Below are 144,179 nucleotides of genomic sequence, written 5' to 3'. Positions count from 1 at the left end.
TTGAAGCATAGCTTTTAATTTCCATAGCATGCTCCATTGGCAATTATGGTCTAGAGGCAAATTCGAAATTTAACATTAATGATATAATCTACTATTTCATTTTACTACTATTTCATTTTAACAAAATTGGTAATAATCAAGTCTAGATTAAATATAATAAAAATGAACCACCCTTCTACTAAATTCTAATTAGTAGAATTCGATTATATGAAATTATATTTGTTTGTTACATTCTATTCGAGTCAATTTCATTTCATTAGTAAAAAATTAGTAGTATATATCTTTCAAATATGCATTTTATAGCCAACGATAATATTAGGTATTTTCACCAGTCCAGTAATTCCAGCTCCATAAAACTTATATTTAAGTTGTTGCGTTTAAGAAAGTCAAAGAAATAGACTATCGATCGATCGATCAACGAGGTATTCAACAGAACATCGTAGCCTTTCTAAGCGATTTAACTGAACATTGTAGACGCCATCAATAGAAATTTCGCCGGCATATACACTAGTGCTTGTATTAGGTTTGATTATTATTGAGGCACAATCATTTGAAAAATTAAACTGTACTATATATCTCACAACGACCTATATTTAAGTTGTTGCATTTTAAAAAATCATGGTTACTTTGGGACTAGCCGATCAATCGATGAGGGATTCAACTGAACACCTCAACCGAGGTCGGTATATACCACATTTTTTTAAAGATATCGACCTTACGAGGTCGCTTAATTAACGGAAAAATAAAATACATACCTCACGAGATCGGTAACTATTTAGAAAAAATAAAAATGAAAATAGTTTTATTTTGTCAAAATTAATTGTATAAATACAAAATAATTTAATAGTTACCCAGAGTTCGATAAATAAAAAATTAAAAAGAAATTAAAATTACCGACCTCATGAGGTCGGTAATTTTAATAGAAAACCCCAATTGCATTTTTCTTTCTCTCTCTATTTCCCTCTTCCTCTTAACCGCTGACCACCCCCACCACCCCACTCCGCTGCCGCCAGTACTTAGGCGAAAGGTAAAATTTTGTTCCTTTTTTGTTTTCAACCGCATGTTATTCATTGTTAATTGCATTACTTTGTAAAATTGTAGTTTAATTAGTTGATTTGTAAACTTTATTTATTGTTCAATTTTAGTTTTTTGGATTTAGGATGATAGCTTTATTTTAGGGTTTTGTATTGAAATTGAATGTTGCCCACACTTAGTTTGGTTGTAAATTTAAAATTGAACTTTTAACCTTAAAGTGAACTTTGAATTTTACTAAAATGGAACCTTGAATTTGAATCAAATTTTGGAATAAGGAACCCTGAATTTGAATCAAATTTTGGAATAAGATAAGTCTTACTTTCAAACTTCAACTAATTTATACTAAGATTAGTATTAATTAAGTTAGTGCACTTTGAGATTCGAATATTATAGTAAGTGTAGAATTAGTATTTAACGTATGGTTTAACGATTTCACTATTTGTCCTTATACTGAGGGTCTACCGGAAACAACCCTTCTACCTCCCAGGTTAGAGGTAAGGTCTGCGTACCCTTTACCCTCCCCAGATCCCACTTTGTGGAATTTCATCGGGTATGTTGTTGTTGTTGTTTGTTTGACAATATCAAATTTTTTTATCTGTATAGATGGAATCTCGTAGTTGGATGTATGATAGGACTTATATCAGCCGAGGGGGGGGGGTGAGGGAAGAATTTGTAGTTGGTGTCATTGTTGTTGTTGACTATGCAATGACATTTGAACTTTTTCTAACCCATGACTTGTTAGGTGTCCTTGTGCTACACATGGATATATTAATTACGAGACATCAGAGATTGTTAGGCTTCATCTATATCAAAATGGGGTTCAAAATGATTATATAGTATGGACTAGTCATGGACAAACGGATAGTAATTTTGGTAGATTTCAAAACTTTGTTGTTGGTGAAAGTAGTAGTGACGCGGAACCTAATACCCAAAATTCTAAAATGCACGACATGGTTTAGGATGCTTATGGTATGCATTCCGAATTTTAATATGGTGACCCTATTGAAGAACCTCCCAATGAAGAAGCTAGACCTTTTTTTTGAAAAGTTAAAACAAACTAGTAGGCCTTTACATGATGGGAGTCCCCACTCTCAATTGTCTATTGATGTTAGATTATTAAGTATCAAAGCGGATTGGATGTTCACCAAGGGGCAATAGACTCAGTGATTGACCTAATGCATGAATTTGTTGACCCAACTCTAGAGATACCTTATAATTACTATACGGCAAAGAGATTGGTGTCTAAGTTGGGACTCTCGTCTGGGAGAATTGATTGCTGTGAAAATGGTTGCATGTTATCCTATAAGTATGACATTAGTCTAGAATCTTGTAAGTTTTGTGGTACAGATCGTTTTAAGCAGGCTCAAAGTGGGAGGACAGTTGTTGTTAAGGCAATGCATTATTTGCCTCTTATACCAAGGTTAAAGAGGTTGTATGTATCAAATAGCTCCGCTCCTTATATGAGATGGCATAATGAAAATATAAGGCCACCCGGTGTTATGTGTCATCCATCAGATGGTGAGGCTTTGAAGTATTTTGATATTACCTATCCATACTTCGTAGCTGAACCACAGAACATCAAGGTGGGTTGATATTTAGAAGGATTTACTCCACATTTTGTTTCTGCTGCACCATATTCTTGTTGTCCTGTGTTCTTAACCTGTATAATCTTCCACATGAGTTTTTCTATGACTAGTCCATATATATTCCTTAATTGCATTATTCCTGGCCCGCATAATCCAAAAGTTTTGATTGATGTATACTTGCAATCTTTGATTGACGAGGTGAAACTGTTGTGGGTTGAAGGGGTTGAGACATTTGAGGTTTCGCGTAATAAGAATTTTAATTTGAGGGCCGCCTTAATGTGGACTATTAATGATTTTCTTGCATACGGGATGTTGTCTGGGTGAATGACAGCTAGAAAGTTATCATGGCAAAAAGATTCATGATTTGATAGTCACCGTTAGTTCTTGCTAATGGATCATCAACTTAGGAGTATGAAAAATGCATTCATGAAGAATGCAATTGAACAATACTGTCCACCTCCTATATTGTCGGGGGAGGATATTTGGGAGAGGGCTCAAAACTTTATGAAGGTTACTGAAGAAGAACCGTACAGATTCGATGGGTATGTGGTTGCCCATAACTGAACTAAGCAGAGCATATTTTTGTAGTTAACATATTGGAAGGATAATCTTCTGCTACATAATCTTGATGTCATGCACATTGAAAAAAATTACTTTGATAATTTATTTAACACAATGATGGATGTGAAGGGAAAGAATAAAGATAATGCTAAGGCTCAAAATTGTAGGCGAACAGAGTTATGGTTGCAGGACAAATAGAATAAGGTCTTCAATCCTAAGGCTAGTTATTCACTTACAATGGAGCAGAAGCGAAAGATTTGTGAATGGATCTAGAGTTTAAAAATGTTTGACGTGTGTGAATCAAATTTGGGAACACGTGTAGATATGGAGCAAGGCAAGTTACATATGAGTGGGTCCCTTGTGTGGCTTGTAATTGCTGCTTGATTATCTACACAAAACACTTGGGACCTGATGGTTAGACATTCCTCGAGTATTATGAGCTTATGTGACAGGATTTTTATGTGAAGTTAGAGATTTTACGTGTGGATATTGCTAAATTATGTCGTTTTATGTGTAGTTGAGGATGGATCAAAATGGATGAAAAGAAGATGAAATAAGTGAGAAACTACACACAAAGTGGTGCACGTCCGCGCACCTGGGCATGTCATCACGCAAGCCATTGCTAAAATCATGCATCTGTCTTGTCTACTACCCTTACTTTTCATATTAACAGTAACCTTTGCTTTTGTTGTCAATTGTCTTTAATTACGTTCGTAGTCGATAATCGTGATTTTTTACCACAACAACTCAAGTGTTGATCACCTGAATAATACTGAGCAAGATTTTGTTTGAGTAATTGTTTGTACCAATCCATGTGGAGACGATCTAAATACTATACAATAGTTGACTAGCGAAACGCTTAGATTATATTGTGTTTTGTGCTCGTCAGGATCAAACTTCATTGCTAGTTAGATAATAGAAGTTCAGTAAAGGACAGTAATATAGCTATGAAGCTGCTTAAACCCACATTGTCTCAAGCTACATAGGTTTATCTTGCATTTTTAAATGGGTTATCATTTGACTGAAACTAGTCAAATTACTGAAATATTAAAAAACAATAACCGGAAGACTTACCAACTCAAAAATTGTGGGGGCCAACTCAAAATTATCATCAACCCTGATATGAATTAATATAAATATCAAATATTTAGTTTAATTACAAAATTTAAGATTTTAATTATCCTCTTACCCTAACTTTTCTGGCTCTCTCAGCATCAAGCAGTAGAATTTTAAAAATTCTCATTTCTTGGTTCCACTGTAGCGATTCTTTCAGCCCACACTGGTGTAGTTTCTTATTTAGCTCTCCGTGAAAAATTCATATTCAAGGCTTCTCAAGGTAAGAATATCATTGACTGGCAATTAGGTAATTTAACAAATTTGGAACATAGATGGCTATGTTGAAGCTCTTATTACAGTTGGTAACAACGTGAGTTCACATCACATCAAAATAGTAGGGTTCACGTGTGGAAGGTTTCAAGAAGCTCACAGAATGTTTTTAAGCTTGTTACTACACATACACTACTCACTACAAAAGATTATCTTAGGAAGTCAATGACACGGAATAATTATGCCCTTATATTATTTTACGGTGCGTACCATGCTTTTAGATTCAGTTGTTATATTTTAGTTTATACTGTGAAGTAGAAAGAGTTTATGATGATTTCAGTAAGAGTGGAGGCAGTAGTGGGGCCTCGTTTTCTTGTTTTGTGCTTTACTGAATATTTCTTAGATGACTTTAAAAGAAGTCTAGAAATTTTAATACCTAATCATATAGGATATTTTTCCAATTTATGAAAGTAACTAGGTCACAAGAGTAACAATAATGTCCAATCCTATGCCTCAAATGAAATGTAGTATGGTCGTAGCATTAATAAACCCAACAAAAGGTTGGGGTCGATTCGACGAGAAGTAGGAGTTTGCTAAGATGTCAAAAGGTGTGAGAATTTGAGAATTCCTAAAGTATTCTTCAAATGAAAGAGTTGATTTTAACAATTACTTCTAAAACTTAACTATTAAACTAAGCTAAGAATTTTATCAAACACCTGAAATGCAAGAAAATATTTTGTTTGTTTTCAATTAAAAGAGAGACTGGGATTGCAACCTCAATATGGCATAGCTAAATAATGAATATAAGTAATCTTGATTAAATACATATGATTAATGATTATGATTCAATTGCTAATTACTCACTAGAATTGTCCAATTTTTCAAAGCTTATCTTATGAATTTTTCCAAACCCAAAAGACCACAATAAGACCCAATTGTTAAAACTCAAGTAGAAATCTCCCTATTCCTAGTTCGATTTCATTAATCAAGCATTATAATTCCTTAATATACTCAATTCCTTACTAGTTAATTACCCAATTCAATTTCCACTCTTGCAAGCAAGAAATGGATATTTAGGGCTTAATCTAGTGTTTGAAACCACCAAATTGACAAATAAAAATGTCAACAAGTAGATAATAAAATCTCAAGTATCAATAAGAAAGATTAAGTAACATCCATTCATATTAACACCATAAGAATTTACAACCCCGACTATGGGGTTTAGCCATTCATACTAGAAATGGAAAATACAAGATAAAAGGAAAATAAATACATAATAAAAAAGTAATTAAGGAAGACAATTGATAATCTATGGTGAAATCCTTCAAAACTTGCCAAATGTATCTATGGAGGCTCTTCTTTGCTCAAAGGTACAAAGATAATATAAGAAAGTGCCCTAAAATATGTTTAAAGTCATGCAAAAATGTGACAAAAACACCCCTCACGTTCAGCTACGTGGGTGAGGTACATGGCTCAGCTGCGTGGCCACGTAATCTACATGCGTACTTTCAGAACCTCATTTTTCTTCTCCTCAAATGTGTGGGTGGCTACGTGGGTAACTACGTGGCCCGCTTGGATTTTTCCTTTGCTCTTTTAGCCACTTTTCTTCAAATTTTGGCTTTCATGACCAATTTTCTCAAGTATTTGAATGTATTCCACTCCTTATGTAAATTCTTATGGTGTTAAACAAAGATAAGAAACCCAATATGTTCTTTTTATAGCAATGACTTACTTCTCTACTTCGTCTTTAGCTATGTTTTCCACAACTACAATTCCCAAAGACAATATGTTTTCCACAACTACAATTCCCAAGAACAATATGTTTTTGATTGTTATAATTCCAAGAACAATATTGATGAAGCACAACTAAAAGAAGATAATATGCAAAAATAATGGATTCCACATACCAATACCCCCAGCATGCCATAAATTTTGTATCTCTACAAGATCATCTTCTTCAAGTTTTTCATCTACAATTCACATGAAAAATATTGAGTAAGCAAGAATTTTTTTAAAAAAGCATAGCAAAAAAGAATATAATCTATGCATAGCATTAGCCCGTCATCATTTTATAGCTGGAACGCCGTGCCATACATTTTGTATCTCTACAGGAGCATCTTCTTCAGATTTTCATCTACAATTCACATAAAAATATTAAAAGAAGCACAACGAAAACAATATAATCTATGCATACCAACAACCCGTTTTCTTTTTCTAGCTAGAGCTTTCTGTTTCTCCTTCTGGGCATCTGATGCTTTCTCAACAACTGCTCCCAAGAAAAGTATTAAAGAAGCAAAAAAATAGTAGATAACCATTGAGGAAAAACGTAAACAAAAAAATATGTATGAGAGTAATAAGGTAAGTAAACACACCTACAGACTCATTAAGAAAAAAGTTACAAATTCGAATGTTATTCTCTTTGTCGAACACAACTCCATTTTTAATGTTTGTTGTGGGCAACCCAACTTTATTAATGCTTTTCTATGTTGAGCCAATTTGTACTCACAAAAAAAATGTGCAGATCAATTTCCAAAAAGAAGATTTACAATGGAAAATAAAAGTTGGAACTCCTTGATTGTAAAACTTATAAATATTTGAACACTTTATCTTGCTTTTGTATTAATTTATATTGCAATACTTAAATATATTTATTGTGCAGATGACAGGTGATAATACGGGTAACAATATTGATAATGCTCCCAAAAAACAAAAAAGTGTAGGGGTCGGTTTAGATCGACAGGTGGCATGGTGCCTAGAGAGCCCGGTGCCATAGTGATTAGAGATAGAGCCCCTTCACCATATCTCCCACCACAAGACGGTCCAATTCCGCATTATTCTTTCTAAACGGCCAAGCCTATACTTAGCCGGCTCAGCAGTGCTATCATTGGCCCTATATTGATTTTTTTCGTTTTGTTCATTTCAAAAATTCAAACTCTCGTCAATGTTATAAAAGAAACTAAAGGCACACACAAAAGATAATATATACCTCACAGTATCACTTTCCAGTTGAGTAACAAGCTCCTAAGCATCTTGATATCACCAGAGAGATTACAGAAGCAAGGATCATGCCCTACGGCCTTGTTAAACAAAGCTAAGAAACCCAATAGGTCTCTTTTTATAGCAATGGCTTTTGCTTCTCTATTTCGTCTTTAGCTATGTTTTCTACAACTACAAATACCAATAGCAATATATTTTTTATTGTTATAATCCCAAGAACAATATTAATGAAGCACAATTAAAAGAAGATAATATCCAAAAGTAATGAGTTCCACACACCAAAACCGCCACTATGCCATAACTTTTGTATCTCTACAAGATCATCTTCTTCAGGTTTTCATCTACAATTCACATGAAAAATATCAAAGAAGCAAGAAAAATATTTAAAGAAGCACAACAAAAAAGAATATAATCTATGTATAGCATCATCCAATCTTTTTTTCATAGCTGGAGCGCCGTGCCATACATTTTGTATCTTTATAGGAGCATCTTCTTCAGGTTTTTCATCTACAATTCACATAAAAAATATTAAGAAGCACAACAAAAAATAATATTATCTATGCATACCATCAACCCGTTTTCTTTTTTTAGCTGGAGCTTTCTGTTTCTCCTCCTCGGCATTTGATGCTTTCTCAACATTTGCTCCCAAGAAAAGTACTAAAGAAGCAAAGGCATTGATAGATAATCATAGAGGGAAACATTAACAAAAAAAATATGTATGAAAGTAATAAGGTAAGTAAACGCACCTATAGACTCATCTAGAAAAAAGTTGCAAATTCGAATTTTATTCTCTTTGTCGAACATAACTACATTTTGAATGTTTTTGTGGGCAACCCAACTTTGTCAATGATTTGCAATGTTGAGCCAATTTTTCTTCACAAAAAAAAAATGTACAGATAAATATCCAAAAAGATGATTTACAACAGAAAATAAAAGTAGGAACTCCTTGGTTGTAAGACTTATAAATATTTGAATACTTTATCTTGCTTTTGTATTAATTTATATTGCAATACTTAGATATATTTGTTGTGCAGTTGACGGGTGATAAGAAGGGCAATAGTATAGATAATGCCCCCCCCCCCCCCCCCCCAAAAAAAAGGATGGGGTCAGTTTAGACCGCCAGGTTACATAGTGCCTAGAGAGGCAGGTGTCATAGTGATTAGAGATAGAAGCCTTTTGCCATATCTCCCACCACTTGACAGTCCATTGCCGCATTATTCTGGCCTAAACGGCCAATCCTATACTTAGCCGTCTCAGTAGTGCTATCCTCAACCTATATTGGTCCACCTCAGGGCCAAATTGAGTCGCACGACATCTCTCAATCCCGTACTATGATGTCCACCCCTAGTTTTACTATCCCACATGGCATCTCTCAGTTTCCTCAGGGATCTCAGCGGGCGTCGTTGAGTGGTACTCCTACAACTACTTCTAGCCCGACTATATCACATTCTTCGTCATCATATACTCCATAGTTTGGGATATCGGGACTTCAACTTTAAGATAGTAGCTTTGATTCTGGTACTTGTATCCTGGATGGATCATCTAGACTAGGATCATCTACTTCACAAATTGAGTCTTATGACTATTATGGTCGACTCATCATCGAGCTCGTGGGATTCATGTATGATTTTCCTTTTGCATTAGTTATTTTCTTTATGCTTTTATTTAACATCTAATTGTTTACACTACAAAAAAAAAAAGGTAATTTGCGGAGGTTGAAAGTTGCAATTCGCGGGGTTTTTAGCCTTTACTAATTGCTTAAGGAGGCTAAAACCCCTGCAAATTTCAACTTTCAACCTTCACAAGTTACCCATTTTTTTGTAGTGTTAATTATTTTGCTGCAGCTTCTATCCGGAAAAAACATCAAAAAAGATTTCTAAGTTGACAAAAAAACTATATAGGGACGCCCCTCCGACTTGGGGCAGACGCTAGCAGAGCTCAAGAGACAAATGTTTTGGAGTCTAGGGTACACAACAATTTTTTTTGTCAAATAATATAATTCTAATGATTGATTCCGTATTAATAAAATCATTCAAATTTCATTGCAGAAAAAGTGTGCCTCATGAGGTCGGTTTATGCCCAGAAATTGTTAAATTTTTTGACTTCATGAGGTCGGGTTTTCTATAAAATTTCAATTTAAAATTACCGACATGACGCCTGTAGCAAAAAAAAAAAAGGTTTAATTTGTAATAGATTTCCGACCTCATGAGGTTGAAATATTTAAATTATAATTTTAATATTTTACAAAATTGCGACCTCATGAGTCTGAAAGTTTAAAAAATAATAAATCTATTTAACTTACCGACCTCATGACTCATGAGGTCGGTAATATTTAAAAATATAAAATTAAAAAATTAACTTACCGACCTCATGACTCATGAGGTCGGTAATTTAATTTTTAATTTTGCGATGTAAATATTATACCTACCTCTTGAGGTCGGTTAAACTATTTACCAACCAGGGCTTAAGGTCGATTTTTCCCGTTTTTCGTCCTCATGAGGTCGAAAAAATTAATTTTTTTAGTAGTGAGTTTTCGCCAACTCACCAATGCTCGTATGCTCTTATATTGGGTTGGATTATTGTTGCGGCACGCACAATCATCTAAAGAGTAAAACTAAACTATCTCATGACGGTCTAAACCTACTCGCCTTCCTCATTTGGTGGTGGGTTTGATGGGTGGACCTCTTGTGTGTGATTGATTGTAGGACATTGATGGATAACACATGTAAGTTGTTTGAGGACTTAAGTTTAGTGCATGGCCACAAGATTCTAATCAATGGGGATATTGTGGTTCCAATATGGATTGGACAAGCATATCTAAGGGAAGATCAACCTAGGCCATTGACAGCAACAAATAGGTGTATACAAGGTAGGAGTAATAATAGTACAAAGTACAAACCAACCGCTCATATGCAATCATATTAAAGGCCCTTTCGCCCCTTGGCATTTATTCCATCTCGTGTGTAGTTGAGCTTCTCACAACTACTAGAAGCCAATTTACCCTAATTAAAGTCTCTCCGCTATTCCTCTAAGGCCTCTTCATATCAAATGCCAACTAAATTTACGGTAAAAAATTATATGTACTGGTATTATAACAAATCAATGAATATAAAATATGTACATGTTTCTTGTATATATATGCATTTTAATACTTAACTATGATAAAGCGATATGCATTTTTCACTTTGATTTGTTGATTCTTTGGGTTAATTATTTAATTACGTGTAAACACTAAGTCCGAGTAAGTATTTATTATCCTAAATCTACCTTCACAATATTCTTTTTTTCCTTTCAAGTGATATAAAACCATGTTACAAATTACGGGATTTTAGGTTGATCCATGTATTTTATTGAAGACTTACAAATGCAAGCTATGCTCGTTTAACGGCTGGTTTGACATTAAGTGAAAGAACATGAGTATAACTAATTTTTGTATAATTTTTTTTTTTTTTGCATGGTTCTCAACCTATAGCTCATAATCTATTTGATGCTCTTTTATTCTCGACGTGGGGGTTTCATAAAGCTTAATAACTTCAAGTAATAGCTACTAGTGAATTAGTTCATTCGATATTTCACACTTGTTCAGCTGATGCTGAGCAATCATTAGTAATTAATATATAATAATGCATATCAAACAATATCTATGGACGGTTAGAAATTGTCCAAACATTAGTTTTTGAACAACAAACAATCCATTAAGATATTCACGACCAAGACAGAAGACTCTATAATCAATTTAAGTTCCAAGAAAGCATGCTTTTTAAGACTAAAAATTCGATTAGTTAAGAGATATTTGTGAAACGATTTGTCTTGTGACTCTATTTGCTTAGTTTGAAGTGGCCAACAAACTTGACGCTATATATATAAGCTGCTAAAGAGAAGTAAAGAATCTAGATTTCCAAATTGATTTATCTCAGTTCTCACATTCATTATCTTGATAACTTAATCTAAACATGATTAGAACAAATGTCGGCCATTCTAACAGAATGAAAAAAAAGAAAGAAAAAAGAACCAAACTTTTAATAAATTTGGTACGTATGACAAGTACATTAATCATAGTGCACATGTTCACATTCCTTTAAGGACCTCAGCTGTCATATTTACAGAACATATAAATGCAAATAATATACTACAAGTGTACAACTACAACTGCGTATTATTATTTTTCCTCATTGTATTATTAATGATTATACCATGAAAAATTCTCATGTGATTGCCTCTCTGTTGTCTGAACCCTTAATGTATCCCAAGACAATTTTGTTTCATTATTTCGTGTTGCCTTCACATAGTTCACATGGCTTTTTTCTATGTATTTCGTTTGATATTGGAATTTATATAGGAATTTATTAGGAAGTTTCTTTAGTAGTAGTAGTTGATAGACTGTCCTCGTGCGGCACACATGATATAATCTTATCATAATCTTTACGTAGAGAGTTTATTTCTAAAATGCAATAATGTAATTTTCGAGAGAAGCTATGAATCATCAACGGGACCTGCCACAAATGAATCGTAACGAGCGTGATAATGATTTTACGATTTTATTCGATTTCAAAAGTTTGTATATAACTTTAGTCCGACACAATTTTCAAACTTGAGAAGTTGAAGCCATGCCCATTCCCAGATGGAAGCGCGAGCAACCTTATATTGACAACAGTAAATACTCTACAATATTTTCCCACGTTTTATCTTCTTCCTATAATTTTTTATAATGATCATATCAAAAGGAACGATTGAAATGCATTATATTTCCAACCTCGTAGGGTTAGGAGTTAAGCATGTAGAGGTTGGTGTATCTCGTTGAGTATCGAGAAACATTTTTACCCATCAATAGTCGTCGTAATAGTAAATACCATGCACACATTTGAAATAGTGAACGGGCTCGCACTTACCATATTTTAATTTAACTATAGAATATAGATATCGTTGAAAGTTTTAGACATACTGAATTTTCATCCATTTTCACACACACACAAAAAAAAAAGGTTTAAACAAAATTATATGCCCGTGCGGACTAAAATAAAGTAACTTCTTTCAAACGATGGAAGTGAATCTAGGATCAAAGAGCTTCCACGCAATTACTCTTAATTTTGAACAACTAAGCATTTTACAAGTTGAAATTCCATTGATATTTATAAATAATAAACAATTACTTTGTTTTGAAGACAACATTAATGCATAAAAAAATAATCAAAAAATTCAGAAGCTTCCCAGAAGACATGCCATTTTGAACTTGCAGATTTGTGGTGTTCGATTATTAAAATAATGTACCATTTTAGTTACTCCACAATTAAGTACAAAATGCATTGACCGAATAAAATGAAACAAACTATATATGTATTAATCGGGAAGTGAAATTCCAAAATCCAAGACTAAGTCAAATGAGGGGTGCATAATATCTGGATTAATTGCAAATTTAAGCAACATCCCACTAAGAAATTGTGTTAAATTAATTAAAGAACAACAGTTTTCTTAATTAAATACTTGCAAATTAGTATATTAAATTGGGCAAATCGCTAAGTTTCCGCTGCTTTTTTTCCCTCCTACATTAATTGCAAAAGTCATTTGAATTTTGAACTTGTTATGTATGTTGTAAGCCAATTTGAATGCATATCACCGGTGTATATGCTCAAGATTCAAGAAGTTGGTACAGCTACACTTAAACAATAAAGAAAAAAAATAAAAGTATGATATCAAAGGAGTACATGAAAAGGGAAAATAAACTAGTATTAATAGAGACAAATGGTACTAGTTCATGTGATATTGTATGCAATTAATCCAGCAAAATTAGCGCTCTATATATTGTAAGTATCCGTTTTGACAATAGCAACGAGTTTACACCTCTTAATCAGAGTTAACACTCTGAAAATAGGAAATCTCTTGATACTTAGAGGGCATTTACCTCTCCATGTAGTCAACCCACCGGTGAGAATTAAAATTAGTCAAGCCAGTAAATTTTTGATATTGAATATCTAAAGCTAGTAAAAACAACTATTAAATTATAAGAGGAGTCTTTGAATAAATTATGATAAATACAATTTAAAGACCTATGCATAAAATGTGCTCCACCTTGCACTGGACAATAGAAAATAAGTAAGTCTTGCCCTGAATTCTAAATGTTTAAATTCTTTTTGAGTATCTCAAAACTTGAATATTATCAAGTTTCATAAACTTTACTTCTTGGACTAGCACACAGGTCATTTATTAAATACTGTAATTTGAATCCGTCGGGACTGACGGGGCTCGAACCCGCAGCTTCCGCCTTGACAGGGCGGTGCTCTGAAGTAATTCTCTTGATAAATATTAATTGGTAAAATGATAAAATTTATTGATAGTGTAAAGTTCTTTTATACCGTAAGGATATAGTATTTATTAGAAACGGATGGAGTAACTTAAATCCTTGATTATTAACCTTGAAAATTGGTTAGAAACTTTTAGTCAAAGATAGAAGTTGACTCGTAAGAATACTAAATAAACAACCCATTGAAGTGCATGTATAGTACTATCATGGACAAAATTCAAGGGTTGGCACGTTCATTAGGACAATTAAGAAAATGATTACTCCTTAATTAGCACAAGTTATGAACTTTTTGGTGTTTTAAACTAGAAAATGGAAGGCTTAAGCTTGCCGTGACCGTCACATAACCTGTGTCTGCCGTTAATTGCGGTGCCTTGCCTTTTGACTTATGTGTGACGTGCTTGTTCTCACTACTTTCCATAATTATTTATACTATATATTTAAATAAAAAGTCTTCACTTTTTAAAAAGTGCAAAATATAGCAAGAGAAAAAAAAGAAAAAAAAAATCCTTCTCTATGTAAACCGGCCGTTGAATGCGGTTGAACTAGAGACACGGGTATAGGTCCACCAATTCATTTCTCCAATTTTTTTCCTATTTCTTTTCATGCTTACTGCATAAATGACTTTAGTTTTGTGCATTCAAGGTGTTAAGAGTATAATTAAATTATTGGTACATTAGTAGTTTCACATTTGCGAGTGCATTCAATGCAGTTTGTTTTCGTATATGATCTTGACAATTCTCACCTTTTGAACTAACTGTTTAGGCTTAGTTATGCCTAAAATCGTCAGTTATTATCTGATCAAACACACTAAACTCTGTTTGCTCGATATTAGGTCCCTATATTATCTTGTTCATTCTGCAGTTGTTAAGCCTAGGCGTACATGGGGGTGTTAGTAGTCAAACATCGATACGGAAACAACAATTTATCTTATTATATAATCTTGAAATAGCTTTTGAAATTGAGTTGGCCTATATAGAGTTCATTTTCTTATCATGATAATCTAATAAAAATAACAATTAATTTGGTATCACTAATTAAATTAACTGAGAGTACAAAAACAATATTGTCATTGACACTTTTTATCTTCTTTCTATTAATCTTGCCGTTGATTGCGGTTGGGAAGTGGAAGACACGAGTATAGGTCCCCATTTCATGCTCTCTTTTTCTTCCTTTTTTTTCTCTTTCTTTTTGTTGCTTTAAATGTTGTATGAAAATGGGCAGACGGTTTGGAGAAATAACGAGAATACCATCTATACGGTAAAAAATGAACTGAAAATAGAGTTGTCGGTGGTAATGTGAAAATGGTGAAAAATGAATTGCCAGGTAGAAATTTTAATGGCGACGAGTGTTCTTTGTCGGGTTGTCGGTTTTTTGAATCACTTAATACATTCCCCAACTAATTTAATTACTTCTTATAATTCAGTGCAATGGTTAAAAAAAAGAAGAAGATTAAATTCCACTTAGTCTATTGAATTTTGAAAAATAATAATCCATCAGTCCATTTTTGTTTTGTCCATACTAAATATATGTCTATTTTTACTTGTCCATTATGAAAAATCAAGAGAGTTTATCATTTCATGCCTATTCTACCTTTATTATTCATTATTGATTGGAAATTTCAAAGAATTGTTAATGGATGCATAACTTCTAAAATATGTTTGATTGATTTCAATTATTTAAATGATTGATTTCAATTATTTAAATGATCTAGAATAATTAGGTAATATAGTAACAATGGTATTTCATTTATTGCTTCTTAAGGGGTGTGACAAGTTAAATATGGACAAGTAAAAATGAACGGAAGGAATGATTATTTTGACTTTTTAAATTAATTGGCTAAACACAAACTGTTTTTCGCCAAAAGTGTTTTTTTAAAAGTATTTTTAAAATAAGTTGATTTTAGATGTTTTGCCAAACAGGCTATGAATCTCCTTTATCTCAATCAACAACATAAAGATGTTCGTCATCGAAAGTATTTTTAAAATATCAAAAATAAAACCTAATACTATTATAATTCTTTCTCAAAAATGAAAAAAGTTGCCTAAATATCATAAAGGTCTAGTGTTTTTCTCCTGACCCAAAAAGTTAAGAATGTTAAGTAGAATTTGCTCTTAAAGAAATTCAAATTTCTAACTTTGTACTTTTAAGTATTATAAGATACATATCTGATAGTAATGTATCTCAAGAGATGTTTACAATTTTTAAATGTACCATCAACTAGAGAAAAAAAAAACAAAGGACCTTCATATCATCATATCTACTATAATAAAAAAGATGCCTAATACTAGTAATAGATAACAAAACGTTGAGCTAAAAATTAGATAGAAATGAAGGTAAAGAGGCACCAATAAGGTTTTCCTTGAGTTGAATCAGAATGCCTAACAAAATCAAGTCTTAAAATCAAAGTGAGGATTTATCAACCAAATAATAATAAGAAAAAAAGTAGATTGCAATGCACTAGTGAATATTTTATGCAAGATGTGTATAAACGCATTCATTGATTTAACTCAATATATATATAATCGAAATATTTTAGATACTATGCAAATGCTTGGTGCAAAGAATTAGGTTCGGAAGCGGATGAGGAGCGTAAATTATTAAATTATCTGAAATTAACAATTTTGGCTTAGATTTACTAGATACATATAATTAATTTTAAACTTAGTGAAAAAATGAATTATTATAAAATTCTGAATTAAGTTCTGCTTAGATTTAGAAGAAGCTTTTGTGTCTGAAAACAAAGAATAAAAGATAAATTATGTAACTCAGACGCTTAATCAAAAGTTTTATGTTCGAGTTTTGGATATTAAAAAAAATCATAATAGGAAGCGTTTTTTTTTTTAATAAACTCTACTTCAATTTTTCAGAGCTATAATACGAAAATCAGCCATTTTTTTTCGAGGAAATAAGATCTCTTGGCCTCTTACAATTTGAATAGAAGAAAATGTCTTTTTCAAATCTCTTATTTGTTTTTTTAGATCTCTTATGTGTAAAAAATGAAGATCTCTTGTAAAAATATCATAAAACTAAAAAAAATTGTAAAGGACCAAAAATCCATTTCTCCCTTTTTTTTCACCTTTGACCGAAATATTAAGTAGGCATTTGGCCATAGAAACCAAAAACTTTTTCACTTTTTTGAAATTTTGGAGTTAGAGTTGGAGTTGTGTTTGATCATAATTTTTGAAATTGTACTTTTTTGTTGAAATGTAATAGTTGTTTTGGTTGTGAAAAAAGTGAAAAACTTGTTCACTTGAAAACTTGTTTTTCAAATTTCGAAATACAATTTCAAATTGTATTTGAAATTTTTATGATCAAACACTGATTTAAAAAAAAAAAAAAAAAAAAAATTCCAAAAAAAGTGAATAATTCTAAACGGGCCCTTATTTTTTTAACTTCGTAAATGAAACGTGTAAATATTTGCACACTGTTCGAGTAGATTTCTATGAGCGTCCCATTTGGCAGTGCCAATTTTTTCCACATTCAAAATACAATGATTCTTTCAACCTTTTCGGTTTTGTCACTATTCAAGATATAACCTAAACTACGACACTTGTGCCCTTGCAAACGAAATGTCACGGGCCGACTCCTCCTAAGCGGCAGCGGCACACAAATAGCCCGTGCAGCGCCCGTAGTCCCACCTGACTACAAGCCAGCCTTTCCTTATCCCAGGTTTTCTTGGCACGACCCCATGCCTATGATGAAGCTTTGCCTCAGAGGCTTAGCGTTCCTTGTGCCGCTCGTTTGATGTCAAGGCTTCAGCCTTGTCTTGCTATCATACCCTTGTGGCGCATTTCATATGCTGGGTCTCGTCTATGCGTACCCCTTGGGTTGGCTACGGACATGCATGTCCCTCGCCTGGCACTGAGCGTCGCTCCTGCGCGCACAGTCCTATCCTCAAGCTTGACACTTGCCTTGTGTCGTGCCCGAGTAGGGCAACTTCCAATCCTTGGCCTTTGTCAGGTGCGGTCCTTTTTCATATGCCTATGGTTGTCCCATGGCATTGGCAAACATATCCCTCACAACTTACTTCCATCCCTCGTGGTGCAGCGTCACCCCACGACTGCACGTCTAGGCCAACGGACCCTTGCTTGCAAGGCTGAACCCAAGCCAAGCTCACAAGTCAATACACGAGGCTCTTGAGTGGTGCCTCGAGTACTCAATCGGCACGGAGGTCTTTAACATGCATAAAGATAGCCCGCGGGGCATAATCAGTTCCTACGTCAAGCCTCCGGCACATGTTGTGCGCCCAACGCGGTCCGCAGGCACGACGCCGTCCATAGAGTCCCATAACTCGTATGGATACCTAGGACACTCCTATGAGATGCCTAGGCAGGCCCTTGAGGTCCTCCCTCAAGGTTGCTCACTTAGTGCGACTGGCCGACAGCACGCACGGGGGAGGCTGGCTGAGCTGTGACACCTCTGCCCCCCTTATATATGCTTTAAAAAGAAAAACCCAAGTTCTAGCACTGGACATCATTTTGCCAGAGAATCACAATGGGCCTTTCTCACTCTTCCGAACTCCAAATGAGGCGTCGTCTGTTCCTAACTCTTTCTCTTGACTTCCTTCACTCCTCCATGAAGTTTCGTCTCATCCCCATACTCGTGGAACGAGATATAGCCTTCGGGAGCTTAATCACTGACACTGCTCCTTGGCTAAGTCAAGCCCTTAGGTGAACGATCTTCAAATGACGCCAAACTTGGTAAGCACATTACATAACATCCTAGGAAGGGTTCCCTCACCCTAAATCCCAAGATTCCATCCATAGCTCGGAAACGCACGGGACTGACACTCAGGCTCGCGCGTGGCCTCGTCCGCCGACGGCCCATGGGCTCATCCCAGATCCTTGCTAAACTTCCTTGGCACTCTTATAATATGCCATAGAGCATCTCTAGATGCTTATTGACTCTCGCCCATCGGAGCCCCTTTTCAATGCACGTCGCCCGCGCACGGCTGACACTGCCTGCGGCCGACCCTGCCTGCGCGCACGACTGACACTCCCTGCGCGGCCGACCCTGCCTGCGCGCACGGCCGACACTGCCTGCGCCCGGCTGACACTCATCTGCGCCCGTCTCCTACACGACTGACACTCGCTTGGCCCTCCTGGGCGCGCAGGGGTTATGGGCGCCAAGGCACAACGAAGGCAGCCCGTAACAGAAATAACAAACCTACGGTTTTAGTGATCAGGTCAAATTAGACTAATAGTTAAAAAGGCAAAGTCCAAATTTACCCCTTTCCTACAAAAAAATATTTCACTTTTACTCGTATACAGGGCGGAGCAAGCCCTTCGGGTGGGGTTCGGCCGAACCCAGTACCTTTTGTCCGAATTATATATTTGTATTAAAATTTTTGTCAAATATGTACAAATTATTAATTAAGAACCCAGTAATTTTAAAGAATTAGAACCCCGAACCCACAAATTTTGAATCCTGGCTCCGCCTCTGCTCGTTTAATACTTTGAGATTATTTATACCTTTACTATAAATAAATTGTTTCGTATTTGATCAAATATTAATCGAGCTTTAGCGCAAGTAAGATGAATTTAACATGTTAAAATACTTCAAAAGAAGTTTGATGAACTAACCTCACTGCTGTTGATTATGATTTTAAATTACTGTTGGCTATACATCATATTGGAATTTTGTTAGAGTAATGACAATTATGAGATAACTTGCTAACCTAGTAGTAACTGAATATTTTTGACCATTTTCCATAATTAAATGATCAGGAGGTTAGGGGGAAAATCAAGATGCTATGATGCTCATCACAATCACAATAATATTGAAGAATTAAAATTATCTTGCATTCATGGACGTAATAACACTAACATATTTACTTACTCTAATTTTTGCATTCGCTTTTAATACAACTTTTTTTTTTCTTTTCCACCCGGTGTCCTGCGGGGGCGGATCTAGGAGGGAGCAAGGGTGTTCACCCAAAACTCCTCGACAAAAAATTATACTATATATATAAGGTAAATTTTTTATTTTATATGTCTATATACAGATACTGAACACCCTAAACACAAGACTAAAGGTTGACTCAGTGGTTAAGGAGGTTCAAAATTTACCTTGAGGTTCCATGTTCAAATTCCAGACACTACATTATTATTTTTCGAACCCTCTTAGTGAAAATCCTAGATCAGTCATTGGTGTCCGGTACCCGCATTGGAGCTCCATTATATCCGGATTCGTGCCGCGTAGGACCCATTTATGGGGAAAGCACTTTCTATCAAAGATTTTTAGCTCGAACCCGAGAACGCCCAATACTTCTGACTAAGGAAGGAGCAGCCCCATCCGTGCATCACAATCCACAGGGGTAATACAACTACTGATATTAAATGAGACATCATTGTTTACTTCCCTTATTAACATTGTGAAACACACAAACATTTTACAGACTTCTCTTTTACCATTGAAAAAAACATTATGCAGACGGTTTCCTTAAAACTCCTTTGACTCTTTCTTCCTACAAACACACTTTTTTCCTCCTTTCAGTAAATACACATTAAATATAATTTTATCTTTCCCCTTATTGTCTGCACAATTTAGTAGGACTGCTGTGTAAAAGCGCCGAACAAAAGCACATGGCACTTACCCCCTCCTCTTTCCTACTAGTACCAATTTTTTTCCTCCATTCCCACAAATTATTTTACTAGTACTTTTTTTTTTTAATTATTTAATGTTCAAAATAAAAATAAAATAAATTGCATTACTTGATTTGGCACCTTCTCTTCCCTCCACCATATATACTACTTCAAGCTCTTCTTTTCTTTCAATCCCATACTCTGTATTTCTCTTTTTTAACTTCATTTTCTTTAGGGGTGAGTTTATCAGTAAGTTTTTATCTGATAAACAAACCAACATTGTACTTATAACACATAACCCATTTGTGTACAAACAATAGATCTGCACATTGAAGTGATTTTAACACACCCTTTTGAATTTTGAGTGTTAAAAATGAAGGTTTTATTTGTGAGTTCTCTGGTTTTTCTGGTTCTTGGTGTTCTTGTTCCTTTAGCATTAGCTGGTCATAATTATGGTGATGCTTTGAGTAAGAGCTTTCTGTTTTATGAAGCTCAAAGATCTGGTTACCTTCCTCATAATCAAAGAGTTCAATGGAGAGGAAATTCTGGTCTCAATGATGGAAAAGCTAGTGGGGTATGTTTTTCTTTGCTATTTTCTGGTGTTCGGTGTCTGTGTTGGGGGTAAATACTTACTCATATAGAGTGTGTACACCAAACTAATACAGCTTACTGTAGTTGCATACATTAATTCACCATGGTTAATTGTGTAACCGCCTCCAGTGTAGTTAAGTTTTTACCCTGCATTGGGTCAGATTAAATTCGAATTTGCATCGGGAGGTGTAAAATACTCTCTAATAAAAGCGACTTTATCCAATTTGACTAAAAATAAAAGAGCACTTATCACTGACTACAGTTTTGGTGGTTATTTTTTTGCTTTTTTGTACTTTTCCATTTTGATGATTTTTAAAAATATTTTGAGTTGATTTTTTTCGTTTGCAGATTGATTTGGTTGGAGGGTACTATGATGCTGGTGACAATGTGAAATTCGGTTTGCCAATGGCATTTACTATTACAATGTTGTCATGGAGCATTTTGGAGTATGGTAGGCAAATGGCTGCTAGTGGTGAACTTAGCAATGCTATGGATGCTGTTAAGTGGGGTACTGATTATCTCCTTAAAGCTCACCCTGAACCTTATGTTCTCTATGGAGAGGTAAACTAATTTTTACCCTTCGTGAATGTGAGATATGTATTTGTGTAGTAAATTGTCTAATTCGATACAAATATTGAATGTGAATAAATATTTACCATCACTTTGTTCTCTGTTCGCCTCATAGACACCTAGAGGTGGAATCCAGTAAATTTGGTTCAGATGTGATATAAATTCACTTATCATGTATAAATAATTTATTGATAACCTAATAAGTTAATTTTTCTAGCATGTACAATGCACAAATTAAAAATTTTGGCTTCACTTTTGTAGACACTTAAGTGAAGTTTCGGGTAACATAATTGGACCGGTGATCTTTTTGTTTTGTTTTAATAATTAATGGGTAATGTGCCTAATGTCATTATCAATGGAATAAAAGTGTCTTATAACTAACTACAGTAATATTACACATAAAGGTGAACCAAATGGAATGTGGTTTTGTCATTTGTGTAGTTAATTGGGACTTTTAATAAACAAGTCAAATTTAATTGGGATTTGGTGTGTTAACTAATTTTAATGTTGTGATTTTGTTAGGTAGGAGATGGTAATACGGACCATTACTGTTGGCAAAGACCAGAAGATATGACCACATCAAGAGCTGCTTATAGAATTGACCCGAACCATCCCGGTTCGGATCTTGCCGGAGAAACCGCTGCCGCCATGGCCGCCGCTTCCATCGTGTTCCGCCGTTACAACCCTGGTTATGCTAATGAGCTCCTTAACCATGCCCATCAGGTTAATTAAATTGCATAATTATGATTAATTTGTTCTTTAGTTCAGACAATAAGGGGTCATTTGATACACATACTAAGTTATTCCGAAATTATAATCCTGAGGTTATTATTCTTGGACTAATTTATCTTATCTAGTTAATGGAATAAATGATGGCATAAGATGGTAAAAGGTATATAAATTTATAAATTAATCCAAACTTAATTTTGGAATATCTCATCTTATCCCGCATATCATACTGCCCCTAAAGTGGCTCAATCTTAAACCGTGTATCATACTATCCCTAAAGTGGCTCAATCTCAAATGGTATGTGCCTAATGACATTAACAATGGAATAAAGTGTGTCTTATACTGATTAATTTTATACACATCATGTTAATTAACAATTTTCATTAATAATGATTTTAGTGACAAGTAATACTTGTGTTTCTTAGTTAAGACAATAAAGTGGCTCAGTCTTCAGTGTGTGTGGACTGTGGAGTGAGAGAGTGGGCGCAAGTTAGTTAGGTGTTGGGAAAAGGGCGCATGTTAGGTAATGGCCCGATTTATTAGGCAGTTACAATTAGCTCAGCTTTTTTGTCAGGGCTAGTTGCCTTGTCGGTGTAGGTTAACTCCAACGCCCTACAATACCGTAATAAATTCCATAATAAAATATTTTAAACGGCGCAAGTTAGCAGTAAAATATGGGATAAAATAAATTATGTATACTCTCCATCCGTTTTCAATTTATGTGAACTCATTTGATTGGGCACGGCATTTAAGAAAGAGTAAAGACTTTTGAAACTTGTGGTTTAAAATAATAAGTTTTGAATATTTGTGTGGCTGTAAATCATTTCATAAAGTGAATTTGTTTTCAAATTAAGAAAGAAGTCATTCATTTTTATACGGATTAAAAAAGAAATAGGTTCACATAAATTGAAACAGAGGGAGTATTAACTAAAAGGAGGGTATAATATTTCGATTCACAAAGTAATTCGTGTTCATTTATGATCTGGTAAGCCACACCTAATATTAAATAAGAATCATTAGTTGATTATTACGGCTATTTAAGGCTTTCCTTCAAGAATAAACATTTATTAATTTTTATAAATTATATTATTAAGGATAAAATGATAACTTTAATGTTGAAATATAACGTTATTTTCACACTATCATGATTATAAACTTTTTGGTAAAAAAACTTTATTCCTTCCATCACAAATACTCTATTGAGAATGGTCTTACGACATTGTTGGTCTTGTCCCACCTTTTTAAAAGGTAAGAATCCATGTGCATTGAGTTATGTTCGGTCAAGGCCCATATTAATTAGTATTGTTTTCTTCTCCAATTTTGGTCAATTAACTATGTCTTCATTAATGCCTCTTCTTAAGTGACATCCCAGCCAAATAGGAATTAAATTTTGGTGAAAATACATAAATGTAAGGTTTTTCCTTTTATCACTAGTGGAATATGATAAAAACTTACTTTAATCGGCAAATGTATGACTTGTATTTGAACATACATAACTGTCACATATATTTTCACTTCATTAAATCATTTATCACTATAACTTGAATTATTTTTATGTAAATATTGGATGTGGGCAAGTATTTAAAGTTGGAATAATGTGAAATAATTAAATTTTGCTCTTTTGAGCTTGAATGATAATGAGCATTAATAACATTACCTGCCGTTGTAATTGTTAGCAAAATCTTTCGGCACTACAAAAGGATCTTAGTGGGGCCACAGGGAACAGATTTGCCGTATATCACGGGTAGTGTGTTAATAGCCGTCTGATCTAATCTCGACCGTGTATATCTACTATTGATCCTCAAACGTCGCTTTTTCCACGTGATGTGGATTGTCGGTGCAGTTGTACTGTACAATCACACGAAGCACACCTTCTTTTCTAACAATAATTTTGTGTAGTACCCAATATACCCTTGCTGTTCTGATTTTATTACTTTATTTTTGTTAACAGCTGTTCGAGTTTGCTGACAAATATAGGGGCAAATATGATAGCAGCATTACTGTGGCTCAAAAATACTACCGATCTGTCAGTGGATACGCGGTACGTGATTCTAACTCCTTTATTCATATTTGGATTTATAATACTAACCCTTTTGGTCCCTCGGTTAGTGATAAATTAATATCTTAGTCTTTATGATATCTGACTATATTTATTTAACCTCTAACTAATGAAAATGTGCATAATTGATTGCTTTATTTGTGAATTTTCACAAATCTACCATAATTATAGCAACTGTTTCACCACTTAGTTGATCATATGTTATGTTAAGTTTGTATTGCTAATTCATAATTGATGTTAATTTAATTATAAAAATATTTCATGTGTAACATATTCGCTACATAAAGAGACCAAAAATACACATTTTAACTAGTCGAGGGTTAAACGTTTTGAGTTATATATCATAAGGACCAAAATTAGAATTTACCAACAATTGAGGGACTAAAAGTGTTATTATCCTTTTTGTTCTTTTCATATTGATACTTGTATTTTCTAATTTTTCTCAATTAAGTAACAATATTGATCAATTATGTCTCAATCTCAAATTGGTTTGAGTCAATTATATGAATCCTAAGTATTCATGGGGCTACCAAATGCAAAAGGAACTTTAAAAAAGAGACAAAAGAAAAAAAAATACTTTCCTTTATGAATTATTAAATTGATTTATTTTTTTGGGAATATTTGTTGTTACAGGATGAATTACTATGGGGAGCAGCATGGCTGTACAAGGCATCAAACAATCAATTTTACCTGAATTACTTAGGAAGAAATGGTGATGCACTTGGTGGAACTGGTTGGTCCATGACTGAATTTGGCTGGGATGTCAAGTATGCTGGTGTCCAAACTCTTGTTGCTCAGGTAATAAATAAATTTCAATTTTTTTCTTCAAATTTCAAGTAGACAGTAGCATAATAAACATAAATCAAGAATCTTGACACCCTTCTAAAAGTAAAAATAGTCTTGACACCTTTCTGAAAAATAAAAACAGAATCTTTGTCACCCTTCTGAAAAATAAAAATAGAATCTTGACACACTACTGGAAAATAAAAATAGAATCTATGTTGTTCGGACTCATAAAAATGTTGTCGTTCACGTGTCGAATAACTCCAAAAGGTACTACTTTTGGAGGATCTGATTCACACCTGATGATATTTTGTAGAGTCTGAGCAATGTCGGTGACACCCTCTTTTCTAGATTAGCTGAAATATGAACATAATTTACAAGCTTAGTTGTTTCTTACTCTGTAAAATAACCAATTTGCATCTGTTGGCAGTTCTTGATGTCTGGCAAAGCTGGTCACAATGCACCTGTCTTTGAGAGTTACCAGCAGAAAGCAGAGAACTTTATGTGTTCATGTCTTGGAAAGGGTAACAGAAATACCCAGAAGACTCCTGCTGGTCTCATCTTCAGACAGAGATGGAACAATATGCAATTTGTCACAAGTGCTTCATTCCTTGCCACTGTTTATTCCGACTATTTGTCCTCTGCTGGCAAATCCCTCAAGTGTTCTTCTGGTTATGTCTCTCCAAATGAGCTCCTCTCGTTTGCCAAGTCACAGGTAAAGACAATTACAAACCTGTATTATGAGGAGATTGATTACTTTACGCTGAATGTCAATCTACCGTGATCCCCTCCTCCCTTATTGGCTTTTTTGCTCGGATTCTTTAAAAATGTCGACAGGTGTGTGTTGGATCCTTCAAAAGTAGTGCATTTTTGGAGGATCTGACACAAGTGCGACAACATTTTTTGGTGAATCCGAGCAACATAGCTTTGGCTCACATAGGCTGAATTGTTGTTCTTGTATTACAAGATTGATGTCATTGGATTTTAATTGGTTAGTTAATGAGCATGTTTGATCTTCTAGGTGGATTACATTCTTGGTGACAACCCAAGAGCCACAAGTTACATGGTGGGATATGGAAACAATTACCCAAGACAAGTACACCACAGAGCTTCTTCCATTGTCTCTTATAAAGTTAATCCTACTTTTGTCACCTGCCGTGGAGGTTATGCCACCTGGTATAGCAGAAAGGCGAGCGACCCTAATCTCCTCACTGGTGCACTTGTTGGTGGACCTGATGCCTATGACAACTTTGCTGATCAAAGAGACAACTATGAGCAAACTGAGCCTGCCACTTATAACAATGCCCCGTTGATCGGCGTCTTGGCAAGACTTCACGCTGGTCACAGTGGTTACAATCAGCTTCTCCCAGGTATATTTAGTCAATTAACATCTTTTCATATAAGTCTTGTGAGAGAACTAATCATGAATTGACTAGTTTTACACTGTTTATGAACCTGCTTGTTGCTTGGACTCTCAAAAAATGTTGTCACAACCGAGTCGGATCCATTTAAGATGCACTACTTTTTCATTATCCGACTCGCACCCGTCGACATTTTTGTTAGCGCTTCACTGACTAGTGAATATTATATCTAACTACTGAACCTAGTGGCTTATCATGTTCTAGTGTGATTTACTGTACGGGGAACAACAGAAACTGAAGAGTCCGAACATTATACCTAACTTGCTTGGGTTTGAGACTTAGTAGTTGTAGTAGTAACATCGTTTTATCATTTGAGTCATTTAATTGTATGCTTAATTTTTTTTTATTATGCTTCTTACAGTTGTTCCTGACCCAAAGCCAACTCCAAAGCCTGCTCCAAGACCAAAAGTAACTCCAGCTCCAAAGCCAAGAGTACTTCCAGTCCCAGGTATTTTCACTTGCTATTCATCTGTCAAGGTATATATTGACCAATTCTAAATAGGGCAAGTTATACATTTGGCCGGTCGGCCAAAAATAACTACACTCACTGGCCAAATATAAAAATATATATACTATAATGTATCAAAAATAAATATTTTATGTATTTAAATATTTTATGGTTAGCGGCTATTTAAGTCAATTTCTCTCCTATAAATTGCAATAGTAAAGTCTTGATGGAATCTAATAAACAAATGTATCTGCAGCTAATGCTCATGTTGCTATTACACAAAGGCCAACTAGTTCATGGGCTCTGAATGGGAAGACTTACTACAGATACTCCGCAATAGTAACCAACAAGTCCGGAAAGACGGTTAAGAACTTGAAGCTATCTATAGTCAAACTCTATGGTCCTCTTTGGGGTCTTACAAAGTACGGTAACTCGTTCATTTTCCCATCTTGGCTCAACTCTTTGCCAGCTGGCAAAAGCCTCGAGTTCGTGTACATTCACACTGCTTCACCTGCAATCGTCTCGGTTTCAAGCTACACGCTAGTCTAAAAGACTTGAACGAAAAAACAAGAAGTTACAAAAAGGAAGAGGAAATGAAATGCTCACACATTTTTCTTGTGGTTCTAATGTAAGAATTGTGCAGCTATACTACTACTGCACGGCGAGGTCAAGGAAGTCCTTTTATCGTTTCTTTTTCGTTTTTTTTCTTTCTCTTTGAAAGTTTGTCTGTAAGTTTCAACTACTTGTTGGTTTGCAGTTTGAGTAGGACTTTAGATGATGACGTTTTAGGTTAATATCGTGGGAAGTCGGAGGAAGAAAGGAGTGAAGAGACGAGTTTAAACAAGTGCTCATCCTCTTTCTCCTCCACTTTATATATACATAGTATTGAGAAAGAAAGAGAGACACAGAAAAAGAGTGAAAGAGGTTGAGAAGCAAAGAAAGTTTTGCTCTTGGCTTCTCTATATAAAGTCTAAAGTCTTCATTTTCCTTTGTAATTGAATGCAAGCTTGAAATGTTTCTATCATTTTTGCTTTTCACTTTGGGTTGTGTGTTGTGATGCTGTAAGCTTTGCAGTTTTTGTCTTCTGCCATTGGTATTCATCTGTTCGAAGAGCAGTTATTGTATGGCATTTTTGCCATTCTAGCAACTTGTAATACACCATTACTGATGATATACTAGATTGTGGCTCTAATTGATGATGGCATTTTAGTCGAGATTTCTCTTTTTATTCATTGCTTACTACGGACAGAGGCAAACTGACGATTTAGAATCAGTAAGTTCATGATACTATTTGTGTTATTTCTGCATATGCATACGTGGTAGCAGGTTTGTATTCTATTTTGAGTAGGGATTTAGTAGCTCAGTTAATTGACAACCTGAACTTTCACTTTGTTGGTGAGAGTTCGAATCCGCATGTTATAATTCCCTTCTCTTTCCCCTACCCCCTATGTACTAAAAAATAAAAAGATTAGGGGAAAAAAAATGGAAATAGATTGCCACATCTTTTGAGGCAGGAAATGTGCTCAGAGACGGAGCTAGGTGTTTGAAGTTTATGGGATCTAAGTTTGCAATCGGATTTATAGCTCATTTCAATTACTGAATTCATAGTTAAACATTTATGCACATTTATTGAAATTTCTAATTCAAATACAAGGTCTAAGTAAAAAATATTGAGTTAGTCTGAACCTCTGACAAATATTGTAGCTTCGCCGGCATGTCTCTTTTGCTAACCCTTTAATTGTCTACACATGAAAATTTCTGTTCCAGGTCTTTAAATGTTGTATCTTCCAACCGTAAAATTAAAGATTACGAACCCCAAATGTAGTTTACTGGACAAAGTAAATATTTGTGACGATACCTTTCAACATCGAAAAAAAACATTTCTCCTACATCACGAGATGAATTGAATCTACTGTAGACCTTGAAAGATCACGAGATGAATTGAATCTGTCCTAGACATTTAAAAGGTCTTTATCGATATGAACATTTGAAGTTAAATACGTACATGTAAATTAAATATTAGGGAGCCCAAAATTGTTTACTAGACAAATTAGGTTGCTGTGACGATACCTTTCAACATTGAAAAAGACATTTTTCTTCATCACGAGACTAATCAAATTTAAGATCTTATCGATATGAACATTTTCAGGTTTAAGTAACAAAATGTTATTGCAATATGAGACTAAACCCAAACATTCTAGTACCTTTACATTGGTGTCATCATTCTCAACTAACCTAAAACACCTTTCTCAAACTGTACAACATTGGACTTGCCAACCAATTCTGTCACTCAACCTTTGCAACTAGACACCAAAGAGAATTAACACAAACAAAACACTAATGTGGGGAAAATTGAACAAGATAAAAACTTAGGATAAGATCACAAGGAAACTTTACTGTCACTCATTTTATCGAGCTCAACTACTATGACACTTATGTTGTCTTTGCTTCCCTTAGCAATGGCCAGCTCGGCCAAAAGTGCGGCGGCTTCCGCCGCACTATCTCTTTCGGGGAACATCCTCCGAATTTGTCCGTCCAGACATTTTTTCACGATTTCGCAGGCTACCTTGTTGGACACAACATCCCATAAACCATCCGTCGCGATTACTAGGAATTCGTCCCATTCGTTTCGTTTGTGCACTGTCACTTCTGGCTCTGGTATCACATATGGTTTTAGATAATGATCACCTGTTCAATTGAATAAATATAAAACCAACGTGAGATGAAAGAGTCCTCTATTTTTTATTTTTATTTTGTGAACTAAAATAAAAAAATCCAATATTGTTTCAGTGTAAAAGTGTTTCTCAGGATTAAACAAATTTTCGTATATTGGAGGGACCAAGAATAACAAATATTTAGATAACAAAACCAACAAATTACGAAGAAGGTGAGATATGATTGAATGATGATTAGATTAATTCTTGGTATTAAAACGATGCCGACATAATGAGGGATATAGAAGTGTATTAGATGGGACCCACTTTTCTGAGGAAATGACACGTGTCAATAGCCTCCAACTAGGCCAGTTAGCCATCGAAACTTGTCCGCTAACTTTCGAATGGGCCAATTAGTCGTTGACACTTGTTTCAACTTATGACAAGTTTTGCTCAACTCTCCTGCCAATTAAATCTTTTGAAATAGTTTGCTAACAACTAGTGCAGAAAGTTATATATTTAAATAAGTTTTACACTGATATTAACCTGTGTGATACAAGATTAATTACCAGTGTTACCGGACTGCCAATTAATACTTAATATAGAGATTTATCTATATTTACCTTATAGGTGACCCGATTGAATAAATATATTTATACAATCAGTGCACAAATAACTTAAAACTCAAAGATAATTCCAAGTAACCGTATGTAAAATTTGATTATCAAGTTGCAAAAAAAAGGTAAGCTATCTGTTGAAATATATTAATAGTGTAATCTCTTTTGTGTTGTCAGTGAATATATGTTGAGTAAATGCAAAATTTAAAAAGAGGGGGAAAAAGAGAGGAGAGACGATATGAATTTGTTGAAGTGGAGAATATTTTGTACCAATGGATCTTGAAGTAGCAAGGACTCCTTGGACTCTGCTACCATTCCAATGTAGAATCTTACCACCTGCATCTTCTACCCTTTTCTTCTCATCTGGTCTATCAGGCTACATAAAAAAGACATGCACAAATAATTCATATTAGTAAAGATAGGCAAAATATTCATATACGCATATCCATCAAACACACTATGTATGACCACTAACAATGAACTAAGCAAAAAGTGGATAACAGTGACATGTTAGGTTATGAGACGAAATAATGGGATGGATGAGATTCAAAATTTTTGAGTTCAAACTCTAAAAGTAGAAACTTCTCGTAGGAAACGCTGTTCTTTTAATGACTATTCAATAGGCGTGAATATAAATTAGTTAGATCAATAAATTTTGAGCTAGTTAGACAATTAAACCTAAAATAAGATGTCTCCATATAGTGCTTTTGGTTAAGAAGAATAAATTACGCTGATTCTTGATCTACTGCGATCCTTCTTCTTTATACTCTTCTCTTCTACTTGAATCTGAGATCGATAACGTGAACAAACTCACTACAAAATTCTAAGTACGTACCCTATTGATAAATTATAAAGACAGAAATGTAGGATGATACTAACTTTGTGGTCATTGGACAAAGGAATAGCAACACCACTATTACAAAGTACAACCCTACAATCACCACAATTAGCCACCACCACGTCTTCTTTACCGACCATCACCACCACCGCCGTAGACCCCACCTCCTCCAAACCCCCCACCTCATAGCCCCCTACCCCACTTCCATCTTCCATCACTTCATCATCCATTTTCAAGAAACACTTCACCATCACCTTTTCCCAATCCACACTACTACTACTACTATTACTATTATTATTATTCTTCGCTTTTCTCTTATTCTGTAATAACTCCTCCTCAAGAAAATAATGCAAACGATCACGACATGCATGTGAAACCCTAGACCCTCCATGACCATCATATGCCGCGAAAAACACAAACTCGTCATTTGCCACCCGTAACGCCACCGTTATAGCGTCTTCCATCACCCTTCTCCGCCCTATCATCGATATAACTCCGTACTTCAATTCTTCTTTCTCTGGTGGAGCTTCAAAGGTTGAAACAACAACATTACTACTACTACTACTATTACTCTTCGAACTCGACTCAGTTTTACAACTTTTATCAATCGGTTCATTTTTTTCTCTAACGCGGAACCGTTTTTTAGAAACAAAACCGCCGCAACCAGCTTGATCTTCATCAGAAGAAGTAGTCATACGTTGATGTATTTGCTGTCTTCTATGGTAAGATTTAAGAACTCTCTTAGGAAAGAGATCTCTTGGTTTATCATCTCCGTTATCTGATGCCATCATTCTAATTATAATGTCTTACTCGTCACATCAATAACATTGGTACTATATTTTTGCTAGTTGGTGTGTATAGTAGTAGTAGCAACCTTGGACGAGACAAAGGAGAGGATTTTACTACTACAAAGTTGCATTATGGTTACGTAAGGGGGAAGGATGAAGGGGTGAGTGGGGAGGTGGTGAGGAAGAAGAAGAAGCTAAAAAGAGGGAGTGCTTAGGGCTCGTTTGGCCTAGAAAATAGTTACTCATACATGGACTAATAATGCAAAAAAATGTAGTAATTAGGAATTATGTAGTTATTGTAATTTAAGTATTAAAATATAAATCATTGTTTACTTTAGAAAAAAATGAAGGTTATTCTGGTCATTTTGATTATTCTAAGATGATATAAAGCACTATTCAGGTCTTATTTGTAAAATTACACGGGATATGTTGTTATTGTTGTTGTAATATTATTAATCTACTAATCGTTATATTCTTATTCTATTTTCTATCTTAACTTGATATAATATAGTATAAATTTCTATAAGACTTATACAAGTATTACTTATGAAGGCAACAAAAATTCCAACCAAACAATACATAATATACATAATGCTCAATTTTATGCCAGTCTCAAAATGTAAGTATACATAGAGACATGAACTGGAAATTTGAATTTATGCATATGTCGAACCTTTAAATATAATTACAGCTCCGCCCCTCACTACACATTATGTTATTCTCCGTATCAATTTATGTGATACTTTTACCTTTTAGTCAATCTCAAAAATAAGAGTGGCTGAACTATAAAGCCAATGAAGCAATTGCTTGGGTGCCCATTTTTTCTTAAGATGTATTCTTTATATATTATTAAAAAAATGTATATTGTAAAATTGAGGAGAAGTTTTTGGAGAGAAAGTAAAATAACTTTTTACCTTTTAATGTGGTAACCGTTGAGATTATTGGGGAATGGAATACCTTTTAGCCTCAGCTGGAAAAAAAATCAAAATTAAATTTGATAATATCTTATATAAAGATCAACAATATCTCAAGGGAGCTGACTCAATGAATTAACTATATGATCAATTAAAAAGGACTGTTAGATAACAAATCGATTATAAAACAGTAATTAATGATTTTGAAAAAAAAAACTAAAAAAGTAGATTTCAAATAAAAATATATATGACGATTTTTTTTGTAAAGAAAATTTATGGTTTCTCTCTGAAGTTTGGCTTTAGGCTTCCAATATTATTAAGACGACCCTGTCCAAAAAGAATGACGTCTTTCTATATTTAGTACTAATAGTTTAACTTCAAAATTCTCATTTTACCCTTAATGAGATGATTTATAGCCACACAAACATTTATGGTTAATTTTATATCACAAGTGTCAAAAATCTTACTTTCTTTCTTAAATTTTATGCTCAATCAAACACCTTCAAATAAATTGAATGGTGTGGGATTTTATGCAGGTATACATTTTTGTGATGCAACCAAACGAGGCCTTAGGGGAGTGAGGGGAGTTTGGTGACAAAGAGGAAAAGGTGGCAAGGTGAGATGACACGTTAAGGCGGGCGCAAATTGGAGTAAACAAGGACGTGGATCTCTCTTGTGATCCTAATTTTTACACGTAGCAATGCAAAGCGAAGAGAGATGGAGTATTATTTTTGTTCTAGTTTAAAACTTGTACGTAAATTAATTAGTCATGAGGTTGTGTTTTAATTTTATTTGTTGGAGAAAACCTTATAGTGTAGGTTCTGGATTGGTGATAACGTGGCAAATCACCTAGCTTGTATACTTCTTAGGTATGACATTAATTTCTTTTTACATTATTAATATATTTTAGTTTGTTAGTTATTTTATCAAACGTAGTAGTACTATACTTATACAGTCTTATCCTTCGATTTTTGTTCTTATTTACTATCTCCTCTTATTCGTTTAGTGTAATGTTTTGTTGTAATTAATGTTCTTTTTTTCTTTTTGACCTACTTTATTTTTGCTTTATCATGAGCTGAGGATCTATCGGAAACAACCTCTCTACCTCTTAAGATAGGGTAAGATCTGCGTACGTTCTATCTTTCCCAGATCCATCTGTGAAATTATACTAAGTATGTTGTTGTCGTAGTATTACTTATGCAGAATTTAATATCTGCATAACTCACCTCCAAATCCGCTATCAAACGACCCTAAGTGTTATTGCACCACAATTTTTTTTTTAACTTTATAAATTGATATAATTAGAAATATTTCTAATATATATAAGTGCGGCGGGGGTACGAACACAGCTACCCCTGCTTGTACCAAAAGCTTTAAAAAATGTACCAGCAATGAATGCTTGTACCATAAGCTATATAAATTGTACAGTTTAACCAATTACTTTTTTATCCCACGTGGACATATGTCATTGTACTGAATATTTATTCTATCCTCATGTATACATGTATGCACCTCAAATTTAATTCTCCGACACATTTTTATAGTGCGGTGGAGGTACGAACACAGCTACCCCCGCTTGTACCAAAAGCTTTAAAAAATGTACCCCTAATGAATGCTTGTACCATAAGCTATATAAATTGTACAATTTAACCAACTATTTTTTTATCCCACGTGGACATATGTCATTGTACTGAATATTTATTCTATCCTCATGTATACATGTATGCACCTCAAATTTAATTCTCCGACACATATTTATTTTCTCTGTGCACTTTTATTTGTTCGTAAATGAAGTACTCAACATTACTTTTTGAATATTTATTCTCTCCTCATTTATACACATATGCACTTCAATTTTAATTCTCTGACACATATTTATTTCCTCCGTGCACTTTTACTTGTTCATAAATGAAGTACTTAACATTAAAATTGTACACGCAATGAATGCTTGTACTAAAAGCTATATAAATTGTACACTTTAACCAACTACTTCTTTATCCACGTGGACATATGATATAGTACTGAATATTTATTCTATCCTCATACATACACGTATGCACTTCAAGTTTAATTCTCCGACACATATTTATTTCATAAATGAAGTACTCAACATTACTTTTCGAATATTTATTCTCTCCTCATGTATACACATATGTACTTCAATTTTAATTCTCAGACACATATTTATTTCCTCCGTGCACTTTTACTTATTCATAAATGAAGTACTTAACATTCGCTTGTACCAAAAGCTTTAAAAATTGTACCCGCAATGAATGATTGTACCATAAACTATATAAATTGTACTTTTATCCCACGTGGACATATGTGATTGTACTGAATATTTATTATATCCTCATGTATGCACGTATGCACCCCAAATTTAATTCTCCGACACATATTTATTTCCTCCGTGCACTTTTATTTGTTCTTAACCAGTTACTTTTTTATCCACGTAGACATCTATCATAATACTGAATATTTATTCTCTCCTCATGTATACACATATGCACTTCAATTTTAATTCTCTGACACATATTTATTTCCTTCGTGCACTTTTACTTGTTCATAAATGAAATACCTAACATTACTAAAATATATATATGTCCAAATTACTTGTTCATTTACAAAATCAAGATAAAATTAATTAAATCTTTCCCATCATACCCTTAGTAATAAATGTTCTTGGAAATAGTCAATTTTTCAATTTTAATTCTAGGACACATTTATTTCCTCCGTGCACTTTTACCTATTCACTTGTAACTTTTCACGTTCTTTAAGAATTAATAAATGAAGTATTCCCTCCGTCCCATATTACTTGGCCACATTACTAAACTACTTTTTTATCTCATGTGGACATATGTCATGATACTGAATATTTATTCTCTTCTCATGTATACATGTATGCACTTCAATTTTAATTCTCCGACACATATTTATTTCCTTCGTGCACTTTTACTTATTCACTTTTGACTTTTCACGTTCTTTAATAATTAGTAAATGAAATACTCCCTCGGTCCCATATTACTTGGCCACATTACTAAACTACTTTTTTATCTCATGTGGACATATGTCATGATACTGAATATTTATTCTCTTCTCATGTATACACGTATGCACTTCAATTTTAATTCTCCGACACATATTTATTTCATCCGTGCACTTTTACTTATTCACTTTTGACTTTTCACGTTCTTTAATAATTAATAAATGAAATACTCCCTCGGTCTCATATTACTTGGCCACATTACTAAAAATATATGTCCAAATTACTTGTTCATTTACAAAATCAAGATAAAATTAATTACATCTTTTCCATCTTACCCGTAGTAACAAATGTTCTTGAAAATATTCACTTTTGATTAGAATGTATTTATTGGAGAGAGGACGAACAATAGCAATGAAAATTTGTACCAAAAGTTATATAAATTGAACAGTTTAACCAACTACTTTTTTATCCCACTTGGGCATATGTCATAGTACTGAGTATTTATTTTTTTCTCATGTATACATGTATGCACTTCAATTTTAATTCTCCTACACATATTTATTCCCTCCATGCACTTGCACTTGTCCGCTTTTGACCTTTCACGTTCTTTAAGAATTAATAAATAAAGTATATATTTTATCATAATATCCATATTTATTGGTGTATAGTCAAAATAGCCTCGGAAAATGATTTGAAAAAAAAATAATTAATGTGAAGGATAAAATAAGAAAAAAAAAATTCTTTTTTTAACGCCGACAAGTAAAAGTGAAGGGAGGGAGTGACTTTTATCCCGATTTTCCTTCTTTGTCAATACTTTACTTACTTTACTCCTCTTTGCATTCCCTGATTATTATATCTAATTTTGATTTCTTTGTAACAATTCTTTTTATCTATAATTGTTAATATAAAAATTATAATATATTTTTTAATTAATTTAATAAAAATATTTTATTAGTTTTACTTTTAAAAAATCCAATATATACAACAATGATTCTTATGTTTGGATCTGAACAGTTAATTAATTGAAATGAATATCAATTTGTCGGTATACATATAAGATATTAAAGAATTTAAAAGAAAAAATCTAGAATCAAAATTTTAATTTTCCCTCGTATTCTTACTAATTTTCTTTTTCACATCGATGAACAACTTTCATTGTCATGACAATGAGACAAAAGTCCGACTCTTTCCATCTCAAAGACTTAATTCCATCATATGTTTTTAAATTTTAAACTCCATTTTTTCAAAATATTAATTTTCCCTCATATTCTTATTAATTTTCTTTTTCACATCGATGAACAACTTTCATTGTCACGACAATGAGAAAAAAGTCAAAGACTTAATTCCATCTCAAAGACTTAATTCCATCACATGTTTTAAAATTTTAAACTCCATTTTTTAATTATAACTAAAGTGATGGTACATAAAATACATTTTGTATATCTTGCTCTATTTAATAACAATTAGAATGTTTTTAAAAGTTATTTTCAAAATACAAACCTTAAACCAACATAGCATTAACTAATTGTACACACAGCATTCCATGTTGTACCCATCTATTTCTATTATATTCTATTCTATATTATATATATTATATTGTTTTTTATTTCTAATATATATAAGCTGTTGGGTCCATCCCCTTATTTTAGGGAAGAAAACACTTTCCTTGTTTTGAGGAAGAAAACACTTCCCTTGTTTTGAGGAAGAAAACATCTTCCTTGTCTTTGGAAAATTGTCAAGTGCTTGCTTGAGTCACTAATGACATCAATAGGTTCATCTCATACCTATAAATAGGGAAGCTTTCTCATTTGCTAGACACACCAAAAATTGAAGAAGACAACACATCCCATAGAGAGAAAAACCTAAGAGAAATACTCTTAGTGAAAGGCTTAAGTAAGAGAAGTCTTTAAGAGAATTTTTAGTAAAAAATTCTTGAGTGTAATTGGGATTGGGGTTGTGAGGTTGAGTGTTGTAAACACTTGTAATATTTCTTCTTTAATAAGATTTGCAGCAGCAACGTGGACGTAGCTCTCACATTGAGGGTGAACCACTATAAATCTGTGTGTGCTATTTATTCTTCGCTTACATCACGGCGTAAGTAGGTTCTGTCTAAGGAGGTTGGTATTTAAGTGGTCCAGCTGTGACCCTCCAATCTTTCCTGGGAACCTGCTTACAAAGGTCGGATTTGGGATTCAAAAATCCTAACAACTGGTATCAGAGCAACAGGTTGTGTTGTGATTTAGAAACGATGGGAGACGAAGATGGTACGACGCACGGCATCGGTAAATTCGATGGTACAGATTTTGCGTTCTTGAGAATGCAAATTGAAGATTATTTATATGGCAGAAAGCTTCATGAACCTCTGAGTCCGAAACCAGAGGAGATGAAGCAAGCAGATTGGGATCTCCTCGACAGACAAGTTCGGGGAGTCATTCGGCTAACGCTGTCGAAGAACGTTGCTCACAACGTGGCAAAGGAGAAGACCACCGCAGATATGATGAAGGTATTGTCTGACATGTATGAGAAACCTTCGGCAAATAATAAGGTATTTCTCGTGAAGAAACTATTTCATCTAAAGATGATGGAAAATGCTCATGTTGCTGCACACATAAATGAATTCAATACCATTGTAAATCAATTGTCAACGGTAAAAATTGATTTCGATGATGAAGTACAAGCTCTAATTTTGTTGGCATCCCTACCAAATAGCTGGGAGCCAATGAGAGCAGCGGTTAGTAATTCTGTCGGCAGTGACAAACTAAAGTTCAACGATGTTAGGGATCGTATCCTTGCTGAGGAGGTGCGCAGGACAGATTCTGGAGAGGCATCGACGAGTTCTGCTTTTAATGTTAAAAACAGAAGTAGAAATTATGACAGAAACTACAATCGAAATAGGGGCAGATCGAAGTCAAGGAATGGCAGGGGTCAATCCAGACCAGGACGAACACTTGAGTGTTGAAACTGTGGAAAACCAGGTCACTTCAAGAAGAACTGCAGGGCGCCAAAAAATGAGGACAACAAGGGGGCTGGAATCAACGTTGCTACGGAAGACATTTGCGATGCGTTATTGCTATCGGTTGACAGCCCGATAGAGTCTTGGGTGCTTGACTCAGGAGCGTCCTTTCATACCACCATACATCATGATATAATGATAAACTACGTGGCTGGGAATCTCGACAAAGTTTATTTAGCCGATGGAGAGCCGCTAGACGTTGTTGGCACGGGAGACATTAATTTGAAGATGTCAAATGGATCCTTGTGGAAGATTACAAAAGTTAGACATGTTCCAAAGCTGATGCGAAACCTGATCTCAGTAGGTCAGCTTGATGATGACGGATATGATCTCAACTTTGGTAATGGGTCTTGGAAGGTGGCGAAAGGTGCTATGGTAGTTGGCCGAGGAAAGAAGATTGGCACTCTCTACATGACGACTAGCTGTCGTGATACTGTTGCTGTGGTTGACAACACAAAGAAGACAAATTTGTGGCATTGTCGGCTGGGACATATCAGCCAGAAGGGGATGAAGCTGTTGGTGACAAATGGCTTAATTCCGGAGCTGAAGACGGTGGACCTTCATACATGTGAGAGCTGCATTCTCGGAAAACAAAAGCGAGTAAGCTTCTCAAATGTAGGCAGGGAGTTGAAGGTCGAGAAGCTGGAATTGGTGCACACAGACGTGTGGGGACCTACCACTGTCCCCTCTCTTGGAGGGTCACACTACTACGTGACCTTCATTGATGATTCAACTAGGAAGGTGTGAGTTTACTTTATGAAAAATAAATCCGATGTGTTTAGTGTATTCAAAAGATGGAAAGCCATGGTTGAGAATGAAACAAACCTCAAGTTGAAGTGTTTGAGGTCAGACAACGGCGGAGAATACACTGATGGTGATTTCAAACGGTACTGTGCCGATAATGGGATCAAGATGATGAAGACTACTCCTGGAACGCCGCAACAAAATGGAATAGCCGAAAGAATGAACCGAATGTTGAACGAGCGTGCTCGGAGTATAAGAATACACTCTGGACTGCCCAAGACATTCTGGGCAGATGCAGTCAATACCGCGGCCTTCTTAATTAACCGAGGACCGTCAGTTCCCTTGGATTTCAGAATTCCAGAAGAAGTCTGGAGTGGCAAGAAGGTAAATCTTTCATTTCTGAAAGTGTTCGGCTGCTTATCATATGTTCATAATGATGATACGGCTAGAAGTAAGCTTGATCCAAAATCAAAGAAGTGTTACTTTATTGGCTATGGTGACACCGAGCTTGGTTACCGATTTTGGGATGAAGAAAATCGGAAGATCATCCGAAGCAGGAATGTTGTCTTCAACGAAGAGGTACTGTACAAAGACAAGTTGCAAAAAAAATTCAGAATGTCAGGACAAGGAATCGGAAATAGTCGATTTGAGGGACTTCCCGACACCTGAGCCGCAGCCAGGTACAGCCGAGGCAGAGGAACAAACAATCCGAGAAGGTGCTGATGAAAGTGCCGATTTTGAAACAAATAAGCAGACGCCAATCACAGAACTGCGTAGATCATCCAGGATCAGGAAGCCGATTCACAGGTACTCTCCATCTCTCAACTACATTCTACTCACTGATAGAGGGGAGCCGGAATGTTATGAAGAAGCAATGCAAGTCGATGAATCGACCAAGTGGGAGCTGGCAATGAAAGATGAGATGGATTCACTATCGGCAAATCATACATGGGAGTTAGCCGAGTTGCCAAAGGATAAGAGGGCATTGCAAAACAAATGGGTTTATCGGATAAAGGAAGAACCCAATGGAAGCAAGCGTTATAAAGCAAGGCTGGTTGCAAAGGGATTTCAACAGAAAGGCATCAAACTCTCACAAGAAAAATATGTGAGGAAAGTTATCAAAAGGTTCAACATGCATGATGCCAAGCCAGTCAGCACTCCCTTGGCTGGACGCCTTCGGTTGTCAAAGGATCAGTCGTCGACAACCGAGGATGAGAAGAAGCAGATGGACAAGATACCTTATGCATCTGCAATCGGTAGTCTTATGTATGCAATGATATGTACAAGGCCAGACATTGCACATGCAGTGGGAGTTGTCAGCCGATTTATGAGCAATCCAGGAAAGCAACACTGGGAGGCTGTGAAGTGGATATTCAGATATCTGAAAGGCAGCTCGAGTTCAGCTTTGTATTTCCGAAAATCAAAAACAGGATTGCAATGGTATGTTGATGCTGACAACGGTGGTGATGTTGATAGCAGAAAGAGCACATCCGGGTATGTTTACACCTTCGGAGGTACTACAATCTCTTGGGTTTCCAAGTTGCAAAAGATAGTAGCTCTCTCTAGTTGTGAGGCTGAGTACGTTGCTGTGACGGAGGCCACAAAGGAAATGATGTGGCTACAATCTTTTCTGCGGGAATTGGATCAGGACCACGAGGGAAGTGTGCTATATTATGATAGCCAAAGTGTCATTCATTTGGCAAAGAACCCGGTCTACCATGCTCGAACGAAGCACATACAACTCCGGTACCATTTCATTAGATCAGCTTTGGAAGATGGAGCGTTAGTGCTTGAGAAGATCGCAGGGAGTCAGAATCCAGCAGACATGCTGACAAAGGCAGTGACGATAGACAAACTGAAGCTATGTTCATCTTCAGTTGGCCTGCACGAAGTATGAAACTAGGAAAGAGCTGCTGCATCGATCAAAGTGTGAAGACTAATTAAAATTAGCCTTCAAGTGGGAGATTTGTTGGGTCCATCCCCTTATTTTAGGGAAGAAAACACTTCCCTTGTTTTGAGGAAGAAAACATCTTCCTTGTCTTTGGAAAATTGTCAAGTGCTTGCTTGAGTCACTAATGACATCAATAGGTTCATCTCATACATATAAATAGGGAAGCTTTCTCATTTGCTAGACACACCAAAAATTGAAGAAGACAACACATCCCATAGAGAGAAAAATCTAAGAGAAATACTCTTAGTGAAAGGCTTAAGTAAGAGAAGTCTTTGAGAGAATTTTTAGTAAAAACTTCTTGAGTGTAATTGGGATTGGGGTTGTGAGGTTGAGTGTTGTAAACACTTGTAATATTTCTTCTTTAATAAGATCTGCAGCAGCAACGTGGACGTAGCTCTCACATTGAGAGTGAACCACTATAAATCTGTGTGTGCTATTTATTCTTCGCTTACATCACGGCGTAAGTAGGTTCTGTCTAAGGAGGTTGGTATTTAAGTGGTCCAGCTGTGACCCTCCAATCTTTCCTGGGAACCTGCTTACAAAGGTCGGATTTGGGATTCAAAAATCCTAACATAAGCGGCTAAGGGGGTATGAACACAGCTGCTCCAACTTGTACCATCAACTTTACAAATTGTACACGCAATGAATGCTTGTACCATAAGCTATATAACTTGTACACTTTATCCAATTATTTTTTTAGCCCACTTGGACATATGTCATAGTACTTAATATTTATTCCCCTCTCATGTATAGACGTATGCATTTCAATTTTAATTCCCGACACATTTATTTCCTCTGTGCACTTTTACTTGTTCATTTTTTACTTTTCACGCTCTTGCTGAATGTTTATTCTCTTCTCATGTATGGACGTATGCAATTCAATTTTAATTCTCCTACACAAATTTATTTTCTCCGTACACTTTTACTTGTTTACTTTTGACTTTTCATGTTCTTGCTGAATATTTATTTTCTTCTCATGTATACATGTATGCACTTCAATTTTAATTATCCGACACATATTTATCTTTGTCTCCCCCGTGCACTTTTACTTGTTCACTTTTGACTTTTGACGTTATTTAAGAATTAATAAATGAAGTACTCCCTCCATCCCATATTTCTTGGCCACATTACTTATACTCGACTTATCACGTTCTTTAAGAATTAATAAAAATGAAGTACTCCCTTCGTCCAATATTACTTGGCCACATTACTAAAAGTATATGTCTATTTTCTATTCTATATTTTTCTTCTTCTTCTTCTTCTTCTTCTTCTTCTTCTTCTTCTTCTATATAAACGCCCAAGGTGGACGAACACAACAACAATAAGTTTTACAAAAAGTAACTGAAATTGTACTCTAAGCAAGGACTAACATGTGTACATTTCAGAAGTTGAACATTAATTCTACTTCTTGTGTGTTTACTTTTTAAGTCCCCGCAGGTCCGCAGTGTCTAAATTATCCTTTCATTTCCTTCATTTGACATGTACTCCCTCTGTCTCAATTTAAGTGTCTACGTTTGACTAGATATGGAGTTTAAGAAATAAAGATAGATATTCAAATCTTGTGGTTCTAAATTAAAAATGTGTATAATACAGTGTTTTAAAAGGCGTTTTCGGGGCGAGCCCTGGGGCGGGGCGTACCAAAAATGCCCCGGGGCGATGGGTCGGGGCGAAAGTCTCCAAAGGCGTACGCCCAGCAATTCGGGGCGTACGCCCGGGCGTTTGGGGCAAGTTTTTTTTGTTGGGGCGTGTTGGGGTGTAAGCCCAGAAAACTTCTTCCAACTAAAACGAAATTTGTTAAATAAGTCCTTAATATAATGCCCAAATTCTCAAAAGTCAATATATAATTACTCAAATGTTTTAAAAAGGGACTGAAACATTAAATTTAACCGTCAAGACCTTTTTTTATTGCTAGAATGTCTAATATATATTCTTTTCCAATTATTTATCTTGTCTTCTACTATCTCAAAAAAGTAACGAGCAGTCACTTGTAAGTAGCATATAATAGATTGCTCTAATTAGTTTTTTTGTGGGGGTGGAGCATATATATATATATATATATATATATATATATATATATATATATATATATATATCACTTATTTATAGTTTTCTTCAATTTTTTACGCTATTTCACCTATTTAAAAGTATTTATTATAATTATATCATTTTATAAAATACTAAAAATTAAAACCCCATGGGGCTTACGTCCCGTGCCTCGGGGCTTACGCCTCACTGAGGCAGACGTAAAACGCCCCGCCTTACGCCCTCGCCTTTTAAAACACTGGTATAATATAATAAAATGTCCTTTGAATCTTGTGATTATAAATTTGAAATGTAGGATATTTGAATTGTCAACTTACTAAATATAAAAAGAGGCGAACATGACCAAAATAAGACAATTTTTTAAATATTTTTTTTAACAACAAACTCCCTGGACGAACACAGCAACATAGTTGTACAAAAAGCAACTGAAATTGTACTCTAAACCAAGACAAACATGTGTATATTTCAGAAGTTTAACATTAATACTACCTCTTGTGTGTTTACTTTTTAAGTTCCCACGTGTCCACAGTATCTCAATTGTCCTTTCATTTCCTTCATTTGACATATACTCCCTCTATCTCAATTTAAGTGTCTACGTTTGACTAGACACGGAGTTTAAGAAATAAAGATAGACTATCTTGTGGTCCTAAATTAAAAATGTATATAATATAATAAAATATCCTTTGAATCTTGTGATTATTAACTTGACATGTAGGATATTTGAATTATCAACTTACTAAATATAAAAAGAGGCGGACATAACTAAAATAAGACAAATTAAAGAGGCGGACATAACTAAAATAAGACAAATTTTAACAACAATTGAGAAATTAAGGGGAAAAATAAGATAAAAAGAAAAAAAATATAGAGACTCACTAAGGAGAATCGCGGTATCCTTTGCATATAAAGACTAACTAAATTGAGTAATCAAATTAATCATGTTGGGCCCCGTGCATCGGACAGGCATAGTTTGCTAGTTGATCGTTATGTCTGCTCAGTTTTTATTTTTATTTTTTTATTAATAGGAAATATTACTCCCTTCATTTCTTTTGATGTGAATCAATATCTAGTCGATCGGACATAAAGTTTAGGAAATATTACTCCCTCCATGTCTACGTTTGACTAGATATGGAGTTTAAGAAATAAAGATAGATATTCAAATCTTGTGGTTCTAAATTAAAAATGTGTATAATACAGTGTTTTAAAAGGCGTTTTCGGGGCGAGCCCTGGGGCGGGGCGTACCAAAAATGCCCCGGGGCGATGGGTCGGGGCGAAAGTCTCCAAAGGCGTACGCCCAGCAATTCGGGGCGTACGCCCGGGCGTTTGGGGCAAGTTTTTTTTGTTGGGGCGTGTTGGGGTGTAAGCCCAGAAAACTTCTTCCAACTAAAACGAAATTTGTTAAATAAGTCCTTAATATAATGCCCAAATTCTCAAAAGTCAATATATAATTACTCAAATGTTTTAAAAAGGGACTGAAACATTAAATTTAACCGTCAAGACCTTTTTTTATTGCTAGAATGTCTAATATATATTCTTTTCCAATTATTTATCTTGTCTTCTACTATCTCAAAAAAGTAACGAGCAGTCACTTGTAAGTAGCATATAATAGATTGCTCTAATTAGTTTTTTTGTGGGGGTGGAGCATATATATATATATCACTTATTTATAGTTTTCTTCAATTTTTTACGCTATTTCACCTATTTAAAAGTATTTATTATAATTATATCATTTTATAAAATACTAAAAATTAAAACCCCATGGGGCTTACGTCCCGTGCCTCGGGGCTTACGCCTCACTGAGGCAGACGTAAAACGCCCCGCCTTACGCCCTCGCCTTTTAAAACACTGGTATAATATAATAAAATGTCCTTTGAATCTTGTGATTATAAATTTGAAATGTAGGATATTTGAATTGTCAACTTACTAAATATAAAAAGAGGCGAACATGACCAAAATAAGACAATTTTTTAAATATTTTTTTTAACAACAAACTCCCTGGACGAACACAGCAACATAGTTGTACAAAAAGCAACTGAAATTGTACTCTAAACCAAGACAAACATGTGTATATTTCAGAAGTTTAACATTAATACTACCTCTTGTGTGTTTACTTTTTAAGTTCCCACGTGTCCACAGTATCTCAATTGTCCTTTCATTTCCTTCATTTGACATATACTCCCTCTATCTCAATTTAAGTGTCTACGTTTGACTAGACACGGAGTTTAAGAAATAAAGATAGACTATCTTGTGGTCCTAAATTAAAAATGTATATAATATAATAAAATATCCTTTGAATCTTGTGATTATTAACTTGACATGTAGGATATTTGAATTATCAACTTACTAAATATAAAAAGAGGCGGACATAACTAAAATAAGACAAATTAAAGAGGCGGACATAACTAAAATAAGACAAATTTTAACAACAATTGAGAAATTAAGGGGAAAAATAAGATAAAAAGAAAAAAAATATAGAGACTCACTAAGGAGAATCGCGGTATCCTTTGCATATAAAGACTAACTAAATTGAGTAATCAAATTAATCATGTTGGGCCCCGTGCATCGGACAGGCATAGTTTGCTAGTTGATCGTTATGTCTGCTCAGTTTTTATTTTTATTTTTTTATTAATAGGAAATATTACTCCCTTCATTTCTTTTGATGTGAATCAATATCTAGTCGATCGGACATAAAGTTTAGAAGAAAAGAAGAAAAATCTTTAATCTTAAATATGTCATTAAGGGTAATGAAGTTAAATTTTACAGTTAAATGTTTAAGTACTTTGGCCACATATTAATTTTTCACTTTATTTGAAATTTATGAAGTTAAAATTGAAGACAGTGTTTTGTTTGGTTATACTTTTTGCAAAGGAGAGAACAAAACATTTTATTTGGAATTTATGAAGATGGAATTGAAAAAGAGATTTGAAGCACTTTTTCAAATTTGAATCCAACTCCGGATTTGATAACTTTATATAACGATACACTGATTTTAAATAAAGTGAAAATTATTTCGAAGAAAAATGAATAATTCACATGGCCACACGGGCCACAGCTCTTAAGTATAAAAAAAATTATTCTCTCTGCAACATGCTAAGCAAAAAAATAATGTCACATAAGATGAAAGAAATGAAGTAAATGAATAGATTATTGGACAAGAATTTCAAAAATACAGTAGTAAGTAATATAACTAGTCATGTTTTAATTTTACTGGTTTTTTTTTTCTAGCAAACTAGTGCTTCATTTATTACTTTCAAATTTTAAAATTACAAGATTCCACGACCATCTATTTAGATTTCTTAATTATAGCTAGACAAGATTAAAATATGTTTAACTGGATTCTACAAGCTAAGTCAATTTTGTGCAAATGTCTAGATTTTGTGCTTGAGAATAATATTTTTATATCAAAGTGAATTATATTCTAGTAGTTGCCTACGTGCCCGCACTCATCAAATCCAATCAAAATTGGTAGCTGCTCAATATGGACCTCTAGTTCAATAGTCCAATCAATGTAGTTCGATATGCTGAGTCATCAATAGACCGGATCATCACAGACTCAAATCTAATTAAATATAGATATTTGGATAATTAAAAAAGAGCAAAAACAAAAAAGTAACTCGAGACGGCTCTCATAGTCATCAAGATAGGCCTATCGGTCAATGAATTTGATGAAAACTATGGGAGATCATAGACTCAAATCGACAATCAGTGACAAATTCAGGATTTGATCTTGACAGGTTCAGCCTTAATTTAAAGTTCTTAACACTAAATTTATTATATTTTTAAAATTATGAAATCAAAAGATATTAAAAAAAAAAAAGTTTTTAGCGTTCGCATGTATACTCACCTTCCAAGTCAAAAATACTGGAATCGGTTGAGCCGTCGTTAATAAGCTACATCGGCCATGGGAGACAATACACTAGAGCTAGGCAGTGGCTAATGTAGAGTACGACTTACGGGTTCACAACCTAGTAATTTTTGCACATACAATGTATATATTATTAAAAAAAAAAAAAACTAAATCTATAAATATTTGATTGTGAACCCAATTATTGTTTTATAGGTCGCTGTAGAAATTCATAAATTTTAAATTCTAGATTCGCCTATGTTAAGCTAGGCGATTAATTTTTATCCATCTTTCTAAGCCTTGATGGGGAGGAAATTTATCCGGTATTCGCATTTGTGGAAAGTGATAGATACTCAACGAAATACTTGAAGAGAGCGTAAACCGGACACCATCGTATTTAAAAACTAGTCAAGTGGCTAAAATTTAATACGTACAATTTCTGATACGTTCCAAAAGATGCAAATTGTAATTGTTGTTTTGAGGCAGCTTCTTCAGGTCCAATATGACAATAGTGCGAAGTTTGATGAAGGGGTTACAGAAAATACAAGAAACCCATGCATGTATTTATGGAAGACGAACATGTTTTGAAACTTGGTGCACCCCTCGTGTCACACCACCTTAACTCTGTGGGCTATCTAAGCCACTTGCTTCTACTTGCATAGACTATTCTTTGTTTTTGTTTTCTAAATTTAGTTTGATGGTCAATAATATCGTCACTCCCAAACTCAAATTAACTACTTGTTCATCTTCTATCCTATATCCTATATCTTTGGTAAAAGTTATTGATTATTATATAATTTTTCCTTATCTATCTATCTATATATATATATATTGCGTTTTACTGAACTAGTGGATCGATGTTGTTACGTTTTGTTATCTCTATTTTCCAATATGCCTTGAAGTGGTGATCGGTCCGGTGATATCCAACACATGCAATTAAATTGAAGGTGAGGCATACCATGAAATGAGCACTACTATGAAAATGTGAATTTCCCATAGAAATTGGCTCGTCAGAAACGCTTTGGACAAATATTTTGTCTAAAACTTCATAATTCCGAGCGTTATGACGGAAACGTCCATCGGAAATTTGCATTTTTAAGTAGTGGGAATTAAATTCAAAAAGGCTAATTTGGAAGAGCATTTTTAAGTAGTGGAAATAAACTTCAAAAAGGCTACTTTGGAAGAATAAAATTGGCAAAGCTTCGAAGGAGTTTAGAGAAGCAAAATCTTATTCTTTCATGAGTAGATAGCTAGTGTATATACTACTAATATTCATAGGTCATCTTGGTCTTTATATAGTACTTGAGCATCACACTAGAGATGTCATGGTGACTCTTTACATGTTGTGGGAGATATGGCATATATAGAGTTTGTATTGTATGGGCAAGAATGCTCCCATCTCCCTTCCACATATTCTGCTGATATCAAAATGATGTGCGCCTTACTTATCTTAAAACTACAATTTCATTTTACATCAAAGTCATTAATTGAATTGGCAAAATCTAAATAGATCTGACATAATCAAAAGAAAAGACAACTACTTCAAATTTCAGTATCCACCGAACGTAAATAGTAGTTGTATAGTATTTTGTCAAAGTTTTGATAGAACGTGCATGATCCTTGATAAAAAGATCATTATAATTCGTTCTCTTAACTTCCTGTTGATGGTCTAGTTATGACAATCCCCCATAAAATTTTAAGTACTAATTTGAATTTATTATAATTAACTAGATCAGTATTAGTTTTCCTTTATGGTATATATATGTTTTATTTTCATTTTACATTAAAAAAAATCGCGAGCTAACTAGAGGTAAGTTTTGTCATTCACAAAGAAGCATGGTGATGAATGATGATTATACTGAACTTCACTCATAGTCTCATACTTTAATTCATAGAATGAAAATGTAACAAATTAAATCTTTAAAGTTGGAAATTATACAAATTCAAACATTGACCAACGTATGAATATGTTACGTAGTATTCAAAATAAGTATTCTCCTACTTATCATCTATCTTCTAGAAGACTGTTTTGGAAATCAAAGATCTATGATGTGCATAAAACAAAGCCAAATGATTTTTTTTTCTCTTTTCCAGTTTACCATTGACAAACGAAACTCATTATAGGGGAAAATTAAATAAATGGGAAATACGTCTATATGTATTTCTTTTATTTGGCTCCAGTATATTTTTCTACAACTTTCAAAATTTTCAATAGTACGTCAAGACATATTAAACTACTCAAATCTTAGACTTTAATGTAATGGTTTTCCTATTAAATTAACTCTCGAGTTAAATTTCATACTGAATCAAATATATTTATATAAGAGGAGAAGTTAAGCTATTAATCCCCTACATATCGGCATATTATAATTTTATTTCTCGAGATATTTGATTAAGCACATTTAACCATCAGTTATTTGAAATGTGTACTTTTGATCCCTCTATTTGTGAATCTTCACAAATTTAATGAACTATTTACGTTCTTTAATTATTCATATTTTTTGTTAAGTTTGTTTTGCGACTCTATCTTTGAGGGTGATATGATTCTATAAATACATATTTTTTTATATAAAAGAACAAATAAAGTGTTACTCCCTCCATCTCAAAATATTTGTCGTCCTTACTAAAAATACTTGTCTCAAAATATTTATTGTTTTATTTACTCAAGATAAAATTAAGTAGCCTTTTCCCATTTTACCCTAGTATTATTTACATCAATGGGTTGATTTTGTGAGTTCGCATACCAACATTTAAGAGGTTTCATCATTAATGGAGTAAATATTTATTTAGGAAAGAAACCACGATGAAATATATTAAGAGGATAAAATAGTCAAAATGTTACCCTTATAAATGCTCTCTTAATGGGCGTGTAAATGAAAAATACGATAAATATTTTGAGACGGAGGGAGTATTATTAGTCTGTATAAAATGAAATAGAGTGGATGTATTTATCCATAGCAGCCTGTCCAACTTCAATGATTTTTTCAAAATATGTTGAAAAGCCCTCAATTCCAAACTTTAAGAGTTAAGCATCAGTAGCTCGTGAATGAATCTTATCAATGCCATCTTGGAATTTTCTAGTTAGGTAACAATTTCGTTATGCCTAGATCCTTTTTTCATCTCTTTTTTTTTTTTTTTTTTTTCCTTCTTCAAATTCTAGCTACTTGTTCCACTAAATAGGGGTGTGTCTAAATCATCATTTAAGAATTCATGTTTTTAGTGTGACTAGCTCAATTTTTTACGTGTTGGAGTTTGTTTTATGTAATCAATACTCAGTAGTCAGTAATCTGTCTTATAAGATAGTTTCGAAGTTCTTGAATATCATTCACAATTATCTTGACACTGACATATACGTCCATAATAATTCTAAAGAAAACTTCTTACAAATATTGGATCAAGCGTAAGTTTAACAATAATAACTACACACAGTGGCGGATGAAGAACATATGTATTGTACTTACATGAACTTAGCATTTTCCACATGAAACTTAAAATATGTGTTAAGCGTTTTTGACACGAAAATTAAAATATATGTAAAAAATTCTCAAATCATTTTAGTAAATAATAGATTATGAATTCACAATTTAAAAATGTAATAGGTTCATTGATAACAAATTAAAATCGAATCCATAGTCCCTGACTACACATTATCTTAACTAGTTAGGAATTAGGATCGTTTACAAAAACATTTGCTTTCATCGCGCTTTCACCTAAAATTACATCATTCCTAAAGGTTATAGTCTACATATACTCGTTCTGTCTCAAATTATTTGACGTGCTTCTTTTTTACATATTCTTTTAAGAAAATATTAATCATGACGTTTTTTAACATTATTTTATCCTTATTTAAGTCTATATAATCTGTTTTCATTAATTATTTACTATATTTATGTGTCATCGTGAGGTATTTATACGTAGTCTTCGAGAATCATTACTACTAAGGTAAAATGGGAAAAATAAATCATTTTGTCTTGAACTTCTAAAATAACATATAATTTTGATATAACTAAATTTAAAAGTCACGATAAATAATTTGAGACGGAGAGAGTATCATCATAGATAACTTTCATTCATTTTGTTGTGGGGGGTGGAGTGGGGAGGAGTGGGGTTGGGTTTGTGGGTGTGGGGGTGAAGTTGGGGGGTGAGGCGTGCGTGGTTAGGGAATGCGTTGGTGTGTTTTTATTAATCCGGAAAATGTTTTCCCTCAAATTTTTATGAAAAATAATTTCTCCTATTTTGAGAAATATTTTTAATAGAAAAACATTTTTCAAGATCTTAAGTGCAACCAAACAAGAGAAACTAGGAAAACATTTACCGTTATACCAAACACACCTTAAGTGGACACTTAAAGCCTGTTTGGATGGGCTTATGCCTATAAGCTGAAAACAGCTTATAAGCTAAAAAAAATAAGTTGGGGTAGTCTAACTTAATTTTTTTGGCTTATAAGCTGTTTTCAGCTTATAAGCTGCTTTAGATAAGCTAAGTCAAATGGGTCCAATTATTTTTTTGAGCTTATTTTAAGCACAAAATGACTTTAAGCTGGCTAGCCAAACATTCAAGAAAGCTGAAAACAGCTTATAAGCAACTTATAAGCCAATCCAAACGGGCTCTTATTTTGAACAAGAGGGAGTAATAGCTAAAAGCTTGGATCTGAAGTTCTGAAAATAGAATTGCTTTTAGTAGCGAGTGCTTTAATCCCTAAATGATTTTTTTGGCGCGACTCTAATTAGTCCAGCTTGATAAATAAAAAAGAGCTCAATTGAAACTGACAAAGTTAACTCCAACATAAAATCTTGCTGGGCACGTATTTTTGGTCTATTTCAGACTCACCAATTTCATTCAGAATATTTGCCAAAAAAAAATAAAAAATCATTCAGAACTCCGATCGATTCCTTCTTCAACGCTGTCTCCTCTTCCCCTCTTTTCTTTGAGTATATAATCGTAATTATCACCTCATTCTTTTTATTTTTTCTGTATGCTTAATTTAAAATTTCGCACTGTCGTGAAGGTACACTCAATCATTTTGTCATGAGCTGAATACAGTAAATTGAATATAATGTAAAAATAGCTACAAATACTAAATTGTAGCTACGAATGGAAAAAAAGCTACTCCCTGCGTCCCAATTTATACGAGGATTGACTAATTTGGAAAGTAAAACAACTCTTTTTTGGGTTAATTTCAAACGAGTAGTTTATAAGAAAATAAAACATACTATAAGTTTGCATAATTTATAATATAATAAGAAAATCGTAATAAAAAAAATGGTTTGACTCCCCAAATGTATTGAACCCTACTATAAATTGCGCAAGTAGGAGCACAACACTATAGTCATTTGTGAAAAATTCTCATAAACAAATGTACTGTTGCGTTTGTTGACACCCAATTTTGTCCCGCCTCTCCTCCGAAACACCTATTTATACTTCTGGCATGTTAAAAAAAAGAAATAAATAAATAAATAAATAAATAAATAAATAAAATAAAATAAAAAATATGTATTTTTATAATTATTAGTCTTTCATTAACACCCACGTTGTAATATTCCACTGCAGCTATTGTTATTATTATTATTATCATTATTATCGTTTTTATTATTATTATTAATTATTACTATTATCCTTAAAATATTATTATTACTAATTCTCATTATTATTATTATTGTTATTTATTTATTATTATTATTATTATTATTATTAATTACTAATCATTATTATCAGCGTTATTTTTTGTTATCAATTATTTATCATGATTATCATCGTTATTTTTATTATTAATTATTATCATTGTTTTATCAATAATTGTTGTTTATTATTATTATTATCATCATTATTTCTCTTATTATTATCATCATTATTATTTTATTATTACCCCTATTATTGTTATTATTATTAATTCATTATCATTTTGTTATTTGCAATAATTGTTATTTATCGTTTATTATTAATTACTATCATCTTTATTAGCTTTATTAATTATTATCATTTTTTAATTATCAATATTTGTTATTTACTATTATTATTGTATCTATTATTGTTTTTATCACCATTTATCATCAACGTTATCATTATTGTTATTAGCAGTATTACTACCGCTATTTATTTGCTGCTATTATTTAGTATTATTCAAACTTGCATTTCTCAGCATTTTTTACCAATTTCTGCACACGTATCGCATTTTATTTCGCACAATTAAATGACAGCGTTTATTTATTGTTAAAATGATATTGCACGACTATTATAGCATCATAAAATTTTATTACCCGAGTCCTAATAATTACACATTTGTATTAGGCAATATTTTGTCATACTCAGTATATTACTAATCAATATGGGTCTTTATTTCAAATTTTAGAAGCTGAACCATTTCTTGCACTCGGTCCGTATTTTGACTTACCGGACCCCAAATCAAAGTCCGATTAACTCCTAATATTTTTGGACTAGACCATATTTTTTATCTCAATTTTTTAGACCAGTCCATGTTTTAATTCACTAGTCCATCCTTTTAATACCCAATCTAAAATTTGACCCGGTCCACAAATGGACCGGGTCCGATCCATTTTTTTCATCCAAATAAGGGAAACCCTTTTTAGGGTTTCCCCTTCACTTCCTCATTTTCCACCGCCGCACCTCCTTCTTTCCCATTCCCTCTTCTTCTCCTCCTTTCTCCCTTCTCCGCAACCCAAACCCTAGCCGCCTCCTCCTTTTCCCTTCTTCTCCGCTTCCCCACTCGTCCCTGTTCCCCGCCTCCCCACTCACCCTTGTCCCCCACTCTTCTCTCTCTCCCGCTCCTCCTTCCCTCTTTCAAGCAAAAACCTATAAAAGGAGAGGGGGGAACGAAGGAGAGAAACAGGAACGGGAACAAAAAAAAAACGGGGATTTTCTGGGGGATAGGAGGATTTTCTGATTCATAGGAGTACCCCAAGGAGGATTTTTGGATTGGAAAACCCCCCAAAGAAACTAAGTTCTCACTGCACAAACCCCCTTGAAAAATTTGAGTCTTTTAGTCTGAAAAAGTTCCATAGAAACAAAAAGCCTTCGTTTTTGTTGCTAAAATCCCCCAAGCAAAAATTTCAATTTTATCAATCTTTTTTATGTCTGTGAATTGAGTTTTGAAGTGTTTGAGTGTGTATCGAAGGCTTCGCACCCACTTCGCTGCACCCGAAAAAGGTCAGTGAATCTTCTCTTTTAATTATTTTGAATTTTAATTGTTTCTTTTCTGCTTATATGTGTTCTAGGATGTTAGTTATGGTAGTTAATTGCTTGTTTAGCCCTTTTTCTCATGGGTGTTGATAATCATTCCTGCCTAGCATGCTCATTAGTTCTTAGTTCGAAGATGTTTGCTCATATTTGAATCCTGTTTAATCATGTTTATGGGTATTAGCTTCCTGTGTAGTCCCTTTAAGTTAATCTTAGTTCGTTTATCGAAGGTTAAATCTCAATCATATAGAACTAGACCCTATCTTGCTATTAATATAGTTTAAAACTATTTTAAATTGTTGTTTGTCCTGTTTTAAATTTGCCTTATGCCATAGAGAGTTTGCATAAGTCCAAGTTATATGCATAAGATCAGTATAAGTTGTTTTCATTCATTAGTATGCTTTGTGATATTACTTCAGTTAAGTGGTTTGAGATTAGTATAAACCTTGTTAGTTGGCTAAGGATTTAGTATGACATGACTTGAGGTGATTACAGGAAATCCTTGTATAGCTTAAGATTTGCATTGAGTTCTGCCGAATATAGATTGAATAAGCATGCTTTAGCTGTTCTTGGAATCTGCATGTACTATATGTTGGTTAAAACATATGCTGAAATCCTTGTGTGTTTGTATGTTGAAGTTGTGAGGCCAATGCAATCCAGTGTTAGTTATCAACCCATCAGGCCTTAAACATGCTGTGATTTAAATCAAACCTAGTTTTCAGGGAGACTGGGCATTGTGACAATGTTAAATAGTTTACCTTGAATCCTAACATGTCGTCTGATTTGACTTGTGTTCTCCTAGGAATGTATGTTCTTGGAGTGAGTTTTTCCCATTATTCCCTAAGGCCTAGTTAGATTTTCCTTTCTTTTCTACCTTCGGTTCAGTTCTGTGCTACAGGAAAGTATGGCAATTAGGTCAGTCTGGTTCAGTCTTCGATGTCATATATTAGGGTCTTGTTTGAGATATTTGGTCTTCCCTGCTTTGGTTCATGAAAACAAAGTCTCTACACACTTTGTTTGTTTGTCTAAAGAATAGAAAATAAAGCTGTGTTGATGCATCAGCATGAAACAAGTTTTCTTTTGAATTTTCTATAATGAGCCTGTGTGATCTTGTGAACTTGCCTAATAATCCTAAATGACTGAACAAATGTGCAATATGACTGCCCACCTGTGAACAAGTGTGCAATGTGATCTTGTGAACTTGCCTAGTAATAGGCTTAAGAGTTTTTTTTAAGGTGATTTAAATGGATTTAAGACCATCTTGGAAATTTAAGGGTTGGCATGTCTATTGTACCACCTGCCCACTGTTGTATGCTCACCTGTGGGGCTATATGATTCATGAGTTTGTTCACAATTTGTAAGCCTTTGTTGCTGCCACGATAAGCCCATTATTATGGTTGGTTGTTGTGTTTGCTGAACTTTAAGAGGATGCGCAAATCGCATAGGGATAGGATTTGAATCCTAAACTCATTGAAAAGGAATTATCTGGTCACCAGGATCATTCAGAATTTTGTCTTTCGAAAGCATAACTGATTTCCTGTCCTTTGCCCTTTTCTTTGATTTATAGCATATGCAAGTTTTGAATTCATCTATGCATTCTTGAAATCTTTTTGAAACCAGCTAAGACATGATGTTATTCTGTGATCACGTTAGAATAATTGATTTTGTATGCTTCCTGCCAACCTGTGATACGTTCGTTTCATCTAAGTAAGAGGTCCTAAACTAAGTGTTTGATTCGCTGAACGTTGCAAGTATACTGTGTATACATGTGTATACATGAAATATACTTCAAATATACATAGAATATACACGATCTGCTGATTTGTTTGAGTTTATATTCTACATGTTTGATCTTATTCATCTGATTATACCCTAATCCTTTTTTTCTTTTATTTCATGCATGATCATCGTATACGAGTCCGAGAGACTCGTTTCTTCTCCCATATTCGGAGTTGGGCTAAAAGCCCAACGAAACCTTCCGAGTCATTCTCGTTCAGCCCAATCCGCAACAAAGAAAGCAGAAAGACACAAATTTGCTGGGCCATAGCCCAGTAAGCAGGGATAGTGACAGCAGCTGCAGTAACCTAAAATGACTGAGCTAAAGCCCAATTGTGGCCTGGTCGTGGCAGCCTCAAAAAATGGGTTGAGCCCGTTAAATTATATCTATTCCTTTATTTTATTTATTTTGTGCATCTAATTTGTATTATGTAACTAACCCTTTACTTTGTTTTTTTTTTATTAACTTAGACGAATTTTAATGAATTAGTAGTTTTAGTTTTAGTAATGGATAGTCAATCTAAGGAAAACTCATAATTAGTTCCGTAAGTTTCATTTTCTTCTTATATATTGAGGTTATTTGTAGTATTTATAATATTTACTTTTAGGATAATTGATTTTCTATAGCATGAAATTCATATTTTCGAGTCAAAGGAATCATATTTTATTATCTTGGGAATTTTAAAACGTCACTAACACGCAAATAGGAACCACAGAATATTCAGTAGACATCCTTTAAGGTTTATCCAAATCATGCATATTTTTAGCCAAATGTAGTTAATAAACATAATCTTGTTTATACTCTTAAATTGCAAAAAAAAAAATCAATTAATACCTCATCATGTGAGTTGTTTCAAATATTTTTTAAAGCGTTGCACAAACTTGCGTTTTTCTTCTACTTATATATTTTATGCGAATCTTACTTTAAATAGTATTATTATTTAAAGTCTTTGCAATATTTATAAGTTTATTTTAAGATGGCATTGGAAGTTTCCTTTTATGTAAATTATTATATTTTCTATAAATTTCATTCTAAACAGCATTTTTATTTAAAGTCTTGGCAACTTTTGTAAGTTTTATTTTAAATGGCATTTAAGATTTTCTTTTATGCAAATTATTATATTTTATCTAAATCTCATCTTAAAGCAACATTCTTATAGTTTTCCTTAAAAAAGAGACATTTCTTTACCCTCTTTTTTCTTAAAATTTTAAGCATTTTATTTAGCATTAATTAATTAACCTAAGTTTGGCCGGATAACCGTAGTTAACGGATTCTAAAGGATGCCTAACCCCTTCCCTTTAGGATAATATAGAACCCTTACCTAGAATCACATTGGTTAAGCAGACTATTAACAGAGGTTTAGTTTTAACTTCACCTTAGTTAATGTTTAGGTGTCCTAATTCACCGTTAAATTAATTAGGTGGCGACTCCTTAAAATAAAGCATATAGGAATCTCCAATATGTTGTACTCCGCCTCAACCCGGTTAAAATGGGGTGTGACAGCGTTTGGCTATAGAAACTAAAAACTTTTTCACTTTTTTGGGAATTTTAGAGTTGGAGTTATGTTTGGTCATAGTTTGCAAATAGTATTTTTTTTTTGTTGAAATGTGCTTGTTTTGGCTGTGAAAAAGGTGAAAAACTTGAAAAATAAGTTTTAACTTCAAGTTGTATTTGAAATTTTCATGGCCAAACACTAATTTTTTTAAAAAGTGAAAAAAATGAATAATTCATATGGCCAAATAAAGACTATAAAGTAAATAGACCAGAGACAAATATATAGAGAGAGACTGATATATTATTCAACTTTGAACTGATATATAAATGAACTGAATTGACTTCCTATTTATAGAGGGACTGAAGTTGCTCTTTAAGCTACTTCAAAAAAGTTGTTGTGTAAGCTACTTACAAGCTGATTGCTTGACTGTAAGCTTGTCCATGAGAAATTGCTTGCAAGCTACTTGTAAGCTTCCTGGTTGATTGAAGGCTTATCCGTGAGAAGCTACTTGCAAGTTGTCTGCTCGATTATAAGCTTATCCAGAAAATTTTGTGTTTGAATGAACATCCACAATATTTTATTTACGAAAAAGGGCCAAAATTACCCCTGAACTTTGGGAAATAGTTCATCCATACCCTTCATTATACTTTAGGGCCAACTATACCCTTACTGTCATACTATGGGGTCGATTATACCCTTATGTCTAACAGCTGCCACGTGGCATCATCCCAACCCTTTAAAATTATTTTCCTCTCAAACAATTTTTTACCCACTAAAATAACTCAATCTGACCTGATTTTTTTTCCAGCCAAACTGATACGGACCCAACCCATTACCCCTTGGATGGAAAAAAAAAATTCGGGTCGGGTTGGGTTATTTTAGTGGGTAAAAAATTGTTTGAGAGGAAAATAATTTTGAATGGCTAGGATGATGCCACGTGACAGCTGTTAGACATAAGGGTATAATTGATCTCATAGTATAACGGTAAGGGTATAATTGATCCTAAAGTATAACGAAGGGTATGAATGAACTATTTTCCAAAATTCAGGGGTAATTTTGGGCCTTTTCCGTTTTATTTATAAATGATTTTTTTTTTTTTTTTTTAGAAAAGAAGAGCTCAATTGAAAATGACAAAGTGTTACCTCCTAACATAAAATCTTGGTGGACACGTATTTTTTAGACTCAACTATTTTCACACACACACCCACTCCTCTGAATTCCGATCTAGTAAAATGGCGACCCAACTAGTTGAGATGTGCATTGAATCAGCAACACATAGCCTTGACGCCGTGGAAGCGTGGCGGAGACAACGCCGGACTATAGAAAGCATGCCTTGTCACCTCGCTCAAACTCTCCTTCACCGCCTTCTTCACCGCCGTCTCCTCTTCCCGTCGTTACTCGAGTATATATATATATATATATAATCCTAAATTATCACCTCATCCTTTTCAAAATTTCCTGTTTGCTTAATTAGTTAATTACTACTATGATTTTGCGCTGCCCTGAAATTACAGTGAGTTAATTAACATCAGCTTAATCATTTGATAATTTGCTACTAATGTGACCTTTTATCATCTATCGGTTATACAACAGATCAATATTAATGTAAATTGCCGTCTCATCTTCCCGTCGTTACTTGAGTATGATTAATCCTAATTTTGACCTAAAAAAAAAAAGTGTATGCTTAATTAAGTTTTGCACTGTCCTGAAATTGCAATGTGTTGTTCTGTGATTAGCATCGGCTTTACGATTATGATGTATCATTTGATTTCGAGTTAATGGTCAAAACACACCTGAACTGTCACTTTTTTTGTGAGTTTCGCACCTCAATTATTAGTTGTTCCCTTTTATTAACTAAACTTTAAAACACACCTCAGAAGCTGAATAGGCCAACTATCAGTTGTTCCCCTTACCTACCTGAACTATCACCATCTACTCAACTAGGTGTGTTTTAATACATAGTGATAGTTCAAGTAGGAAAATACATAGATGGTGATAGTTCAGGTGAACAGTTGATAGTTGGGGTGTAAAACTCACAAAAATGTGATAGTTCAGGTGTGTTTTTGACCATTATCTCTTTGATTCTCAGTATACTTGGTTATTCCATAATCTGCTACTAATGTGACCTTTTATAATGTATCGACTGTGGACCAGATCGATATTAACGTGAATTGCGGAAAAATGATCTTACTGTAATAGAATATTTTGATACTGTATATGCACAGTTTGCAGCTTTAGTAACCATCTTAGTTTTCCAAAGTCAAAATCAATCTGTGCATAGTTTGACTTTACACATTTGGTCAGATTGATAGTTGAAAAGAGAAAATGTAGAATGGAGTAGGCTAAAAAGAGTAGTTTAGTTTGCAGTTATTGATGAACAAGATGGCATGTGACAAGTAACTGAGAGTCTATAGATGCACGTGAAGGAGTTGAATTACTTGTTATATTTTGGTCATATGTTTTTGTTATAGGCCCTCTGATCATCAAGGTTAAGCTTATAGTAAAATTATAGTTGCTTAATGTGGTATCTGGGTAGTGGTTCTTGAATTTATGAGCACCATATTTGCATTGGCCTGAGAAAGATACATATATGTCTGCAGTGGGTTGTGAGATTTAAAATGTTCTTCACATCCTTGAAACTGCTTAACTAATTTTTTGGATCTTAATAGATCAATACTTTTGTCAATGCTATCTAGCTCCAACATCAAGAAGGCTTGAGATTCATTTTTGTTTCTCTTATATAATTTCTCCGGCGCACGGAGGAGGGAGGATGGTGTGTGTGCTTGCTCAATTGTATTGCTTCCTCAGAGAAATGAGGCTCCTAGAGACTAGAGATGAACTTTTGTGATGCAATAATGATAGTACTGTCATCTAATATCTGAGAATCATCTTAGCTATGTGATTGTAAACGGGTTTCCCATAATTTTACTAAACAACAGTGTAACATCGACACTTATTGTCTGCTTAAGCTATTGCCTTCTTTCTTCCATTTGTTGAATTCATGTATTATGTACTCCAGAAGCTGATATATATTTTCTTGTCCAGAGTGTTCAAATTTTGTGTTGAGGAGATCGATTTAAGGGGGGACAGTAGAGTGGATGCAGAATGGATGGCATATATAGGTGCTTTTGACAACTTGCGTTGTCTAAATTTATCAGATTGTAACAAAATTAACAATTCAGCCATTTGGGCTATCACAGGTAACCTTTTATTTGACCTTTAGTATTCTTTAGATAGATGTAACTGACCTAGCTAAGTTTGCGTTACATTCCTCTTTAAATCTGCTATTTCCTTATTTTCTTCGGTTCACAAATGATAAATGGCACTCTAAATGTTTACTTACTTAAGTATGTTTTTGTTTTCATCAGGAATGACAAACTTAAAGGAGCTTGACCTCTCTAGATGCTCAAAGATTACCAATGCTGGAATTAGACATCTAACATCCATCCCAAGTTTGGAGAAGTTGTGGATTCCAGAAACAGGCGTCACGGCTGATGGTGTGGTACTTCTGTCTTCATTAACCAACTTATCTTTGTTAGATCTGGGAGGCCTGCCTGTATCGGATTCCTCTCTGGGTAATCTTAAGGTAGATCATCTATATCATGTCTTTCTTCTCCCCCACCCTTTCCTTATGGCTTATTAAAGCCTTGTTTCTCTTTAACCTTGGGGTTGTGAGGTTGAGAGTTAGATGTGTGCTATGCCTTCTTTCACTTTATTCTGTGTTTTGTTTCCTTTTCAAGAGAAATCATAGGCATACTTATTATAGATATCCAACATTACTCACCGCACTTTCCGCACATCCAAAATCTAGCTCTTTGTTTGGAAATCAGGGAAAAGAAAAGGAGGGGGAAGCTTTGAAATGGAGGAAAAGCTTTAAATTTTCTCCTTTTTTTGGTTTAAAGAAAAAGAAAAAGTAGCAGAGGACTGGGATTGTACCATTTGGGAGCACTTGTTTTGATTCTGAAAGAAAGTTGTTAACAATTTTCTCTTTCCTTCAAAACAAACAAGAGGATATAACTTAGCTTTCCTGCTTTGATTTACATTTCCCTTGGTTACGGAAAAGCACATGGTGAGGAAAGATGCTTAAAGCTTAGCGTCCCACTGGACTAAACTGTTATGGATTGTTCCTCTAATCATTTCGTCCATTACTTACTTAGAATGATTGAACTTTTTCAAGATTAATGACACGTTTTATGATTCTGGAAGGTTCTCGGGAAACTACAACATTTGGATCTTTGGGGGAGTGAAGTATCAAACAGAGGAGCATCTCATCTTAAATGGTTCCCAAGATTGAGTTCTCTGAATTTGGCCTGGACCAAGGTCACTATGTTGCCAAGTCTGCCTATTCTTGCATGTCTAAACATGAGCAATTGCACGATACACTCTATATTCGAAGGAGAAGGACAGAAAGCTCCTCTTTCAAAGCTTATTCTGTCTGGAGCAACCATAAGAGATGTCTCTGAAGCTTTCCTACACCTTGAAACATCTTCCCTCTCTCTCCTGGATCTTTCCAATTCATCTCTTAATTCGTACTGCTTTTTGCCATATATGAATGCGATATCAGATTTAGATCTCAGTGGTACATCTGCAGGGGATGAGTCAGTTGAACACATTGCATTTGTAGGTCAAAATTTACGTCGTCTAAATCTCAGCCGGACAAAATTAAGCTCTGCAGGACTGGGAATTTTAGCTGGTTTTGTTCCCAATCTTGAAACTTTATTGTTATCTTACACGGCCATTGACGATTCTGCTATCTCCTTCATGATCACCATGCCTTTGCTAAAATGTATCAATCTGAGTGGTACAAATATCAGAGGTATGATGTGTTCATTTCCTCAAAACTTTCTTTACTTTTTACATTTAGTTTCTCTCGTGGTCCTCAATTTCTTCATGACTGGAAACTAGATAGGTGTAGGGGATGCTTGAATACTTTAGACAACAAGATGGTGTCAATATGTATCTCACACTCTTGGCTAGATTATTACAAGATGACACACACTGGCAATTTGAAGTTTTGAACTAAGAAGTAGCTTTTGGAAAAGTTATGGATGAATCGTAGAATTTGGACTTTGTGATGAGAATCTTTTAAATGCAAGTTCTGCTGTAAACTAATTTTAAATCCTTGTCCAACCAAAGATTAATTAGAGTGGAACTTGAAATTGCAGTTCGGGAGACTCTTTTTTTTTTTTTCCAGTAGGGTTAGAACAACATTTGTCTCCTCTCTCTTAACTCACATGGTAGTGTAATTTGCCACAAATGCCAGGTATGGTCAACGAGGTGGATTCTGATGCTAATTGTGCGTCGTCACTGTCTGGGTTGTCTAGTCTTGATCATTTGGAAAGATTGGATTTGGAGGAGACTCGAATCAAGGATTCAGCTTTGGCTCCTTTGCCGAGCTTTCGTAAATTGAGCTATTTAACCTTACGGAGTGGTTCCCTTACTGATACCACTTTGCATCAGTTGTCGTCTATTCAAAGCTTGGTTACCCTGGGGATTCGTGATGGCGTACTCACTGATACTGGGCTCTATATATTCAACCCTTCACCATCTATGAGGATTCTTGATCTCAGGGGTTGTTGGCTGCTGACAGAGGATGTTCTGTTGTCATTTCAGCAAAAGCATCCTCAAATTGAAGTAAGGCATGATCTTCTTAGTATTGCATTGGTTAAAAGGTTATCTGTTCACTCACCTGTGTGCCAAGCGACACCTCAGAGCAAACTATACAAAAACAAGAACGGAGGGCCATCAGCATCTCCCCTAAGATCTAGCAGACACGGTTTTCTTGGTGAGGCATTAACGCATTGTCTAACCTATCTTGGTCTAAATACGCTAGTTTCTGTCCTGTCTGACATTTCTTCTTGTCATAATATGAAACTAGATCAAAGATTGAAGTACACCAGAGAAGAACTGCTTGCAGTGAGCTTTGGCTCTGCCTCTATTTCCAGAGACAATGTTGATTGGATACCTCATGAGCTGGCAAATGATGGATAGAATTTCTTGGATTCATCTCATGTGTGTATTCTATTACCTACCAATAGTAGTTCTTGAGTTTCTTTTTCAATGTCAGAAATTTTGATATTTCTTTTCTGAATGATGCAGAGTGCAACTCAGGATGATAAATGATATAAGCCCAAACCATGTTATGATTAGCTATTACCTTGGTTAAATGGCATCTGGTTCTGGCCAATGGTATTACAGTTCGGAGCCCTTTTTATGTGTGTTGTGGTACTTCTGATCTTGGAAAGCTCAGTTAAAGAGCAATTTTTAGACATCCAACTGATTCCTGGATTTGTACAAGTTTTTATACGACTCATATTACCAGCAGTTTTGAAATTCAAGGAACAAGACTTCCTATGATAGACCCAAAGCTCTCCAGTTGCTAATATTGCATGAGGACCTCTAGATTAGATGTGTTTGTATAATGCCCATGTTTATGTAAAGCTGTGTTTTAGCTATCATTCTGGTCATTGTTGTAGCTACCTGTTGTATTTTACGTTTTCTGGTCATTCTGGGGACATTGTTTATAATGTGTACAAATCTAGAAATGCCAGTTTTTGACATATCGCATTCCTAAATTTTTGCAGAAAGCAGCATTTCAAGGATCTTTATTAGGCAAGGCAGAGTGAATTCTTATGTCATGATCTATGGTGATCACCGTTACATCATATGTAAGTGAATCGATAAAGACGATTAGGATCATGATCTATCATCTATCCTTTGTGCAATGCCTTTAGATGAACTGCCTTATTTCAGATCAATTCTCTATGGTGGTCGTTGCAATTCATCCCTCTCGGCGAAAAACCATAATAATTACTCCATATATAAATAGTTAACACAACCAGACATGATTCAAAATTTTACAAATTTCATCATCTTCATGTGTTATATACAGTGCAATAACAAAAACAAGAAGATAAAATAAGATTGAATGTAAAAGAAGGGGCAGGTAACAGCCGTTAGGTTCATTTAGTACCCTTGTACATGTTGTCAATCATATCCTGCACAATGTAAAATTATAATCAGGCAAGAACATGTAAACAAACACGACAATAACTACCAGATATTCCAACATATAATGAACAAGAAATTTAAAAGTTCATAGATATCTTTTTCCTATTAAAAGAGATAGAATTATTAACTAATAATCCGGCCGTGTACCATTGGTGTTACATGCCTAAAAACAACCATAGGCATGTTAAATCGATTATGCACACCTACAGTAATCGATCCACATTTGATTAAACCATGGCATTTCACTCCTATTAAAAGTTTGTCAAGATTACAAAAAATCATTCTACTTTCTACTCTTTGTTGCGTCTATTAAGATATGCAATAGAAGAAGGATTTTTGACAACATGAAATAAAAGCATAGAAAGAGTAGTAACATCTCTTGGATGCAACACACACACATTTAATCACAGTGCACATAATATTCTAGCAAAATTAAGAGTACGACGAAAAAGAAATGGAATAAAAATAGAGCATTACTATCTAACAAATGATTTCTCATCAACATTCACCAGTAGATTAAAGAGAAATTACCTGGTAATATTTGAGCAACTGGGGTCTTTTCTTCTTAAATGTCGGAGTTAGAAGGTCCCTTTCCATGTCAAATGGCTGAGGATCAAGGTGTACAGCTTTTATGAACTCAAAGCCCTTCAGCTGCAAAAAAGTCGATCACATTTATATCAGGTTCCATAATATCTCAATAGGACGAACTGCTTATCTTCGATGCACTTTGACACTATGGAACAAGCGAATGCGAGGAGAACTAACCTTCTTTTCTTTTGCAGCTTTCGCGAGCTCTCCAATCATGAACTCTTTCACTTTTGAATTTTCACATAGGGAATTAAAATCCCCAGATATGCCGTTCTGTTCGGCCCATTGTTCAATTGCTCGTTGGTTTGGGTTAATGACAGCAATGAGGAATGACTCAAAACTGTTTCCGTATATCCATATCTGGAGTCGAGGTAGAAAAGAGAAATGAGTCCACTTTCATGTCTAACATGAACAGACTATGCCACTAGTTAACCAGAAGCAGATACATACCGAGTCGATAACAGGATTATTGCCATAGATATTCTCCAAATTCTCGACAGCAACATATTCACCTTGTGATAGCTTGAAAATGTTCTTCTTACGATCAACTATTTTCAAGCTACCATTAGGTTGCCACTCACCAATATCACCTGAAGAAGATTTATTAGAAACAAGGTCCGCTTGAATGCTATCTGACAAGCAGAGTTTTTTTTTTTTTTTTCTCAAGAGAAGCAGAGATTTATCAGTTCAACTTCAACACGAAAAAAACAAACCTGTGTGGAACCACCCATCAATCATGACTTCTTTTGTTAGGTCCTCACGTTTGAAATAACCAGAAAAAAGAGTGTCACCCCTCACACATACTTCTCCACGTGGCGTGCTTGACAGAGCATCATATGACATCTCAGGGACGGACTCCAGGCACACATCCACATTGGGCACTGGAGGACCAACCGTACCAAGCATATTATACTGGTTTGGTAGTGACACAAATGTACCGGCACATGTTTCAGTCAGACCTATATAAGAATAGAAAGAATGGACTTATTATATAGTAACTAGTATACAAGGTCTTACAATTATTACATTGTTGAACATCATATGGCTCATTAGCGAAGATTTACAAGATGTTCCCATCAATCAATTTTTGTAAAGAGATGCTTTTACTTTCTACCGTCTTTATTTGAGATAAAAGCTAATAGCCAACAATATGTTGAAAGACGACATTTGGAGGGACATGAGTGAAGGGCCTAGTATAATTTGATAAGTATACTCCCTCCGTCCCAATCAACTTATGTGGCACACTTCCCCTTTTTAGTCTATCTTTTTCTATAATTAGAAACAACTTAACTTTAAAACTCCCCTTTAACCCTTAGTGAAACGATTTATAGCCACAAAATGTCTAAGGTTTGTTTTAGACCAAAAATTTCAAGTCTTCCTTTCTTTCTTAAACTTTGTGCCTTCTGGAGCCACATAAATTGGGATGGAGGGAGTATTTAGTATCTTCAGTTCCTTTTCTTTTCCTTTTTTTTTTTTTTTTTTTTAAGGGAGGGTTAGGTAAGATGAGAATCCTAAAGTCTCTTTGAATGCAACACATGAGGCCTAGGGTCGGAGGAGCAAATTGACACTAAATGACATGTAAGGATAGTTGACTTATATTTGAAGTTAAGTTGAAAAAGGGTATTTGGAAGTTGAAGTAGGGTTTGGACAATGCATTTCACTTGAACATATATTGAAGTTTCGTCAGAGAATTTCTTTTTACTTAACTGGTTTAACTTCGTGTGAAAATTGACTACAATATATAACCAAACAGTAGTTATAAGTCAACATAGAAAAAAAACTAAAACGAAGCTTTTCACTAGAATGGAATACCATATCCTTGAAGAACGTGACAACATGCCACTACTCGCAGAAAAGATTCCACATGAGCTGCAAGGGGCGCTGCTCCAGATAATATAAGGCGTACTTTGCCTCCTAACCCTTCTTTTACCTAATGAAAAGAACAACAGGAGTTAACGGACTAACTTGTAAGATGGAAAGAAGAATGGAAAAATAGATTTGCTGGCTGCTCCAAGGGCAATTACAATACCTTATTGAAGACAACTTTGTCAGAAATCGGGGAAGCTTCAAAGTGTTTACGTCCTTTCTTCAAGTTGTAATGTTTGCTGTAGAATTTCAAAAGTTTAGGTAACAATCTCCACTAAAACTAACTCAAACTACGATTTTTATTTTTTATGCTAAACAAAATATTGCAACCAAAGTTCTCCGGTATACAATAACCCAAAGCATGGAAGAAAAGACCAGTTTAAATTCAAGTACTAAAAAGCAAGTCTTAAAGCAGAAAGTATTATTTACTCCCTTCCATGTTAACAAGACTGGGTTGGCTTTCTGGGGAGAGTGAAATATTTGAGTTATTATACTGAGTTTGGTATATAAACTCTCAAAAAATAGAGAAAGTCCAGAAGATGTCCCCATCAAAATTATCCACAAAACTAGTACATTAATCTGAAAATTGGAGGAGAAAAGTTTCAGTTTTGGGAAAGATATCATATTTTAGGGATGGACCAAAACAAAGAACAAATTAATCGAAAACAGAGCAGAGGGTCAAATTTGCCCCTGAACTATGCAATGGAACAACTTTGCTCTCCGTTAAAGTTGGGGTCAAATATGCCCCTGTCGTTACTAAAATGGGCTAAATTTGCCCTTATTTTCAAATGGCTGAAGCTTAGCACACAGTGATGCCACATGTCCAGTAATTAAGGATTATCTTTTTTAAGCGGAGGGCAACATTGATCCTTTTGCATAGTTGAGGTCAAATTTGACCCTTCTCCCTAATTTTGAGTTTTAATTTTATTCTTCCTCTCTCTCTCTCTCTCTCTGCCACTACCGTTACCATCAATCACCCTTTTTTCCTTTGGGTGAGAATTGAGAAATACCCATATTTTGGTTTTTTTTTTTGATAAGGAACCGGTCAAGAGAAGCTTAGTTAGAAAGTTAATAGGTTAACTTTTTTTTCATCTTTTGATAAGAAAGAGTTAACAGGTTAGCTTGCCATTTATTACTTCATTTGACATGGAGAACGTGGAACAACACTTACTAAGCATAGGCAAGATTGAACAAGGTGCTTTTGAGCAGACCTCCGGAAGAAATTTTCTGTTGCAAACCTGAGAATGTTTAAACAAACTAGTTAAAACACATCCAGCATTTCAACAAGACTTAGATCGAACTTAGTCAAAGGTATTCGTTAACTTTTTTGACCATATTAAGGCATTGTCATCCGTCATAGTTAAAAATCAACCTCCCAAAAACCCATAATTAGCAGTAGACCATTGTACACTTACTAAGAGTCTAATCTAAATCTAAAGTGCATTGGTTGTTCGAGAAACTGACAAAAATGGTCCCTCATCTTTGGTAGCAGGTTTAAAATAGTCGTTTAAATATCACTTAAGCAGTTTTAGTCCTTTATATTCCAAAAGTGAGCACTTTTGGTCTCCGTCAGATATTTACAAACTCTTGTTGTTATTTTTTATTGGAACTGTGAAAATAGAAAATATTTAAGGGGAACTCACATTTGGAAGTACAGATTTTGTTGTTTATGTTATTTTTGGTCTCTTTCCAGTGCAACTTTTTGAGGTACAATTTATCTTATTTTTTTAGTAAGGTAACATATAGAATTTCTGTTATTTTTTTACTATTTTTTGTGTCTTGTGTAGTTTTTTTTGTTGCACTTTCTGAAAATCTTGACGGAAATTTCTGGTGTTTCTGGTTAATCATTTGTTAAATATTCGACACAGGCCAAAAGTGCTCACTATTTAACTTAAAGGACCAAACTTGATACTTTTTTTTTTTAAACTGATAACTGACTGCTCAAGTGATACTTAAGGGACTATGTTGAACCTACTACCAAATATAAGGGACCATATGTGTCATTTTCTCGTGGTTGTTCAATCAATCACAGATTTTTATTAGGTAGTCTACATCTAGCGGTCAAGAGAAAAGGTTTGACAGATGCAAAGATATTTTTTTATTTTTGATGAAGTAAATGATTTCGTTGCTTGATGCAAAGGTATTAAGACCGCTAAGATATTACCTGAATATATTCTGTCTAGTACCCGAGGTACAGCACAGAAGACGGTTGGTTTTAGCTCTCCAATATCTTCGGTTAGTAATTTGACGTCCTGTGGACATGGTTAGCAATGCATAAGTATAAGCTCTACAATGATTAATTTGACGTCCTGTGGACATGGTTAGCAATGCATAAGTACAAGCTCTACTATGATTTAGCGGAAGATCTGAACAATTTACCCCTCGCCAAAATCCTATTGAGGCACCATGATGAATGAAACATTCTTCAATCACCCGATCAAAGATATGTGCCAGGGGAAGATACGAAAGATACACATCATCCACAGTCAACTGCAACATTAAAAAGGTTCGATGATCAAGCCTATACTGTAGCTGTGAAGGCATGAAAATAAAGAGCAAATAATTCATTACCGCCTCATTCACACTCTCAAGGAAACGCCTTACTCCAGCTATAAGAGTAACAATGCTAGTATTTGAAATCATGACACCTTTGGGATCTCCGGTCGTTCCACTAGTATACATTATTGTACAAATGTCTTCCTTCTTTTTTACTGGAAGGTCAAATTGATTTTCGCTTCCCTGCGCATTGAGTTTGAGCTTTAGTTCAAAGGGCATATACGTAAATGTCAATACTACAAACTTATTCCAAATGGTGGATACATATCTATTTCTCTTAACACCACTGGCTGCATTCTACGAGTTTATAACAAATGTTACAATGGAAAGAAGAATTTTAAGGTGGAATCGAAATTTAAAAAACCATGACAAAAAAGAAAAAAGAAAAAAAAAATTAACGAAAATGTTAAAATCTGAATCAAACTCAAGTCAACATGTAACTCTATACAAATGAGATTTAAGAAATCAAAATCCTCTTTTCCTCATTTGCTGTCTCATATCAAAGCCACAACTTTGACATCCAATTTACTCCCTCCGTCCCAATTTATGTGAAGGTGTTTGCCTTGGCACGGAGTTTAAGAATGAAAGGAAGATTTTTGAAATTTGTGGTCTAAAACAAGCCATAGATAATTGTGGCTATAAACCATCTCATTAAGGGTGTATTTGGTATGACGGAAAATGTTTTCCTATTTTCTCTCATTTGGCTGCACTTAAGATCTTGGAAAATGTTTTTCTATGGAAATTTGTGTGGCAACATTTGATTAGGCACGAAGTTTAAGAAAGGAAGGAAGACTTTTGAAATTTGTAGTTCAAAACAAGCCTTAGATATTTGTGTGGTTGTAAATCATCTCATAAAGTTAAATTGTTTCTAAATATAGAAAGTTGACATTCTTTTTGGGACAGACTAAAAAGGAAAGTCTGCCACATAAATTCGGACAGAGGAAGTACTAACTATAGAAATGTGTCGCTCTTTTTGGGACTGAACTAAAAACGAAAGAGTGTCACATATATTGGGACAGAAGGAATATAACAGTTAACACTAATGATTACGTCTAACACACCATTAGACAAATCTGATAAGAAATATAGTAGAAAAGACCAAGTCTTACCAATTGTATAAACTCATCCCAGCAATATAGAGCCACCCCAAACTTTTCAACCTCTTCCTTCTGTGGAGGAGTGACGTTTCCAAAACTCACAATAGCTGGTCATTACAAACAGGAAACAAGTTAGTTATTGCCACCATTTCATCTATCAAAAAATATGGATTGAATTTACAATCAACTTACTCTTCAAGTACGTTGACGCATTTGGAAAAGTTTTCAGAAGCTGAAAAGGGACGTTTACACATTTTAGTAAGAAAGCACATCCCTAGATGTTAAAAGGCACAGCCTCTAAAATATTATTAGCCGTCTATGAAAAGTTTAATTTCGAATATGCATACCTCAGGAAGTTTTTTCTCTTCAACAAAAGCAATTTTAACCTCAGCATGGGAAATGATAAATTCCACTGCACCATGACCTAAACCACACAAAGAATATTATTTCAATCATTACATAGCATTCTTCTCCTTTTAAAGATTAACATAAAATAGAAAGTCATTGCATGAAAATGGCATCTTGTTTAAACAAGACAAGATGTCTTCTAACTATAAAAGTAAAACCAAGAATCATAAATTACAAAATGAAAAAGCAAACAAAAGAAAATTGAAGAAGGCACTTAAACTACTATTTTCACCGGAGGATAATGCATACCTAAGGTGTCATACAGAGGAACACAGTAAAGTCCATGAGCATTGCATGCCTGCATTTGTAAGTCGCTATCAGAGCCAACAACAATTAAGGAGAAGGTTTAATTTCTAAAATGTCCTGGAACAAAAGATTGATATGATACGCAGCAGAAAACAGGACCACCAAAAGGATGAAACAAAAACAAATAGGAAGTGGACTAGGAAACGAGAACAGTGAGAAAGTCAACTGTTTTCTATTCGAAATAAATATATGGTTGATTAAACTAAGAAGGACCAAAAATCTGGATTTTGTGGGCTTGTTCCAAAGAAAAAAAGACGTGGGTGGCATTATGACTGGGGTCTATCACTTCATCAGCTAGAAAATAATTTTATGAATAAAATACAACCAAAAAAATAGTAAGACCGCCAATCAGATAAAAGGGGTTAAATGGAAAATAGAAGGAATAGAAAAAGTTTACCTCCATGCTTATTATCCACTCGGCGCAATTGGCACCATAGATACCACATTTGTCTCCCTAATATCAAAAAAAAAAAAAAAAAATTGTCAAGGGGAATGAACAATAAGAGACTGGCTAAAAAGTCCTGCACACGAGTCTACACACTAACACAAGTATACAATAGACAGAGAACACACCCTAACTTTTTTTAAAAAAAAAAAAAAAAAAAAAATGAAATATAATTCAACGATAGGAATAACTAAATACCAGAAAATATCGAAGCATGAGATGACTTAGAATTTGTAAACCAATCATAAGCTGAAAGGTGACTAAAAGTCTCTCCATTTTTTAAGGGGGTGAATTTTAAAGAGCATAACTGAACCATCAGACATAGCGAACCTAGTTTTTCTTTCCACCCCTCCGAAAAAAGAAAACAAAGAATCTAACTTTTCATCCTAAAACATTAGAAGGTAAGTAAGCACTTTTGCTGGTTAGGAAGTGAATTATTCATGTATTAAGACCAGCATAACTAGTACCATATTTGGTAGCATTTTAGTTGCTATTGTATAAAATTCCGCATACCAAGTAACGCGCTTGGTTACCAATTTACAATCCCGCATAACTGAAACAGGTATAAGTTATGAGCCAATTAATATATATTTTATGCAAGGTAGAAGATGGAATAACTAACACATGAATAACTAAACCCTACATAACTGGGCTGCGTTACTAATATCTGCATAACTCTAACCAGTAACCGAACGACCCCTAGTTGGAATTGTTCCCGACCAACCAAGCTTTTAGGGAAGTGTAGCACATAGAAATAGGAACTCACCTCATCGACACCACAGCTCCGGATGGAATTTCCTACTTTAATGACAATGTCATATACTTCTTTATAAGACATCCACACATATTTGCCGGGCTGAAAATAAGAACAAATACACGAATCAGCTAAAGTCAAACTTCTCTGGACGTAGGAGTTATAACTTATGCAAAAAAGTATTCATGGTAACTGCATACTTTTCCATCTACAATTTCACGGGTTCCAAGCATCCGGTTGTTAGGATATTTCTCCACCGATAAACTGTGACAGAGACAAGAAAATGTCTATAAGATCTGGTATTAAATTATAATGACAAAGTGCCAGATTAAACTAGAACGAACACAGACAATGAGGACAAGTAGAATCAAAGTTTAGGCTTTTACTGTCCAAGGGGAAGCTTGTATATGAAGTATATCCTGAATAGAAGAGAATAAGAAAGCTCGAAAATCTAAGGCATGTCCTTACTAATCGAGAAGACCTATATTGAAGTGAACAGTAGTGACATTACCAGTGAAATCATGTCACTTGCGTACATAATGAATTGCCAAAAAGTGTTCACTTTTAATCAGAATGAAGTAGTAAGAGTGAAGATTTTGCAGAAACAGAGAGACTCAGCACAGATAATTGCAAAGGAAAAATTAGCAAAATTGTGAATATTTTGCAGCAAAAATAAAATGAAAGTCAAAAGCAATTCTTGGAACTTGTTACTCATCAAATATATAACTAAATGACTAGACCTTTTTATCAACAAATTAAACAGTCATCAGATTTAGAAAATCAGTACACAAAAATCAAGTTTATCAAATTAACAAAAAGAAAAACACAAGAATTGCAGGATAGTTTAGAATATAGAACAAGATCGATTATTTTGCACAAAAAGTAAAATAAAAATCAAATCTTGGAACTTTATGCTACTCATCATCAGATACATAAAAGCTAAAAAGACTCCACCTTTTCTAACTCAAGCAAACACTCAAATTCAACAAACAAAAACTAAAATCAAGTGCATAAACTTAAACAAAACAAAAATACACAAGAACCCAATGTACTAGCAAAGCAAATTAACATAAAAAAATTAGACCTTTATCCTACTCATCACATACATAAAGCTAAAAACAAACACTCAGATTCAACAAACAAAATCAAAATCAAGTGCATAAACTTAAAGAAACCAAAAAAAAAAAAAAAAAACAATAACCCAGTATAATAGCAACATAAAAAAAAAAATTAGAACTTTATGCTAACTCATCAGATACATAAACACTCAGATTCAACAAACAAAAACCAAAATCAGGTGCATAAATTCAAACAACACAAAAAAAAAAAAAAAAAAAAAGACAAAAACCAACATAATAGCAAAGCAAATTAACATAAAAAAATAAAAAATAAAAAATAAAAACTTTTTAAATTCTAACCGAAAAATATCCCAGCAACTATTAAGTCCATCAATAGGTGGTGGAAATCCATCTTTAGCAAAAACACTTCTATAAACAGGACCCATTGATGGTCTTCCATCTTTAGCAGCCTTTGCTGGTTCTACTTCTATAATGAATTTCTCTGTTGCCATTCTTGATCCCTCTTTTTCCCTTCTAAAAAACACAAATATACTGTCAATATATGTGTATATCAACTGTATATACAGTGTATATCACACAAGAAAACTGGACAAAATGGGGGGGGGGGGGGTTAGTAGCTCGGTGGTGATTGATAAACTGTGTGAATAAAGGGAGTTTCTTGGATTTTGGCCTTTTCTTGACTAAGTAGGAAAAGGACTTTTTTTTTTTTGGTATAACAGTTGAATATTGACCAATGGGAAACTTTGGTCCACTTGTAATATTTATGTATTAACTTCAGAGAAACAGACAGCTGTGTTTGCTGGAATTTTCCATGTTGGGAACCCTAAAATTTTCTCTCTTTTTTTTTTAATTTCATATATTCCTTGCTTTAATTTTTAATAAGGGTGGTGTTTAGACTAACTTATCCGTAATTCAACTATTAATCGGGTACAATATTGAGTAACTTTGTTTATCAAGAGTGAAGCACATTAAGAAATTAATTTTATTTTATTTGTACTGAAATATGAACACTGATCTTTTGTGGTGTTTTGGTATGAAGTGTTACTCCATCCGGTCTATTTTAAGTGTATTTTTTGGAGTGTGGCACACCGTTAAAAAAATAGTTAATAGAATTAATTAAAAGAGACCTTTTAGAAAGTGGCTCACATAATTTATTTTAATAAGGATAAGGATAAGTTGGAGAAAAGAGATAGTATAATGTTTTCTCATTTTTAAGATAACACTTATTTTGAATTAGTTTTAAAATGATAGAACGATATTTAAAATGAACCGGAGGAAGTAATCCTTTTATGATCGGGTTAGTAAAAAAAAAAAAGAAGTTAAATCCACATCATGGTGCATAGTAACTAATAATAAAACTAGGAATAAGCTGACCTGGAAAAGATTAAGTATAAGTTGACGGTGTTAATGATTTATGTTGATCGTCAATTTTTCGAGTTATTAATCCATAATTTGCTTTTAATCTGTCGATTGAGATGTGCTTCTTATCAAGTATAATTAAATAGAGTAAAATAGTTAGATGAAAGAAAAATATATCTCACCTCAAACACTTCATACTGGAAGCAGGGTCACCTGTTTTAGAAATCTGCCTTATTATCTTTCTATATAGCCTAATTTGAAATAGACCTTGGTTTATATATAGTAGTTACCCCCTATATTTTCTATCTGTATTTATAGAAGTCACCCTCTGTATCCTCTGTCCTAAATTCTTTTACCTTGGTTTCACTCCACCATTGTTTATTTTATATTACTTTTTGGTGTCCAAAATAAAATTACTTATGTATATAACTTGAAAACTCCATCATTATTTATTTCTTTTGGTCTCCATTCATCTATTTGTCACATACTTATTCCTATGGCTTTGGAAAGCCTAACGTTTTCGTAAGTGTCGATTTTAAAGTTATGGCTAGCCTAATTAGTTATCACGAAAGTGATGCATCAGAATTCAAAATTCTTTTCTTTTACTTTTGTCAAAGTATTTCGTTCACGGATTAAAATTCATGTTGATTGATCACTATTCAGAAATTAAAATATTCATCTTTTTGGATTAATATTCTCAGTAGTGAATTAATCATTCGATATTCTTTTTTCGATTCAAAGACAAAGAAATGTAGACAGGAACTTGTAATAACTATTGAATGATCTCCTTTTCCTAAGACTCTTGTTTTTTGTGTTATTTTGGATAAGAACGCGTTATCTAATGAGAAGATCAACTAGCATATCTTCTTAATTTTATATATCACTAATCAGGTGTCCTACTTAGCTTTCTAAAAAATTTATCATTGAGTAGAAAATTTCAGAACGTGTTTGATGTTTTCCTAAAGTTATAATATAGATATTTAGTACGTATTTATAGCCGTCCATCCAAAATATTAGCCGATAAATGTATAATATACACATAACATATATGTATATGTTATGTGTATTAGCTAATGTATATAAAGATTTTTGGTCGAGCAGCTAAGTACTTAACTTCCCGTTAGATAGGGCCTTATAAAAATATTTCCATTTAATGTTTTTCATAACCTTGGACTACTTTATTTTACTCTTGTATTTAATTTAAACACTGATAGTATAATAAGTATGGTACGCAATTGAGTTATTTAAGAGCTAAGAACATGTAATAACATATATTGATAACTTAAGACATAGGGTCAATAATCTATTACAATTTTAAAGTATATTAAACAATGTATTATTAAATTGTTGTAATCTTACTATGTCACTCCTTCTTTCTTTTGTTTTCCTTTTTTAATACACTTACTTTGAACTATTTTTAAAAGGATAGAAAGATACTTAAAATGATCTGGAGGAAGCAATCTTTTTATGATCTGGCTATTAAAAAAAAAAAAAAAAAAAATCTACATTCCACATCACTGTGCATAGCAACTAGGAATAAGATTATCTGAAAGAAAAAAAAAAGTTATTATATTAAAGCATTAATGATTTTGTGTTGATTGTCATCTTTTTCGAATTAATTACTGATTCATATTTATCATTAATCTATCGATTGAGGGGTGCTTCTTATCAGGTATGTGGTGTATCCTTTCTTATAAACAATTATATATAATTACTTTTCTATGCGGTTAATGTAAAAATTAAATGAAGTAAAATAGTAAGACGAAAGAAAAATATATCTCACCTCAAATACTTCGTGATATTGGAAGCAGGTTCCCCTCTTTTAGCAATCTGCCTTATTATATTTCGGTATCGCCTAATTTAAAATAGACCTTGCTTTATATATAGTAGTCACCCTCTATATTTTCTGTGCTAAATTCTTTACCTTGGTTTCACTCCATCATTTTTATTTTTATTTTAGTTTTTTTGGGGTCCAAAATAAAACTTATATAACTTGAAAACTCCATCATTATTTATTTCTTTTGGTCCCCATTCACCAATTTGTGTAACTTATTCCTATGGCTTTGGAAAGCCTAACGTTTTCGTTGAATGTCGATTCTTAAAGTTATTGCTAACCTAATTAGTTATCACGAAAGTGATGTATCAGAATTCAAAATTACTCTGTGTTATTTTTTTGTCAAAGGAATCGATCACTATTAAGAAATTTAAATATTCGTCTTTTTGGATTAATATTTTCAGTAGTGAATTAATCCTTCGATATCCTTTTCTCGATTCAAAGATGAAGAAGACAGAGGCAGATTCAGAATTTAAATTATATGGGTTCAATATTGAGATTTTTAGTATTGAACCCATTATATTTTTAAAGTTATGGGGTCATACCTATATATATTACAATTATAATAATTTTTTACACATAAATTTATGCTCGGGATCGAAAGCTAGGGAACCCCACTTGCAATGCTAGATACGCCATTAGAAGAAGTGTAGCAAAGGAATTTGTCATAAACTATTGACTGATATCTTTTTACTTTCTCAAAAGAAAAACATTTGACCCTTGTGGAGTTCATCTTTTCTTAAGGCTCATGTTTTGTTTTTGTTTTTTGTGTTATATTGGATTAAGAATACATTATCTTTATCTAATGAGAAGATCAACTACCATATCTTAGTTTTATACATCAATAATTAGGTGCCCTACTTAGCTTTCTAAAAAATTTATCATTGAATAAAAAATTTCATATCGTGTCTGATGTTTCCCTAAAGTTGTAAGATAGATATTCAGTACGTATTTATAGTCGTCCATCCAAAATATTAGCCGATAAATGAATAATATACGCATAACATATGTATATGTTATGTATATTAGTTAATGTATATAAAGATTTTGAGTCGAGCAGCTAAATACTTAACGTCCCTTTAGATAGGGCCTTATCAAAAAAATTCCACTTAATGTTTTTCATAACCTTGAGCTACTTTATTTTACTCTTGAATTTAATTTAAACATTGATAGTATAATAAGTATGTTACGGTATTGAGTTATTTAAGAGCTAAGAACATGTAATAATTTATATGTAACATATATTGATAACTTAAGACATAGGGTCAATAATCTATTACAATGTTAAAGTATATCAAATAATGTATAATTAAATTGTTGTAATCTTACTATGTCACTCCTTCTTTCTTTTGTTTTCCTCTTTTTAATACATCAAAAGATACATTTTGCGTTTTCAAAAGGACAATTCGGTGATCAAGAAGTCATAACGGGAAATCACAATGATAGTGGTCTCCATGATTATTTGATAATTTAATTAATTTTTTCATGCTCCTAATTGTCAACTATGTGAAAAATAAAAATAAATAAAAGTGATACATTTATTATTTTGAATTAATCAATTTTTTCTAGATGGAAGCCCACAACTTTAGTCAAATACCAAAATTTATGAAATTTCTAAACTAATTAATAGTATGAATTCTCCCATACGTCTAGAACATGGACGTGGTCTTCTCCATGTTACATTCGATGGCGAGGGGGCTACATAATTATTATTATCATTTTATTGCTTATAACACAAACAAGAGGAAAAGTATTTTCGTTGACTTCGTAATATGTACATCAATAACATAATCAAACTTTCTCTGAAAGAATAAAATAAATGGTATCTTAGATTGTGCGGACATCATGGTAAGGATAAACCCAATTTAAGATGCAAAATATGTTATTGTCATAAGTAGTTCAAATTAATAATATGTATTGTTTGTTTTGGTCCAACAGATTTCACGAATTTGTCTCTTCGGCTATACCGGCATTAAATTATTCACTAATCTCTCTCATTCTAATACTGGATTCACTTGAGGTGTCATGTGCCCCTCTTTTTTTAGAAGATTGCCTATACCTAGCTAGAAGTCTGTCAGTTCTTCTCTTGACCTATCCTCATCGGCCCGCCTTTTGTCATGAGCGTCATATATACTGTTGTTATAAATATTCGTAAAGCAAAGGAATCGAAATTGGGAAATATATTGCTCCCGTGGTTCCTTCTTAGCTATCACTTCAGTAAAAAAAAGTATTCGTCACCAGAGAAATTAAGAAGACATTAATTTTTTTTCCATTCATGTTTTTATTGTTATTTCAAGAGGACATAGTTATTAATTCTTTATTTTTTGGAAAAATATAAAACTAATTTAATCGAATACTCTTATAATTAATGAAATTAATAATCTTATAATTAATGAAATTAAATGATGTGTGAGTCAAACTTTTAAACAACAAATAGAGGAATGGGAAGGATAATTGTTCCGTAGAGACTTGGAAATATTATTTCATGCGAATTTAATGAATCATAGTTTAAGCCGCAAGTTAATCTATTCGAAGGTAATTTAAAACATTTAGCTAAAATAAATGCGTCATATATCTCTCTCTATATCAACTTTTTAATCTTAGACTCTTAAGCAATTAAAAGGCTTAAATTCAAGATAACTATCAAGTATAATTATATAACAACTGTTGCCATCGGTGAATACGTGGAATCGCTCTGTCATCATAATACTCTGACCAAGAAAAAGTATCTAATAATTAACTAATAATGGTATATACATATATTAAAAGGCCATGATTATGCAAAAGTGTATCATATCCTAAGTTATGATAAAATTAAGTTACGATAAATTGATGTCAACGTTATTATAGTTAAATCATGATGTACTCTTGTATGACACAACACATTGGTAGCGTGCAGAAAATTTATGAAAAATCAAGATAGAGCTTCTCTACCCTATTTAAGTGTTTAACGGCACGAAAAAGCTTTGCTGGACGTCTTATTTTTAATTTCAAAGTTCGTTTCTGAAATTTATGAGATGTTATTTTTTTTAAGAATTTCGACTCTTCAATCGGAAAAAAAAATTGTATGCCAGTCGGCTGGAAAAAAAAAGAAAAAAAAAAAGGAAGAAGCTTAACATGTTTTATTTTTATTTTTTTATTTCTTTCGTATCTCAATGTCTTTATCGAGTTGGTCATCACCATTACTTCTATCTTTTTATTGTCAATCTCCACCCTTATCAGGTTATATTGTGAAAGAGAACTAGCTATAATCTTCCATATGAATTACCTAATAACGTAAAGAAGATAATATGTCATTTCCTACGAAAAGTTAAAATATATCAATCGTGAAATAATTCTTTTACATGAATTACCAATATGTACAACTTACAAGCTATAGAATCTTTTTTTAACATTTGTTTCACATCGGTCCTATCGCCTCGTAACTACAACAAGTTCAAATAAATAAAAACAAACCCAAGATTTTAATGTGTCATTGAGGAACTTCTACTCAAGACTGCAGCAGCAATAAATTAATGATGAACAAGCTTGTGAATTAATTGACTAGTTAAAGCAGAGTAACATTTTTTAATACAAAAGCATGCGGTGACAACAGCTGCTACGTTTGTTGATTTACATAAAAAAATATTGTATTCGTCTCAATTTAAGTGTTTTAGTTTGACTAGGCACGAAGCGTAAGAAATAAAGAGAAACTTTTGAATCTGGTAGTCCTAAATTAAATATAGGTATAATGTACTAAAATGTCTTATGAATCTTGTGGTTTTAAACTTTTCATGTAGGACACTCTTTTTGAGACAGATAAAAAAAAAAGTAAGACATTTAAATTGAGACAGAGGGAGTAAATGAAAATTAGTGCAAGTAATTTTTCAGATCCTTTCACAGACAAGATATTTTGCATGCCAACACGATTTGTTTTGTTATTGGTTGTGATTTAACACTAGATTCAAAGATGTGTTTGAGCTGGAAATCAAATTGATTTGGATCAAGATTCAAATTTTTGAACCTTCAACTGTTAACCAACAGAAAACAAAAGAGAATACCTATTATAATCACAAGATGTATGTGTACTCCTTGATTATTTCATGGGATAGCTTCGACCAACATAGGTATCAGATTTTGTCCGCTGAAGTTTTAGAAAATGGGAATAAATCACCTAATTATGTTGCCTCGTTAGGATTTTCACACCATTTTTCAGCTGAAATACAACTTTTTTTCTTTTCGGTTAAAATCATCTGGTATCCAGAACTCACTAATCTGACTAATACAAATTCGCATCGCGTACCCAAGATCTTAAATTAAAGGATGAAGATCTCATTTATCCCCACCACATCCCTCGGTGGTAGCTAAAACACACCTCTTTTTGCAGCGAAGTTTCAACAAATTAGCATTAGAGTATTAATTTTGCCTCACAATTGCATGTAGCATTGGAGACATCTGCCAATTACAGAAATAAGGCATAACATTACAAGCTCTCTAAAGGTACAATTCTCCAATTATGTCTGATGAGGAGAAATAAAGACATTATGGTCTCAAAAACTTGCCTACTCCCAAAACTATCGAGGGTGCAAACGCGCAAAATTGCCTAAAATCATTGAGCTTCTCTGCTCCGATTATTTCAACAAATACAGCTTTTAACTGTGTATATGCACTAGCGATAACCTACAACTAGCAGTCGAGTTTTTACCAATATCCCTCGTATAATTACCTCTTCTTGTTCTTCTTTCTTCCTTTCACTTCTTTCTCTAAAATTCTGATCCTTTGACTAAGAACCGATGATGCTGGTACTCGTTGACTCGTAGGTTTTGATGTTTCTTCCACAGGAGGCGATGATAAAGCCGGTTGCTGTGATGCTGCTGCGTTCTGCTTTGCTGCATGCTGCTGCTGTTCAGCTATGTGCTTTTGTGCTGCTCTATATTTGTTAAGCATTTCGAAAAAAGGGACCGCCGGTTGCCCCGGTTTTTGTTTTGATGGAGGACTGACAGGTATTATAGGAACACCCAGTGCCTTCTTGACCGCGTGATTTTTTATCACTGACACAAGATGAAAAGTGACGCATGTTATAGAGATTGCATTTGCCATATTTCAGCAGGAATGAAAAGAATGAGCATAGTATACTAACCCAAACCATAGGAGAGTGAAAAAAGATTTGAGGTTATCCAGTAACAAAATATCGCCTGCAATTATTCAAATGTCATGGATGTTAATAATCCCACTTTAAAAATAAATCATTATGAATAATAAAGAAATACAATATATGAAACGGCATGTACAAGATTATGTTGCATATATGAACTCTTAAACAAACACGGCAGCAAGCGTGCACTCATACGCACAAGAAAAGCATGAACAGACAACAGTCAGTTAAATGAAACAAGCTTGCGTATCACATGATAAGCAACATCCATAAATAAAACATGCATGCAAGATATAAACAATGTACAGGATTATAAAATAACAACCAAATTTTTTGCGGCAAAAGATGGATGAGTCGTTCTTGATAAAACCATGCCTATTAATTACCTCCAGAAAATCCAGTGAGACACTAGTAGCAACATCCACATATGGCAATTCACACTGAAAATGGCTTTAACGAAGGCTCCAGCAAGTATTAGAAGAAGCATCTGTCTCTCTCTCTCTATAACACATGCTTATAATAGGCATGTGGAAAAGGTGCTTTACTTTCTTTTTTGCATGCTGATTGCATGCACAAAGACTAAAACCAAAATTACATAATCATGAAGACACGAGTGCAAGCAATTTATCAAACATAAAGTCCATGTGAGATTAAAATTCAAGTAAAGATAGAATATTTAAAATGATAAAATGGGTAAGGCAAAATGGAAAAAGAAAAAAAAAAAAACCTTAGTATGTTTCAAATCCGGAAATGGACAAACATACAGATGGCAGGCCATCAAAGAAACTTACGAAAATAAAGAGGCACCAATTAATTGTTCATCTTGATTTCCTTCACAAATCAGCCAATTCATCTTCAGAAAAGATCTAAATTGCCATCAAATATGAACATTAAAAATTCAATTTTTGACAGGCGATAGCTTGTATTCTTCACCACCACCCCCCCCCCCCCCCCCCCCGGCAACCACAAACAAAAAGAAAAAGGAATGCTGCTCTCAATATTTTAATCAATATCTACATATTCTACCATGCACCATATACAGACTTTTCATACAAGTCAAAGATATAAAACAAACTTGTGCATCAAAGGGAATTAAGGCTATGCATGTATCCACCAATTCAACCCAAAAAAAAGGGAATTTGGTTACAATTAGGAGACCACCAGGAAAAAGAACGAAGAGAAAAGGAAGTTCGCACATCATAAACTTCTAGAGAACACAGATTTTGTAGATTCATCATCATGTATAAAAATGATAAATAAACTATGAACCATTATAAACAAGTTGGTTGCATAACCACCTTAGGAAAACTAGCAGTTAATGGGATAGTAAGCGCAGCAAAACCCCGTGAAACATTTTTTATGGTTTTAGCAGCAGGATTTCCCTCCAATCCTTCTTGAGCATTGCACTACAAAAGAACAACTTCAGTTAACAAAATTGACCAGAATAATATGCTCTAAAGAACTTTTAAGAAAGACAGACAGCTGTTAATGATGGCTAGAGTATTGAACTTGATATCAACTAGAAGGAGAAGAGAGTTGATTAACTTGATGATGACATATTTACAGGCGTTGGTTCTGTCATCCTCTCTCTCTCTCTCTCTCTCTCTCTCTATCATTCCTTCTTTCTTTCTGTCTTTCTCTCCCTGTTTATTTTCTTTACTGCTCTGGTGCAATCTGAACAAATATCTTTAGTGATTCTATAAGATTACAACGGATCTCTGTTACAAAATTTTGAAGTTTTATATTCCCACTGTTTCAATTTGTTCGTCTTCCTTTCCTTTTTAGTCAGTTTAAAAGAATGCCTCTTTCCTAATTTGGGAACTCGTTAATTCAAACTCCCACATGGCATGTTTAAGACAACAAGATTAAAGGTCATTTTGGTACATTATACATATCTTTAATCTAAGACCATAGGATTCAAAAGTCTTCTTTACTTTCTTAAACTCCGTCCCCAGTCAAACTAAGACAAACAAATTGAAACAAAGCGAGTAACTTTTTTGTGACTACTTCTCCCTCTGTCTTCTTTATTTATCAGTATTAGACATCTTCTCCCATTGAATCCAACACAACATCAAACGGTCACCAGTCATCCAAAATAATAATCCATTGGACCATAATTAGGATAAAGAACATTTAATGAAGCAGAAAAGAAAATTAATAGACTGAGATAAGTGATAACTTTACCTCCACCGTTATCCAGAATGTCAAAGCCGTCAAAACTGGAAGGATATACATAGCATCTGGAGTACTTAGATCAGTAAACCAAAATGCTCCACCCGTTTTGAGAGAAGGCACATTGTCCACCATGTTCCTAATCTGCATTTTCGAGTGATACCATAAATGTCCAACTATGCAAGACAGAGGGGATGGGGAGCAACCAACAGCATAGATAGTGATAGGATAAATCTTACAGCCATAAAAAAACTGACAAAGATCGGGCCTTGTATTAGTAGTCCCTTTAAGGGAGTGAATGGATTAACTCCATATCTGCAAACATGACATTGATTTAATAAAGACATTCATCATATCAAATATTTCACCAAGAGCATCATCAAATTTGGAAGTATGCGGTTGCAGTTACTTATATTTTACATCTGACTTAACACATTTAATCTTTAATTAACAAAAATGTGTGTTTTCAATCGTTTTATGATGGAAATATATCATATTTAGCTATTTTTAGGATTAGATTACCCTCAAAGTAGATACAGACCGGCTCAAGAAAAGAAAAATATATAACACTAAAGGAAAAAGAAATAATAGGTGAACTAATCCATATGAGAAGCTAGTTAACTTTTCTAAAAATGGCAGAGTCGAGGTCGGCTCTTGGGGAGCCCGACTATTCACCAGGTACCTCTATCCTCCAACCAGCAGAGCTACGGCGTAATTATATACACAAGGCTTTCATATGAGAAGCTAGTTAAATTCTCAAGAATTTTTGGTCCAAAACAGGGCATACGGAAGTTCATTAGATCAACAAGGAAAAGTTGCTTACTCCCTCATTATTTCTTGCATTCTTTGTTGACCTTCAGCAACTGCCTCTGGCGCATGACCCTGTTAAAAAGTAAAAAGTTAAACCAACATAATAGTTTTTGTAGGTAAAAATATAACCACATAATTCTTTTTTGAATAAGATATAACCACATAATTCTTGCTTCCGGAAGGGAAGGAAACACATGAGTTGTTTATAATTTGAGGCAAAAACTCCGACAGTAGAGAAGTCAAGTGAGTGTGGGCCTGTCCGTGCATGGATTAATTGCTTAAGAGATGATAATAAGGAGAGTTTTAGAGTCTCAGAATCTTGTATAGAGCACAAATACTAAGTGTAACCATTAGGGGTGGAAAAATTAGCCCATGAAAACATAACCCACCATTGCCCAAACCCGCTCAAGTTTGGGCTGGTCATTGACCCGCCCATTTCAGCCCAACCCATTTCAGTCCATCAAAAGTTGGGCAGATATGTAGCCCAAACTGACATGAGAAATCTTGTCAAAATATTTCAAAACAATATTTTTTATTTGATATGTTATACATAGCCATAGTTTTTTTTTTTAAAAAAAAAGTAGTTTTTTAGGTACTAAAAATTATAGAAGAGCAAACAAGGAAACTAAAACTTATTAGTAAGAATTGGCTGGAATGAGTTATGACCCGCTTTTTGGCCCATTTCAGCCCGAGTAACTTTTGGGCGGGTCAATAATCCGCCTACTTATTAACTCAGCCCATTCTGACCTGACCAAATTCAGTCCAACCCGACCATTGACGCCCCCTAGTATCAATGGATTTTAAAGCAGCATCGGACAGTTTGGAACACATAAAATAATATTGTTTCAGATGTCAATTATGACCTACATGACACAGTAAAGAAATTAAGTACTTTGGCTAGCTCAATCAAACAGGAAAGAAGATGAGAGGAGACTCGTATCAACCTACCTTATTTTGCATCTCTTCTTTAATCTCTTCCAACTTTGGTCTTATAAGCTGCACAAGACATGCAAGTTAAGAAATAATCAATTAGTGAATGAAATGAAAATCATGGACAAAGATGGAGCACGGAGACTTTAGAAGGAAAAGTCCCAGTCTTTTCATGTATATATCTATTGTAATACTGTGTAGGAGAAAACTAGACCAACTATTAGAATGCAATGGATTCTACTGAGTGTAAAGCTGGTTTAACATAGTAATTCACAGAAGCTTGTTTTGGTAAAGGTAAACATATCTTAGCTGATTTTAACAATCTCCGCAAATGAAATGAATAGAGAAATCAATACAGAAAGAAGAAATAAGAATCAACCATCAAGCACAACTTTTGGAAAAACAAAAGAATAACGAATAACATCTAGAGCCACGAAGATGTATTAAACCTTCCTTTGAATAATGCAAGTTCAAAGTTTTCTCTTTAATACAAAGAATCACTGACGAAAATCACTTAATGCCATCTACAATGGAACAGATTTGCCCGCTGCATCAACTGCATACTAAATGTTGGGACATGCCTTTCCTACTTCCTGAAGTTCAAGGAGAAATTTATTTTTGGCACAGAAAACTTGATCGGAACTGATTCAAATTCAGTGAATCTAGCTGGTCAAAGCCGTAACATATCAAGGATGCAAGATCTGGGGGATTTATGTAATACGAAACTACAACTACAAAAGAACAATCACATGTGAAAATAAAACTTGAATTAAACACATGAAATAAAAGTTATGCCAATCAAGTTTAAGAAACTATTCTAAATGTTCGATCCAAATGTGAAAATGCAGTTTTGACTATTTTATTCAGATCCAATGACATGTGAATTTCTAATTTTCTATTCCTAAATGCATATACATGCATAGCATAATATATCGCTTGTCAGCTATATTATTGTTGCTCTCTTCAGAATCCATGGACAGTAAGCTGCATGTGTTAGGCTTTGGTGTCAACATTGAACTGCCACCTAAGCATGATGAAGCTACGCTGTACCTAACTTCAGGGCTCAAGCGCACCTTAAACAACTTCTAATCAACAAGAGGTTGGACCAATGAAATAATATGAGTCACTGGTTTAGCTTCGCCTCATGTCCCAAGGGCTTAGTTCAAGTGGCAAAGCTTGAGGACTTATGACTTAGGTCACATGTTCGGGCCCTGCGCCATGCAACCTAAGCCTGGTATTTAAGTGGAGAAGGATAAAGGGGTGGATCCATTATCCCCGGGTTTCGAAGGCTGCGGTTGGTCCAAGTGTTGGCTCCAGACGACTCAGCTTGTTTAAAAAAAAAAAAAAAAAAAAAAAAAATTGGCTTCACCTAATATGATTGCTCGGTGTAATTTTAGAATCAGGTGCAGCACAACCACTATCCATCCACTCTGCACCACTAAGCTTACATTACGCACAAGATTAAACACAACAGAAGCGCGTATTAAGAAAAAAGGAGAGACCATATGGTCTGTTACATGAAGTGTCAAAGAACTAAGATAACTAAGATCACAAGACTTCATTATAGTAAGTGGCATATCCTTCTTAGCTAGTTCTCAAATTCCACAGCAAAAGCAAGAGTAGTAGACTACTGACCATGATTTTCTGAAAAAGTTTTTTTTTTTTGAATAGAAAGTTTTCATCCAACCTTTCACAAGGTAGGGGTAAGGTCTGCGTAAACCCACCCTCCCCGGACCAAACCTATGGGATCACACTGGGTATGTTGTTGTTGTAGAAAGTTTTCATCCTGGTATCTCGAAGGTACTGCAGCTTTATCACTTAGTGCTTACTGCTTTCAATTAGGGCCATGTCCAATGAATAAGCTATGGGTTCATCTGAACCCATAGGTTTTCGCTTAACCTATGTATATGTGCTAAAAAATCCACTAAAATATGTACAAATAATAGATTCTGAACCCAGTAAATTTGATGGAGGTGGTAGAATTACGAAGCTGAACCCATAAAGCTCAAATCTTAGATTCGCTTCTGCTTACAATATCTACAGTTAAAACAAGAAGCTTGACACCAAATTCCATTTACTTTTAGGTAACAAACTTTAGGAGTAGAAACTACCCTGCCTACAAGGAACTCTTTTCAATATAAAATTTTCAAAAAGTTTCAAGCACATCCAGCATAGTATTAGGAATGTCAACCGTCTTCGTGTTCATTAATAAACTTTGTTAACTTAAAAAAAAGTAGAAATGTCGATGCATGTCTACATGTTTTCTTTTATTTCCCTTTCACTTTATTAGGTCAAGAAGTCGTCAACAAACTAAGATCCAAAAGAAGGAAACGTAGCTTTTGCAGTCTGGTAAACTAGACAGCAGTATACCCTGCCTAACTTCCTAGACTTTGCAAAGACATACTTCCATTTTGTAGAAGAAACGCGACATAGAACAGAACCAGTTGACTTCAAATTAAATAACAAGTAACAACTAAAAGGTTAAAAGTGATCCTGTTGAGCATGATTGCTGTCATTATGAGATCATACAGCTCTTGAAAAGAAAAAACCTGTGTTTTCAAATCAAGCTTGAGCAAGCAGGATATTGAACAATTAAGTACAGCGCATTTCTGACTTGGACCAGGAGGAGGCATGGCTTCAACTCTTTAATTATGTGAAGCAAGCGGTTACCGCTTCAGTTGTTACTTCTTTCTATGTTGGTCGGACTCTTCAAAAATGTCAACGAGTGCGTGTCGGATTCTCCAAAAGTAGTGCATTTTGGACGAATCCGCCACATTACGGCATCCAAAGTGAAAAGTCCGCGCAACTTAGATTTCTTTGAGTCTCATGTGTGAGGAATTGGATCAATATCAACATTATTGTGTCTTGGATATTAAAATTAGTTACTCCCTCCGCTCCACTTTATTTTGCACTATTTCCTTATTAGTCCGTTCAAAAAAGAACGGCACATTCCTATATTTCCTTAATGAGAAGCTTTTATGGCCACACAACTGCTATGACATGTTTAAGACCACAAGTTTCAAAAGATTTATAGCCACACAAATATTATGGCATATTTAAGACCACAAGTTTCAAAAGTCTTCCTTTCTTTATTAAACTTTGTGCTAAGTCACTACAACAAACAAAGTGGCGGAGAGAATAGTATTCTTATTATAGTTTGATGATTATAGTACAATCAAACCTCTTTATAACGGGTGTCGTTTGTCTGGATATTTTTTGGCTGCTATAGCGAAATGTTTCGAGTATCAGGGTAGAGGGCTAGTGGGGGGCCGCAAGGTTTTCTTTCCCGTATTAGGAGTATTATTATCCTGCATCTATGTGTTGGGTCTTATCTATCTTTGTTGTTTTATCATGACTTCCTTGCTCTTGTAATATTTTCGCATTGCTTTGATTTGCTTGTCCGTATCTGACTCTTTTCCCTTGTTTTCTTTTGAGCCGAGGGCCTCCCTACCTTCCAAGGTGGGGGTAAGGTCTGCGTACACTTTACCCTCCCCAGACCCCACATTGTGGGATTCAATTGGGTATGTTGTTGTTTGTTTGTTGTATAGCGAAATGTTGTTATAGAGCACATATAATATAACATAATATGGAAGTTAATTCCAAAGAAAACTAGGCTGTTGTAGTGAAATGTTGTTATAGAGATGACTGTTATAGAGAGGTCTGACTACTAAATACATTGTGTTTGGTATAGTTATTTCACCAACTGCCTTAAGATGTTATTAAATAAACAAACTGAGACATGTAGCAAGATTAAGATGCACTCCAGAGCTTACCGTAAGTTTTGAAGTAGCCTTCAGCTGATTAATCATAAATGGAAGAGTCAACAACCGAATAATAATACTTGTCGCAATTATGGATCCCCACCTGAACAACATCAAAATTTTCAAATGATCAAGACCCTAAGAGTTGTCATTTATTAACTAGACAAAGCACAGAGACTTGATTTTAACTTCTGCAAATTAAAATTACAAAGAGATGTGTGTGTTTGTTTTTTTTTTTTTTTTTGGGGGGGGGGGGGGGGGGGGGGGGGGTCATTGACTTGTTTATGTACCTAGTCATCACTCTCTTTCAGTCTTTCTCACCTGAATATAATCAAGAGGTGAATAACTATACCCTCCATTTCTCTTTCTTAATAAGAATGTATTTGGCATGGAGGAAAATGTTTTCCTATTTACTCAAATTTGGTTGGTTAATATTTTTTTGTAGGAAAACAAGTTCCTTAAATGTGGTCAATGACTTCCCTAATGGAAGTAGGGAAAACAAGTTCCACAAATAACATTCCACATTGATTGGCTCCTCCCCACCCTCCAATGTACCCCCCCCCCCCCCCTCAAAAAAAAACCCTCCACCCCTTCATAGCCACCATCCGCACTACAACCAAACCCCCAAAGCCCCACCTCATCCCCTATAGTGTTTGACTAGATTATCTTCAGATGCTTTTGGGACAATAGTTTCTACTTACTTACCAAACACCAAAAAAAAAAAAAAAAAAGTAAGCAAACAGCTTATTTTCCAAGAAAAAAAATTCCGTCATACCAAACTCACCCTAAATCAATCTAAACAAACTGTAAAAAGACAACAAGAACATGTTTGTGATAACAGAAAAATTTAGAGGCAACAAAATTTACTCTTACCATTCAAGCCCAGTAAATACATGAACATAATCCATCAAATACATCAGTGCCTTCACCGGAAAAAAACAATCAGCAGCAGCAATTGCCACCTCGTTCACAGCTGGAGCTTGAGAAACTACAGCCTCCACAGCCTTATCAGCAAGTACTTCAGCAACATCAGTCATGTATTCTATTTTATCTGCTCCACCACCAATATCAGTCGACATATTCCGGGTCGAAATGGACCCATAACTCATCGGATTCATAAGGGCTGAAGCACAAAACCTCCTGTCTTGATATGGATTTCTTGAGCCAATGAAGCTGTTAACTCCACTTGCACTTCCCATGTAATGGGATTGGGAAAAACTGGGAATTCTTGAATTTTCAAAAATGGGTTCCGGCCTTTTACAATCATCATCATCCTTATGAAAGTAAGAAAATGCAGGGGTAGCTCTCTGTTGCTGATAAAGAAGCTTCGCTCGCGCTGTTATGCTGCGCCGATAAGCCATTATATAGATTTGCTTCCTTCATCAAACAAATTTAGCAGCAAACATTAGCATCCCACTTCACAGCATATACACAACATATGCACATATATAATACATCATAAAGATGAGAACTTTATAATCATTCATACGGCATAATAGAGAAAGAATAAATCCTAAAGATGAAAACTTAACAGTTATTCACACAGCAGACACAGAAACAATGAATCGAAAAGATTAGAATTTTACAGTCAATCACACAACATAATGCACAAAAAAAAAAAAAAAAAAAAAAAAAAAAAAGCAAAATTTGAAAAGAATCAGAGGTGAGATAAATTATCATACATAGCCAACCTGTATACAATATATACAACAACATATGCATCATAAAGATGAGAACTTTACACTTATTCACACAACACAATTGACCTCCTAAAGAGGATACCTTTATAATCATTCATACAACAGAATACAGAGAAGCTATACATCCTAAAAACGAAACATTTACAGTTCTTCACATAGCACAATGCACAGAAACAGTGAATTCCAAAGATCAATTTATAAACAGATTTAACAGCAAATATTAGCATCCCACATCATATATAAGCAACCTTTACAGAATATACACAACATATGCATCATATATAGGCAACCTTTACAGTATATACACAACATATGCATCATATATAGGCAACCTATACAGTATATACAAACATATGCATCATAAAGACGAAATCTTTACGGTCATCCACACAACAAAATACACAGAAATTAATCATAAAGATGAGAACTTTATATTCATTCACACAAAACAATTCATATCCTAAAGATGAAACTTTTACATTCATACACAATAAATCCTAAAGATGAAAACTTTACAGTTAATCACACAGCTCAATATACAGAAAGAATGAATCTTAAAGATTAAATTTTTACAGTCATTCACACAACATAATAATGAACAAAAAGAAGCAAAATTTGAATAGAATCAAAGCTCAGATCCCAGTTATTGTGATTAATGATTGGAAAAATAGATTAAGAGAAGTTTAAAAATTGAGACTTACAGTAGATATGTGACTCAAGAAGGTGAATGAATGAAGGGTTTATTGGGTTTTATGAAGTAAAAAAAAAAAAAAATGCAGAGAAGTGAATTCTTGAATCGTTTTCTTTGCTTTCAGACAGTGTTTTTGGTTGACCCGTTAAGGTATCGGGGCTCCGAGGAGTGTTGTTCCCATATTTGGGGTATTTTTGACTTTATACATGGCTAGCATGTTGGATGTTGTACCCTGTGTTTTTAGCATATTCTTCTCCTCTTGATCAAAAATTTGCGTGGGTTACCCTTCGTCGTACGGCATTTTTTTGCACGGATTGTCCTTCTTTTGGATGGTCTTTAAATTTTGCTCCTCATATTTATGGTCTTTAAATTTTGCTCTTCGCTTGGATAATTGAGGTTTTGAATTCGAACTCCCGTTTAGGCATAAAATAAAAAAATAATTTCGCAAGGCAGAGCTGGGGGGAGTGTATGCCGGATCCAACATAAAGTCCTTAAGGAAAAACTAAAATTATGCCGGAGGGGGCATGACTTTTCCTCAAGGCATAATTTAGTTATATCTTATGGGGCAAAACTTTTCCTTAAGGAACTATGTCTTATGGGGCAGACTTTTAATTAAGGCATAACCAAAAGTATGTCCCATAAGGCAGAACTTTTTCTTAAGGTATAGACTTTGCCTTATAAGGCAAACTTTTAGTTATGTCTTAAGGAAAAATTCCGTTTTATGTGGCATACTATAAAAGTTTGCCCATTAAAAGTATGCCCCACCGCATAAACTTGTGAAGGAATTAACAAAGTTATGCTGGACCCGGCATACTTATGTCAAGTCTGCCCATAAGGCATAAGTATGTCGGGTCCGACATAAATTTGGTAATTCCTTAACAAGTTTATGCCGGTGGGGGCATACTTTTAATGGGCAAACTTTTATACCGGACCCGGCATAAACTTGTGAAGGAATTAACAAAGTTATACCGGACTCGGCATACTTATGCCAAGTCTGCCCATAAGGCATAAGTATGTCGGGTCCGGCATAACTTTGGTAATTCCTTCATAAGTGTATGCCGATGGGGGCATAGCAAAATTTAAAATCTGTCTTGCGAATTTTTTTAAAAATTTTAACTGTGTGGGGGTTCGAACCTAGAACCCACGGGGTTTAGCCGAAGGGCAAAATTTAAAGATTTCAACTATGAGGGGCAAAATTTAAAGACCATCCCAAAAGAAGGGCAATTCGCGGGTCTTTAATTTTTGTTCCTCCATTAGCTGGTCTTTAACTTTTACCCCTCCTTCTCATTTAATAAAAAATTGTGAGTTAAATTACCCTTTTCGCACCAAAAATTTCGGGTTTGATCTCCAGCACAGTCAAAAATAATACTCAATAATTTCGCAAGGCATAGGTTTCTATGAAGCTATGCCTATTCGAGCGAAGCTACATAGAACTTATGCCTTATCCGACAAAGGTTCGTGGAAATAAAGTTTTGCCTTAATTTCGTAACTATGCCTATAGGCATAGGTTCTATGTAGTTTCATAAAAATATTTGTTGTGTCCGGCATGGTTTCTATGTAACTACATAGCGAATAGGCATAGTTTCATATGAACTTATGCCCAGACATAGGTTTTATGTTGTTTCATAGAAACATTTACCATATCCGGTATAGTTTCTATGTAACTACACAGCGAATCCGCATAATTTCATATGAACTTATACCTTGCAATTTTTATTTTTTTAATTGAGTTGGGGTTCGAATCTAGAAGCTCGAGGTATTTTTGGTCACTTTTTAAGTAAAGGACAAAAATTAAAGACCAATAATATGAGGGACAAGAAATTAAAGACCAATAATTTGAGGGAAAGGGATTAAAGACCAGTGCCTTGGAGGGGCTATCGTGCAAATGAGCCCTTCTTAATGAGACCAGACGGCCTATGCCCGTGCTGCACACAGGCCCAACACTTAAGATTATAGTGCATCTATGTGTATGTAGTTGTTTTTGAATAGTGATGTGTGTGTGTGTGTGTGTGTGTGTGTGTGTGTGTGTGTGTATATATATATATATATATATATATATATATATATATATATATATATTATGTTCAAAACACGATTAATATAACACTGTAGTTTGTGCTCCGTATCTAAAATTTTGTTACATTAGTGTTTGCTACGAATACAAAATCGGCAAAAATTTATTAATATTTTTTAAAAGAGAAGACTTGTTTAAAAGGAAACTATTTCCTCTCTTTGAGATAAACAATAGCAATATTTAAGCATCAGTTGATATTTTCAATTTTAATTTGATTAATTTAAAGGTATAAAATTTATTATTTTTTTATTAAATTTTGATTTCGATAATTCTAATTCAAATTATTAAATTAATTTTACATGTTTAAAACAAAACAAAGTCGAAATTGATTTTCTATTTAAAATAAGAAATACTATTTTTTTTTTAATTTTTGGTAAATATTCTCGGTTTAGCTCATTTTACTTGTCATGTTGTCTTTTGCATGATTTTTTAAGAAAACGTCGATTAGAATTATAATTTGACTAATTTACCTTATTCATTATTTGATCTCCATTTGATATTTTTTTTACGACATTAACCTCTTTTCACATTTATTAGAGTAAGAATAAAAATGAAAAATAATTAAATTCTATCTTATTTTAAAATATAAATATTTTAAGTATATTTATTTTAGTAAACATAACAAATAAATGACATGGCGGAATAACAAATACAACAGTTCAATATTTAGATTAGATCTCAGGAAGAAAGAAAATTGTATGGTTTGGCTACTTAACCTTTTGAAGAAAAGCAATAATATGGGGTCCATGTTTTTTGTTGTACAATAATTTCATTTGCTCCCACTAACGGATTGATGCGTATGTGGCAATGAATTCATCATTATTGACTTAATGGGATACTTTGAAAATTACATGAATATTGTTTGATTTTTAATATGGGGTGCACTTTTTTTTTTCCAGGACATTATTAGTTTGCACTGTTTTTATGCGCGCACACACACACACATATATATACTATGTTCAAAACACGATTAATATAACATTGTAGTTTGTACTCCGTATCTAAAACTTTATGATATTAGTGTTTGTTACGAATACAAAGTCTGCACTTTTTTTTAATAATGTTTTTTTTTAATATGAGGTTTATTTTTTATTTTTTTATATTGCTTGATTTTGTTAATATGGTGTCACACCCCAACCTTACTAGGGTGTGATGAGCACCCGGCCCCACACCCGGAGCCGAGCGAACCCACAGACCTTAGGGACACACAAAATCCTATTAGACTTTTAAATTAAATAAAGATAAAATACATAATAACCTCTCAAAATATTCTTTTCGATGCTTTCCAAATCAAACAGAATCTGTGACCATATGGAATTTAATACATAATACAGAATGACACATCGGCTGATGGAGTCGCTCACAAAGCTGACATACTATACCCACGACTCTGTCTGCAAAGTTTCTAACATTAATCCGACATTACGGCACAAATACTCTGACTCGGCAGCACTCCGGGAACAAATGGAGCCTACCAACTTCGCTGGGACATCTTCTGTAATGACTTCTACTCATCTGGGTGTACCTGCGCGGCATGAAACGCAACCTCCGAAGAAAGGGGGTCAGTACGGAATATGTACTGAGTATGTAAAGCATGAAAATACAGAAAAACAGAACCATAACTGAAACAAACAGTACAAAAGATCACATGTCAGAAAAAGTACAGATCCAGAATATCAGAATGGTTATTTCCCAGACATAGACCGTGTATACCGATATCATATGTCAGAAGAAATACAGAAGGTACAGAATGCCGAAGTCTTACTTTCCAGACACGGATCATGCATGACAGAATCACATATCATATATGCATATAGCGTGCCCCGGCCCTCGCATGAGGGACGCGGTAAATCATATATCATATAAGCATATAACGTGGCCCGGCCCTCGGTGAGGGACGCGGTGAATCATATATCATGTATGCATATCATGTATCATATGTGCATGTAACGTGCCCCGGCCCTCTTTTGCGGGACGCGGTGAATATGCCATCCTGGCCACCACCCCGTCATCATATCATAATGTCATCATATCGTGCCCCGGCCCGCAAGTGAGAGAGACGCGGTGAACAATGCAGAGAAGTACGCACGAGAACATACCCTGGCCCGGGACGCAGTTAAGGACATACTGAGACTTGCACGAACAGAGTAGTGCGAAACCATATGCACATAAATCAAGACTCGATAGATACATACACTTACCGACATCTGAAGGCTAAGAAACAAGTTTCAGGTCGATCGGACTCAGTATTAGAAAGTTACGAACGTTTTAGTACAGAAACCTCTATGGGCATTTTCAAGCTATCCAAGATCGTATACAGAAGTTGGGGACATTAAGGCTTACAGAGAATACTCATATCAGAATACTTATATCAAAATACTCATATCAGAATACTTGTAACAAAATACTTATATCTGAATACTCATAGCGGATTTGCTGAACACTTATATCAGAAAGTGCATACGAATCATAAGCAGACTCGGAATCAAGGGTAGAGTTACCTCAAAGTGCATATCATAACTTACTTGGCTCTAGGACATGCCAAAGAAAGAAAGGGTAAGCCTTACATACCTGTGCCACGCCTTACTAGCTACGCTTATTTGTCCAAATTAGCTAATCTACATTCAAGAAAATTGACATAATCATCAAACACATTGCCATATACTTACTTTAGCCTTCCAAATGAATTCACTTATATTCTGCCGAAATTTCGGCAGCACCTCCCCTGTAAATACATCATCCCCGAGAATCTAACTCGGCCAATTTAGCAACAACAAACCCGAGAATGGAACTCGGCCACATTATCAACAACAATACTAACAATCATGCCAACAATGTCAACAATCAATTCAAGAATATTTCAAACCATTCACATAATACTCATACGGCCTAACCGACTTACAACATAACCCGAAACTTCACAACACAACATAACCAACAACAACACCTTCTTTTCTTTCAAATTCATGAATTCCATCAACAATCTACATTAACAATTTCATTCATACAAATATAAGAATTTATGTTAGTGTCGCATTATCTTCCATACAATACCACAACGACTACAACTTCATTTCAAGCCATTAAATACTCGTTTTACATCATGAAATCCACAACACAACAATCAAACTACTAGATAAAATTATTTCATCTTTCCTACACAAAACCACCATATTCGACCACACATACATACTACATATTTTCATGAATTTCATGTAATTCTACATACCACAACATCCACAATCATCCATTTCTACACATTACAACAACAACCAACATACTACATAAAATAATTGGTTCATCACCCCTACATAACACCAAACATACACGGCCACACACTTCATGCATACGGCCACAACACAACACCTATTATTTTCATGATTTTCATTCAATTCAATTTACTACAACACACATAAACCTTCCATAATACATAAAAGAAGAGAAATTCTTACCTTTCCTTCAATTTTTCCACTTGACTAGAATTATGAGCTTGCAAGAATGAATGGTTTTCTTGCCTCAATAATTATACCATGTTAAAGAGGGCTCTTGAATTAGTATAAATGCTAGAAGAACATAATTTTTGGATCAAGAATTGAAGGCTTGAAATTTTTTTTTCTTTCTTTTCTCCTCTCTCTCTTGGCCGAATGGCCCTTCTTTTTTTTTTCCTCAAGTTTCTTCTTCTTTTTCTATTGAATCTTCTTGAATATTAATGGCCCCTTCCCTTTTTTATTTGCACACTTTGGCCCCTTCTTTTTTTTTTCTAGAGTTTTCTTGAAATATCACAAAGAAGACTAATTTTTTTTTTCTAGAACTTTCTCAAATTAGCAAATATGACCACTTGTCTTATTATTATTTAGACTTTAACCCATACATATTTATAAGTAGCACCATTTAATAGAATGTGACCACATGCCACACGGCCAACATAGCCCATTCAAGAAGGTTCTTGAATTATTTGTGAAATTCTCATTTTGCCCCTAAACTTTCCTCAATATTACCATTTTGCCCCTAGCCTTCCGCATTATTTCCATGCCCCCTTTTTTTGAATTTCCTTTTGTACCCTTAGCCTTTCTCAATATTTCCATACTAGTAATATTCATAAATAATATTCATAACAACTTGTAATTTAAAATAGCTTTGGAAAATGGTCTTTCCCTTAACTTCTCGCAATTATCTCGAATTATCCGAACGTACAAAATACGGGCTATAACATATGGGGTCCACTTTTTTATTTTTTATATTGCTTGATGTTGTTTAGTATGGGGCCCACCCTTTTTTTTGACATTATTAATTTGCACTTTTTTTATGCATATATATATATATATATATATTGTTAAAAAAATGATGAATACAACATTGTTAATTTGTACTCCGTATCTAAAACTTTATTATATTAGTGTTTGCTATGAATACAAAGTCTACACTTTTTTTTTAACATTGTTTGATTTTTTAATATGAGGTTCACTATTTTTTTTTTATAATGCTTGATTTTGTTAAGATGGAGTTCTTTTTTTTTTATATTGCTTGGTATTGTTTAGTATAGGGCTCACCCTTTTTTTTTAATGGACGGACGACGAAGCATGGGTTTATAGTTACTAGACAGCCTATGCCCGTGCTGCTCACGGGCCCACTTTAAATTATGGTGCACCTATATGTATGTAGTTGTCTTTGAATAGTGATATATATATATATATATATATATATATATATAACACGATTAATATAACATTGTAGTTTGTACTCCGTATCTAAAATTTTATTATACTAATGTTTGATACGGATACAAAATCGGCAAATTTATTAGTATTTTTTAAAAGAGAAGACTTGTTTAAAAGGAAACTATTTTCCTCTCTTTTGAGATAAAACAATAGCAATATTTAAGCATCAGTTGATACTTTCACTTTTAATTCGATTAATTTAAAGGTGTAAAATACTTATTATTTTTTATCAAATTTTGATTTGGATAATTCTAATTCAAATTATTAAATTAATTTTACATGTTTAAAACGAAATAAAGTAGAAATTGATTTTCTATTTAAACGAAGAAATAATATTTTTTATTTTTTGGTAAATATTCTCGGTTTAGCTTATTTTACTTGTCATGTTGTCTTTTGCATGGTTTTTTAAGAAACGTCGATTAGAGTTATAATTTGACTAATTTACTTTATTTATTATTTGATCTCCATTTGATATTATTTTTTCTTTTATGACATTATTTTCTTTTCACATTTATTAGAGTAAGAATAAAAATAATAAAAAAAATTAAATTCTATCTTATTTTAAAATATAAATATTTTAAGAATATTTATTTTAGTAAACATAACAAATAAATGACATGGAGGAATAGCAAATAAAACAATTTAATATCTAGATTAGATATCAGGCTAATATAAAAAAAAAATTGTATGGCTTGACTACTTAACCTTTTGAAGAAAAGCAAATTCATTTGCTCCCACTAATGGATTGATATGCATGCAGTAATGAATCCATCATTATTGACTTAATGAGATACTTTGGAAATTACATGAATATTATTTAATTTTTTAATATGGAGTGTACTTTTTTTTTAGACATTATTAATTTACACACACACACACACACACACACACACATATATATATATATATATATATATATATATATATATATATATATATACTATGTTCAAAATGCGATTAATATAACATTATAGTTTGTACTCCGCATCTAAAAATTTATTATATTAGTGTTTACTACGAATACAAAGTCTGCACTGTTTTTTTGACATGATTTTTTTTCAAATATGGGGTTCACTTTTTTTTTTTTTTTTTATATTACTTGATTTGTTAATATGGGGTTCACTTTTTTTTTACGTGAGTTTGGAGATGGTGGTTCCACTTTTTTTATTTTTTTATATTGCTTGATGTTGTTTAGTATGAGGTCAACCTTTTATGGGGTGCACTTTTTTTTTTTATATTATTAGTTTGTACTATTTTTATGCATATAATATATATACATATACTATGTTCAAAATACGATTAACATAACATTGTAGTTTGTGCTCCGTATCTAAAACTTTATTATATTAGTGTTTGCTACGAACACAAAGTCAGCACTTTTTTTTTTAACATTATATTTTTTTTAATGTGGGTTCACTTTTTTTTTTTTTTTTTGATATCACTTGATTTTGATAATATGGGGTCCACTTTTTCCCATGAGTTTGGAGATGGCGAGTTCCACTTTTTTTCTTCCTTTTTTTTTTATTGCTCGGTGTTATTTAGTATGGGGCTCACCCCCCCCCCCCCCCCCCTTTTTAAGGGACAATGGACGACGAAGCATGAGTCTAAACCCATGCTTTATATAGTTTCTTTTTTTTTATTTTTTTTATATTGCTTGGTGTTGTTTAGTATGGGGTCCACCCTTTTAGACATTATTAGTTTGTGCTATTTTTATGCATATAATATATATATACTATTTTCAAAACACGATTAATATAATTTTTTTTTAATGCTTAACAGACGACGAAGCATGGGTTGAGACCTATGCTTCAATATTGGTTGGTGTTTAATATGAGGACCTTTTTTTTTTTTTTTTTTAATGTTTAATAGTCGACGAAGCATGAGTTGCTTCTATATAGTAGTAAAGACATCTCCATCTGTTCTTTGGGCCTGTGGAAGTTGGATTTTTGGACTCTATGAAGTGGCCCAAATTGGTGATAATACTAAGGAACCATTTTAACTGACACATATGAAGGTGGAGTCAGTATTTAAGGCTCGTTTGGTAAGAGTTCTTAGATAAAATAGTCATGATATTATATGTGTGATTATTTTGTACTGTGTTTGATTGATATTTTGGGGCATGTATAAATAATAGCTGGATAATTTAAGGTTCTATTATCTTATACTACCACCATTATGAGATAATTTATCCATGGATAAAAAACTCATAGCCTTGTTTTGTTCCAAGAGACCTATAAAGGTCTAGCATCCAATGGTATAATACTATGATTGTAACAAATTATTTTTTCGTTTTAAAATAAAATAAACATTCAAATGGTATCTTTTGTGGTCAATTTTAGTGCAGTGAATCAAACACACGACAAAAAATAATCTGTAATCCCTACATTGATAATCCCTGGATTATTAATCCATGTGTAACTTGTCTTTCGACCAAACGACCCCTTAATGTTTGTGGATTCTGATTTTTCTATCGAACTCATAATTCATTTTAGTTAGTGGTTTCAATATTATATATTTCTATACATTTTAAAAAGTAATACAAACATAGAGTCTGAGCATAAGCTGTTGAGTTCGTTTGAACCTGTAACAATACTGTGGCTATACCATTGCTGACACACAGTGAAAAATTATGGGAGATTATTTTCAAGCTGCCACTACATCAAGAGCAACTTACAATGAGTATGCTTGTCCAATCGTGATTTCCCTCTCGATTGACGCTGATTAGGAACTGTTTTCTCATTGATGAAGAATATACTTTACCTATGCTTGTAATTACTAGTGAATTACAAGTCAATGCGAAAGTAAGTGTAAGGATTATATATAATATCTTGTGCTTTGTAAATTGTAATTTTGATAATCATGGTGTCAGGACCAGCTTGCGCGCACGTCGACTAATTTCACGATATCTTTGTAATTTCCCGCCAACACAGGTAGCGGTAATTCCGTTAGCCAAGACTTGAACTGATGGGAATAATGAAGAGAGAGAGAGAGAGAGAGAGAGAGAGAGAAAGAGCAACAAGTGTACATCTCATTTGTAAAGAACAAAATCATCCATTGTTATGTCTGTGTTTCAACCCAATAATTCAGGAGGGACAAGTGATTTGTGACTATAATATTAGTGTTTGAAAAACATAATGTCCCTCTCATTTCCTTTCCTTTCTAAACAAAGAAAGACAAAAAGAATTATATCCTACACCCTTTATTGTTTGTCCATTTACAATACCTCGAGATCACAACTTATATACAACAAGAATAATTCCCTATGAACAACATTAAAATCAGAGCAAAATAGAGTTTTTTGTGAGGTCTATGGAGAAGATGAGACCAAATAAGTTGATGATGAACAAGGATGTAGAGAACCACCCGGTGCATTTCGACACAAGGGGCAAGTAGCATTGCGCTTAAGCCATTCATCAATGCATTCAGCATGAAAATAATGGTTTCATTCTGGTATAGTTCTTAAGGTTGCTTTAGGCATGTAGTCCGATAGACATATCGGACAAGTGCCATCGTTGGGGTTTGGAAGGCGTTTGCTCTCCCCTAGCACGATCTTGGGATAGGAATCGATGGCTGCCCTGTTAAGACCTGTCATTGGTATTGCTGATTGGAGATTAATGGTGGTTGGGAGATTGGTGTTCAAATCACGACGGAGGGTATAAACCTTAAGTTTACCAAAAGCAAAGCTTATTATCCCGATTAAACATACAAAACCTGGTACTCCATCTCCAATTATTATGCCATATTTGGCACCCCTGGGAAGTCCTGCACAAAGAATACCAAATGACTGTTAAACAATTTTCAATTAATTACATACACTTTAATCCAAACTAGTTACAATTAATCACTATATGAATATTGTACATCTACCTCACTTTATTTCAGGTGGTCATTAAAGCAGAGAAATCTATTAGTAGTAGAAAATTCACCATTGCAGCACCCAAAGAAGTGGCCTAACGTCAAATGGGTAAAAATCACGAGAGACTAGAGTACAAATTTCAACAAAGACAAACATGTAAGGTAAAAAAAAAAAATTATCTGCTTAAATTTTAGTGGACAAAATTGCCCAACACCGTGTTAGTCGGAAGTCACAGTACCTATGAAATAGTTGAGGAGTGCGTAAACTAACCAACACTAATGGCATGGCCATATCTAGGTGGACATGTGGGTGCACGTGCAATGCTCCTTTTCCTCGCACTCAAGCTCAAATAGACCTATAATATAATGATTATAGGGTGCACCTCCAACTGAGGGTCCAAATCTCATATCTATCTTGTTATTTTTCCTTCCTAGAACTAAAACCGAGCTCGGCCACGGGGATAGGCATGTCTTGTATCCCTTCTCCCCTCAAATATAAATTCTAGATCCATTGCTTCATAATAGTATATGCTTATATTCCTGAAATCCTAGATTTCTCGGGACTAATGGTAATTGAATTTTGCTGCCAACTCCTTCACTGTAAGCACGCTCTCTCTCTCTCTCTTTTTTTTTTTTTTTTGTTTATTTTTTTAAATTTCACATTGGTATTCGGTACCTGCATCGAGCCCGATTAAATTCGGGTTCAAGCCGAAAAGTTCTACATTGTGAGATAAAACACTCCCTAACAAATGAGACTCCGTATCCGGTGGGACTTGAATCCGAAACCTCCGGCATACTTGTTACTCCATCACATCCCTTACCTTGTTGGTCACTTTTAGCTCTCTATAACGTGGCATGAGCAGTGGGAATATATGGCCAATATTTAACAACTTCGTCAAATCAGAGCCTCATATCCTTGCACTATGTGTCCAAGTTCTACTGTTCTCTTCTAAATGGATGAGCAATAATGTGACAGGTTGGATTGACATTACGTTTTGGAATTTTGAAAATGAGTCAAAACTTATTATAGTTTCAACTTTCAATTATTAATTTTGCAATTATAATATTGTTGGTGGAGTTGGTGATTTTGTAACAATCCGAAGTAGCTTTGGTGGATTTGCAATTCTAGCCGTCTTCGCTTTGTTGGAAATTAATCCGGCAATTTGGTACCTTCGTTCCAACTATGTCTTTAATTTTTGCAATTTAGTTCTAGCAATTTATTTTTCGAAATTTAATTTACGCAATTTAATTCTAGCAATTTATTTTTTGAAATTTAATTTACGCAATTTAATTCTATCAATTTAATTTGTTGTAATTTATTTTCTTGTGATTTATTTGATTGTGATTTAAATTATTTCTATTTAATAATGTCAAAGAGATTAAGACGTGGTGCCGGTAGTAGTAGTCGTACTGTTAGGGGTGCGCTTAATGAGGAAACATTTGTGGAAGAAACACCTAATTTAGGTATTGATGTTGGTGGAAATAATCCACTTTTAGGTCATGAGGCAATGCAACAACATTTTACCGACACTTTTAATGAAGACTTAGATGATGATGATGATGATGAAACACAACCCCCCGAAAATCCCATAGGAGATACAGGTCCTGCACAATCACATACACAAGACAAACCGCCTAGAACTCGTAGGCCAACAGCTAAAGTTTGGAAATTTATGACTAAGGATAGGGAAAATCAATCAGTTACATGTACCCTATGTGGACAAGTATTTAGTTTTAAGCAAGGAACTGGTAAGGATGGTGGAACGGGTACACTAAATGCTCATATGAGAACCAAACATATGGATGTTTGGGGAGAGCAAACGGGTTCAAATGTTGGGGGGATTCAAATGACGATAGACCCACGAACCGGTAGAAATTTTAAGTATGACAAGAAAAAAGAACGCGTAGAAATAGCTAAAATGGTAGCTTATGATTGTTTACCATTTTCCTTTCCCTCGGGTTTAGGGTTTGTTACTTACATTCAACGTTGTTATAACCCGTTATTTGAGGGTATTCCTAGAAGTACTTGTAGAGCCGATGTTATAGATTTGTTTAAAAAATATAGATTTTATTTGCGTCATGTATTTAATTCTTTAAATTGTAATGTTTGTCTTACCGCTGATTTGGGTCTTAGTATTAACCATTTAGATTTCTTTGCTATTACATGTCATTGGGTTGATGACAACTGGGTTATGCAAAAAAGAATTATAGCTTTTTTATACGACGAAGGAAAAGGTCGTCACGATGGAAAAATTTTAGCCGATTCAATGTCTACTATAATGAGATTTTTTAACATTTATAGAAAAACACTTTGTATTGCTTTAGATAATGCTTCTAATAATACAAAGGCAATTGGTCTTTTAAAAAGAGAAATAAACCCTCCTCTAAGAAATATTTTTCATGTAAGATGTAGTTGTCACATTTTAAATTTAATTGTTAAAGATGGTCTTATGCATTTTGATGATTCTGTTCAAAAAGTTAGAAATGTTGTTGCGTTTCTTTTTTGTAATGCTAATAGGGGAAGAATTAGAGATTTTAAGAATGCTTGTGTGGAAAATAACCTTAGACCTAGGAAAATTCAAGTAGAAATTGAGACTAGGTGGAACTACACTTACATTATGCTACAACAAGCATATGAGTATAGGATTCCCATACAACAAGTTCACAACAAATATAATATTGATAGTGAGGATTGGTTAACTTATAGGCATTGGGAAGATGTTAAAGAATGTATTGAACTCTTAGAAAATTTTTATAATGCAACTCTTGCTTTTTCTAGACAATTCTATCCCACGGTAACCGGAATTTTAGCCTACTTAGCGGAAATAGCTAGAGTTTTACAAGAGTATAAATATAAACCCGATTATCAAGTGGCTATTTTTGAAATGATAATCAAATTTAAGAAGTATTTTTTTCCCATTCCAACTTTATTTATATTGGGTTCCCTTTTAAATCCTTGTTTAAAAGTGTCTTATACTAAAAATTTGGTTAGTCAAATTTATACATTTTTAGAAATTGAAGAGGGAGTTCAACCATCTTTAGCTGAAGCCGATCTCGCTATTGATGATGAGTTTAGAAGAGTTTTTACTCATTATTCTAGTTTGGAAGAACGTGCTACACCAGTTGCTCCACGCCCTACTACTTCTCATAGTAGCAAAAAGGGCTTGTCGGGTTTAAAAGTTTTACATTCACAGCCTACATCTTCTTCTACTGCAAACTTTGATGAATTTAACTTTAATTTGATGCAGCCAAATGTGGATATCAGCCAACTGGATGAGGTGGACGTCTTAGCATGGTGGAAGAAGTACAAGGCAAGTTATCCGATACTTTCAAGAATGGCTCGAGATATCCTTACGGTTCAAGTATCAACCGTGGCTTCGGAGAGCGCATTTAGCCAAGGAAGACAGCAAATTGGAGACCATAGACATTCATTATCCGGCTTTAGCTTGCAAGTACTAGTGTGCATTCGAGATTGGATTAGATCGGAGCGACGCAACCAAAACTCAGAAGCGGAGCAAGGCGAAGAGGAAGAAATTGAAGATTTGATAGCTAGTGGACCGGACCAAATGGAAGACTTTGAAGATATTTCCATGACCGAATATGATGTGGGGGAAATTAACGAAATGGTTCAAAATTGGTGATTTTATTATTCTACTATTTTTGTATAACTCATGTATTATTTGCAAGTTAAAAAAAAATACAACTTGCAAATAAATGTTATCCAAGAATGAATAAAATATATGGCTCATTGAGCTTTCTTCTATTTACTTGTGTTTATATTTTTACTTTTATTAAGTTAGGAATATACCTAAAATATACTAAGAATATACTTAAGTTATATAGTATACTTAAACATATATAAGTATATATAGAAAAAATAGTATATATAGTATATAAGTATATATAGTATATAGTATATAAGTAAGTATATATAGTATATAGTACATATATACAAGTATATATAGTATATAGTACATATATACAAGTATATATAGTATATATAGTATATAGTACATATATACAAGTATATATAGTATATATACTATATATATTAAGTTATACACATATATAAGTAAGTAAGTATACTATATATACTTACTTATATACTATACTTACTTATATATAGTATATAAGTAAGTATATATAGTATATATACTATATATATTAAGTTATACACATATATAAGTATATATAGTATATAAGTATATATATTATATAAATATATATAGTATATATATTAAGTATATATTGTATATATAGTAGATATGTATAGTACATATATAAGTACATATAGTATATATATATATATATTAAGTTATACACATATATAAGTATATAGAGTATATAGTACATAAATATAAGTATATGTAAGTTATACATATATATGTGTACGAAAAGCACTATTCTGTATTGCTGACTTGCTGTTAGTCAGTAAATATTTAAACTTTAATTATAAAATTGTATAACATATGTAAATATACCTACAATATACAAATAAATACTATAATATATATATATAATACAAAAAACAAAAAAAAAATATTTTAACGAATCCAAACCGGACCGGTTCCGGTTTGGATCTTAAAACCGGTTAACCGGAACCGGTTAGGCGGTTCCGGTTTTGGAACCGGAACCGGCCGGTTTCCTAACCGGTTCCCGGTCCGGTTCCGGTTGGAACCGGTTGACAGCCTTAGTCTAAATAGTTCCATCAACTTTATCAATTTCATTATGCTTTCGACTTGTCTTATATTAAACCACTATGAAGTTAATTAAAAAAGAAAAAACAAAAAAGAAGAAGTAGAGTTACCCAATAACCACTCTCAAAGTGGTTAGGTACTTTCTGCAATTATATTTTTTGATTTTTCTCGTTACTTGGGATAATTGTACTTTTGGTGCCTCACTTTTTTATTTTGGTCATTGAAATAGTTGGTTATGCATATCTAACCTTCAATTAACTAAAATATGTGTCTTTGATCGCTTTTATAAAAGAAATGTATATGATATCTAAACTATTTTCGAATTATATTATTCTCAAATATGGAGTAGCAGTACAAATTTAACATTAACACCACAACAATTGGATGATTTATCACTAAAAAAATCATTAATTTTGTGGAAATCCACTGTCATAGGAATTAAAAAGTGTATATAATTAGAGATTAAATATGCTTGACCAGAAAGCACAAGGACCAGAGTCATAATTTGTCAATTTTAGAGGGGACTAAGACACTGATTCCCCTTATTTATATAAGAAAAACAAAACACGACTTGATCTTGATCAATAAACAGCCAAAAATAACTTTCAACTTCATTAGGTGAGCCACAATTATTTGACCCTGCAGTGCCACAACAAAAATCACCAATTCTTTAATGAAATTTCATCACCTATATTATTATAGTTTAGATGATGTAACATGGCATGCACATGGACCATGCAGCACTACTGATAGTAATACACTCGACAAATGATATGCTAACATCTATAAAGTTCAACAACCCCCACCAAGAATCAAGTTGAAAATTTTGGAAAGAGCTTTTGCTAATAAAGAAAATCTAAGTCTAAGAAAATGATAAAGTATTTGCTTATACTTCCTTTTTCCAAACAAATGGTACCCTTTAAACCTTTTTCTTATAGTGCATATCAGAAGAAAAAAGAGTAGCTTTTTAGAATTTGTTCTTGAATTTATTTTCAAAAAAGTTTCGTTTGTTCCAAAGGGGTTAAAAATTAAGGAAAGAAATTCAATTCGAATACCTAAGCTAGTCAAGTGAAGGCTAAAAAATTATTTGCATTTGATATTTAATTAATTTAATGAACGCAAGATGCAAAATTCATGTTATCTGAAGTTCAAGATTTATAGACAAAGTCATCCCATTCATATACCTAAGCTAGTAAAATACCAAAAGTTAAAATTTAACCGCATTCAATATTTACATCAAATTATTAAATGCGAGATGCAAAACACGTGTCATCTAAGACTTGATGGGCAAAGTTATCATACTTATGCTAGTGATAGGTAACAATGGTAAAAACAAGAAAATGAGATCTCTTGCCCTCTTACAATAAGAATAGAAGAAAATTGTCTCTCTTATCTGTAAAAAATAAAAATATCTTGTAAAAGGGTCGTAAACTAAAAAAAATAAAAATTGTAAAGGGCTAAAAAACCTTTTCACCCGGTAAAAACTTACTTGCGCCTAATATTTTCATCAGATCAATGAATGCAAAAAATGTGTCAGTCATATGCACATTATCACTTAATAACTGCGGTTAAGTGATGTTCATTTTTCCTCTAATTATTAAAGGGTAAGATTAAATTGTTTGATTTAATACAAATACTCGTTTACGAATAAATACAACAATAAGTACCCTATAAAATAGTGGAGATGTGTCTAAATTAACCTGGACTAATTTTAGTTAATTTTTTATTTAAGAAAAGACAGAAGCTTGATGGTTTTCCATTAATGATGAATAACCTAAACACTAATTCCACAACATACATTACATTCTAACACATATTACAATGCCTACAACGCACATAATGCTCCACCAAAAATACACTAACAGATGCAAGAGAGAGACTAATTACTGGAAAAAATTATATTGCTCTGACTCTCCAAAAATGACGTCGCATCCGTATCGGATCCTAAAAAAATACCCTATTTTCGGAGAATTCGACACGCACACGTAGACATTTCTGAAGAGTCCGAACAACATAGCTGCTGAAAACATACCTTTAGAAGGAGGAGGATTTAAGCAAGCAATATCAGACCTGAGTAATACAAATTCGCATCGCGTACCCAAGATCTTAAACTAAAGGATGAAGATCTCATTTATCCCCACCACATCCCTCGGTGGTAGCTAAAACACACCTCTTTTTGCAGCGAAGTTTCAACAAATTAGCATTAGAGTATTAATTTTGCCTCACAATTGCATGTAGCCTTGGAGACATCTGCCAATTACAGAAATAAGGCATAACATTACAAGCTCTCTAAAGGTACAATTCTTCAATTATGTCTGATGAGGAGAAATAAAGACATTATGGTCTCAAAAACTTGCCTACTCCCAAAACTATCGAGGGTGCAAACGCGCAAAATTGCCTAAAATCATTGAGCTTCTCTGCTCCGATTATTTCAACAAATACAGCTTTTAACTGTGTATATGCACTAGCGATAACCTACAACTAGCAGTCGAGTTTTTACCTATATCCCTCGTATTATTACCTCTTCTTGTTCTTCTTTCTTCCTTTCACTTCTTTCTCTAAACTTCTGATCCTTTGACTAAGAACCGATGATGCTGGTACTTGTTGACTCGTAGGTCATGATGTTTCTTCCACAGGAGGCGACGATAAAGCCGGTTGCTGTGATGCTGCTGCGTTCTGCTTTGCTGCATGCTGCTGTTCTGCCATGTGCTTTTGTGCTGCTCTATATTTCTCACGCATTTCGAAAAAAGGGACCGCCGGTTGCCCCGGTTTTTGTTTTGATGGAGGACTGGCAGGTATTATAGGAACACCCAGTGCCTTCTTGACCGCGTGATTTTTTATCACTGACACAAGATGAAAAGTGAGGCATGTTATAGAGATTGCATTTGCCATATTTCAGCAGGAATGAAAAGAATGAGCATAGTATACTAACCCAAACCATAGGAGAGTGAAAAAAGATTTGAGGTTATCCAGTAACAAAATATCGCCTGCAATTATTCAAATGTCATGGATGTTAATAATCCCGCTTTAAAAATAAATCATTATGAATAATAAACAAATACAATATATGAAACAGCATGTACAAGATTATGTTGCATATATGAACTCTTAAACAAACACGGCAGCAAGCGCGCACTCATACGCACAAGAAAAGCATGTACAGACAATAGTCAGTTAAATGAAACAAGCTTACGTATCACATGATAAGCAACATCCATAAATAAAATATGCATGCAAGATATAAACAATGTACAGGATTCCAAAATAACACCCAAATTTTTTACGGCAAAAGATGGATGATTCGTTCTTGATAAAACAATGCCTATTAATTATCTCCAAAAAATCCAGTGAGACACTAGTAGCAACATCCACATATGGCAATTCACACTGAAAATGGCTTTAACGAAGGCTCCAGCAAGTATTAGAAGCGCCTCTCTCTCTCTCTCTCTCCCCAACACATGCTTATAGTAGGCATGTGGAAAAGGTGCTTTACTTTCTTTTTTGCATGCTCAAAGACTAAAACCAAAATTACATAATCATGAAGACACGAGTGCAAGCAATTTATCAAACATAATGTCCATGTGAGATTAAAATTCAAGTAAAGATAGAATATTTAAAATGGTAAAATGGGTAAGGTAAAAAAAAAAAAAAAACACTTAGTATGTTTCAAATCCGGAAATGGACAAACATACAGATGGCAGGCCATCAAAGAAACTTACGAAAATAAAGAGGAACCAATTTAATTGTTCATCTTGATTTCCTTCACAAATCAGCCAATTCATCTTCAGAAAAGATCTAAATTGCCATCAAATATGAACATTAAAAAATTCAATTTTTGACAGGCGATAGCTTGTATTCTTCACCACCACCACCCCCCCCCCCCCCCCCGGCAACCACAAACAAAAAGAAAAAGGAATGCTGCTCTCAATATTTTAATCAATATCTACATATTCTACCATGCACCATATACAGACTTTTCATACAAGTCAAAGATATAAAACAAACTTGTGCATCAAAGGGAATTAAGGCTATGCATGTATCCACCAATTCAACCCAAAAAAAAGGGAATTTGGTTACAATTAGGAGACCACCAGGAAAAAGAACGAAGAGAAAAGGAAGTTCGCACATCATAAACTTCTAGAGAACACAGATTTTGTAGATTCATCATCATGTATAAAAATGACAAATAAACTATGAACTATTATAAACAAGTTGGTTGCATAACCACCTTAGGAAAACTAGCAGTTAATGGGATAGTAAGCCCAGCAAAACCCTGTGAAACATTTTTTATGGTTTTAGCAGCAGGATTTCCCTCCAATCCTTCTTGAGCATTGCACTACAAAAGAACAACTTCAGTTAACAAAATTGACCAGAATAATATGCTCTAAAGAACTTTTAAGAAAGACAGACAGCCGTTAATGATGGCTAGAGTATTGAACTTGATATCAACTAAAAGGAGAAAAGAGTTGATTAACTTGATGATGACATATTTTCAGGCATTGGTTCCGTCATCCTCTCTCTCTCTCTCTCTCTCTATCATTCCTTCTTTCTTTCTGTCTTTCTGTCTTTCTCTCCCTCTTTATTTTCTTTACTGCTCTGGTGCAATCTGAACAAATATCTTTAGTGATTCTATAAGATTACAACGGATCTCTGTTACAAAATTTTGAAGTTTTATATTCCCACTGTTTCAATTTGTTCGTCTTACTTTCCTTTTTAGTCAGTTTAAGAAAGAATGCCTCTTTCCTAATTTGGCAACTCGTTAATTCAAACTCCCATATGGCATGTTTAAGACAACAAGATTAAAGGGCATTTTGGTACATTATACATATCTTTAATCTAAGACCATAGGATTCAAAAGTCTTCTTTACTTTTTTAAACTCCGTCCCCAGTCAAACTAAGACAAACAAATTGAAGCAAAGCGAGTAACTTTTTTGTGACTACTTCTCCCTCTGTCTTCTTTCTTTATCAGTATTAGACATCTTCTCCCATTGAATCCAACACAACATCAAACGATCGCCAGTCATCCAGAATAATAATCCACAGGACCATAATTAGGATAAAGAATATTTAATGAAGCAGAAAAGAAAATTAATAGACTGAGATAAGTGATAACTTTACATCCACCGTTATCCAGAATGTCAAAGCCGTCAAAACTGGAAGGATATACATAGCATCTGGAGTACTTAGATCAGTAAACCAAAATGCTCCACCCGTTTTGAGAGAAGGCACATTGTCCACCATGTTCCTAATCTGCATTTTCGAGTGATACCATAAATGCCCAACTATGCAAGAGAGAGGGGATGGGGAGCAACCAACAGCATAGACAGCGATAGGATAAATCTTACAGCCATAAAAAAACTGACAAAGATCGGGCCTTGTATTAGTAGTCCCTTTAAGGGAGTGAATGAATTAACTCCATATCTGCCAACATGACATTGATTTAATAAAGACATTCATCATATCAAATATTTCACCGAAAGCATCATCAAATTTGGAAGTATGCGGTTGCAGTTACTTATATTTTACATCTGACTTAACACATTTAATCTTTAATTAACAAAAATGTGTGTTTTCAATCATTTTATGTAGGAAATATATCATATTTAGCTATTTTTAGAATTAGATTACCCACAAAGTAGATACAGACCGGCTCAAGAAAAGAAAAATATATAACACTAAAGGAAAAAGAAATAATTGGTGGACTAATCCATATGAGAAGCTAGTTAACTTTTCTAAAAATGGCAGAGTCGAGGTCGGCTCTCGGGAAGCCCGACTATTCCCCAGGTACCTCTATCCTCCAACCAGTAGAGCTACGGCGTAATTATATACACAAGGCTTTCATATGAGAAGCTAGTTAAATTCTTCAAGAATTTTTGGTCCAAAACAGGGCATACGGAAGTTCATTAGATCAACAAGGAAAAGTTGCTTACTCCCTCATTATTTCTTGCATTCTTTGTTGACCTTCAGCAACTGCCTCTGGCGCATGACCCTGTTAAAAAGTAAAAAGTTAAACCAACATAATACTTTTTGTAGGTAAAAATATAACAACATAATTCTTTTTTGAATAAGATATAACCACATAATTCTTGCTTCCGGAAGGGAAGGAAACACATGAGTTGCTTATAATTTGAGGCAAAAACTCCGACAGTAGAGAAGTCAAGTGAGTGTGGGCCTGTCCGTGCATGGATTAATTACTTAAGAGATGATAATAGGGAGAGTTTTAGAGTCTCAGAATCTTGTATAGAGCACAAATACTAAGTGTAACCATTAGGGGTGGAAAAATTAGCCCATGAAAACACAACCCGTCATTGCCCAACCCGCTCAAGTTTGGGCTGGTCATTGACCCGCCCATTTCAGCCCAACCCATTTCAGTCCATCAAAAGTTGGGCAGATATGTAGCCCAAATTGACATGAGAAATCTTGTCAAAATATTTCAAAACAATATTTTTTATTTGATATGTTAGACATAGCCATAGTTTTTTTTTTTAAAAAAAAAAGTAGTTTTTTAGGTACTAAAAATTATAGAAGAGCAAACAAGGAAACAAAAACTTATTAGTAAGAATTGGCTGGATTGAGTTATGACCCCTTTTTGGCCCATTTCAGCCCGAGTAACTTTTGGGCGGGTCAATAATCCCCCCCCCCCCCTATTAACTCAGCCCATTCTGACCCGACCAAATTCAGTCCAACCCGCCCATTGACGCCCCTAGTATCAATGGATTTTAAAGCAGTATCGGACAGTTTGGAACACATAAAATAATATTGTTTCAGATGTCAATTATGACCTACATGACACAGTAAAGAAATTAAGTACTTTGGCTAGCTCAATCAAACAGGAAAGAAGATGAGAGGAGACCCGTATCAACCTACCTTATTTTGCATCTCTTCTTTAATCTCTTCCAACTTTGGTCTTATAAGCTGCACAAGACATGCAAGTTAAGAAATGATCAATTAGTGAATGAAATGAAAATCATGGACAAAGATGGAGCACGGAGACTTTAGAAGGAAAAGTACCAGTCTTTTCATGTATATATCTATTGTAGTACTGTGTAGGAGAAAACTAGACCAACTATTAGAATGCAACGGATTCTACTGAGTGTAAAGCTGGTTTAACATAGTAATTCAGAGAAGCTTGCTTAGGTAAAGGTAAACATATCTTAGCTGATTTTAACAATCTCCGCAAATGAAATGAATAGAGAAATCAATACAGAAAGAAGAAATAAGAATCAACCATCAAGCACAACTTTTGGAAAAACAAAAGAATAACGAATAACATCTAGAGTCACGAAGATGTATTAAACCTTCCTTTGAATAATGCAAGTTCAAAGTTTTCTCTTTAATACAAAGAATCACTGACGAAAATTACTTAATGCCATCAACAATGGAACAGATTTGCCTGCTGCATCAACTGCATACTAAATGTTGGGACATGCCTTTCCTACTTCCTGAAGTTCGAGGAGAAATTTATTTTTGGCACAGAAAACTTGATCGGAACTGATTCAAATTCAGTGAATCCAGCTGGTCAAAGCCGTAACATATCAAGGATGCAAGATCTAGGGGATTTATGTAATACGAAACTATAACTACTAAAGAACAATCACATGTGAAAATAAAACTTGAATTAAACACAACAACAACAACAACAAGCCCAGTATAATCCCACTATGTGGGGTCTGGGGAGGGTAGAGTGTACGCAGACCTAACCCCCACCTTGAAAGGTAGGGCGGCTGTTTCCGAAAGACCCTCGGCTCAAGGGAGGAGAAAGAGAAAAAAAAAAAAGCAAGACAAGACAAAAGGTTAGATATGATCAAGCATACCGGAAACAATATGAAAGCAAGGAATAACAAAGCAAGTCATGGTAAAAGGGGAATTAACTGCTATAAATAACTATGAAAATGAAAACAATAAAAGTAAATAAGCCATTATAACCAACAGATACTCGCAGAAACTCGCAGAAAACAAGAGACAAGAAACTATAGAACAACATAACTACTCTTAAGGGAAGATAAACACGACTACCTACTATCCTTCTACCCTAATATGAGTCCTCCATACCCTCCTATCTAAGGTCATGTCCTCCGTAAGCAGGAAATGCGCCATGTCCTGTCTAATCACTTCCCCCCAATACTTCTTCGGCCTACCTCTACCTCTTCTGAAACCGTCGCTGGCCAACCTCTCGCACCTCCGCACTGGAGCATTTTCATCTCTCCGCATCACATGCCCAAACCATCTCAGCCTCGCTTCCCGCATCTTATCTTCCACTGAGGCTATTCCAACCTTGTCTCGGATGACTTCATTCCTAATCCTATCACTCCTAGTGTGCCCACACATCCATCGCAGCATTCTCATTTCCGCCACTTTCATCTTCTGAACATGAGATTTCTTGACTGGCCAACACTCCGCCCCATACAACATAGCTGGTCTAACCACCACTTTGTAGAACTTGCCTTTAAGTTTCGGTGGCACCTTCTTGTCACACAACACTCCGGAGGCAAGCCTCCATTTCATCCATCCTACACCAATACGATGTGTGACGTCATCATCAATCTCTCCATTTCCTTGAATAATAGACCCAAGATACTTGAAACTATCTTTCTTCTGTATGACTTGGGTGCCAAGCTTCACTTCAACGTCAGCCTCATGTACTATATCACTGAACTTGCACTCCAAGTACTCTGTCTTGGTCCTACTCAACTTGAACCCTTTAGACTCCAGAGTTTGTCTCCAAACCTCCAGCTTAGCGTTAACCCCGCTGCGAGACTCGTCAATCAGGACAATGTCATCTGCAAATAACATACACCATGGCACCTCACCTTGAATTTCCAGTCAATCCATCGATCACCAAGGAGAATAAAAATGGGCTAAGAGCTGATCCCTGATGCAGCCCCATCACTACTGGAAAGTGCTCTGAGTCTCCTCCCAAAGCCCTTACCCTGGTCTTGGCCCCATCATACATGTCCTTGATCGCCCTAATGTACGCCACAGGTATACCTCTAGCCTCCAAGCATCGCCATAGAACCTCTCTCGGCACTTTGTCGTATGCCTTTTCTAGGTCGATGAATATCATGTGCAAGTCCCTCTTCCTCTCCCTATATTGCTCCACCAGTCTCCGTATAAGATGAATAGCTTCTATAGTTGAGCGCCCCGGCATGAATCCAAATTGGTTCTCTGAGATAGACACGCCTCTCCTCACCCTCATCTCCACCACCCTTTCCCACACTTTCATAGTGTGGCTTAGCAGCTTGATCCCTCTGTAGTTGTTGCAACTTTGAATGTCGCCCTTGTTCTTGTACAATGGAATCATTGTACTACATCGCCATTCTTCGGGCATCTTAGTCGTCTTAAAGATGACATTAAAGAGTCGAGTCAACCATTCTAAACCAGCCCTGCCTGCAGTCTTCCAAAATTCCCCCGGAATCTCATCGGGCCCGATCGCTCTTCCCATACTCATCCTACGAACAACACCCTTAACTTCGTCAACCTTTATATTCCTACAATATCCAAAATCACGACACCTCTCGGAGTACTCCAAATCTCCCAACACAATATCTCTGTCCCCTCCATCGTTCAAGAGTTTATGGAAGTATGACTGCCATCTCCGTCTAATGAGAGCGTCCTCCACTAGTACCCTACCATCCTCGTCCTTGATGCATTTCACCTGATCCAAGTCACGCGCCTTCCTCTCCCTCACCTTGGCTAGTCTGTACAACTTCCTATCCCCGCCTTTGTCCTCTAGTTCTGCATACAGGCGTTCAAAAGTTGCGGTCTTTGCCGCCGTAACCACTAACTTTGCCTCCTTCCTCGCCATCTTGTACAATTCCCTATTCGTTCGCCTCTCTTCATCGTCCTTGCTGTCTACCAACTTCGCATACGCCACCTTTTTGCTTCCACCTTCTCTTGAACTCCTTCATTCCACCACCAGTCCCCTCGGTGCCGATCACGGCTACCCTTCGAGACCCCCAACACCTCTCTAGCTACTTCTCTAATGCAACTGGCCGTCCTATCCCACATATTGGTCGCCTCCCCACTACTCTCCCAGGCTCCCATAAAACTTGAATTAAACACATGAAATAAAAGTTATGTCAATCAAGTTTGAGAAACTATTCTAAATGTTTGATTTGATCCAAATGTGAAAATGCAGTTTTGACTATTTTATTCAGATCGAATGACATGTGAATTTCTAATTTCCTATTCCTAAATGCATATACATGCATAGCATAATATATCTCTTAGCTATATTATTGTTGCTCTCTTCAGAACCCATGGACACTAAGCTGCATATGTTAGGCTTTTGTGTCAGCATTGAACTGCCACCTAAGCATGATGAAGTTGCGCTGTACCTAACTTCAGGGCTCAAGCGCACCTTAAACAACTTCTAATCAACAAGAGGTTGGACCAATGAAATAATATGAGTCACTGGTTTAGCTTCACCTCATGTCCCAAGGGCTTAGTTCAAGTGGCAAAGCTTGAGGACTTGTATCTTAGGTCACATGTTTGGGCCCTGCACCATGCGACCTAAGCATGGTATTTAAGTGGAGAAGGGTAAAGGGGTGGATCCATTATCCCCGGGTTTCGAAGGCTGCGGTTGGTCCTAAGTGTTGGCTCCAGACGAATTTCTCACAACAACAACAACAACAAACCCAGTATAATCCCATCATGTGGGGTCTGGGGAGGGTAGAGTGTACGCAGACCTAACCCCCACCTTGCAAGGTAGGGCGCCTGTTTCCGAAAAACCCTCGGCTCGAGAGGAAAACAAGGAAAACAAGACAAAGGTCAGATAAAACCAAGCATATCGAAAACAATATGAAACTAAGGAATAACGAAAGCGAGAAAGTCATGGTAGGACAGTCTGGAAAGAAAAGAGCATTAACTGTTATAGCTAAATAAGATAACCAAAGTATACCTGCCCAATAGATATAAGCAGCAATCAAATGCAGAAATCAAATGGTAATAAACAAATGAGCAAAACTACGACTACTATGGTGAAAAGATAAGCCACCTAGGCTTCTATCTTAATCTGGGTCCTCCACAACCTCCTATCTAAGGTCATGTCCTCGGCGAGCTGCAACTGTGCCATATCTTATCTAATCACCTCTCCCCAATACTTCTTCGGCCTCCCTTTGCCTCTCCTGAAACCGTCCATAGCCAACCTCTCGCACCTCCGCACTGGAGCATCTGTGTCTCTCTTCTTCACATGCCCAAACCATCTCAGTCTCGCTTCCCGCATCTTGTCCTCCACCGATGTCACTCCCACCTTGTCTCGGATATCTTCATTCCTAATTCTATCCATCCTAGTGTGCCCACACATCCACCGCAGCATTCGCATTTCCGCGACTTTCATCTTCTGAACATGAAATTTCTTGACTGGTCAACACTCCGCCCCGTACAATAGAGTCGGTCTAACCACCACTTTGTAGAACTTGCCTTTGGGTTTTGGTGGCACTTTCTTATCACACAGCACTCCGAAAGCGAGCCTCCATTTCATCCACCCTGCACCACTACGATGTGAAACATCGTCGTCGATATCCCCATCTTCCTGTATAATAGACCCAAGATACTTGACGCTTCTTTTCTTTTGAATGGCCTGGGTACCAAGCCTCACTTCCCCGTCAGCCTCACGCGGCAGGCCACTGAACCTGCACTCCAAGTATTCTGTCTTGGTCCTACTCAATTTAAATCCTTTAGACTCCAACGTCTGTCTCCAGCCCTCCAGCTTATCGTTAACTCCATTGCGAGTCTCGTCAATCAGGACTATGTCATCCGCGAACAACATACACCAAGGCACCTCACCTTGTATTTGTCTCGTCAACTCATCCATCACCAGGGCGAATAGAAATGGGCTAAGAGCTGATCCCTGATGCAACCCCATCATAACAGGGAAGTGCTCTGAGTCTCCTCCTACCGTCCTTACCCTGGTCTTAGCTCCATCATACATGTCCTTAATCGCTCTAATGTATGCCACAGGTACACCTTTAGCTTCCAAGCATCTCCATAGGACCTCTCTTGGCACTTTGTCGTAGGCCTTTTCTAGGTCAATGAATATCATGTGCAAGTCCCTCTTCCGCTCCCTATACTGCTCCACCAATCTCCTTACAATATGAATGGTTTCTATAGTCGAGCGCCCCGGCATGAATCCAAACTGGTTTTCTGAAATAGACACACCTCTCCTCACCCTCATTTCCACCACCCTTTCCCACACTTTCATAGTGTGACTTAGCAGCTTGATACCTCTATAGTTGTTGCAGCTTTGAATGTCTCCCTTGTTCTTGTACACGGGAATCATTGTACTCCACCTCCATTCTTCCGGCATCTTCACTGTCTTGAAAATGACATTAAACAACCCAGTCAGCCACTCCAATCCTAATCTGCCTGCATTCTTCCAAAATTCCCCAGGGATCTCGTCAGGTCCGGACGCTCTTCCCCTGCGCATCCTACGAACAGCTCCCTTAACCTCCTCAACCTTTATACTCCTACAATATTCAAAGTCGCGACGCCTATCCAAGTGCTCCAAGTCTCCCAACACAATGTCTCTGTCCCCTCCTTCATTCAAGAGTTCATGAAAGTATGACTGTCATCTCTGTCTAATGCGAGATTCCTGTACCAGCACTTGACCATCCTCGTCCTTGATGCACTTCACTTGATCCAAGTCGCGTGCCTTCCTCTCTCGCCTTGGCGAGCTTAAATAGCTTTTTATCCCCACCTCTGTCCTCTAGTTCTGCATAAAGGCGTTCAAAGGCTGCCGTTTTAGCCGCCGAAACTGCCATCTTCGCCTTCTTTCTCGCCATCTTATACTTTTCCCTGTTCATCCGCTTCTCTTCATCATCCTTGCTATCTACCAACTTCACATATGCCTGCTTCTTTGCTTCTACCTTCCCTTGGCCTTCTCCATTCCACCACCAATCCCCTCGGTGCCCACCACGGCGGCCTCGTGAGACCCCCAATACCTCTCTAGCTGCTTCCCTAATGCAGCTGGCCGTCCTATCCCACATACTGCTTGCATCCCCCCTACTATCCCACACTCCCATAGCCATCAGCTTCTCCCCCATCTCTAGGGCACTAGACGGAGTCAAACTACCCCACCTAATCCTCGGTCGGTCATCCACGACCCTCTTCTTCTTCTTCCTTCTTATCTCCAAATCCATCACCAATAGCTTATGTTGGGTTGTAAGATTCTCACTTGGTATGACCTTGCAGTCTTTACAGAGGCCTTTATCATCTTTTCTAAGGAGCAAAAAGTCTATTTGCGTCGCAGCCCTCGAGCTACGGAAGGTTACCAAGTGCTCCTCCTTCGGGAAACTCGAGTTGGCTACCATCAACCCAAAAGCTTTTGCAAAATCCAGGAGTGAGACTCCTCCACCATTCCTGTCCCCGAAGCCAAATCCTCCATGCACCTCGTCATAACCCGTCGAAACAGACCCAATGTGCCCATTGAAATCTCCTCCTATGAATAACTTCTCAGTAGGCGGTATACTTACCACCACTTCGTCCAAGTCCTCCCAAAAGCGCCTTTTTATCTCCTCGTCCAACCCCACTTGTGGCGCGTAGGCACTAATAATGTTCAAGGTGAACCTTCCAACGACTAACTTAATCGCCATCATCCTATCATTGATCCTCCTAACCTCTACCACTTGATCTCTAAGCTCACTATCTACAAAGATCCCTACCCCATTCCTATACCTCGACTTGCCCGAGAACCAAAGCTTGTACCCGTCCACCTCCTTAGCTTTAGGTCCTACCCATTTAGTCTCTTGGACGCAAGCTATATTAATCCTCCTCTTCTTAAGAATCTTAACTAACTCTATGGACTTTCCCGATAAAGTCCCAATATTCCAAGACCCTACTCTCAATCTAGAAGCTCCCTCAACCCCCTTAGCCACCCCAACCCTGGCCCCCGATCCCAACCGAGAACATGACCCTAGTCTACCATCCCTCACCAAAGCCAGAAAAGCAAATATATGCTAGTGAAAGGATAATCTAAGATCAACGAAGGATCAATAGTAAAGCACAAGTTAGCAATAGTCTAATAGCAATGAAATAGGTATTTAATTAGGCGGAGCAAGCAGCATTTATAAGGCTAAAAGACAGGAAATGGGCTATTGGAGGTACCAACTCCAAGTAAATAAAACCTGTTCACCACTCTGTTTGCCGCCGGAAACGTTGTTCTCTGGCCGGAATCACTGTTCACCGCCAGGAACGGCAGGAAATACCTGTGCAGAAACTGCGCGGAAACCTACTGGTGGAGGATTTCTGGTCGCAGGGTAGAGGAGAAAGGCAAAGAGGAAAAAAAACAAACAAAGGAAGAAGGAAAGAAGCGAGAGAGAGAGAGAGAGAGAGATCTGGCCGGAAATACTGTTCGCCGGAGATACTGGTCGTCGGTGACAATTTGGGGGGGGGGGTGGCTTGGGGGGGTAGTTGGGGTGGGGGTGGGGGGGCTGCACTTACCGTTGGTGAGATGAGAGGAGAGAGGAGAGAGGAGAGAGAACACAAAAGTTACTACGAATTTCTCAGCTGACAAAAAAAAAAAAAAGGCTTCACCTAATATGATTGCTCGGTGTAATTTTAGAATCAGGTGCAGCACAACCACTATCCAACTGCTCTGCACCACTAAGCTTACATTACGCACAAGACTAAACACAAGAGAAACGCATATTAAGAAAAAAGGAGAGACCGCATGGTCTGTTAAATGAAGTGTCAAAGAACTAAGATAACTAAGATCACAAGGCTTCATTATAGTAAGTAGCATATCCTTCTTAGCTAGTTCTCAAATTCCACAGCAAAAGCAAGAGTAGTAGAGTACTGACCATGATTTTCGGAAAAGTTTTTCTTTGAATAGAAAGTTTTCATCCAACGTTTCACAAGGTAGAGGTAAGGTCTGCGTACACCCACCCTCCCCGGACCAAACCTATGGGATCACACTGGGTAGGTGGTTGTTGTTGTAGAAAGTTTTCATCCTGCTATCTCGAAGGTACTGCAGCTTTATCACTTAGTGCTTACAATTAGGGTCGTATCCAATGAATAATCTATGGGCTCATCTGAACCCATAGGTTTTGGCTTAAGCTATGTATATGTGCTAAAAATCCACTAAATATGAACTAATAATAGATTCTGAACCCAGTAAATTTGATGGAGGTGGTAGAATTACGAATCTGAACCCATAAAGCTTAAATCTTAGATTCGCCTCTGCTTACAATATCTACAGTTAAAACAAGAAGCTTGACACCACATTCCATTTACTTTTAGGTAACAAACTTTAGGAGTAGAAACTACCCTGCCTACAAGGAACTCTTTTCAATATAAAATTTTCAAAAAGTTTCAAGCAAATCCAGCATAGTATTAGGAATGTCAACCGTCTTCGTGTTCATTAATAAACTTTGTTAACTTAAAAAAAAGTAGAAATGTCGATGCATGTCTACATTTTTTCTTTTATTTCCCTTTCACTTTATTAGGTCAAGAAGTCATCAAACTAAGATCCAAAAGAAGGAAACGTAGCTTTTGCAGTCTGGTAAACTAGATAGCAGTATACCCCGCCTAACTTCCTAGACTTTGCAAAGACATACTTCCATTTTGTAGAAGAAACGCGACATAGAACAGAACCAGTTGACTTCAATTTAAATAACAAGTACAACTAAAAGGTTAAAAGTGATCCTGTTGAGCATGAGTGCTGTCATTATGAGATCATACAGCTCTTAAAATGAAAAAACTTGTGTTTTCAAATCAAGCTTGAGCAAGCAGGTATATCGAACAATTCAGTACAGCGCATTTCTGACTTGTACCAGGAGGAGGCATAGCTTCAACTCTTTAATGATGTGAAGCAAGCGGTTACCGCTTCAGTTGTTACTTCTTTCTATGTTGGTCGGACTCTTCAAAAATGTCAACGGGTGCATGTCGGATTCTCCAAAAGTAGTGTATTTTGGGAGAATCCGCCACGGGTACGGCATCCAAAGTGAAGAGTCCGCGCAACTTAGACTTCTTTGAGTCTCATGTGTGAGGAATTGGATCAATATCGACATGATTGTGTCTTGGATACTCAAATTAGTTACTCCCTCAATTCCACTTTATTTTGCACTATTTCCTTATTAGTCCGTTCACAAAAGAATGGCACATTCCTATATTTCTTTAATGAGAAGCTTTTATGGTCAGACAATTGCTATGACATGTTTAAGACCACAAGTTTCAAAAGATTTATAATCACACAAATGTTATGGCATGTTTAAGACCACAAGTTTCAAAAGTTTTCCTTTCTTTATTATACTTTGTGCTAAGTCACAGTACAACAAACAAAGCGGAGAGAATGGTATTTTAATTATAGTTTGATGATTATAGTACAATCAACCCTCAGGGGTTGGCCTGGTGGTAATTGGCTTGAGCCTTGGGGTGCTCCCTTTCAAGGTCTCAAGTTCGAAACCCACTGGGTGCAAACAATTTCTGAGGGCCATCGGACTGGGGTAAAACCCTGAATTACCCGTGGTGCACTTGCGGGAAACTCCTTGCCGAGGGCCTGTGCACCCCCGGGATTAGTCGGGGCTCAAAGAGACCCGGACACCCGGTGCTTAATCAAAAAAAATAGTACAATCAAACCTCTTTATAACAGGCATCATTTGTCTGGATATTTTTTGGCTGCTATAGCGAAATGTTGTTATAGAGCACGTATAATATAACATAATATGGAAGTCGATTCCAAAGAAAACTAGGCCGTTATATTGAGATGTTGTTATAGAGGATGACTGTTATAGAGAGGTCTGACTACTAAATTCATTGTGTTTGGTATAGTTATTTCACCAACTGCCTTAAGATGTTATTAAATAAACAAACTAAGACATGTAGCAAGATTAAGATGCACTCCAGAGCTTACCGTAAGTTTTGAGGTAGCCTTCAGCTGATTAATCATAAATGGAAGAGTCAACAACCGAATAATAATACTTGTCGCAATTATGGATCCCCACCTGAACAACATCAAAATTTTCAAATGATCAAGACCCTAAGAGTTGTCATTTATTAACTAGACAAAGCACAGAGACTGAATATAATCAAGAGGTGAATAACTATACCCTCCATTTCTCTTTCTTACTAAAGGGTGTATTTGGCATGGAGGAAAATGTTTTCCTACTGGGATGGAGGAAAATGGTTTCCTATTTACTCATATTTGGTTGGTTAATATTTTTCTGTAGGAAAACAAGTTCCTCAAATGTGGACAATGACTTCCCTAATGGAAGTAGGGAAAACAAGTTCCATAACTAACATTCCACATTGATTGGCTCCTCCCCACCCTCCAATGTAACCCCCCCCCCCCCCCGCCAAAAAACCCCTCCAACCCTTCATAGCCACAAAGCCCCACCTCATCCCCTATAGTGTTTGACTAGATTATCTTCAGATACTTTTGGGACAATAGTTTCTACTTACTTACCAAACACAAAAAAAAAAAAAAAAAAAAAAAAAAAAAAAAAAGAAGTAAGCAAACGGCTTATTTTCCAGGAAAAAAATTTCCGTCATACCAAACTCACCCTAAATCAATCTAACCAAACTGTAAAAAGACAACAAGAACATGTTTGTGATAACAGAAAAATTTAGAGGCAACAAAATTTACTCTTACCATTCAAGCCCAGTAAATACATGAACATAATCCATCAAATACATCAGTGCCTTCACCGGAAAAAAACAATCAGCAGCAGCAATTGCCACCTCGTTCACAGCTGGAGCTTGAGAAACTACAGCCTCCACAGCCTTATCAGCAAATACTTCAGCAACATCACTCATGTATTCTATTTTATCTGCTCCACCACCAATATCAGTTGACATATTCCGGGTCGAAATGGACCCATAACTCATCGGATTCATAAGGGCTGAAGCACAAAACCTCCTGTCTTGATATGGATTTCTTGAGCCAATGAAGCTGTTAACTCCACTTGCACTTACCATGCAACGGGATTGGGAAAAACTGGGAATTCCTGAATTTCCAAAAATGGGTTCCAGGCTTTTACAATCATCATCATCCTTATGAAAGTAAGAAAATGCAGGGGTAGCTCTCTGTTGCTGATAAAGAAGCTTCGCTCGCGTTGTTATGCTGCGCCAATAAGCCATTCTATAGATTTTCTTCCTTCATCAAACAAATTTAGCAGCAAACATTAGCATCCCACTTCACAGCATATACACAACATATGCACATATATAATACATCATAAAGATGAGAACTTTATAATCATTCATACGGCATAATAAAGAAAGAATAAATCCCAAAGATGAAAACTTAACAGTTATTCACACAGCAGACCACACAGAAACAATGAATCGAAAAGATTAGAATTTTACAGTCAATCACACAACATAATGCACAAACAAAAAAAACAAAAAAAAAAAAAAAAAAAAAAAACAAAAAACAAAAAAAAAAAAAAAAAAAAAAAATTGTAAAGAATCAGAGGTGAGATAAAATATCATACATAGCCAACCTATATACAGTATATACAACAACATATGCATCATAAAGATGAGAACTTTACATTTATTCGCACAAGTGCACAAGACAGTTGACATCCCAAAGAGGATACCTTTATTTATTTTTTGATTAAGCACCGGGTGTCCGGGTCTCTTTGAGCCCCGACTAATCCCGGGGGTGCACAGGCCCTCGGCAAGGAGTTTCCCGCAAGTGCACCACGGGTAATTCAGGGTTTTACCCCAGTCCGATGGCCCTCAGAAATTGTTTGCACCCAGTGGGTTTCGAACTTGAGACCTTGAAAGGGAGCACCCCAAGGCTCAAGCCAATTACCACCACCCTAAAGAGGATACTTTATAATAGTTCATACAACATAATACAGAGAAGATATACATCCTAAAAACGAAACATTTACAGTTCTTCACACAGCAAAATGCACAGAAACAGTGAATTCCAAAGATCAATTTATAAACAGATTTAACAGCAAATAGTAGCATCCCACATCATATATGCATCATATATAGGCAACCTTTACAGTATATACACAACATATGCATCATATATAGGCAACCTTTACAGTATATACACAACATATGCATCATAAAGATGAAACCTTCACGGTCATCCACACAAGAAAATACACAGAAATTAATCATAAAGATGAGAACTTTATATTCATTCACACAAAACAATTCATATCCTAAAGATGAAACTTTTACATTCATACACAATAAATCCTAAGATGAAAACTTTACAGTTAATCACACAGATATTTTACAGAAAGAATGAATCTTAAAGATTAAATTTTTACAGTCATTCACACAACATAATAATGAACAAAAAGAAGCAGAATTTGAATAGAATCAAAGCTCAGATCCCAGTTATTCTGATTAATGATTGGAAAAATAGATTAAAAGAAGTTTAAAAATTGAGACTTACAGTAGATATGTGACTCAAGAAGGTGAATGAATGAAGGGTTTATTGGGTTTTATGAAGTAAAAAAAAAAAATGCAGAGAAGCGAATTCTTGAATCGTTTTCTTTGTTTTCAGACAGTGTTTTTGGTTGACCCGTTAAGGTATCGGGGCTCCGAGGAGTGTTGTTCCCATATTTGGGGTATTTTTGACCTTTTACATGGTTAATATTTTGGATGTTGCACCCTGTGTTTTTAGCATATTCTTCTGCGAAAATGACCTAATAGTACCTATTTAAGACTCCATATTACAAAACAAAAGAATACTTTTCTTTATTAACAAAATTACAAAGTATACCAGATTTGAGCTTAATGAGATACCCACGATTTTAGACTTTTTTTAAGGAAGAAAATCTGATTTTAAATGTGTACTTAATTCTAGGATACTTACTTCGACTTCTTCTTCTTTTTAAAAATATTTTTCTCTCTCTTTCTCCCTCTATGATAGACACCATTTTCATACCTAAAATCCATCTTCTCTCCTAGTATAAATTTTCAAACCAATATTACAAAGTATTTTTGATTACTAACTTGTGTATTAATTGTATATAAAAATTGATTTGTATCGTTTTGAGATATATATGATCATTGTGTGTTTTGAAAATCTGTATAAATTATATAAACTGTAGTTTTAAAAAATGTTGAAAACTAATATATGTATGAAATGTGTACGGAGTCTGCTATATGCCATTTTTTAGATATATGCGGCACAATGTGTATGAAATGCGAACAAATTCGATATCAATTAGTCTTAAAAATGTAGAAAACTGATATGTGTATGAAATGTGAATGGAATTTGGTTTGTATCAATCGGAAAAATTATTATACATATATACTTTCTCATAATCTATACATACTTTGATTAGTTTTTATACAATTTATATGTTCTTTATCATAATCACAATATACATACAACTTTTTTACATATTTCATATGTAGAAATTATAACGAATTTATACATATTGCATACAAAAATTAATATATATTTATTTTTTAGTGTATGAACTTTGTATGGAATCTGGTTTGTATCAATTACAAGTTTATTATACTTATTTTTCTCAAAATTTATACATACTTTGATTAGATTTATACTATTTATATGTACTTTATAATAATCAAAATACACATACAATTTTTATACATATTTCATATATAAAAATTATAAGTATCTATACAGTTATACATATTGAATATGAAAATTATACATATATGTTTTTTGGTATATGAAATATTTACATAAAAATTACCGATTATAATGGACTTTTTGAGTAAAAATTGAAGAAAATTAGGTAACAATATCTCTTAATTTTGAATGGGAGAGAAAAGTGGATGAAATAAGGAAGCAAAAGTTGGAGAAAATCAGAGAACTATATCTCTAAATTTTGAATGGAGAGAGAAAAGTGGATAAAATAACTAAAATGATTTCCTTACCTTATTTAATGTGTTTTATTTGCTTCTTTTTAATTTACATAATTTGTATAGATTTTGTAACAAGTCTATTGATATATTTTGTAAACTGAAAAATATCGTCATGTTCTATAAATATACCCTCTTACCATGTACATATATATTTTTTGCCCTATTCTTCTCCTCTTGATCAAAAATTTGCGTGGGTTACCCTTCACACGGACTCGTCTTTAATTTTTGTGCCTCAATTAGCTGGTCTTTAACTTTTACCCCCACTTCTCATTTAATAAAATTTTGTGGGTTAAATTATCCTTTTCGCACCAGAAATTCTAGGTTTGATCTCCAATAGAGTCAAAAATAATAATAATTTCGCAGGGTATAGGTTTCTATGAAGCTATGCCTATTCGAGGGAAGCTATATAGAACTTATGCCTTATCCGACAAAGGTTCGTGAAAATCAAGTTCTGCCTTAATTTCGTAACTATGCCTATAGGCATAGGTTCTATGTAGTTTCATAGAAATCTTTACCGTGTCCGGCATGGTTTCTATGTAACTACATAGCGAATAAGCATAGTTTCATATGAACTTATGCCTAGACATAGGTTCTATGTTATTTCATAGAAACTTTTACCTTGTCCAGTATAGTTTCTATGTAACTACACAGCGAATCCGCATAGTTTCATATGAACTTATGCCTTGCAATTTTTTTTTTTAATTGAGTTGGGGTTCGAATCTAGAAGCTCGAGGTATTTTCGATCGCTTTTTTAAGTGATATTTTCGACCACTTTTTTAAGTGAAGGACAAAAATTAAAGACCAATAATTTGAGGGACAAAAAATTAAAGACCAATAATTTGAGGGAAAGGGATTAAAGACCAGTGCGTTGGAGGGGCTATCGTGCAAATGAGCCCTTCTTAATCAGATATCTCCATCTGTTCTTTGAGCCTGTGGAAGTTGGATTTTTGGACCCTATGAAGTGGCCCAAATTGGTTATAATACTAAGGAACCATTTTAACTGACACATACGGAGGTGGAGTCAGTATTTAAGGCTCGTTTGGTAAGAGGTCTTAGATAAAATAGTCATGGTATTATATGTGTGATTATTTTGTACTGTGTTTGGTTGATATTTTGGGGCATGTATAACTAATACCTAGATAATTTAAGATTCTATTATCTTATGCTACCACCATTATGAGATAACTTATCCATGGATAAAAAACTCGTAGCCTTGTTTTGTTCCAAGAAACCTATAAAGGTCTAGCATCCAATGGTATAATACTATGATTGTAACAAATTATTTTTTCGTTTTAAAATAAAATAAACATTCAAATGGTATCTTTTGTGTCAATTTTAGTGCAGTGAATCAAACACTCGACAAAAAATAATCTGTAATCCCTACATTGATAATCCCTGGATTATTAATCCATGTATAACTTGTCTTTCGACCAAACGACCCCTTAATGTTTGTGGATTCTGATTTTTCTATCGAACTCATAATTCATTTTAGTTAGTGGTTACACTATTATATATTTCTATACATTTAAAAAAGTAATACAAATATAGAGTCTGAGCATAAGCTGTTGAGTTCGTTTGAACCTGTAACAATACTGTGGCTCTGCCATTGCTGACACACAAAAAATTATGGGAGATTATTTTCAAGCTGCCACTACATCAAGAGCAACTTACAATGAGTATGCATGTCCAACCGTGATTTCTCCTTTTCGATTGATGCTGATTAGGAACTGATTTTCTCATTGACGAAGAATATAATTTACCTATGCTTGTAATTACTAGTGAATTATAAGTCAATACGAAAGTAAGTGTAAGGTTAATATAGAAAATCTTGTGCTTGTAAATTGTAATTTTGATAATCGTGGTGTTAAGACCAGCTTGCGCGCACCTCAACTAATTTCACGAGATATTTTCTAATTTCCCGCCAACACATGTAGCGGTAATTCCGTCAGCCAAGACTTGAACTGATGGAAATAATGAAGAGAGAGAGAGAGAGAGAGCAACAAGTGTACATCTCATTTGTAAAGAACAAAATCATCCATTGCTATGTCTGTGTTTCAACCCAATAATTCAGGAGGGACAAGTGATTTGTGACTACAATATTAGTGTTTGAAAAACATAATGTCCCTCTCAATTCCTTTCCTTTCTAAACAAACAAAGACAAAAAGAATTATATCCTACACCCTTTATTGTCTGTCCATTTACAATACCTCGAGCTCACAACTTATATACAACAAGAATAATTCCCTATGAACAACATTAAAATCATAGCAAAATAGAGTTTCTTTGTGAGGCCTATGGAGAAGATGAGACCAAATAAGTTGATGATGAACAAGGATGTAGAGAACCATTAGGTGTATTTCGACACAAGGGGCAAGTAGCATTGCGCTTAAGCCATTCATCAATGCATTCAGCATGAAAATAATGGTTGCATTCTGGTATAGTTCTTAAGGTTTCTTTAGGCATGTAGTCTGATAGACATATCGGACAAGTACCATCGTTGGGGTTTGGAAGGCGTTTGCTCTCCCCTAGCACGATTTTGGGATAGGAATCGATGGTTGCCCTATTAAGACCTGTCATTGGTATTGCTGCTTGGAGATTAATGGTGGTTGGGAGATTGGTGTTCAAATCACGACGGAAGGTATAAACCTTAAGTTTACCAAAAGCAAAGCTTATTATCCCGATTAAACATACAAGACCTGGTACTCCAACTCCAATTATTATGCCATATTTGGCACCCCTGGGAAGTCCTGCACAAAGAATACCAAACGATTGTTAAACAATTTTCAATTAATTACATACACTTTAATCCAAACTAGTTACAATTAATTACTATATGAATATTGTATATCTACCTCACTTTATTTCAGGTGGTCATTAAAGCAGAGAAATCTATTAGTAGTAGAAAATTCACAATTGCAGCACCCAAAGAAGTGGCCTAACGTCAAGTGGGTAAAAATCACGAGAGACTAGAGTACAAATTTCAACAAAGACAAACATGTAAGGTAAAAAAAAAAAAATTATCTGCTTAAATTTTAGTGGACAAAATTGTCCAATACCGTGTTAGTCGGAAGTCGCAGTACCTATGAAATAGTTGAGGAGTGCGTAAACTGGCCTACGCTAATGGCATGGCCATATCTAGGTGGACGTGTGGGTGCACGTGCAATGCTCCTTTTCCTCGCACTCAAGCTCAAATAGACCTATAATATAATGATTATAGGGTGCACCTCCACAAAGTGAAACTGAGGGTCCAAATCTCACATCTATCTTGTTATTTTTCTTTCCTAGAACTAAAACCGGGCTCGGCAACGGGGATAGGCATGTCTTGTATCCCTTCTCTCCTCAAATATAAATTCTAGATCCATTGCTTCATAATAGTATATGCTTATATTCCTGAAATCCTAGATTTCTCGGGACTAATGGTAACTAAATTTTGCTGCCAACTCCTTCACTGTAAGCACGCGCGCGCTCTCTCTCTCTCTCTCTTTTTTTTTTTTTTTTAATTTCACATTGGTATTCGGTACCTGCATCGGGCCCGATTAAATTCGGGTTCAAGCCGGAAAGTTCTACATTGGGAGACAAAACACTCCCTAACAAATGAAACTCCGTACCCAGTGGGACTTGAATCCGAAACCTCCGGCATACTTGTTACTCCATCACAACCCTTACCTTGTTGGTCACTTTTAGCTCTCTGTAACGTGGCATGGGCGGTGGGAATATATGGCCAATATTTAAAAACTTCGTCAAATCAGAGCCTCATCTCCTTGCACTATAAGTTCTACTGTTCTCTTCTAAATGGATGAGCAATAATGTGACAGGTTGGATTGGCATTACGTTTTGGAATTTTGAAAATGACTCAAAACTTTACTATCAGTCTAAATAGTTCCATCAACTTTATCAATTTCATTATGCTTTCGACTTGTCTTATATTAAACCACTATGAAGTTAATTAAAAAAGAAGAAGTAGAGTTACCCAATATCTACTCTCAAAGTGGTTAGGTACTTTATGCAATTATATTTTTTGATTTTTCTCATTACTTGGGATAATTGTACTTTTGGTCCCTCACTTTTTGATTTTGGTCATTGAAATAGTTGGTTATGTATATCTAAGCTCCAATTAACTAAAATATGTGTCTTTGGTCGCTTTTATAAAAGAAATGTATATGATATCTAAACTATTTTTGAACTATATTATTCTCATATATGGAGTAGCAATACAAATTTAGCATTAACACCACAACAATTGGATGGTTTATCACTAAAAAAAATCATTAATTTTGTGGAAATTCACTGTCATAGGGATTAAAAAGTGCATATAATTAGAGATTAAATATGCTTGACCAGAAAGCACAAGTACCAGAGTCATAATTTGTCAATTTTAGATGGACTAAGACACTGATTCCACTTATTTATATAAGAAAAACAAAACACGACTTGATCTTGATCAATAAACAGCCATAAATAACTTTCAACTTCATTAGGTGAGCCACAATTATTTGACCCCGCAGTGCCACAACAAAAATCACCAATTTGTTATTGAAATTTCATCACCTATATTATTATAGTTTAGATGATGTAACATGGCATGCACATGGACCATGCAGCACTACTGATAGTAATACACTCGACAAATGATATGCTAACATCTATAAAGTTCACAACCCCCACCAAGAATCAAGTTGAAAATTTTGGAAAGAGCTTTTGCTAATAAAGAATATCTAAGTCTAAGAAAATGATAAAGTATTTGCTTACACTTCCTTTTTCCAAAAAATTTGTACCCTTTAAACTTTTTTCTTATAGTGCATATCAGAAGAAAAAAGAGTAGCTTTTTAGAATTTGTTCTTGAATTTATTTTCAAAAAAGTTTCGTTTGTTCCAAAGGGGTTAAAAATTAAGGAAAGAAATTCAATTCCAATACCTAAGCTAGTCAAGTGAAGGCTAAAAAATTATTTGCATTTGATATTTAATTAATTTGATGAACGCAAGATGCAAAACACATGTTATCTGAAGTTCAAGATTTATAGACAAAGTCATCCCATTCACATACCTAAGCTAGTAAAATACCAAAAGTTAAAATTTAACCGCATTCAATATTTACATCAAATTAATAAATGCGAGATGCAAAACACATGTCCTCTAATACTTGATGGGCAAAGTTATCGTACTTATGCTAGTGATAGGTAACAATGGTAAAAATAAGGAAATGAGATCTCTTGCCCTCTTACAATTAGAATAGAAGAAAATTGTCTTTCTTATCTGTAAAATATAAAAATATCTTGTAAAAGGGCATAAACTAAAAAAAAATTGTAAAGGGCTAAAAAACCATTTCACCCGGTAAAAACTTACTTGCGCCTAATATTTTCATCAGATCAATGACTGCAAAAAATGTGTCATATGCACATTATCACTTAATAACTGTGGTTTAAGTGATGTTCATTTTTCCTCTAATTATTAGCCTTTTAAATTGTTTGATTTAATACAAATACTCGTTTACGGATAAATACAACAATAAGTACCCTATAAAATAGTGGAGATGTGTCTAAATTAACCTGGACTAATTTTAGTTAATTTTTTATTTAAGAAAAGACAGAAGCTTGATGGTTTTCCATTAATGATGAATAACCTAAACACTAATTCCACAACATTCATTACATTCTAACAGATATTACAATGCCTACAACGCACATAATGCTCCACCAAAAATACACTAACAGATGCAAGAGAGAGAGAGACTAATTACTGGAAAAAACTATATTGCTCTGACTCTCCAAAAATGACGTCGCATCCGTATCGGATCCTTAAAAAATACACTATTTTGGGAGAATCCGACACGCACCCGTAGACATTTCTGAAGAGTCCGAACAACATAGCTGATGAAAAACATACCTTTAGAAGGAGGAGGATTTGAGCAAGCAATATCAGATCCAGTATCACTCTTAAACCCACAAAGTTTCCCTTCATTTTCACAAATTCTACAACGTGGTTCATTCCAAGTTAACACAAGACCCTCCATTGGTGACCAAAACTGAGAATCTTCCAATGGCAATGGAACTGAAACCCTAGGATTCACCAATTTGCAACTAATTGGCTTTTCTTGTTTATACATACTAGGCGGCATTGCTAAAATCGCCTGATTTCTGCTCGAAATGCCCCGGCAATACAACGGAATCGCCACCTGATAATTTGGATAACTTAACCAGTCATCCGAAGTACACCTAAAAAACACAGAGCGCAAATTCAAATTACAAAATCAGATTTTTTGTTCGAAATAGCTATTGGATCCTCCTAATTACAAATCCATCCTAAAGAATGCTAATTAGCTTATTAACTTGTCATCCTCCTAAGTCCTACATGTAACATGTAAATACACTATTCAAAATCAGTATTTCTGTTGGAAATAGCTATTAGATCAGGTTCATCTGTAAGGTTGCTAATTGCCTATTAGTAGCTCATTAACTTATGCTTACTGTAAACACTACCTGTAACGTATAAATACACAGGGGCGGAGCTACACTAACAGATACGGATTCAGCATAATTCAGTAACTTTGGTTCAAATCTTATACTTATATTAAAATTTTTATTAATATGAGCAGATAATCTATTCAGAACTCAATAAGCAAAAAATATAGTATGATTTAGACTCCATAAACTAAGATTTTTGGCTCCACTGCTGTATTACACAGTAGGAAATAACAATATTTTTCTCCATATGTTTGCGTAGAGAATACGTTCTGCATCACCTAGGATATTTAGTAGGTGTTCGGTCATAGATTTCGTACATTGTTTTACTTTATTTGAAATTTATGAAGTTAGAAGTTGAAGCTGGAGTTGTTCGAAAACAGATTTGGAACACTTCTCTATTTTTCGAATCCAACTCCAAGTTGGATTTGGAAATTTTATAACCAAACACTGATTTTGAAATAAAGTAAAAAATTATTTCGGAAAAATTAATAATTTTCATGGCCAAACGACTCCTTGAATTGTGGACAAAGAAAATTCACCCGTTTGGCCATGAGAATATTTCACATTTTTCCAAAAAAAAAAATTCACTTTATTTGAAAATCAGCGTTTGATCGTGAAAATTTCAAATACAACTTGAAACCATGCTTACACTTTTTTTTCACTTTTGGTACATTCAGACAATCAAATATTCTTTGCAAAAACTACAACCAAGCACAATTCTATTTTCAACTTCAACTTCAAAATTTCAAATAAAGCCAAAAATATTTTATTTTCATGCCCAAACGCCTACTTAGACGGTGAAAAAAAAAATCAACTAGATACATACTTACCTGACGATTGTATAATTCCGTTGATAAGCAGCTCTGAATGGTGAATTTGTGAGATTAAAATCCATGAGTCTATTAACTAGACAAAAATCTGGATCATATAGGATTATAGATTGAGCACTATAATCAATATCTGTTACTAAAAAATCACCTGAAGAAGGTAGTGTAATTATTGTTTGGCCTCTTTCATTACACGAAAGATCAAAACCGTGATAACCACAACGGTCCGGTTGCCTTTTTTTTAGCCGGAAAGGGAACCGGATTTCCGGTCCAATACCCATTTCTGAACATGATGTTGGGTTACAAACATCAACTGAAGAAACTGTAAAAAAACTAAGGAAAAAGAAGATGATTATGATTATGTTAATCATTAACTTAAGCTCTGTGGTTTCCATTTTTTGAGGGGGGGAAATGGAGATTTGGAAAGTTGAGAAGATTAGTGGAGCTTAGAAATAGTGTTTTTCGAAATATATATGTGTATAAGTTGTGATGTTTTTTTAAGAAGTTGTTGGGCATTTGGAGTTTCTAGATGAATTCTTGATTGTCCAAGTTTGTAGTATGAAGTCAGCTGTGATGAAATATACTACTAGCACTATAATATGTTTGAAACAAATAAATAACATAATTTTACTACTATCCAAATTTGTATTTTTTTTAAAAAAAAGTTTTTTTATCTGGTGTCTGTATGCGTATTTCCGATTAAATTTAAATTCGTGTCGAAAAGTTCCACATTAAAAGACGACTATGTACTAGAGTGACAGTAAGCCCAACAGACAAAATTAATTCCTCGAATTGTCACTTTTTTCAAGGGCTGAGCATAAATACCGAAAATCGAAAAATCAGACTGAACCGAACAGAGCTTAAAAAAATCAAAACCGAAAGAACCGAACGCCCACCGAAATTTAATACATTACCCAAAAAAATTAAAATAGTTCAGGTCCATTAAGTTTAAACAAAAAAAAAAAAAAACCAATTCTAACAAGCCCTCTTTTGCTTTTGTATCCTTAATTTCCACTTCAGTTGAGAAAATTAAATATCCTTAACAAAAGAAGGTGACTAGAATGTGTCTTTAGGATTAATGTATGTCCTCTATGTATTTTCTTAGTTATTCTTACTGTATGTATATAACACCTAGTAATCCTATATCATGGTTATGGTTTTCCGTTCTTGTGTATCCTGTTTGTCTGATTTTGATTTCAATTTATCAGTTTTATGTTTTATTGCTTTTGAGAATATGAATTAGTGTAAATGAAATAACTTTTAATATCATATCAAAAAAACCGAATTGAAAAAATTGAAACCGAACCGAACCGAGCTTCAAAAAACCGAAACCGAAAGAACCGAACCGAACTAGTTTGGTTTGGTGTTCGGTGTCCACCTTTAAAAAACCGAAACCGAAATAGCCGAACCGAAGTTTGATAAAATCGAACCGAGGAACCGAATGTCCACCCCTACTTTTTCCTATTTAATAATTTTTTAGTTTCTAATAAGAAATTATTCAAATTCATAGCTTTATCTTATAAAAATAGTAATAATGCTTGAAACCCCATTTTGAAATAATAATGTTTGAAAAAAATTAAGAAGGAAGAAGAAGATGATGATTATGATGTTAATCATCAGCTGAAGCTCTGTGGTTTCCATTTTTTGAGAAAAAAAAATGAAAAATTGGAAAGTTAACAAGGTTGGTGGAGCTTAGAAATGGTGTTTGAATATATGGGTATTTGAATACCGTATAAAGTGGAAATTTTGAAGGGAAAGTTTTGATGTTAATAAGTTATTATTGAGTATTTGGACTTGCTAGATTAATTCTTAATTGTCCGAGTTTGCAGTATGAAGTCAACTGTGAAGAAGTAAAATTACTAGCGCTAAGACTCTCGTTTGAAATAAATAAATATGGAGATTCTAGCTCTATTGGTGGGCAGTCGGCACAAGTTAACATGCTTGTACTTTCCAATTCCCAAAGTTGTGCTTCAGTGACGGCCTGAGGATGTGTTCCGTATAGAGTTTTTAATTAGCAAATACTAGAAATAAATAAGAATATCATATATTTTTCAAGAAATCAAACACACCCTAAAACCTGTTTAGAAAAGTTAAACATCATCAGTAATTCCAGATTTAGTTTTTGACATTGCAAGTGCAATTATTTTCTTGCGATTAATATCTGATATGTATTCAATTATTATTATATAGAATTAACTTAAATTTATTAATAATCCATCACTTTAAATTTTGAATACGTTTCTACACCGTGTACAGTGTACTCACTACCTTCATATTGAATTGTTAGTTTGTGTTTAAAAGGCTACAATTCGAATTGTAGTAGTATTATTTTACTGACTTCTTAGTTCTTAGTTTTCTCCGCACTCCTTTTAATTATGTGAAAAGATTACTTTTCAAATTCGACAAATGATTTATTGGTTCTTTTTTCTTGTTTTCTTCCAGAAAAAAGAACATTTTTTGAAGTTTATTATGCTCGTTCTATAGTGACGCAAAACACTAACAATAAATAAATGTATCATTTCATAATTTTGAAAATATTACCTACTTCGTCTGTACTTTATTCATTATCACTTCGTCTGTACTTTATTCATTATCACTTCCTAAAATATTGATTAAAATTATTTAGGTAAAAGACAATTGAATTAGGTGCCGAGTCATGCACGGGGCTCAACCATTACGCAAACTAGAATATTAAACCATAGCCGTCTTATTTTATTAATTATATTTAGAGTGTCTAAAAGTCTTGTACTTTTAATAGTTAATAATCATTCAACTTTCACACATCGTCAAGGATAATGATGGCAAAAGAAAATACATATGGTCTTGGTGTTTGAATATATCGCATTGTGGTCTTTTTCTTGGATAACTAGATGACGTATGCCCGTGTGCACTTTAGATTATAGTGTATTTATGTGTATGTAGTTGTGTTTGGATAATGATAATATATATATTTTAAATTACTAATAAACATACATAAGTTTGCACTGTTTTTATGCATATATATACTATGTTCAAAACACGATTAATATAACATTATAGTTTGTGCTCCGTATCCAAAACTTTATTATATTCAGGGGAGGACCTATGTGCATTTTGGTGGTGCTCCAGCACCCATTAAACCTGAGGTAGATTATGTATAGTTATATAAGAAATAGATGAAATTTGGGTATAAATATTAAAAAAGCACCCTCGAAACCAATAACATAGTTGGGTGCTTTAGTTTCCAGGCCGGAACCATAAAGGTTTGTGCGGCTGGGACTTGTGTTCGAACCTTCCTCAGCATTTTACCATTTTGGTTAATGATAACATTAAAATGATGCACCCACGACCCTTAAATTCTGGGTCCGCCACTGATTATATTAGTATTTGCTGCGAATACAAAATTTGCAAAAATTTATTAATACTTTTTAAAAGAGAAGACTTGTTTAAAAGGGAACTATTTTTCTTTCTTTGAGATAAAACAATAGCAATATTTAAGCATCAGTTGATACTTTGAATTTTAATTCGATTAATTTAAAGGCGTAAAATATTCTATTGTTAATATATGTAGATTGGACCTAAGCAATAATTATTATTTTTTTATCAAATTTGATTTGGATAATTCTAATTCAAATTATTAAATTAATTTTACATGTTTAAAACGAAACAAAGTAGAAATTTGATTTTCTATTTAAATGAAGAACTACTATTTTTTAATTTTTGATAAATATTCTTGGTTTAGCTCATTTTACTTGTCATGTTGTCTTTTGCACGGTTTTTTAAGAAAACGTCAATTAGAATTATAATGTGACTAATTTACCTTATTCATTATTTGATCTCCATTTAATATTATTTTTTCTTTTACGAGATTAATCTCTTTTTTTATTAGAGTAAGAATAAAAATGAAAAAGTAATTAAATTCTATCTTATTTTAAAATATAAATATTTTAAGTATATTTATTTTAGTAAACATAACAAATAAATGACATGGCGGAATAGCAAATACAACAGTTAAATATCTAGATTAGATCTCAGGCTAATATAAGAAAAGAAAAGAAATTGTATGGTTTGACTACTTAACCTTTTGAAGAAAAGCAATAATATGGGGTTCATGTTTTTTGTTGTACAATAATTTCATTTGCTCCCACTAATGAGTTGATACGTATGTGGCAATGAATCCACCATTATTGACTTAATGGGGGTATGAGTTTTTAATATGGGGTGCACATGAGTTTGGAGATGGTGGAGTTCATTTTTTTTTTTATATTGCTTGGTGTTTTTAGTATGGTGCCCACCTTATATTTTTTTTATTTTTTATTAAGGTGACTACGACGATACTACTGCATGTTTCTATATAGTAGTAAAGTAAAGTAAAGTAATAAAATTAGTTCATTCCATAATTAGAAGAGTGACCTATTTGGGAAAATGGAAAATATGTAGCTACATTAGTATAACTTCGAAAGACCGCAACACTCACGCCTGGAGCATTTATTCTTTGAAACTACGCAATTAGATAGGGTAAATTTTATTTATAGCCGATATTTATACAACTTTTTATTATTATCTTGGTTAGTGATAAAATTTATGTAAAAATATATATTGATATAATTAATTAACCGTGATTATGTGGTATTAGACACTTGCTATGTATTTGTTGAGTTCGGGAAAATATTCTTAATTGACTATGGGTATGCACCAACATTGTGTATCGCGTCTATCTTGTTGAAAACCTGCTTATTTTAGAGACTTGTAGTGTTTGACCAAATTTTTCTTTAACAAAATACTTTTTTTTACTAGTAGCAGAAGTTGTTTTATAAGCTAAAAAAATAATTTTTCCCATGAACACTTGCTGAATGTTTGGCTAAACATAATGATGTTCTGATATTGACAAAAGAGTTTTTTGAATTAATTCGCCAAACTAATTAGAACTCTCTAGAATTATTTTTTCGCAAAACACTTTAACAAAAATAAAAATAAAAAAAATAAACAGATTTTGAAAGTTTGGCCAAACAAGTTGTTCAGTGTAGAGTTTAAAAATCTCATTATGTTAAGAGTTTTTTTCCCCCCTTTCTATACCTTCCTAAAAACAATTCAAAAGGAAATGGGACTATTTTTAAACAAAAAAAAAATATTGTAAGGCCACTGGTTAAAACAATTTTGTTAGCCCATACTATATGTATGCAAGTAGAGACATACTTGTTCATACATACTTGTCCAATTGTATAAATAAATGATAATGTAATGTGACAATTGACATGATTATGAAAATTTAACTACCGAAGCGTGTTTTAGGTTGGAAAAGGTGCAAGCTGGATCCAGATTTTGAGTGTTAACATCACAACTTCTCACAAATTACTTCTCATTTATGTTAAAAAAAATTGATTAACACACAACCTAACTATTTATAAGCCAAAGTTTTATTCTTTTAAATGTGAGTTTAGCTTATATACACTGATAACGTAAATAATTTATTAACTACCAGATCTCTCAAAAAATATAACTATCGATAATCTTTTGATTAAACGTGCGATCTGTAATCTAAATAAGATAAATTACTTGTAATAATAGGTAAATGTGACATGATAGTGTAATCTTAAAAGTAAGGCAAGTTATGTGTTTTCCTTGTATGCATTGATTGTGTTGGCTTGATGAAAAGTTATCTGCGTTCGGTGTTTACACCTAATCAATGATAGCATGACACGTGTCTTTTGCATATACTCTTTTATCACTTAACTATGATTAATTAAAATGCATTTTTACACTGTTTATTACTTAATCATGGTAAAGTACATTGATTTGATGTAACACTAAGTGCGGATAATTTATATATGTAAATATAATTAATCAAATTCTCCAAGTCATGTTTATGTTATCAACAATAAAAAAGTAACTTATGGGACATTAATTAACTACAAGTCATGTGTTGAAAACTTCAATTTCCTCTAAATGCCGTATCTTTTAAGGTATTTACATACCTTTTTTATGTTATACTGGCCCTTGTTTAAGTTGTTTATATACTTTTGGCTACTTAAAAAGTCTTTAGGCCTCTAATTAACTCGTTTCTGTTTTATGTGATTAGGCAGTGAAGGTCTAAAATCTAAATGTCTAGGACGACTAACACTTAGGAAGAACTAAATCTAAAGGGGGGGGGGGGGGAGGTAGTAATAAATAACTTTTGTTTACCCCCGAATCTTGGTAATCAATTGAATTTATAAGTGAGGTATAGGATGTGTGGATGAACTTTAATCTATTTTGGGTTTATGAGAAATATTTATGGATTTGTGTGTTGTAGTATGTGTATGTGAATATATGCGTTAATGACTTGAATAAAGATGTAGATATTTATGGTTAAGCTAACTATGTTGGATGAATAAGCATAAATGAAACATCACTGATCTGGACCAAAAGAGAGAGAGAGCTTCAATATATATATTTTCTATTACAATGTTCTTGATCTCCAAAAGCTAACCCCCTAAAAGTAGGGAAATGTCCTCTATTTATAGTTTTGTCTTATGGGTCTTACATACAACACAAAGCCCCTTTGAGAATAAAGAAACCCTAAAAGGATAAGATAGGACCGTACGATCTGACACCCGTACGGTTATCAGTACAACGTGACAGAACGATCTTGACGCATGGCAACTCTGCAACTAGTTAACTGGACCAACGGCCACGATCAATTAGGTCATAGAGAAACTGGACTAACGGCCAAGATCAATTCGGTCATGGAAAAATCGGACTAACTGTGATGCAGAGTTTGGTCCGGAGATACCTGACCAAACAGATTTACTTCACTTTTCTTGAATCAACCGCATCTGTACAATCCCCCCGGTCCGAAGGAAAGACTTCATACTCGTGCTTGTTTCTTCCTACCCTCGGTCCCCGATTTTACCGGTCTTACATAATTTCGGTTTTTACCGTATACAGATAGTCCCCACACTTCCCAGACCGTAGTTCGGACAAAATTCTTCGAATCCTCCTCCATCCGACTCCAGTAATAACCGACTCTGATAACTTTCCGAACTAAAGCTTCTGCACCGGAGTGATTACCGCAGGTCCCCTCGTGGACTTCTCTCATCACATAATCAGTTTCTCCGGGACCCAAACACTTGGCCAGGGGCCTGAAGAAAGACCGTCGATACAATTGGCCGTCTACTAAGCAGAACCGTGCTACTTTTGTTTTTAGTGACCGTGATTCTTTTGGGTCACTCGGGAGCTTTCCATCTTGCAAGTAGTCGATGTATTTGTTGCGCCAATCCCAAGTTAGACCCATCGTGTTTATTTTAGCATGCCCGTTTTCTACCGCCGAATTCATCAACTGCACTATAGTGTCGGGGTTGATTTCTTCCCCTTCGACTGAAGAGCCCAAATTGGCTAATGCTTCGGCTTCGCTGTTTTGCTCCCTGGGTACATGTTGTACGGTCCACTCTTTAAACTGGTGTAGTATCACTTGGATTTTCTCCAGATACCTTTGCATTCGTTTATCCTTAACCTCGAAGACGCCATTTACTTAATTAACGACCAAGAGAGAGTCGCATTTTGCTTCGATTATTTCGGTCCCCATACTCGGAGCTAACTCCAAACCTGCAATCATAGCCTCGTACTCGGCTTCATTGTTAGTCAATTTAATAGTTCTAATCGACTGTTTAATGGCATCCCCGGCGGGGGCTTTAAGGATGATGCCTAGCCCGGAACCCTTGAGGTTCGAGGTCCCGTCCGTGTGTAAAGACCAAATACCCGAAGCCTTTCCCGAGGTTAGCAGAAGTTCTTTCTCAACCTCGGGGATCATAGCTGGGGTAAAATCAGCCACAAAATTGGCCAAGATTTGGGACTTAATGGCCGTCCGGGGTTTATATTCGATATCATATCCGCTAATCTCTACGGCCCATTTGGTCAGTCTACCCGACAATTCCGGTTTATGCATGACGTTCTTTAGAGGATAAGTAGTTACTACACATATCGTATGGCATTAAAAGTAAGGTTTGAGCTTTCTTGAAGTACTTAATAATGCCAAAGCCAACTTTTCAAGGTGGGGATAACGGGTCTCCGCATCCCCTAAAGTTCTACTCACATAATATATAGGGAATTGCGTACCTGATTCTTCTCGGACCAAAACACCACTTACCGCTATCTCGGATACGGAAAGGTAGAGAAACAACTCCTTATCCGCCTTCGGTGTGTGCAGCAGAGGCGGGCTGGACAAGTACCTTTTCAATTCCTGCAAGGCTCTTTGGCATTCCGGTGTCCAAACGAAGTCATTCTTCTTCCTTAATAAGGAGAAGAAACGGTGATTTTTATTCGAAGATCTCGATATGAACCGACTCAGCGCTGCTATCCTTCCGGTGAGCCTCTGCACTCCTTTGACGTTATTTACCACCTCAATATCCTCGATGGATTTGATCTTGTCC

At 34.6% G+C, this 144,179-nt stretch overlaps 7 protein-coding genes and 1 long non-coding RNA gene across 13 annotated transcripts; 2 read left to right on the top strand and 6 right to left on the bottom strand.

The window, feature by feature from the left end:
* Nucleotides 1–5,691: 5,691 nt before the first annotated feature.
* On the bottom strand, nucleotides 5,692–8,546 carry LOC132634797 (uncharacterized). Of its 2 annotated transcripts, none has more exons than XR_009580342.1 (3): nucleotides 8,252–8,546; nucleotides 7,495–8,162; nucleotides 5,692–6,774 (listed from the first exon to the last, which is right to left on the bottom strand). It is a non-coding gene; the product is annotated as an uncharacterized LOC132634797 (long non-coding RNA). The 2 variants fall into 2 exon arrangements; XR_009580341.1 differs by having other exon boundaries at nucleotides 5,692–7,846; nucleotides 8,073–8,162.
* A 12,026-nt stretch (nucleotides 8,547–20,572) lies between these two features.
* Nucleotides 20,573–28,025, top strand: LOC132634796 (endoglucanase 6-like). Its single transcript, XM_060350882.1, has 9 exons — nucleotides 20,573–20,961; nucleotides 21,327–21,539; nucleotides 22,071–22,271; nucleotides 24,229–24,318; nucleotides 24,970–25,134; nucleotides 25,550–25,834; nucleotides 26,141–26,489; nucleotides 26,902–26,988; nucleotides 27,245–28,025. Exons 1-9 carry the CDS (start codon nucleotides 20,761–20,763, stop codon nucleotides 27,535–27,537), a joined length of 1,884 nt encoding a protein of 627 aa, XP_060206865.1. The 5' UTR covers nucleotides 20,573–20,760; the 3' UTR covers nucleotides 27,538–28,025.
* A 1,113-nt stretch (nucleotides 28,026–29,138) lies between these two features.
* Nucleotides 29,139–32,124, bottom strand: LOC132634795 (protein phosphatase 2C 51-like). 2 transcript variants are annotated; one of them, XM_060350880.1, is made up of 4 exons: nucleotides 31,139–32,124; nucleotides 30,989–31,045; nucleotides 30,530–30,635; nucleotides 29,139–29,676 (listed from the first exon to the last, which is right to left on the bottom strand). In XM_060350880.1, exons 1-4 carry the CDS (start codon nucleotides 31,886–31,888, stop codon nucleotides 29,369–29,371), a joined length of 1,221 nt encoding a protein of 406 aa, XP_060206863.1. In that variant the 5' UTR covers nucleotides 31,889–32,124; the 3' UTR covers nucleotides 29,139–29,368. The 2 variants fall into 2 exon arrangements, with proteins under 2 accessions (XP_060206863.1, XP_060206864.1); XM_060350881.1 differs by lacking the exon at nucleotides 30,989–31,045 and having other exon boundaries at nucleotides 31,139–32,120.
* A 26,873-nt stretch (nucleotides 32,125–58,997) lies between these two features.
* On the top strand, nucleotides 58,998–64,406 carry LOC132634792 (uncharacterized). 2 transcript variants are annotated; one of them, XM_060350874.1, is made up of 7 exons: nucleotides 58,998–59,248; nucleotides 60,892–61,046; nucleotides 61,215–61,432; nucleotides 62,053–62,662; nucleotides 63,110–63,631; nucleotides 63,725–63,858; nucleotides 63,946–64,406. In XM_060350874.1, exons 1-6 carry the CDS (start codon nucleotides 59,079–59,081, stop codon nucleotides 63,835–63,837), a joined length of 1,788 nt encoding a protein of 595 aa, XP_060206857.1. In that variant the 5' UTR covers nucleotides 58,998–59,078; the 3' UTR covers nucleotides 63,838–63,858; nucleotides 63,946–64,406. The 2 variants fall into 2 exon arrangements, with proteins under 2 accessions (XP_060206857.1, XP_060206858.1); XM_060350875.1 differs by having other exon boundaries at nucleotides 59,105–59,359.
* A 230-nt stretch (nucleotides 64,407–64,636) lies between these two features.
* LOC132634790 (long chain acyl-CoA synthetase 4-like) lies at nucleotides 64,637–74,617 on the bottom strand. Its single transcript, XM_060350873.1, has 19 exons — nucleotides 74,296–74,617; nucleotides 73,078–73,141; nucleotides 72,890–72,979; nucleotides 72,076–72,132; nucleotides 71,622–71,670; nucleotides 71,312–71,388; nucleotides 71,157–71,196; nucleotides 70,977–71,071; nucleotides 69,883–70,050; nucleotides 69,691–69,801; nucleotides 69,476–69,563; nucleotides 68,483–68,549; nucleotides 67,475–67,550; nucleotides 67,258–67,375; nucleotides 66,159–66,404; nucleotides 65,896–66,035; nucleotides 65,623–65,805; nucleotides 65,389–65,508; nucleotides 64,637–64,844 (listed from the first exon to the last, which is right to left on the bottom strand). Exons 1-19 carry the CDS (start codon nucleotides 74,445–74,447, stop codon nucleotides 64,809–64,811), a joined length of 1,977 nt encoding a protein of 658 aa, XP_060206856.1. The 5' UTR covers nucleotides 74,448–74,617; the 3' UTR covers nucleotides 64,637–64,808.
* A 6,919-nt stretch (nucleotides 74,618–81,536) lies between these two features.
* On the bottom strand, nucleotides 81,537–127,178 carry LOC132634793 (mitochondrial inner membrane protein OXA1-like). Of its 3 annotated transcripts, none has more exons than XM_060350878.1 (10): nucleotides 127,055–127,178; nucleotides 90,830–91,333; nucleotides 89,969–90,059; nucleotides 86,214–86,261; nucleotides 85,279–85,337; nucleotides 84,695–84,770; nucleotides 84,468–84,599; nucleotides 83,582–83,689; nucleotides 82,269–82,323; nucleotides 81,537–82,179 (listed from the first exon to the last, which is right to left on the bottom strand). In XM_060350878.1, exons 2-10 carry the CDS (start codon nucleotides 91,315–91,317, stop codon nucleotides 81,851–81,853), a joined length of 1,386 nt encoding a protein of 461 aa, XP_060206861.1. In that variant the 5' UTR covers nucleotides 91,318–91,333; nucleotides 127,055–127,178; the 3' UTR covers nucleotides 81,537–81,850. The 3 variants fall into 3 exon arrangements, with proteins under 3 accessions (XP_060206861.1, XP_060206859.1, XP_060206860.1); XM_060350876.1 differs by lacking the exon at nucleotides 127,055–127,178 and adding an exon at nucleotides 92,358–92,517; XM_060350877.1 differs by lacking the exon at nucleotides 127,055–127,178 and adding an exon at nucleotides 92,358–92,503 and having other exon boundaries at nucleotides 90,830–91,329.
* LOC132634794 (mitochondrial inner membrane protein OXA1-like) lies at nucleotides 109,865–127,193 on the bottom strand. The gene is made up of 10 exons (XM_060350879.1): nucleotides 127,055–127,193; nucleotides 125,279–125,782; nucleotides 124,541–124,631; nucleotides 114,559–114,606; nucleotides 113,622–113,680; nucleotides 113,037–113,112; nucleotides 112,810–112,941; nucleotides 111,920–112,027; nucleotides 110,624–110,678; nucleotides 109,865–110,534 (listed from the first exon to the last, which is right to left on the bottom strand). Exons 2-10 carry the CDS (start codon nucleotides 125,764–125,766, stop codon nucleotides 110,308–110,310), a joined length of 1,284 nt encoding a protein of 427 aa, XP_060206862.1. The 5' UTR covers nucleotides 125,767–125,782; nucleotides 127,055–127,193; the 3' UTR covers nucleotides 109,865–110,307.
* Nucleotides 127,194–130,520: 3,327 nt separating this feature from the next.
* On the bottom strand, nucleotides 130,521–136,342 carry LOC132634789 (RING-H2 finger protein ATL20-like). Its single transcript, XM_060350872.1, has 3 exons — nucleotides 135,796–136,342; nucleotides 134,388–134,716; nucleotides 130,521–131,252 (listed from the first exon to the last, which is right to left on the bottom strand). The coding sequence occupies exons 1-3, from the start codon at nucleotides 136,185–136,187 to the stop codon at nucleotides 130,798–130,800; spliced, it is 1,176 nt and encodes a 391-aa protein (XP_060206855.1). The 5' UTR covers nucleotides 136,188–136,342; the 3' UTR covers nucleotides 130,521–130,797.
* Nucleotides 136,343–144,179: the final 7,837 nt, after the last annotated feature.

The sequence above is a fragment of the Lycium barbarum genome, chromosome 4, assembly GCF_019175385.1.
Source record: "Lycium barbarum isolate Lr01 chromosome 4, ASM1917538v2, whole genome shotgun sequence".
Taxonomy (NCBI): Eukaryota; Viridiplantae; Streptophyta; class Magnoliopsida; order Solanales; family Solanaceae; genus Lycium; species Lycium barbarum.
Note: the sequence above shows the minus strand (reverse complement) of the source record. Positions and strands in the feature narration are given on the sequence as shown.

Bases quoted from the DNA above. Each gene is read 5' to 3' on its own strand.
- LOC132634796 (XM_060350882.1), top strand. From the start codon at position 20,761: ATGAAGGTTTTATTTGTGAGTTCTCTGGTTTTTCTGGTTCTTGGTGTT. The intron at 20,962-21,326 runs GTATGTTTTTCT...TTTCGTTTGCAG, and splicing joins ATGATGGAAAAGCTAGTGGG to ATTGATTTGGTTGGAGGGTA. The intron at 22,272-24,228 runs GTTAATTAAATT...TTTTGTTAACAG, and splicing joins TCCTTAACCATGCCCATCAG to CTGTTCGAGTTTGCTGACAA.
- LOC132634795 (XM_060350880.1), bottom strand. From the start codon at position 31,888: ATGATGGCATCAGATAACGGAGATGATAAACCAAGAGATCTCTTTCCT. The intron at 31,046-31,138 runs GTTAGTATCATC...TATCGATCTCAG, and splicing joins CTTTGTCCAATGACCACAAA to ATTCAAGTAGAAGAGAAGAG. The intron at 29,677-30,529 runs GTACAAAATATT...TCAATTGAACAG, and splicing joins TGCTACTTCAAGATCCATTG to GTGATCATTATCTAAAACCA.
- LOC132634792 (XM_060350874.1), top strand. From the start codon at position 59,079: ATGGCGACCCAACTAGTTGAGATGTGCATTGAATCAGCAACACATAGC. The intron at 59,249-60,891 runs GTATATATATAT...TTTCTTGTCCAG, and splicing joins CTCTTCCCGTCGTTACTCGA to AGTGTTCAAATTTTGTGTTG. The intron at 62,663-63,109 runs GTATGATGTGTT...CACAAATGCCAG, and splicing joins GAGTGGTACAAATATCAGAG to GTATGGTCAACGAGGTGGAT.
- LOC132634790 (XM_060350873.1), bottom strand. From the start codon at position 74,447: ATGGCAACAGAGAAATTCATTATAGAAGTAGAACCAGCAAAGGCTGCT. The intron at 72,133-72,889 runs GTGAGTTCCTAT...TTTTGATATTAG, and splicing joins GGAGCTGTGGTGTCGATGAG to GGAGACAAATGTGGTATCTA. The intron at 71,072-71,156 runs GTAAGTTGATTG...TGTAATGACCAG, and splicing joins TGCGTCAACGTACTTGAAGA to CTATTGTGAGTTTTGGAAAC.
- LOC132634793 (XM_060350878.1), bottom strand. From the start codon at position 91,317: ATGGCTTATCGGCGCAGCATAACAGCGCGAGCGAAGCTTCTTTATCAG. The intron at 84,771-85,278 runs GTAAGCAACTTT...TCATGTTTGCAG, and splicing joins ATGCAAGAAATAATGAGGGA to ATATGGAGTTAATCCATTCA. The intron at 84,600-84,694 runs GTAAGATTTATC...TCGAAAATGCAG, and splicing joins TTGTCAGTTTTTTTATGGCT to ATTAGGAACATGGTGGACAA.
- LOC132634794 (XM_060350879.1), bottom strand. From the start codon at position 125,766: ATGGCTTATTGGCGCAGCATAACAACGCGAGCGAAGCTTCTTTATCAG. The intron at 113,113-113,621 runs GTAAGCAACTTT...TCATGTTGGCAG, and splicing joins ATGCAAGAAATAATGAGGGA to ATATGGAGTTAATTCATTCA. The intron at 110,679-111,919 runs GTGGTTATGCAA...GAATAATTGCAG, and splicing joins TAACTGCTAGTTTTCCTAAG to GCGATATTTTGTTACTGGAT.
- LOC132634789 (XM_060350872.1), bottom strand. From the start codon at position 136,187: ATGGAAACCACAGAGCTTAAGTTAATGATTAACATAATCATAATCATC. The intron at 134,717-135,795 runs GTAAGTATGTAT...TGTGTTTTTTAG, and splicing joins CGGAATTATACAATCGTCAG to GTGTACTTCGGATGACTGGT. The intron at 131,253-134,387 runs GTATGTTTTTCA...TTCTTTGTGCAG, and splicing joins AAATCCTCCTCCTTCTAAAG to GACTTCCCAGGGGTGCCAAA.